The sequence below is a fragment of the Diadema setosum genome, chromosome 1 (genome assembly GCF_964275005.1).
Source record: "Diadema setosum chromosome 1, eeDiaSeto1, whole genome shotgun sequence".
NCBI lineage: Eukaryota > Metazoa > Echinodermata > Echinoidea > Diadematoida > Diadematidae > Diadema > Diadema setosum.
The window spans coordinates 46,474,118-46,586,863 of NC_092685.1; the positions used below are offsets into that span (position 1 = coordinate 46,474,118).

The 112,746-nt window shown below is 37.2% G+C and overlaps 5 protein-coding genes across 6 annotated transcripts; 3 read left to right on the forward strand and 2 right to left on the reverse strand.

Moving 5' to 3' along the window:
• Positions 1-573: 573 nt before the first annotated feature.
• LOC140231441 (uncharacterized) lies at positions 574-7,954 on the reverse strand. Of its 2 annotated transcripts, XM_072311578.1 has the most exons (4): positions 7,810-7,954; positions 6,045-6,071; positions 5,070-5,178; positions 574-2,529 (listed from the first exon to the last, which is right to left on the reverse strand). In XM_072311578.1, exons 3-4 carry the CDS (start codon positions 5,125-5,127, stop codon positions 1,751-1,753), a joined length of 837 nt encoding a protein of 278 aa, XP_072167679.1. In that variant the 5' UTR covers positions 5,128-5,178; positions 6,045-6,071; positions 7,810-7,954; the 3' UTR covers positions 574-1,750. The 2 variants fall into 2 exon arrangements, with proteins under 2 accessions (XP_072167679.1, XP_072167671.1); XM_072311570.1 differs by lacking the exon at positions 6,045-6,071.
• A 360-nt stretch (positions 7,955-8,314) lies between these two features.
• LOC140239979 (uncharacterized) lies at positions 8,315-16,591 on the forward strand. The gene is made up of 4 exons (XM_072319826.1): positions 8,315-8,335; positions 9,858-10,108; positions 14,365-14,471; positions 15,713-16,591. Exons 1-4 carry the CDS (start codon positions 8,315-8,317, stop codon positions 15,760-15,762), a joined length of 429 nt encoding a protein of 142 aa, XP_072175927.1. The 3' UTR covers positions 15,763-16,591.
• Positions 16,592-18,897: 2,306 nt separating this feature from the next.
• LOC140231457 (adipocyte plasma membrane-associated protein-like) lies at positions 18,898-33,070 on the reverse strand. Its single transcript, XM_072311590.1, has 10 exons — positions 33,031-33,070; positions 32,311-32,439; positions 31,341-31,454; positions 30,507-30,622; positions 29,182-29,277; positions 28,266-28,379; positions 26,121-26,295; positions 24,667-24,801; positions 22,852-23,044; positions 18,898-21,842 (listed from the first exon to the last, which is right to left on the reverse strand). The coding sequence occupies exons 2-10, from the start codon at positions 32,436-32,438 to the stop codon at positions 21,642-21,644; spliced, it is 1,272 nt and encodes a 423-aa protein (XP_072167691.1). The 5' UTR covers position 32,439; positions 33,031-33,070; the 3' UTR covers positions 18,898-21,641.
• A 2,957-nt stretch (positions 33,071-36,027) lies between these two features.
• LOC140240086 (WD repeat and HMG-box DNA-binding protein 1-like) lies at positions 36,028-58,667 on the forward strand. The gene is made up of 24 exons (XM_072319928.1): positions 36,028-36,163; positions 37,233-37,432; positions 38,227-38,378; positions 39,170-39,278; positions 39,683-39,733; positions 40,931-40,977; positions 41,590-41,638; positions 42,172-42,371; positions 42,831-42,975; positions 43,599-43,815; positions 45,042-45,196; positions 45,759-45,943; positions 46,738-46,819; positions 47,595-47,760; positions 48,592-48,709; positions 49,701-49,806; positions 50,747-50,923; positions 51,651-51,770; positions 52,667-52,887; positions 53,323-53,537; positions 54,225-54,377; positions 54,738-54,876; positions 55,439-55,574; positions 58,101-58,667. The coding sequence occupies exons 2-24, from the start codon at positions 37,244-37,246 to the stop codon at positions 58,320-58,322; spliced, it is 3,354 nt and encodes a 1,117-aa protein (XP_072176029.1). The 5' UTR covers positions 36,028-36,163; positions 37,233-37,243; the 3' UTR covers positions 58,323-58,667.
• Positions 58,668-71,679: 13,012 nt separating this feature from the next.
• LOC140240190 (uncharacterized) lies at positions 71,680-101,873 on the forward strand. The gene is made up of 9 exons (XM_072320015.1): positions 71,680-71,917; positions 77,904-78,198; positions 85,869-86,098; positions 89,114-89,232; positions 91,695-91,778; positions 92,313-92,438; positions 97,506-97,589; positions 99,074-99,319; positions 100,053-101,873. The coding sequence occupies exons 1-9, from the start codon at positions 71,713-71,715 to the stop codon at positions 100,224-100,226; spliced, it is 1,563 nt and encodes a 520-aa protein (XP_072176116.1). The 5' UTR covers positions 71,680-71,712; the 3' UTR covers positions 100,227-101,873.
• The last annotated feature ends 10,873 nt before the right edge of the window (positions 101,874-112,746 follow it).

The following is a 112,746-nucleotide window of genomic DNA, read 5'->3' on the forward strand; positions in this document are numbered from 1 at the left end:
GCCAATTTGTGAGTTTGGCAGATTGAAAAACAGACAATTACCGAAATCAAGGCGTGAAGAAATAAGTGAATGAACAAGTTTTTCCGTTGCAGAGCGAGTCAAAAACTTGCGAATAAAACCAATATTGCACAATTGATAGCGGACCGATTTAGAAATGTTGGTGATTTGATCAGACATAGCAGTCTCCTAAAATTTAAAGCCATTCTTTTATAACATTTAAGATTTATGTTTTGTTTTGTTTTTGTTTTATTTTTGCTAGACAACTTGATTTTCATTTATGTGTATGTGGTCGAGTGGAGGGTATGTGATGATCATGTGATACATGTATAACATTTTGGCATTCTGAACAAGAACAAAAAAGTAACGGTTACTCTGCCATTCCTGCAGTTGGGCTACATGTACTTGCTTGGATAGTTGAGAGTGATGTTTCGTAATATGATAGTTATACATAACACTACCGGTACATAATACGTTGTGCACTCGCGACACTCTGCACGAGCACACACGCACACCCACGCATGCACGCACACACACACAAAACAGACCATATGAATAGAAAGACATTTTCACAGGTTACAGTTCTAACCAATAACTTCACATTTCATTTTTTGTTTGTTAATTTTGTTACAGCAATCCTTCCGATAAAAAAAAAAAGAGAAGTCAACAGACTATTGTTACCATATCACAATGAATATACAATGTATCGTATACATGTACCTTAATGTGAACGAGTCTATGGGTCAAAGATGCTTCTCGGGTTGAATTCCCTGCATACATCAACAGCAATCCCCATATTAACCATGCACTATCATTTGCAAGCAATAGAGATTCAGTATAAGAGTACAATCTACACTGGACTTCAGCAGCATTCATATTTGATAATTTTATCCAAAAACGATTTTAAGAAGATACAAGATGCAAAGACAGGTCCACACATCACAATGTCTACAATATTCACGCTTGAGACCCCTATCCTGAACGGGGTCATTTTATTTCACTTCTTTTGTATGCAAAAACTTTGTTCACTGCACTTGTGGTATTTTTGCAAATTACTTGAGACTTTCTGAATGTCTGTATTAGTATCTACAATATACAGAGTGAGAATTAAAATACACATTTTGGGAGTCTCTCATCAAGTCAACATTCCACTTTAGAACATTGATTCCCTAATTAAGCTCAGGAAGATATGAATGTGAATGCACTTAAACACACCGACACATAAACTTTGTTCTACAATAATGCAAAACACTCTCTTGAATTCAGTAAATGCAGATGTAAATGGGACAACCAGTTTTATAACCAAAATTTAAGAGCACTGGTGTACACAAAGACTTTAACAGGAGGTCCAATGGAGTTGAATAAAGGATACTGAAAATAAATTATTGGAGAATTCACAGCATGCCCTTGTGCAATGATTTCAATAAGATTGAAGCTGTGTTACAGATTTGGAGAAGTATAAACAAACATTGTTTTCTTAAACTGCTTCTAAAAAGCGACATAGTAGAAGAGCTGTAACATGGCTGCAAGAAAAAGCAAAAAATTATCTGTTATCTGAACTTGCACAAACAGATTTCTGATGAATTTGTTTTCCTGGACTATATCTGAACTAGTTCTTCATAGCTAAATCCATGTTGGTATATATATCGAGCATTTACTGACTCCCAAAATTTTACAATATCAATGAAACCACTTCTGTAGGACAGTGCATTAAACATTATATTCTAAAGCTAGACATCACATTTTCGCATCATCACCTTCGCCTAGCTCTTTCAGGTAGGATAGGTTCAGGAACTATTTTACGAGTTCCACCAGGAAGCAAAACACAAGTTGGACCTTTCTTTTTCTTCTTTGTCACCTCTTCATCAGTTGATGTGGCATCATCCACCTGCACCCCGAGATAACGGAGGAAGATATTAAGCTTGGCCTGCTTTTTCTCCAGATACTTCTCGCCTTCAAGAGGCTTCAACCCCGCAAACCGAAACTTGTTGAGGTGACGCTCCCAGCGCTTGCGGTTGCGCTTCCGTTTCCTCTGCTTCTGCATTCGCAGCTTGAAGCGGTTGCGCTTCCGCCACTTCAGGTACTGGTGGCGCTTCATCTTTCTGTGTCGCTTCTGCAGGATGTTGCTGGCCTTCTTTGTAATGGTTGTGCTCGTGTCCGGGTCATCGACGGCATTGTCATTGTATCTATGGTCCACTGGGAGATCTGTCAGGTCCTTGTCATTGTGAGTGGGGCAGTCAAGGGGGATTGCTACCGTGGCAACAGGATCCAAGATGGCTCCTAGCCCGTGAGAGGATGCTTCAGGGAACACATACTGCAGTGTCAGTGATGCTTCTGCCGGAGACAAGGAGAGCTTTGACAGCCGCTCGGTCAGCGAGTCAGCTGGAGGACATGCATTATTTGAAGTACTACTGGTCAAAGTATTTGGCAGGATTGGCAACTTAGACTGTTTTCCACTTCCTGACGTGACTGCGGGAGTGCCGGAGACGACATGGTTGCCCGCATTACGTGCAGATGTCAGCAACAGACGCTCTGTCGAAGAAACGAGAGGGATGTAAAGCATAAAAATATTCATTTTCTGTAAACATATGCTTTCAATGTGAAGCAGAACGCTCTTTTCTCAGCCTAATTTATACAACGTTTTTGTGACTTGTATTAATTATTTCTGAGGAAAACATTTGTTTCGTACCCTAAAAGGGGAATTCCATTCCATGCTTAAGTCATCTCAGATTAAAATGGTTAGGTTAAACAAAGAGAACACCGACATATTTCCTAGAATTGAGAAAAAAATATAACTAAACAAAATGAAGTTTTACACCTTTCTTTGAAACAGTGCTATCATCACAATATGCAAATTAGATAACACGCTGACATCACATTCCTAACAACTCTGTACATGGTACACATGTCAGCAGTCCTGTAGCAAAGAATAATGACACCATTGATATTATGGCTCTGTATCTGGTAGCTCCCAGAAGGGTGTAATATTTACATGGCTTATCAAAGAGCTGGATTAGTTGTCAGTTTCTCAAAAATTCCTAACTCCAAAGTAATCAATAAAACTGCATGCATGTGTTTTGTTTTGTTTGTTTGTTTGTTGTTGTTTGTTGGTTAGTTTTTGTTTTTGTTTGTTTGTTTGTTTGTTTGTTTTTTTTTGGGGGGGGGGGTTTCTCCTGCAGAACAAATGTGTAACATTATGTTTAGTGCAGTGTAACAGAACAAGTTCTACACTTGTTACCACAAGCTCGGTGAAATAGTGCTATTAAAAGCGAGTCTGCATTAATCTGGTACAGGGTGCTCTGGCAGAGTGAAATTAGTTTGCAGGCACAAACCCTTGTTGGTCGTATAGGAGTCTGCATGCGCCAAGACTAATACACGCACCACTACACTGCAGCCTCTCCCAACAAGGGAGAAGCTTCAACACAGGGCCTATGGGACAGTGCCAAAGTGGTGCATGTAGTAGTCTTGGCGCAGACTCCTTTACGACCAACAAGGGTTTGTGCCTGCAAACTAGAGTGAAATAGAGTGTGCAGCCATTGTATGTTCAAGCAATAAGCCACTCTCATTATTAAAGGGAAGATAAACCCCAAGAACAATGTGGATTGAGTGAAAGCAGCAACATTAGTAGAACACATCAGTGAAAGTTTGAAGAAAATCGGACAATCGATGCAAAAGTTATGAATTTTTAAAGTTTTGGTGTTGGAACTGCTGGACGAGGAGACTACTAGAGGTTATGACGTATGAGTGGTCAACAATACCAAGAAAATATAAAGAAAATTCTACAAAAATCCATTTTTCATGAAAATTACAAATTCCATCAACTTGATATTGACATATGTTAGGGGTAGCAATTATTCCCCCTGCTTTCTGAAAGAGGTTGGTCCATTGCTCTTTCACAATTCTAGAAAAGTGAAGTTTTGTTGAATTTCCTTTATATTTTCTTTGTATTGTTGTCCACTCATACGTCATATCCTCTAGTAGTCTCCTCATCCAGCGGTTTCAACACCAAAACTTTAAAAATTCATAACTTTTGCATCGATTGTCCGATTTTCCTCAAACTTTCACTGATGTGTTCTACTAATGTTGCTGCTTTCACTTAATCCACACTGCTTTTTGGGTTTACCTTCCCTTTAAGATGACTCCAAAAGATTGAGTACAACACACAAACAAAGGAAATAATCGATCTGCCACGGGCGAGTGCCTCTGGGAGAGAAGTCCCAAAATGAGAATGTAAAGAACTTCATTAGGTTCTTAGTGACATGATCAAAGAGCCCTACAGTGTAATAACAGATAACATATAACAGAGGAACTCCCTCTCAAAATCATGTGGATAGACTCATCTATCACTGCTGGTAAAAATGGAAGATAGCATGCAACATAATCACTTTGACTCATGAGGGGGAAACGCCTTCAGTGCTCCAAGATAGATCATGAAATGTTATCAATACTGTCTCTCGAAAAGCCAGGAATCAAGATTTTTCAAAATGAAACCAAAAAATCCTACAAAGCTAAAAGAGATAGGCAGAGAGAAAGAGAGACAGAGAGAGAGAGAGAGAGAGAGAGATTTCCTATTTGTGGTTCTGAACTGCAACGCTCTTGAAAACTCTACATTTCAACAGTGCTGTGGGTAATATTTTGATATGATCACATGAAATACATCACTAAGTTGCCTTGTTCAATTGAAGAAATTTTGAAATGCAGTTACTTTGAGTAATATATTTCACTATTTAAAGGGCATTCTCACACACTTATAAAAACCATCATTACGGACCTGTATATGATGCAGATTTTTTTTTCTTTTTTTAAACGATAGAGGTCTTCAATCAACTTCATTTCCCAATGGTTGACCCAGTGACTTCACATCTGACTCATAACCTTGTACATAAAATTCTGTTTTCACACATTAATTTTCAGCTAGTTTCTGGTTGCGCGAAATGCGAGCAAATTTCAATAATTTCAATTTCAATTTCCACTTTTTCAGTACACAAGTGACTCATAATTATATGGATAAACACAGACACACACACACAACCACACAGAGATGCACACACAAGGGTGACAAAGACCCTTACCAATGCGACCTCCTAGAACAGACCCCCTGCAGGCTGCTTGAAGTATGCATGGAAACATGGTGACAGAACACCATCAAAGACCTAGCTCAGCGTAAAAATGGATCCCTACCTGAATAGACAAAGACATAAAAAGAAAAACAAACCCCAAATGACAGTGCACTGATATTCAAGCAAGACATGCTACACATGATTCACTCAATGCTTTCATATTCAACATGTCATGGTTGGTAAATAAGTGAAAACAATTACACTGTAGTTCATTAGTCATAATTATGTTGGTTAAACAAGACTATGACTTACAACATATAAGAAATATGGCATATTCGTTGATTATAGACATATTATTCAAAAATATTCCAACCCCCCCCCCCCCACAAAAAAAACAACCCACAAACAACTACAACAACAAACAAATACACTGTATACCAAAAATAAAAATGGGTAATACATACTTTGGTATCACATTTGAATGTACAAGGTACATTACATGTGTACAATGCAGGAAAATACTTGACAGATAGAGCACACCATTTGAGGGATAGTGTGTCCAACCACCAACCACTATGGCCATTAAATGTTACACAGTTAAATTCCAGAGTCTGAGAAATAAAATCAGTGAAATGATTTACCAAGGGTAGTTTTGGTTGGGAAAAGTGAGCTGGCTGAAAGTTGCTCTGAACGACACTGTGAAATACAAGTTACAACTTAAAGGGAGTGTATTGTTGAGACCGAACTTCAGGTTTCTAATATTTTTGGATGAGATAATGAGAAACCGCTCATGAAATATGAAAGAGCACTTAATTCCTACAGACATTCAAATTTCATTTGATGAAAATCGGTTTTCTAGATGAGATATCCAAAACAGTGCATTCCTATTCTATAAGAGGTGGGACCCACCTATGACCTTTTATTAGGATCGCTTTGTTTTACAGCGAAACCCCGTTATAACGAGGTCCGTGGGACTGGCGATATTACCTTGTTATAACCGGTACGTCGTCATAGCTGTACGCATAAAAAACAAAGAAAAACATAAGCACAACGTCATATACCCATCAATCAAACTTAAGAACACCCTTTCCGTTGTTATTACACAAGCATGGATCTTTATTATTGAGAGAATAAAGGGAAATTATTTGTGAATTAATACAAAAAAAAGACAAAAAAAGTATGGGTTGAAATGCATTAATTCTTTATTTTTCTTCCGAAAATATCTTCGAATAATAGTTGCACAGTATGTTCTTGACAAGTAGGCCTATATCATATTTGTGATTCTTTCTGCACCTATCTCTTCCTCTTGTATTGAACCATTCTGAAAGAAATGATATTTTTCACTTGTGAAATATAGTGTAAAATGACAATGAACAAAATCAGATTGTATAAAATGCGTTTATGTTTGTGCAAACACCAGCGCAAATAAGGGTAACATACATGCGTTTACCGTAACTTTCAAGGTATTTTACGCTGTTGGTGCCCAGCGGGAATGCAATGATTTCATGAATCATTTCGGCTGTAATCTTATACAATGTATGATCGTTGCGCCCGACTGGATTGAAAATGCATTCTTTATTTTTCTTCCGAAAATCTCTTCGCATTTTATACATCCGTTCTTGAAAAATATGCGCCAGGGAATTTGGAAGGTCGTGATCCTTTTTACGCAAATCTGTACCTCGTAGACCATTCTGAAAGAAAGAAAATCTTCATTGTGATTAAATGATAATGAACGAACCAAGATCTATTCAAACTGTCGAATGCGTTTGTTTCTTTTTCTGAACACCGACTCAGGTAGAGTAACATGCGTTATTTAACTATATTTACGCTACTGTCACCCGGCGGAATCGCGTTGATTTCATTAATTATTTCGGCTTTAATCATACACACTCATATTTACTAACCAGCAAAACAAGTTAAGTCGGAACTAAAAATGGTAAGGATATAATGATGAGTTAAATATATTTGCATTCCAAATGTTCATTTTTGGCCAAAAGTGTCGCTACATGAGATTGAAAGTTTTTGAAAGCATTTTTTTTTTCTCTCGCTGCGGTGTGGTCTGATGTTCTATCATGTACGCGTATCTCGTGAAAAAGAAAATCGAATGATTATATTCAATAACTTGGTAGGAACATCGAAAGGTACTCCAGTGTCTTATCGCGTGGCTTGGAAAAAAACATGTAGGCCCTACTAGTCTGTACAAAACAGGAAAGAGACGTGGATAGCGTGAATTCGGCTTTCAATGTTTCGTTTGTCGCGTGTTTGAAAGCGGCAAGTCAAGAAATGGAACCTCGTTGTATCCGATCAAATTGCTTATGTTTTTTTTTTTAACTTGATGCACCAAAATTGTCCTCGTTATAACCGAACTTGTTATAGGCCTAACACTTTGTTAACCGATTCGTTCCGCCATCCGTATGTTTTAGTACTTTTACACGCAAAGGAAAACGGGACCGACGCGATCACCTCGTATAAGCAGTAGGGCCTACCTCGTTATAACCGAACTCATTATAACAGGGTTTCACTGTACTTTGTTTTTGGATGTTTCATCAATTCCAAAACCAATTTTCATCTAATAAACTTTGAATTCCTCTCATGATAATGGTATGCTCTGTACTATTTCATACGTGGTTTCTCATCCCCACCAAATAACGTACAACCCTTTATTAATGAGAATCTTATTAAATTACAGTCTACACTACAAGAATTACTGGGATAGCCATTAGTAAATAAAACCACAAGGATCAATATTTACCCCTGATACTTTGCCGAGTCGAGCTCTGAAGAAAACTCGGGTTTCAAAACTCGTGCACAGACCCAAAGATCCTACACAGGATCTATCTTGTGATAGACCCCTGCGCTGCATGCCCTGTCTTCACTGCACAACCGGTCTTTGGGGTTCATTGGCAACCTGTACCACCACTAAATTAGATACGCAGTGCATATTCAGTGGCGAGGTTGATGTTACATGTGCGGGGAACAGCGCATAACTTCGACCATAAGTAATTCGCTCCTCTGTGCATACACTCGCCTTCTGCTAATACTAGTAACGTGAAGATCACTAGTACTAGATTCTAGTACCTGTACTACATTGTATGAGTATATTGATAGCGGACATTGCATAGTCCCGTTTGGGGTAACATGACAAAACAGAAAAGTCACAAATATATTGAGGATTCCATTCACAAATCTATGTGGATGAAAACTTTAATATGAAATAGCAAGCAAGACGTACCGACGTTTCTTTTTGTTTTTATATCATGAGAAGCTACGAGGGAAGAGTATTGTGTACTATGAACAGACATTAGTTACAATAATTTCGCATAATACATAGGGTCTTACCACTTGGCTAACACTCCCCCCCCCCCCCCCCCCCCCGGAAATGGCACCAGAAAAATGCTAAGCTTTTTTGTTTGTTTTGCTTTCTTGTCAGCCAATTAACCCCGGATCCGGAAGTGGCACCCAAAAAGTGGGGGTGAAGCTCCCCACTCAACCCCCCCCCCACCCCCACCCCCGCCAAGTTTTTTTGCTTGTTTTTTGTTTGTTTTTTGTTTGTTTGTTTGTTTGTTTTTTGCTTGTCATCCCCAGCAAGTGGCACCAGAAATATGTTATTCAAAATGTCTTTCCCTCTCCATCTTCAAAAGAATCAATGTCCCTGTTCCCATAACAGGGCCCCCTCGTAGCGCTGGCCCTGGCTGTCCGTCTTGATCCCCCAAATACTTATCAGATTTAGGATCTATCCATCATTTTAGCAATATTCTAACACCATTGACCAATCAAACTGCTAATTCACTAATTAGATGGGAATGATATAATGGTATGATGAGAACAAGTTCAAAAACAAGTCAAAATCAGAACATTTGCCATATTTGATGGCGTGCCCAGCTCGGGGCAGCCAAAGTTTGACTGCTTCCAATCATAGAAGGAAATATCATTCAGGGGCAGATCCAGGAATTCCATAAAGGGGAGACGCCTTTACGAAATTAAAGGGCACGCACATGCCCCATTTTTTCTTTCTATTTCTTTTGTTTTAAAAAAAGATAAAGAAGGGGTGCACACTTAGCGCTCCCCCCCCCCCCCCGGATCCGCTACTGCATGCTCTAACAATGTATAAGAAGCACTTGTCTTTTAATCAGGACTTCTTCTCTTATCCCTTTACAGAGAGGACTAACATTTATAGTAATGTAGATTGTGGTTTCTCCATGCTATCTCTTACATATGTCAACTATAGTATATGACAAAGTAGTCATCTCTATCCATTGATAGCCTGTGCATATACATTTCATTTATGATGCAAAATAAATTCCCAGATATGTACAAAACACAAGGGAAACAGATACAAAAATGAAAAATTTAAAAGCAAAGAAGAAACAGAGCCCATGGACTGAGTATAGCTTATACCAGAAACTGATCTACTCTAAACACACCGAAACAAAAGGAAAGTAAGGAACAAACTCCGTCATTCAACAGAAACTAACATCTTTCTTCATTTTATAACACCTAAAAACGTCAATGGAAGAACATAGAAAAATAATGTAAATCAAAACATGTTAGAGTATTTTTCTTAAAGAGACATTCTTTCATTTTTTTCCCCGGAACTATAAAATAGTTACGAGTAAGGGGTCGAAATCACGGAACTAGTGTGGTCGAAATACAAGGACAAAAAGTTGCACGGCGAGTTGGATTGGCTGAAACGTATGGTATCTTTCAAAGCTCAATGCAAAGCCAACCAGTCTCATATTAGAGATCACACGCGCGCGTGCCTTTACATTATGTGAGCTCCATTATCCGTCTCCATACTAGCGCGTGCTGCATCCACCTACCTACCACCGTGCACCTATTGCCACTACATGCGTACACCTAACACCTAGTCGGGCGGGTCTCCTCTGGGTAGGCCTGCGCCTAGTGGTGGAAAGTGAGACAATAGATCCGATCCGGACTCTGGAGCCGAGGACCGAGGAGAGAGATTTGCCACAGATCTATCTTGGCAATAATTTCCTACCTGACCGTCAATGTTACAGACAGTTACACAATGTTTCTCACGATAACAGCACGTAAGTCACGTTCATTTGATAATCAAACTTTATGTCTGCTAATCAAGTGCTATGAATATGATTTAATAATATGAAATAAACGAGTATCGGAGTAAGTTTAACTATTTAGAAATCTAGAGAGGGTTTTATACATTTACTAGTTGCCTACCGGTAGTAAGTTAAAGTTTAAATTTATAAATTGTCTAATTCAGTTGGTTAATAATTAACACTGTAACGTTAGTAGATAATTTCTATGTAACGTTAAATCTTACTGACTTATTTGGTCCTTGACTCCTATTTCTGTAGTGAGTCTTTGAATTGTTCATTGTTAAATATCGGTTCGGGAAACCCACTCACAAGGGGGGCCCCTCCTTATAAGTAACCCGTCCCCCTTATAAGTAACCCCGTCCCCCTAATAAGTAACCCCCGGGGCACCCCTTATAAGGAGTCTCCACGCTAAAGGCAATGCAACGCGAAAATGAAAGGACTGCGGCAATTCGCTTGATTATGTCCATAAAGCTTCACAAGTTTCCTAGTTACTCACGAAATTTGAGCAAAATCGGTTTGAGGCATCATATCTAAAATCATGGATTTAAATGCGATGTCAAACGACCCATGCGAATGCTGAAATGCGAGCGATTACTGGCGTGAGTGTCGCCAGGTGCGGAGGCGCGGCAATGTTTGAGTGCAGACGTGGCGACTGACCTCCGTACTCAGTCGCCACGTCTGCACTCAAGCATTGCCGCGCCGCCGCGCCTGGCGACACTCACGCCAGTAATCGCTCGCATTTCAGCATTCGCATGGGTCGTTTGACATCGCATTTAAATCCATGATTTTAGATATGATGCCTCAAACCGATTTTGCTCAAATTTCGTGAGTAACTAGGAAACTTGTGAAGCTTTATGGACATAATCAAGCGAATTGCCGCAGTCCTTTCATTTTCACGTTGCATTGCAAAAAAGCGTAGAGACTCCTTATAAGGAGTGCCCCGGGGGTTACTTATAAGGGGGACGGGGTTACTTATAAGGGGGACGGGTTACTTATAAGGAGGGGCCCCCCTTGTGAGTGGGTTTCCCGAACTGATATACTACCTTGTGACAAACAACTTACCGGTAGATTTATTTGGCTGTGAATGAGGCCATATATTATAGGATGATGGTGTAAAATACATTTTAATATTGTCCCCTGGGCCCTGAAGAGTTAGCTGCTCGTGTCTGATATGAATCTTGATCTAGACCCTCTACTAGTCATTTTGAAGAAGAAACACGTCAGAAATCTTGCATGTGGAACTGATTGTAGTACTAATGTAGAGAGTAACTTAGCCCGACCAGACGCTGTTACGCTATGCGAAAACAGCGTCTGACGAGTGCGGCATGCAGCCTCAAAGTGAGGAACCTCAACACAACTAGCACTACAAAACTTAGGAAAATGTATACTTTTCTCCTTTAAACAGAATACTTTACTCACGTTAAATGCATGTTTCTATTACAGAAGAATAGTTCGCCACACTGGGTCCATGGAGACCACTTGCGATAAGTCCGTGGAACAAATAAATGACACTTTCTGGCGCAATTCCTGACCGTCGGTACGTCGCGACGTACCATGTACAGCGACTGGGCTGTGTATAGTTAGGCCTGGCGTGAAAGATTGTGTACCGTGTGGACATGCTCGATATGATGATCAATTTCGGTAAGTTTCATTGCGTACATTTGAATACTGATAGCATCAGATGTAGAGTAAATATTGAAAAGTATACTCGTTGAGTTTGAGGTGACAAAAATGATGTTAAGTATCAAAATTCAAAGCTATCGTGATACGATTACATCGCTCTCCTAGTGGTTGGTGGTCGCGCTCGTACAGCCCTGTCGCGACGTACCATGTACAGCGACTGGGCTGTGTATAGTTAAGAGTAACTATACACAGCCCAGTCGCTGTACATGGTACGTCGCGACAGGGCTGTACGAGCGCGACCACCAACCACTAGGAGAGCGATGTAATCGTATCACGATAGCTTTGAATTTTGATACTTAGCATCATTTTTGTCACCTCAAACTCATCGAGTATAGATCTGCTCTTCAATATTTACTCTACATCTGATGCTATCAGTATTCAAATGTACGCAATGAAACTTACCGAAATTGATCATCATATCCAGCATGTCCACACGGTACACAATCTTTCTATACACAGCCCAGTCGCTGTAGGCCTACATGGTACGTCGCGGCGTACCATGTACAGCGACTGGGCTGTGTATAGTTAGGCCTGGCGTGAAAGATTGTGTACCGTGTGGACATGCTGGATATGATGATCAATTTCGGTAAGTTTCATTGCGTACATTTGAATACTGATAGCATCAGATGTAGAGTAAATATTGAAGAGTATACTCGATGAGTTTGAGGTGACAAAAATGATGTTAAGTATCAAAATTCAAAGCTATCGTGATACGATTACATCGCTCTCCTAGTGGTTGGTGGTCGCGCTCGTACAGCCCTGTCGCGACGTACCATGTACAGCAACTGGGCTGTGTATAGTTATGTAGAGAGCAAAGGCAAGGCATCTACCATGCCATGCACGCGATAGATATGCCTGTACCACCTGTAGTAGTAACAACACTAAACACTACCAACAGTATCTACAGCAAAAGATAGTCTGCAATTGGGATGTTTGCCTTTTGAATTAAAAAGGCATGAAGACAATGTAATACTCTGCTTGTGTACTGTAGGTCTATATCAGATTCAATGATATTGTTGATTCTTACTTGGTTAAATGGCTAAAGTTAAAATGACAGTGTAGGCAAGTACCGGTACATGTATATTACCGGTATTTAAATATTGGAGCGACTACTGTAAAAGTGGAAATTTTTGTGCATTTCGCGCATCCAGAAACTAGCGCGAAATTAAAAGCATGCGAAAAGTTTTGCTTGCCATATGTTCCTGTGCGTGATGTCTTGATTCCGCAAAATTAAAAACATGCGAAACTCTGCTTACCTGGCCAAGCGTGAAAAATTAGTCCCGTGAAAATATACACTTTTACAGTAAGTCTCCGTGATTCTGCAGAGACATGAGGCTGCCTAAAAATGTAGATGGATACAATTTGTATCTGGTATCTACCAGTACTGTGTTACTCTCCTTACAAGAGAATATAAACATCTCCTTGATTTAGGAACTCTATCCCCCCCCCCCCCTCCCCGATGCATACAATTCTAGGAACCTAATACTCATAGTATTAGCATCTCCTTGATTGCACACTATGAATTCACTCATTTTGATCTGTTTGAATGTTGGCACCTTTGTTGGTACTGCATAATTAGACTGTGTACATCATATTTTCATTGTCATGACTTTTTCATTTCTTTGCCATTCTATTTTTACAGTTGCCAAAAGCAAGTGAGTATCTAGAGTCTATATCTTTCTTTAAAAATTAGTGTTTTCTGTGGATTGTCAAGCCTGTTAGACTGCACAACAGAATTCTAACAATTCAAATCTTATCAATTGAGTTCATGTGCTAAAATATGGTACTTTCCTGTCAACTGTGTAGAACAGTTCTCCTAATGTACAAAGCAGAGATTTGTTTTGACATACAGCCTATATTGAGTTCAGTGTTGTCCAATTGGCCACCAGTTTGTTAAGGTATCTTGCATTTTAACAGCATAAGAATTTAGGCCTGCTGGACATGGTTTGAAAAAAAAAGTAATGTTTCAGAAGTCATTGATAAGGCATCATACTAAATGCATAATCTAGTAGGTTGTGAACATTTACTGTACTTCATGGGAAGGAAAATTATGTTGTGAGTTATGTCCATTATTCTGTTCCATCAGTCAGTAAGCTAGGAATACCAAGTCTATTTGATATCAAACAAGTCTCAATTTTGATTCTTTTATACTGAAAATGTATTCATACAAAGTGCAGATTCAAAATACAAAACAAACACAATGAAATACAGAAGGTTCAAAATCAGAATTGTTATCTTTGGTATTTGACTGATTTCACCCAAATTATTACTTGTCATCTTTTAAATGTATGTCATTCTTACAATGCAAATATTTATTTATTTGAATATTTGCTTCTCATTTTTTTTGTTGCTGTAACATATATATTTACTATGGTGCTTTTAAACACTCCATTCATCCAAAGGACACTTGAATTGTGCATTGTGAAGAATTTAGGTCACACAAAACATTGTGACAGTACCTTCCGCTTATGTAAAATGTTGTTAGGATGCATTTTGATGAATGGAATGCCAGATGTGAAGCTAACGGCCAACTGTGATCTTTTTAGGAGGGTGATGGTGATGCTCAAGAGTGCCGCAGGGACAGGGACAAGTATTGTGACGACCAGGCAGAGGCAGAAACCAAAACTGATGCTCATCAAATATGATCCTAAAGGTGAGAACCCTTGAATAAAGACTAGGCACTCAACAGCTGATGCACTATAGGGCTCACACGGGTAAATAATTCCCCATAGAGACATGTGTTAAGATTCAAAATTAAAAAGTTCTGTAAAATAGCTGTGAGAAATGAGGTGTTTCATCTTCACTAACCTGGATAAGTGAGATATATAAGCCTTTCATCCATCAAATTTCCAAAGCAGGTTCTTCCGCTCAAACTCTGTCCAAGGGTCCGCAAAGCCAGACTACGAGTTCTTTTCACCCCAAAGACCACCTATTTTCTGTACATGCACCCAATGAAATATAGTCCCTTCAGATTCCATGAGAAAAGTTTTCATCTTCCAACCAAAATGTAGTTTGTAGAGGAATTGATACTCAATATCTGCAGCTACTCAGTTTTTGTGGGGTTTTTTTTTTTTTTTGTGCCAAACTGCATTATTGTTTTTTAATTGATTTTTTTCTTCATTTATTTTGGTATCTTTGGTACGATTTTGTGAAGGGGTCTGGGACATTCCATTTTATTCACAGGTGTGAGCCCTATAATTTACTCTCACTTCGACTCCTTTGCAAACTTAAGCAGGGGCAAAATGCACAAATACACAAACCTATCTTGCTACCAAAGGGCTGAGTCGTTGAAATACTTTGGTACAATTACATGTATGTACAATTGTATTTTGATAATACTTTGCTTGTAAATACGTGTAATGTCAATACATTGTATGAAGCAATTTCCACAGCAGAAGCTTAATGCAGTGATGTCATAGTCTTGCATCATGGACTTGTTTGTGTCCTTTCACTGAGGTAAAATTTTGTTGTCTAATCAAAAAGTACTCGTCTATTAACTACTCCTCATCATTCCTGTTGTAATTGATCTGCTTTACCTGGCTGTTATCATTTATATAAGAGTTTGATGTGTGTTTGCGTCTACTAATGATACTCTATCTATATAGCACTTATATTCAAATGGTATGGTCCATATATCGTCGGTTGAGAATGATAAGGGCGTTAAGTTGTCACTAAACCCATAGTGTTCAAGACAACTTAACGCCCTTCTCATTCTCAACAGACGATATTAGTTTGGACATTTTCCCACTTTTTTTCGTCAGAATTGGTCACAGATCAGACTACTCTAAATGGCTGATGCTATGAAAGAATTAAATTGAAGCTTTTGAGCACTTTGTTCTTGCAAGCTTGTGAATTAATTTTTGTCTTGCATCTTTATTTTCTTTCCTCACACAGTCAATCAGCATGTATTATTTGTGGAGAACAGGAAGATTCGATCAATGTGAGAGTTCCATCCTGCAAGATGAAGAGAAAAACTTTTGATGTATTGCAGCAGATCATGTCTAGATGTGGAAATACTGGTATACATGATAACAATGGCTGACACTGGACAACCTGTGAATCAGACTGTGAGGACATGTGTGTAGAATGTGTAGTGCATCAAAGTACATCACAAGCAGACATGGAAGTGTATATGCAGATACATTGGGATGACACAATTGGACCCGGAAAAAAGAGGAAAGGAAGTGAGCCCTCGTGTGTCAATTCTGGTCACAGTGAGGGTGCTGTAACTTGACATGCACAAACTCCATCTCGCCATCTGGCCAGTGTCAGTGATCTGCTGCACTGTTTCCTAGCCCTGTCCCATCATGCAAGCCAAGCAATATCTGCAGTGGATGAGGACTGCATCTGTTGTGTGAACCTGCACCTCCATAATTCTCTAGTTAATCATATTACATTGTACACGTATTACTGTAGAAGCTGTTACATGTATTTTCTCGAATGAGGAAGTCAGACATTTTCGTGGGATGTTGTTTTCTCAATTTAACACTGAGGCCATCATAAGTGCAGTATTGCATGTATGTAAATTTAATGCAATCAAGATCAGGTGGTGATTTTTTTTTTGTGTTGTTAAATTCGCAGCCCAACAGTGATTTGCGAAATTCACAAAATTAACAGCTTTTACAATATAATAGTGTGGTGGTGGGTAGTGGTCTTGGTACCACTTCTGCCGTATTGTCAATTCCTGATTTAATGCCACATGTTCCCTTGTGTTTGTAATATATTTGCCAGACAAAAGCAGATGTGTTATAAAGAATAAAGAAAGTATCAATATTAGTTTGTTTTAGTGTTTGCTTTGTATGTTTACTGTGTACAAGTGGACATAAAATATTTTCTTAAATTTCCCTTTCTTTATGTATGTGTAGTCTGAATTCTGGTTGGTTAGCTATTCGCTATTCAAAGACGCCCGTGTGGATTTATTTGGCTCTTTAACTCTGAGTTTGCATTACGTGTATTAGCAAAAATCAGAATGCATTCACTTCTGTTTCACACCAGCCACAGTGGAATGCCAGTGATGGATTCTAACCCTGAATGTTGACAATTGTCAGATGAAAAGTGCACCGTAAATGCAGGGGCCAGGGGACATGTTATTTTGGTGGGTTGGGGGGGGGGGGGATCGAGGGTAGTACTCATGGTTAGTTCAAGGGTCAGTTTCAGCTCCCTGCATTTGTTCTAAATAATTAACATGCAGTAAATTCATACTCTCATGTAGTCTGGAAGTTGAAGGACCCAGCAGTAGCTGAGAAAACTACGTATCATATTGTAAACTCTGCAGAAAATCACACTCCCTAAAGCCACTAACACAGATACATATGTATTTGATATGTGGAGCAATGAATGGAAAATGATTTGTACGGTATGTTTACAACATACACACACCCTCACACACACAGAGTGCTACAAAGTTACTTCGGATATATAAGATTTTGTCCTTTGGTGATTATTTAACAAACTTACATTGATATACTGGTTAATGTTCCAGTTCAATAGTTTGCTTGAGTCTGTTTCCCGCTTCTGTACATTTGAACTTTTGAATTGCTTACTTTAAGATCCTCAATTTCCTATGGAAAACCGTTTCCAATCAAAAATGTCTGCAGTTACAGTACAAGTAGAGCAAGGCTAGGGGAAATCTGACCTAGAGAGAAGATTACAGTACATGTACAGATGTCGGGCCTAAAGTATCATGTCCAAAGTGACAGCAAAATAGAGCAGACAAATTCAAAGAATACATGTATTACGTAAGAATTTCTGAAGGTTTGGGTAAAACGTTATACAGTGTACCAACTTTCTATTCTGCTGGTACTCTACGGTAATATAAATTGTGGAAAAACTATATCTTTTAACCCTAACTAGGTCAGGCTATTTAGGTAGGTAATAGAGCCGGGGGGGGGGGGGGGGGGGGGGCCTCCCAGGCCCCCTCCAGATCTCGGCCGTCGACTGCGCGATCAAGACGAAAATTGGCACACACATTGCCTATGATGTACAGTTGAACCTCTATTATCCGGCCTCCCTTTATCCGTATCTCTCTATTATCTGGACGCAATCTCGCCGTGATTTTTTTAAATAATTACGGGAAGAAAGGGGGATTCCCAACTCCTTGAGAACTCCTACCCAAACACACATGAATTACATATACTTCTAATATGATTAACATACATTGCATCAAATTTCCTTCCAAATTGCTTACCTTCAGACATTTCAACATCCCGAAACATCCCTAAATGTAACAATGAAAAGGTTGCAGTATACACATTGCTACATGTGGTACTACAATGGGCTACATCAGTACATGTGTATGTATATGTACATGTATAAAGCATTGAGTCTCCCATATCCGGCCAAATCCCTTATCCGGATGAGCCCCGGTCCCGACTTGTCCGGATACGAGAGGTTCAACTGTAATCTAAAGTACCATGAAGTTAATTTTTTCAAAAATTATCATTTATACTAAATTATGCTAATTTATGCATAATGATGCATGAGATCAGACAATTTGGTATAAATCACTAAATAAAGCTCAAAATAGGCACATTTTTTGTGTAAATATTATTTTAGTGTCCTTAGCAAATGAAAGAGAAAAAAGTTGTGCAATCAGAAGAAATAATAAAAATAAAAGTATGTTGTTACACAATTTTTTGAATTTCTTATGTATTTCCTTGTTTTTTACCTTATGTTTTTCATTGTTTTTTCGATGAAATTTGTTCGCAACATTGTTCTGAAGAAGAAAATATGTTATTAATTGATTTTTATCAATAAAACCCCAAAATAATCATGCTTTCATGAAATTTGCCTGTAAACACAGTTTGCATTGAAATTGTACACGAATTCACACTTTTGAGCAATTTTTGGTCTGACATGCACGTGCATATTTATGCGCAACTTCGGAACCACCGTGTGCCTGGGCATTGCAAATTTGGTGTCAAAAGATGCGGGAGACTTGAAAGAAAAAAGTCATGAAATGTCGCGTTGATAGCTTCTTGCGATAGCGATACATCGCACGAAATGTTGGGGGGGGGGGCCTCAGAGGCCCCCCCCAGCCTAGTTAGGGTTTAAAAGCAAATTACAATACATGACTGGATATCAGAACAAACGGATGTTGTGCTAATCCTAGCTACAGTAGTAATCAGCTAACAGGATGGTTTTTGGGCTCACACATATACCGGTACACAAAACCAGTTGCAATTACAAGACAACTCATTGTGTAATGCATACTGGGTATTCTAAAACATGTAAATCATTCATAAAAAACAGAAACATATCATTTCATGTATTAAAGAGAAACAAAGAAATTGGGTTCTTTAACAACAGGCCTTTTTTTATTGTATAACTGAACAGTGACCAACAATAAGCAATCTGCAAGAATCACATTGATTGTTCATAGAGGTGGATTTTATTGAAATTCACTTCCCAAATACTTCCTGCTTCATCTCTTTGCATCACAAGTACAGGTGTATTGAATTAACAACAAATACAAAAAAAAAAAATCCATTCAGCCATATTCAAGTTCATGTACTGTTATAAAATGAAGAGTTTGTTTGCAAAAACCGATAAGTCCATATTTGCCAAATGGAGATATTTGCCATTAAAGGTCAAGAAAAATAAAGAGAATAATAAGAAAATTTTTGCTTCTTTTGACCATAACTTCAAAAATATACCTTTATATGTAGTGACCAATATATCATTTAAAAGGTATTATTTTGTACTTTATGACAGAGATCGTACTTCAAAATCTTCAAAAATGGACTTATCGGTTTTTGCAAACAAACCCTTCAAATATAAATCTCATGTAATTATGTCTCATGATTGTAGTCAACATGTTGGAAAATTGTGCACACCTCAGACCTGTAGCAACATAACATGTATATCTCCTCCAATGTACATTAATATTTGTACAAAGTCCTTGACACACACTCATACTGGGATTTCTCTAAAAAATATTTCAGCACAAAAAAAGGGAAGTTACTCATCCAATATCACATTGTTTTATCAAACACCTAAATATAACTTGGTTCTAACTTTTCAGAGGAATAAATGAAATCTGCCTCAAGTCCATGAAAAAAAAAGTTGCTTGTATAAAATCTACCCAAGTACATGTATCATGTACAATTCTGACAGTCACAAAATATTACATGTTCATCATAATTGTAAAAGTATATTCTTGTTGAACCCTTAGTGTCGTGCACACAAGAGATAACAATTTCTTTTCGAAACTGCACGTCTAATGATAGCTTGACTGATATGACAGAGTTTGAGAGAGAAAGAAGTTTTTACACCTCCACCAAAGAAAGCCCAAAGCCATTATAAATCAGTAGTCTATTTAGTGTGTATAACTTACAGGTTTTCTCCTTGTTACCACAATAATTTGGGAATGATTTGCTCTCAATTTCATCTGGAACAAATTGATGAACTGAAAGCGTACAGGTAAAATATATGTGTACTAAAACCAAGTACTGCTAGTGGTATTGCCATACAAAGATCCCATAGATTTCAATCTGTGCAAATGAATACACGTGTACATGTAAATAAACACACAGACATGAATGTGCCGTCATACATGTACAGTACTACAATATTGTGAAATGGCTACTTTGGGTCTTAAGGTCAAAGATAATGATATCAAAGTCAAGATAAGAATTTTAAATGGCAGACAGAAAATTTGACCCACATGATAGTCCTCTACATGTACAGTGTACAATCATGTATTGTCATACTGAGTGAAATCATGTGATACAGAATATAAATATAATTCAAAATCAAATCGTCCAAGGTATTCTTTTGACCAATCTTGATCATTTGTTTTTATTCAATATCACAGCGCATGCAAAACTCTTGAAGTACTGTTACAAAAAGAAATGAAAAAGTCACGTATGTGATTGAAGGAAGCTATTACCATACACATATGGTACAAAAATATCACATGCAATATTTGCATTATTCCCCTTGTAGCAAAATATGACCTTCTTTCCAATACTTTAAAGATAGAGAGTCATACAATTGCTGACAGGGTATCCAGTACTTGAAGTACTGTTTGCGACATAAAAATGTATGTAAACGATAATGGTTTATTGGCAATACCTGCACTATTCCTAATACTTGTATTTAAAAACCTGTGTCACTCTTTTTGCAAAATGAAGCACAAAAGTCTCACTGAAGTGGAATGACATGATACAAGCATTGCCAATGTGTTAATTGTATATTGCTTTAAGGAACAACATAGAAACACAGAGGTGATGATTCTGATGAGTGCAGTACACTGATAAGCATTAAAAAAACAACAACAAATGAACATTTAGAACAAAGTCAATAATCCATGTGTTCGATTTCTCCCCATTTTCCTGTCATTTACAAATACGGATGGGATTATTTGAAAGTTACAATATAAGTCAAGCTGGAAGACTCGCATTTCACAACCTTACGTACAAATACGTACAATCTGAACCATGCTTGAAGATTTTTATACATTCCATTCTATGGGGTCAATTTCTTAGTAATTATGACAATATGGTCATGATCCTGTATAAAAACAAAATTGGGAAGAAATACCAAAAACAAGTCTTCCCTTTAAAACTCAACATTTCTTTACATTTTTGTCCCTTTTCTGTCAAATTTTGAATTCCTCCATGAGGGATTGTATGTTGTCATGAAATAATGCACTTTGAGTTTTACTCAAAACATCTTACACACATCTACAAAACCCGATACAAAAACCGCCTAATAACAAACATGTAAGAAACCAAATATACAGTCATATCTGAAAAGTATTACTAAAATTATATTGCTATTAAACCCTCATAACGTGTTAAGACACATCCTTGCGAGTACATCACACGTCCAGCTTGAGTAGATGCGGGGCATGGTACGACCCTAGGTAGAGGGCGCTTCCTGTATCCAGAACTTCGCTGACTGACTGCACGACCTTTCCTGTGGGGTCGTGCAGACTCTGAACAATCTCCCCTTCCTGGTTTAACTCGATGATCAGTCCATATTGAGGCAAGTATGGGGCCACTGCCGTTGGGTCTATGAACTGGGCAAAACAGATCAAAAACTTTCTTACATTCTTTGCTCACAATATTTTGAAACCAATGAGTATGAATAAGTGAAATACTGGAGAGATCAATGCAACACATACACACATCCAGGCATGCGGTTTATAGCGCACGAATATGCACTAAATAGAAATCATTGAATATTGCATGATGTCAATTCAACGAAGTCCTTGAGACTGGCAGTTTTCTTTTGTAATTCTGTTAACGCAGAAATTTCCACGGTACATCAAATTTGGGGTATTAGGCACTACTTCTGGCTAGCGCGAATTCTAAAACCCGCAAAAATATCTTCATAATTTTCTCTGCATATTGTGAATGGGTTGACAATTGTGCAACGCAAATTTAGCAACCCGCGACTATGTTTTTGAGCCGCTCAGCACGAAAAATCAATCACGCAAAAATATTGACATTTACAGTACTCAAATTTCGTTGCAGCTAAATGGTAAAGTAAAATGTATGTCAAGAAATTAGTTGATAATTTTGGGACCTGAACTTTTGTTCTGTTGTAATGACAATTTCATAACAAGCGTGTTTGTTATACAAATGGGAGTGCACTGTACCACAATTCTCGTTATTAAGTAATGGTAGTGGCTCTACTAGCGTTCCATCTTTTTAAACACTGAAAGTAAGAAGGAAAAAAACATTCACAATGATGCTCATTATCACAACTTTTCTAAAGATAGATGTTAAGAGTATACTCTTCAATGCTATAATGAACCCTTGGTGATTAGTGTCATTCATTGCTTCAAAAATAGCTTTATAATAACAGGTACAATGCCAAAAAACAAACAAACAAAAAATTAGAGGAACATTGATCTTTTTACTTCTTTACGTGAGCACACTGTTTTTTCAATTATGATTTCTTGCAAAGGGGAAAACTGCACAAAAACTAAATATCCTTTCAGTGTCACTAGAGAACATAACACAGAAATCACAGGAAATAAGACACAACCGAAAACATTCAAGGAATCCCAGGCACAATCTTACCTTTGCTATGATATTCCTAAGCCATGGGAGAGGAGCTAGGAGGTCCATGGTGATGAGACCCTGTCTAGAAGAGGCGAAGGCAAGCCCTACCCAGTAACCCCCGCTGCGGCTGGGTCGTATGTTGTCTGGCATACCCGGCAAGTTGTCAATGAAGACTTCTGTTGATCCTGTCTTTGGTCCAGTAAGGAAGTACCTATGGATGGAGAGATGTTCCAATCTTTATCTGGAGCAGTGACGGTGTTCTCTCTCCCTACGCCATAGCTTCTACTTCATTGCCTGGTTTTGGCAACATTTATTTTCTCTAGTGTTGGGTGTGCAGTTTTATAGTTTACAAGAAAAATTCTATGATAACACATCAATGAGAAAGAGTTATGCACACATCAATTCTGGCATTCACTCACCTAGTGTATGGATTTTTCATAAAGTATATTTTGAGCATAGACTGTACAGTAGCCTATAGAATACTAAAGTGTAACATCATAGCCATTCATCACCATGGAAACTTGTTCTAAACACCTTCATGTAGCCCAAATATCTGTGAACACAACGGTTGCTAACCATGCTCAGACCCAGTTCCAACTTACTGCCTGAAGCCTTGTGCAAGGACATCTTGTTTGGAATTGGTATTGGCTATAACAAATTCCTGTAAAATTGTCACTTCAGTACTAAATTGATCAAAATATTGGCGTCTTGATAGCTAAAAAAGAAAAAAAAAGTGGTTAACATTTGCATTAACTCATTGCAGAGATTAGCATCTGCCAACAAATTATACATCAAACTATGTATATGTACAATCTTAGATTACTGCCTGCTGTTTTAATGATTTACAAGTCATGCTGAATTACAGTGAATAAATTGATTTACAAAAATACGAAGAACTTTGGCATAAATGATTGGCTGTGTAGATTTAATGCTGAAGCATCACTTTGGTGAAATGGGAAATTGGTACACAAAAAACAAGGCAAGTGCCAAAATGCGTCTCGCCCTTGTGGTGATCATCCACTCCCCAAGGGACATCTACCATCCAAGCTTGGTCACAAACGGACCTATGGATCAAAAGTTATGACCCATAATAAAACGCACCATAAAAACTTAACATTGGGCTTTAAAAGTTTATTGACCCCTGCTTGTGACCTTTGACCTTGTGGTGATCATCCACTCCCCAAGGGACATCTACCATCCAAGTTTAGTCACAAACGGACCTATGGATCAAAAGTTATGACCCATAATAGAAACGCACCATAAAAACTTAACATTGGGCTCTAAAAGTTCGTTGACCCATGCTTGTGACGATTGACCTTGTGGAGACCATCCACTCCCCAAGGGGACATCTACCATCAAAGTTTGGTCACAAATAGAGTTATGGATCAAAAGTTATGACCCATAATAGAAACACGCCATAAAAACTTAACATTGGGCCCTAAAGTTCATTGACCCCTGCCTGTGTCAGTGCTTTGACCTTGAGGTGACCTTCATATATGGCAAAATGTGAAACTTTGTATGACCCCTCTTCCCTCGAAGTTTGATTGCAATTGAAGCCCAGAGTAAAGAGTTATTGAAGTTTTTGTAGCGTTACGGACATACGACGGACGGACGGACGACGGACAGACGACGGACGGACGGACAGACGCCGCAGGCCATCCCTTAGTCTCCCATCACCTCCGGTGGGCTCAACAAAAAAGATAGAAAGAACATATATGTCCTTTTTCCAAAAAGGAAAAAATGTTAATATTTCTCATTACTTAGAAAAAAAAATTGAATACAAAATAAAAACAGGAAAGGGAAAAATAGAGCTTTAAAAGGCAGAATACTCACTTCAAGATTCTATATCTTGTAGTTTCTGCAATCAATAGGAAGTCCTTGTTGGGAGAAATTTGGATACCATTTGGGAAATGCAGCTTTTCCAAAGCCAGATCACTGATCTTGTTGACGGGGTTGTACCATATTAACCTGTGTATGAAAATTAAATGTGAAGTGCATAACATATTCTCATTTCTCATTTTTGTCAGTGATCCATGTCTTACATCACTAACATTCCCTTTAATGGAAACTGGAAATACATGAACACTAATTTTACCTCATTTAAATTCTACTATAGACACAGGACAATAATTACTTCAGAAAGCATTTATGATGGCTTATTAGTATTTAGAAATAATAAAGGTACAAAATTAAATCAATTCATCTGGACTTACTGTTTAATTCTGAGAACGGTTTCACATGAAACCGTTCTTGGAATTAAACAGTAAGTCCAGATGAATTTATTTAATTTTGTACCTTTATTGAATGTTACCTGGATGAATCAGAACTTACACCATTTGATTATTTAGAAGTAGTTACTATATTTGTAGTTATTTTTTCTGGGCATATAAGCAAATAAAAAATTTGTACCTTTCTATGTCTTTTCTTCATGCAAGAATTTACACAAGTTATGTGAAAACCATCTTGTTCCCACTATATCCCTCATTTCTCGCATGCAAATATTACATTGAAGTTTTGTCTCCCAGTGTTGGCTAGTTTCATGATGTGAATATTTCCAAGAATCCATTTCAACTCTTATTTCGAGATCTCGGCCATCGGTGGTGCGATCGCGATGAAATTTTGCATGCGTGAGACCCGCGTCATAATCTACAAGATTGTGTCATAAGATTTTTTGAAACAATCAATTTCTAATGTTAATTAATTAATTATGCAAATTAAGCTCAAGGTGATATTTTAGCTTAATTAAAAGCATTGAGAGTCTAATTTTTGATCTGTAAATCTGTTTTAGCATATTCAACAATTGTACATCACAAAAACTTCCAAAACTCATTTCAATTCTTATGTATTTTATTGTTTTCAGAATTCCTTATGTATTTCCTTGTTTTTCAACTTTTGTTTTTTCTTTGTTTTTTCATTGGAAATTGTCACTGACCACTTTTCTACCATAATTAGCACAAAATTAATCAATGAAAGTGATTAATTGTAAAAATAATCAGGTTTTTATGCCTTTCATGACAGAGCACTGTTTTCCATAGGAAATGTACACAAAATCACAAAATTGTGCCCATTTTGGAGCGACATTCCGTTACAAAAATGGGTGTGGCTTCGCAAAAGTATGCGCGGACGTTGCAAATTTGGTCTCAAAAGTTGCGCGAGACTTGAACGAAGAAAGTCAAGAAGCCTCGCGATGAGGCCTTCTCGCGTTACAGAATTATAGCGCGAAACGTCGAGGGGGGGCGGATTCCGCCCCCCCTCCCCCGGCCCTTTTAGGGTTAACTGTCCCGCACCTGCCACATCCTTTGCTCTCCATGACGAGCTGACCGTAGTCCTTGCGGTACTTTCTGTAGCTGGAGTCGGTGAAGATGAAGTCACCGTTTTCCAGCCTCTCAAAGTCGTTGGCAAACTTTATCGAGTGACCTTTGTAAGTCCGCTGCGTCGACAGCAGCTCTATAGGCAGCGATTCTGAAAGAAAGGACCCAAATGTCACTTTCGCTCAATAATGATTCAAGATGTCTTAAACTCCCTGGTAGCTGGTCACGTTATGAGCAACCTTGGCAGGTCCAATTAAAACAAACATCAAAGCTTGTTTAACCTTTACCATGCTTTGTTCGCTAATCAGTATGCATGCTGGAGTGCTTCCTTCTGCAATTGTCACAGATGTCTTGAAACTAATTGGTAATGAACAGAGATAACCTACTCCCCCTAATACCTATCATGTCACCATGCTTTGATCTTCCATTGGACTGGGGCATGTTGCTTCATTTGAGTGGGCTTGCTATGAACTGTACACAAAGGTCAAGTTCAATGTATAACTGAATGCTTGTAAAAAAAGCTTGGCAAATTAAAGGGATGGTATAGTTTTGGCTGAGATAAGATAATATAAAAGCTCTTATGAAATATCAAAGAGCATGCAACGGGAATTCAAAGTTTATTTGATGAAAACAGGTTCTGAAATAGGTGAGATATCCACCAACAAGGAAGTCCTAATAAAGGGTGGGACCCATTTTTAAAATTTTTTTTATTATTATTTTTTTTATATTCAAGTTCCATATCGTCGCTGGGGTGACAAAACCTCGTATCTCAAAATTGTCAAATGTTCAGGAGAGCGAAAAAACATGGCGGCCAAAGCACTATAGTGAATGGGAAAGCCTTCTCTTTGACATGTCATGGTGGCTTCATTTTTGGAGTAAGACAGTTAGGATTCGGCCAAGACATCACTTGACCCATTATTTGACCATTAAGCTAAAAAAAAAAAAAATTGACATTTGTGAGATACGAGGTCTTGTCACCCCAGCGACGATATTCCACATTCCATATTCAGGTTTCATATTCCATTTGATTTCGGAGTAAAATATGTATAACACAACATTCAATTTTAGACATAATTTCACAAATGTATAAGGGCATGTAATATAATGATGTGTAAATATGAGGAACCTACTAAAAAGCAATGCTTGTAGGATGTAGGTTCCAAAGAAATAATATAAGCGTTTAGTACAAATTGTACAACATGCTAATTACGAAAGATGACGAAACACAAGCAAAAATCAGTATGTCGAGATTATAATAAACTCTACGGAATGTATACAAAATTGAAAATAGTTTATGATATTCAAGGTAAAACTCAGGGATTCAATGCTCCATAAAAATGCACTATTGGTCAAAGAAATGTGGTCAAATGAAGTCACCCGAGCGAGGCATCATTGCGAATAAGAACAGATAGATCAAATGGTCACGGCAAGTAACTAAACATAGGATTTTTAAAAATTGGCTTTTAGATTTTGCTTATAGGATTTTGCTTAAATATCAGACTACAAATCTCAAATCTTCTATTATCTTCTATTAGGAATACTTTGTTTCACTTGGGGGATATCCAGGCTGTTTCAAAAACGATTTTCATCAAATAAACTTTTGAAAACCTCTTACAATTGCATCCTTTTAATATTTCATTAGTAGTTTGCAATTATCTCACAGAAACTTAAATCTGCTTTCCCCCATCTCAACCAAAACTATATCATCCTTTTAAAAGCTATTAAGTGTCTCGGCTGATAAAGGTTTAACAGTACTAAATGCACTACATTCAGTCAATGACCATTATACCGAATAAACTATCACCAATGCACATGAGAAGAAATCTCAAATGTAAACAAATGCTTTGTTCGAAATGCTGAGTAATTACAAAACAGAAACTTAATGCAAAGATTAAATGCAATAAGCAGTTTATACATTTAAAATGAAATCTTTAAAATGTACACAACAAGAACTGCACTTTATGCAATGCTTGAAAAAGTCATGTGTGACAGTAATTAATGAGGGATGCATGTGTTGATTAATCAAAAGATTTTTGTATAAATACTTCTATTGCCCTGAATCCAACATCTTTGCAGTAAGCACAGAATATCAGACTACAAAAATAAAGAAGGGATACTTACTGTTTGTGATGTCAATCTCAAACAGGCCAAAGTATGCATCCATCATGTAAAGTTTGTCGTCGATGAACTTAATTCCGAGAGGACGGCCACATTTTGTTTCTCTTTCTCTTGATCCTGCGTGGTAAAAGCAAACAGTGAATCACTGACCATTCTTTGAGTACAATACATGTACTAGATATTTGAGGACAATAATCTTTCTTTTTTCATTGTATCAATGAGGTGAAATATTGTTACATGTATTCTGATTTAACATGCTTTATTGTAAGGTATGGCAAAAAGCAGAGACTATGTATAAGGCAAACAGCACAAACACTATTAGAAATACAGAGTGACAGCATTCAATCTAATGTTGTAGTTGAAGATATGTTTCTTTGTCCATAATGTTCCTAAAGCTACAGTTATATTGCTACTACAGGGGAAGCGAGATATACGACTTGGTCTCTCCAAAACATGTGGACTATAGAAATGTTCTATCACACATCAACAATGATTATTATCCTACTGAATGTTCATGTATATAAAAACCTTAATCTATCAGTAATTATCAGAGAAATGAAAGAGTACAAACACACACAGAACATCCAAACATAATTGCTTTTGTTGTCTTTTGTGTTTTGGTGTAGATGTGTTGGTTTTACTGTGTGTATCTCTTGAAATACTTTATGGAATTGAACTGCAGCATTACAAGAACAACTCTGCAGTGCAGTTCACATGAATGATCACGAACCACTGCTGAGTGTTCAAGACTAAGACTTAATTCTATGATTCTGAATGGTCCATAACTATTCAAGACATCAGCCACTTGAAGCAAGCAAAACGCAAGTGCTTTTTGTGCAAATGTATCAGTTCCTTGGTATTGCGTTCAGAGTTATGAGATAGGTAAAGAGTGCAAGTCAAAGGTTATCACACTGCTTACCACATGGAGGTGTTCCGAGCTTAGCAAGCACTTCAATGTCCTTTTCATTCTTGATCCTTATAACTTTGCCATCGTACGTTCCAGTGTATATGTATCCTTAATGGGAGATGAGAAGGTGAAAAACAAACAATCAACACAGCATACAAGTGTTATCACTGAAATAGATCAATTTCAAAATGAATGAACTGCTTATCATAACACATAGCAGGTTGTTCATAAAAACAGAATCTGCACATGATCAAGTACCATGCTACCCGAAAATGAAAATGGAACAAAAATAGTAGAAATATTGTCACATATGACTTGTTCATTTTTTTACAAGGATTACTCATAGTCATTCTGTCTTTCAGTGTAATTGTTCAACATTCCAATTAATTCATCATGAGCCATATATAAACATGTTATATGACAATATTACATTATTCTTTTTTTTTTTAAATTCACTCCATGCCAAGTTCTGAAATTATAATTTGTAGATCAACTCTGTCTCGGAGAATAAAAAAAAAAAATCCATCATGAAAAACATTACTACTGCACGCTGTACAGTCTTTTGTAGCTACCAGCAACTATGGCCTGTTGAGCTCATTTCAAAAACCATCTCAGGAAGCTATTAAAAGACAACAACCCACACAAGACGACAGTGCTCTACCCAAACAGTTCTACCTGTAAATGAAAGGGCGGGTGCATTGAATATTGGGAGGATGAAGGGTACAAAAGTAGTACCAGCAAATGTCTGCTCAGATAGATTATTATATGGTGGAGTCTATGGGCATCAACTGTGCAGCCCTATTCGATACAAAATGGACTATATTTTGTTCTGCTGATGCACGACACTGCTAAACATTACCAGAAAATGAATATCAAACTATCAAAAATAAGATAATATTAAAAACAACTTTGGTTTGTCATTTGCATGGCGTTTTTACACTACATTGTGGTTCTCTGGGTGCTTTGATTGTGCAGAAAATGATTAGCTCTATCTTATCTTTGTCTTCATGCATGTAGTTTCTATCTTTGGTGTTGTTATATTACTGCAATTTTTCTGCATGATACCTAATCATCTAACCCCTCATGATTTTTTTTTTAATGTTGAATGAGTTAACTTGTTATTCTTAAGGCCTAATAAGCATAATGCCACTTGATATTAAGCCATGACAGTATTCACAGGAAACTACGCAATGAAACATTTTTATATCTTCTGAATGAATATTTGTCTGATATTTCTGACAAGGCCTTTGGATACTACAGATCATATCTGCTGCTGGGAGTGTATTCACCTGTCATTAAATATGAAATGAATGCTGATGAACACATTGTTTTCTTACCATCTCGGTAGGCCAAAGACTCCGGTCCAATCACTTTGCCATCCAGCAATTTCTTTGCCTGCTGAAGCTTATTGTTCACAGCAAGAGGCCCAGTAAACGGCCTCGGTGGAGGTAATCTGATTGAAGACGTAAAATTTTATAATGAAACTAATTCTGTGGTATTTCAGTCGACTGTAGAATTTGAACCCACACTTGGATCAGCAGAGAAAGACCACTACTGGGAAATATGCCATTTGGTATTTTATGGGTGGCTGATGCCAACAATTTTTGCAGAAAGTTGGCTGAAATAAAAATGAAATTGAGACAGAGATCAGGCATCAAGCTCTGAAAGACCACGTCAAGTCTCTGTAATATTAGAAATGTGTTCACTCTCCAGCTGAAAAAGGTGACTTTGCTGTTTTTAATACTGTCTCAGGAATAAAGTTTTCTTGATTTAAGGTTCATTCAGGATTGGCATAAATTGAAATCAAGCATGAAATCAAGAGAAGAATGCCATCACTGGCCTAGAATTACATTTTTATCATTCACAGAGAAAACAGAGCATAATGTCTATAGCTGCACATGAAAATGAGGAATTATATGCTTAGTTCTACAAAGCATATCAGTGGACACCTACATCATAAAGTAATAAATCAAGCAAAAGATATGATGGTTTTTCGGTTTTTGTATGCCACACAGCTTACAAGATGCATTGTAATTTCAGTCCAGCTATGAACCCCCTCCCAACTCCCCCCTCCCACATACATACTACCATACAAAATCTTCACACAAATGCTTTTACTCAACAAATTGAGAACATGCTATACAGTATGACATTTTGTGGAAGATGCTTACGAGAATCCTTCAGGTTCCACTGGCGATGACTTGAGGATAACAACAATGGTGAGTGCAAGGCCGACCAGAAGAGATGTATACACCACCTTGCCACACAAGGCCCGACATTTTGACCTGCAAGCCAATCGAAAGATATCAGCCAATCAATCACAGCACCACAGACTCACATTTAGATGGCAGTAAGTTAAACAGTATGCTGTCTTACAAGCAGTCCTAAACAGCTGGTTGCATGTACCAGAGAGATTGCTTGTGCAGAGTTCCCCACTTGTTTTATCTTTAAGGGGGAAAAAAAAAGAAAACAAAAAGATACCTTTTACAATTCAGACATTCATTGCTTGTGCAGAGTTCCCCACTTGTTTTATCTTTAAGGGAAAAAAAGGAAAAGAAAACAAAAAGATACCTTTTACAATTCAGAATTTTTCTCAGAAAAAAGACACTTTTAAGGACAGGAATGTCACTATCACTTTCCAAACTGTATAAAAGCTATGACATATTTGCTTTTGCCTACTTTCGGTCATATCTACACGAAGTAGGTTTCAAACAGCTTGTATAGGAAGCAATTTGACATGAACTAGTGATAGTGGCTGTGATGTTTGATGAGGGTAAAACTTTTCATATATAGATCTAGAACTGTCTCGATCAAATTTACATTAAAAAAAAAAAAATCCTGATCTGTAGTAGGCTTTCATACAACCAGGGAGGTGCCCTACTAACCCCAGGGCGCTCCTCGCGACCTCGTGTCCTTGTACACATCAGTTATACTGTTCGGCGTTCGGGCTGTGTTTCGCAGTTAGTGCCCTCCCTGATGGCCTGATACAACCACTTTAATTTACAACAACTTCCTACTGAGGATAGACTTTTCCTTTTTTTTTAAATAACAATTAAAAGGAGAGACTGATATATAGACCAGTGCCACGCATATGCAAATTTCTGTCGAGAAGGAGTAAATTGTTAATCTTGATTTGCTTACGCAGGGGTCGGTTTCTTGAGCTTCCTTTTCCTTTGTCTGGGGGCACCTTGACCGCCAAGGTCTTCTGGTTTGCTCTCAGATGCCTCGCCCTCAGGCCTACGACGTCTTACCCCTTCAGCTTCTGACATTCTGCATTCAAGAAACAAATAAATGAACAAACAGAATGGTCAATTTTGAACAATCTTTTATCATTGCATCAAATTCACCAACACATCATAGGTCAAATAAAACCCAAATATTGCTGAACTCTTGACAGTCTTGTCAAGAACATCACAATTTTCAATATAACAATACATCATTTACTATCGTCTATAACTAGACTCTACTACGTACTAGCAGATTCAGTATAAAAGTGGGCCCGCCTGCTGCTGGTCTAACAAGTAGAGAGCATATCTACTGCTTGTTCGCATCAAAATAGTGTATTCAGTGACTGACATTGAACATAGACGTGTGAGAATATTGAAGTGAATGGAGCGCAGGTGCGGCGTTCGCACAAAGAGTCGGCCAGACTATCCCGCAGACGCAAACGATGCATTCACTCGCCAGCACCAGCAGCGCAGCCTCCAGCCTCAAAGTTGGTCGTTCCAACAGGACATAATACTAGTAACTTGCATTGCTTTAGATAGTATGGTAACTGAAGCTATTGAACTACTCTTGTATATTTACTAAGCTGTAAAAACAAAGATGACTGGTCTTGGAACACAGTTTCTGGACACTTACTTTGCTTGTTCGGTCTTTACACAATCCGACCAGCCGACCATCTACGTCGTTCTAGATTATCTCCTTAATTCACTCGCGCCCACAAGTTACTTCCGTGTATGACTTCTCGGTACGCGGTATCACTGAACATCCGGCTTGCCGGCCGGAGTGCGCGCGTGGTACATGGTTCCGTGGGTTCCGTTTTGCTTGTGATCGCCACGAGTAGATTGGCCAGGGAGGGGCGTGTACCATACTAGGTTTTAGGGTAAGAGCTGGGGGGGGGGGGGGGGGGGGGGTTAGGGGTAGGGCTGTAACACCTGCTGCTGCTCTTACACGTGTACTTTCATTTTCCCCTTTACAACTACACAGAGGATTATGTAATTCAATTTCTATTACAAAAGTTATTTGACACATACCGTTACCTGACACTCGGTCGAGTATCAGTTTTTTAAAGTTTTTATTACTGTCCAGGGCCACATGTTGATATATCTGTTGTGTAGTTATGTATTCATGGGAGGGGCGATTATAACAATTCTGGTGTAGTCCCGGGTCCAGGGCAATTATCCTGGACCCTTCCCCTGACACTAACCCTCATTAATCCTGAACCTAATCCTAACACAAACTCTAACCCTGAACCTAACTCTAATCTTTACTTCTAAGCTGATCACTATAACCAGTAGGCCTGTAGGCCTATTTAGCTGTGTGCGGTGTGTGTGTGTGTGTGGGGGGGGGGTGCCATCAGGGGGTAATTGCCCTGATACTGAAGGCCCTATTTAAGTCCCGAGTTTGAATTTAGTTTCCACAAAGATTCCATTATTCGATTGATCATCTCTTCATTCATTATAGGCACTATCCACCCATGAGTGATCCGTTTTTGTGTTTATAAGTTACACATCCATAATGCATGATAATTGATTTTAAGATGGTTTTGTTTATTTAGTTCCTATGTTTCCGTTCTAAATTTAAGAAAACAAATCTGATATAGGGCCTCATGATGCTTTTTCACTTCACTTTAATAATACTCCTGGGGGCCTATTAAGTTAATGCTTTGCGGAGACATCAATGCGAAATCTATCAACATATTTATCATTCACTTATTATCTATTTCTTACTTATTTACCTATACATTTTTTCTTCAAGAGGAAATCCACCCCAAAAATAAATAAACTTCAAAAGAAAGAGAAAAATATTCCCTAAAGAACAATATAAAAATGACACAAATCGGATAATAAATAAGGAAGATATGACACTTTGAAATTTCACATTTTTCTTTCAGAAAACATATTCTTGACCAGTAACACTCTTTGATATTCAAATCAGCAAGTTGACAATGTCATATGCTCTCACAATTTCTTATTCCCATATACAGAAATGACGAAAGTCTCATAGGCCCTAATAAGTATAAAACTTGTTTTAAAACCATCCAAAATAAAAAAGAACAAAATTTAATGTTTACTCTGATATATCTTGGTATGGGAACATGATTTTACTTGTAGGACCTATGCCTATCTAAAAATAACAGTTTCCCCGAATTTCCTTTGAACAATTGCAAGGCATGACATCATCAACTCGCTCACAGCCTAAGGACTGGTCAGGAAATGTTTTCCAAAAAAAAAGTGACATTTCAAAATGTCATATCTTGATTATTTTGGCCATTTTTGTATCATTCTGCGGGGAATGCTTTTTCTCTTTCTTTTGAAGTCTATCTAATTTGGGAGGGATTACGATAAAAGTAATAATGATAACATAATTCTGTTAAACGATGATGATGATGATGATGGTTATACCTGTAATATTTATAGAATAGCACTAGAGTAAGAAACACACACACACACAAAAAAAAAAACAGAGAGAACTATGACAAGTTGAAAAAAAAAGTATATGTGTTCTTGGCTGGTAGTTTTGCGCATTAGCACGTAAAGCAGTCACATGGTTATTATTATTATTATTATTGGTATTATTATTATTATTATTATTATTATTATTATTATTATTATTATTATTATTATTATTATCATTATTATTATTATTATTACTATTATTATCAATATTATTATTAGACTCAAATACTCAAGTAGGCCCTACATAGGCGGATCAAGTGTCTCGTGTGATAGTCATTCAATACCTGGATCTAGCGCTGAAAAACTCTGAATAGAGTACCAGTTAGCACTACCGTAGAGAAATATGTTCAATGCCACAGGAATGTGTTACAACGAGTACATGTTCTGTAACTGTTGCTTTAACGAGTACTACATGTAGGCCTACCTTTCCCATGTTGTCAAATAACAAATAGAAGTCTAGTGACTTAGACTAACTACTTCGCTGCACCTGCGCTGCCTATCTACAACTTTTTTGTGTGTATGATTTAGCAATTTTCAGCGGGCATATATCATTTCACAAACATATTACTAACTTGTTTTTCAATAATATATATTGGGTTATATATAAAATATTTTCTTAACATATATGGGTATCATATTTTAAAATAAAGAATTTGACCGTAACGAGTGATCAGAACGTTGAAAACATTTTATTTCAAGCGCGCGAGAAGTTGAAATTTGGCGCGCCATTGGGAGCTGGGAGGCGTGCGCTTCGTCTAGCATTTACTCGCCCGTACCTTCGTACTGCAAATTCTGGGCGAAGGTGGATTTTTATTAATCGGTAATCTGTTTTAGATTGAGCCAGATTTTTCAATCGGAACTGGTGAGGTCAATGTGGTTGCGTATTTTCTGTACACGCTATTTTGATGGATTCATGTAAGTCGATGTGTTGTACATACCTACTACTAAGGAGATCTCAGAGTCCGTCCGTCAACATTCGTTACGTTTGCCTGTATCAGGAAAAGGGCGACTTAACACAGGCCGAAATATCGGTCCGTGGTAAATTGCGCTGGGCTCCCTAGGCTGTGCAGTGAAAACATTCACCGAAAGCTAGCTCCAGCCGGCCCGATCGCATACAACGACAGTAGCTACAGTAGCTAGAGCGCTAGCTGCGCAGCTGATACCACGGGCACGGCATAGCAGCAGGCCGCAAGCAATGATGTACGTTTAACGATCCGACGATGTTTGAACACCACTCACACTATTCTCACTGACACAATCACACCTTCGATTCTCTCGCCATTTTGTCTAACCAATTCAAGCATCATTACGAGGTAAGTTTGATCTGTAGATCTAGTCGTAGACAGTGTACGTAGCTAGAATCTAGTAGTAGTAAATTAGTAGTGTGGTAACGTTAGTAATTTAGGCCCCATCACTAATTGCATCAGTGTCACTTAAGTTAGGTGTCTAACGTTAGGTCTAATTTCAGTAAAGTTTAGCCTAGCTAAACTCTACAAGTCTAACCAGCTGGTTGCTGATGGGCCCTGTCTTATAAAACTTATGATAGAAATCAATCAATCACAAATCTCTTGAAAAAGCTGCAGTCAATCGCAACCTGTGATTGATTGATTGCAGTTCTCCGTCTTAATTTCAATCAACTTTTTTATAAGATGGATTTGCATTCAATCGTAAAGTTTTGATTGATTTAAATCAATCACAAGTCTTTATAAGACGGGCCCCAGGGTTATACAGAGTCAGAGATGTCCTAAACGAAGAAGAGGTCCTGAGAAAGAAAGAAAGAAGAAGAAGAAGAAAAGACTCTTCTGAAACATGAAATGGATACGAATGCGTGTGAAGTTTAGAAATTAGGGGTTCTATCTAGATTTCTAGGGGTCTTGAAGATCTGTGTCTGCAAAAGGGTCTAGATTCTAGTCAATAATCATTATAATGAGAAAACTGGCCTAATAAGTATGTAAATTAACCCGGGTATTCTAGGCCATATCATTCAGCCAGATTTATTTAAGGTCAGTGGTTGGTCCACAACTGACAACAACTTGCAAGTCCAGTCCTGTATGCTAACTTAACGAATTAACTGGCAGTAGATTCTAGTTGATGTCTAGATTCTGCGGAATTAAAAACACACAAAACTCATGTTATTCGGCCGAGCGTGAACAATCTACTCACAAATGCGAAAATATCCACTTTTACATTATTTATCTGCTGTAGACTTCTAATAGCCTACATAGGCAATTAAATAGCATTTGCCGTGTTATTGCTATGCTGTTCAAGAAAAGTCGCATGTCACCGTTGTCCTGAATTGGACCGTCGACGTTCCTTTCCCTCTTCATCCTCTTTATTTTTCTTCTTGTCTTTAATCTTATATTTTCTATTGTTGACATGCAGCCACAATCAAGATGGTGCTGATTGCCCCTGCAATGCGCATGGGCCACAGTGAAGGTCACACAGATGTTTGCTACGAGGAAACCGGGAAATTCATTCTCACCTGTGGCACTGACGGTGATGTCAGAGTCTGGCAAGGCCTCGATGACGACGATCCACAGACCATTGATGTTGGGGAGACGTCAGCTGCCCTGGCATTGAGTGTGAGTAGTTTACCCTCAAATGCTTATATACTGTTGGTGGTTTACCAGTTATGACAAGTAGAACCTAGCTAAACCCATTTATACACAAAAGAGATTTTGCTGATTCATTACAAGATCACTTTGTCATATCCTGTACAAACTGACCAATCAGATGTCCTGATTTTGTGATGTCGCTGTCCATCATTTTGTCAGTTTTATTTACCGAGTTATATATACCGGTATCTCTAACATTAATTATCACTACCTCGTGTCCTGACAGAAAAAAAAAAGAAACCAGGAAGGTATTTCTACAATGGCACTTTTATGTTATTACCTAGGGCATAACGTGTAAAGTAATTACTTGACTTTGATCACTCAACATTGCATTATTACCAACTGAATTATATTTCTTCAGGTTGCTATAGTAGCACTTGTGCCATTTGGTCACACATCCAAAGAAAGCAACATCATGACATGCTAGTAGCTTTAAAAAAAAAAAAAAAAAGCTAATGAGATGAGGATACAGACTGTATTTGTGTTTTTGAGAGCCATGAAAGAAAATAAAATGTCCCAACTGTAATAATGAAATACAGACAGGATAACGTAAATGCACAATGTAGATAATATTAATTGATTTCATTGCTTAATGTTTCAATGAATTCCTTTCATCTGATCTAATACATGTTATAGTGAATTTGTTTGATGCTGGTTTACAATATCTAAATTTGTCTATCAAATCCTAAATCAAAGTATATGCATTGATGTGTTCTAAGAAAACTTTTACATAATTTTTTTAAATATTTTTTTATTTTTAGAAAGGAAGACTCTACATTGCCTCTGACACAAACACAGTCCAGGCGTACACATTCCCCGAGGGACAATATGATGGTATCATCTCCCGATTCACTGCTCCAGTCACTCACATCTCATTTTCAAGCAATTGCAAAAAGCTAGCAGCTGGCGCGAGGTAAGAGCAAAACTTTGTTGCTTTTAGTTGTGGTCTCCTGCTTGGAGATAAAGCTTGATTACATGCTAACTTTTCAAGGTTCATGATTTCTGTTCTCTGAATAAATGAGACTTTTGCTCTGATGATTTGTCTTCTACTCTCAGTGGAATTCTCTTTGTGCTTTGTGACAGTCCTGAAAATGACCCACTCTCTTTTAATAACATTTCAATCACAACCAAATTTGTAATAGAACAAGGAAGTTCTCTCTAGGATGAGTACTCCGGGGAAAAAAACAAACAAAACAAAGTGTTTTCTCTTTTCAAGTTATGGTGACATTGCAGACTTTCAGCATTTTTCCAAAGCATGCTTATTCAATTCATAAAGTTGTTTGTTTCTCCTGCCTGGGTTTGCTCTATGTAGAAATAAAGGCATGCAAAGTTGGCAGAGATAATCAAATTTCCAAAGGTACATGAAACATTTGATTTCTACAATATAGTTTGGGCATGCAAAGACAAGTACAAAATTACAAAATTATGAGAGTATGAGATGCAAGAAAATCACACTAGCATGATAAGTTTTTAAAAGGTAAACAGAAAAAGAAAATCTCAAATGTTCTCAGAAACATATAATCTGAGAAATCTGCATATAAACTGAGATGAGTAGGAAATTGTGGAAATAGCAAACCTCTTTACTGGAGAAAATGTCAAAATGATGAAAGCCAACCATGAAAGATATGTTTGGATAACTAGAATTTTTTGTAGAATGGCACATTTTGTGATACTGTTTGTTTTTAATGATCTGTATATCTTCAGTGACTTTAACATCAAGGTGACAGATATCGATGACTCGAGTCAGAAGGTTTTAGAGGGACATACTGCTCCTGTTCTCAGTGTTGCTGTTGATCCACAGTTGGACTATGTGGTAAGGGTCTTTCACTGTTCTATTTTCATTTATTATGATGGCAAGGATTTGATGGAACGTATGAATTGTATTTTTTTTTTTCAAATTCCTGTCATGCATTTCATATGCTAAACTGGCAGCTGAATTTCAGTTACGTATATCTGAAATTGTCAGCTATGTGCTGAAGGACTACTGACATGATGATGAAAATCAATCATCAGCATTTTTTCTTCTCTGGCATGGGTTTCTTAAATTTCTTTCTTTCTTTATTTATTTATTTATTTTTGTACTACCAAGTTCGGTCATTTTGAAATATCAGTGTGTGTCTTATTCAATGTTTTCAGGAATGATATATGATCTGTTATATGACTGATGTCGATGTGTACTACATGAATTTTTTTTTTCTCTCTGTTTCTCTCCTATAGGCCTCCTCTAGCTGTGATGGGACCATGAAGATATGGAGCCTGGCAGAAGGGGTGAGTCACCCATCATTTTTAAAGATCAGTGTTTATGTCCCCACTCTCGTGCTGTTCACTCACTGTGTGTATTTTGCAAAACCCACTCACAATTTTAATCAAAAAGTCATCCCCAAATTTGAAATTGTGTAACTGCTCTTCCCTGAAGACATTGTACTAAACATATATGCAATGATTCAAATGGTCTTGTGTTCAGGAGATGGAGATGACAAAGGCTTTATAATGTTAGGTATGTTCAAATTATGATGCAGTGTAAAGTTAAAATGTGTTTATGCAAGTGAAATTAAATGTGTACATGGTTTCATAAACTGCACCAAGGATTATCCAATTTGCTTAGACTGAGTATGTGAAAGACAAATACTGCAGATGCAATATATATGTGACCCTGCACCACAAAACAAACAAAAAGTCGCCAGACATGAGTTTTTAGTTAAGACCATATTCTGAAAGAGCAGACTTTAAGCTTTAAAATGATGTATAACTCAAATCAAATGGACTTTCCTAACCTATCTAAATATTGGGAAGAAAGCACAAACTCAGGAAAAGTGTGAACTGAGAAAAGCGGCTCTGGAGTACAGTGTCTATTCAAGCGCTTAATCTCTACCAAACCGTGCTGGCTGTGCGATGAATGGGACAAAAAACAGGAAGTAAACCACCAGAGTAACAACAATGAAGGGATTATCAGATTAAACTGAAATTAAGCATGCCTCATTAACACATTCTGGCCATAATTAATGCCAACTTTCAAAGCAATAGCATTATCGTTTCAAAAGTTATTAGAGTTAAAAGTGAAGAATGTAAAAAGGTTTTTCAGAAATGAAAAAGGGACTCTAAAGACACACCTAATCACACTATTCTACCAAAAATGTTCGAGATAAACTGCTAAAAAACACACTTTTCCGCCCGTTTTATGACCCCAAATTTTTGCATAAAGTAAAAGAAGACTTGCTCTTTCAGAAAATATGAAAAAGTCAAGATCGGCTAGGTTGACCCATTTCACTTATTTTCAGTCCTCATGCAAAATCAGTGTGTGCGACTTTTTGTTCAGTTTGTGATGCACGGTCACATAAATATATATATATATATGTTATTGCTTACAAATCATACAGGAATTGCAATGAATGTGATGAGCCACTTTCTTTGTGCTCAAGCAGATGCAATTGGGTGATCATATTTTCTTTCTTCCTGATTACACAGAGCTGGGAAAAGTCAGCTGTTCTCATTCCAAAATGCAGTGATGTAAGGTAAGGATTGCATTGGTTTTTATCAAATTCTGCAGAAGGGTTAATGGTTAATGAGAAGTTGATTACCTTGAAATTCTAGTTGTATTGAATGTAACATCTACTTCAATTTTCACACAAAAAAGCAAAGACACTCCACACCAAATATCTGAATGGACTGAATTAATTTTTCAAATGCATCTAGCATTGCTATTCCAATGAAATAAAATCTTACCAGAGATTTATTAACTACTTTCATCATTTAGGGGCAATTTTTGTTAAGAAAATTATATACAGGAATACCAAAGTGAATGATTGGAGTTGTTACTGCACGGCCGTTTTGCTGTCATTATATATACTTGCTCTGTAGAAAATATAGAATGTAAGGAAATTTAGATATGTGCAACAGTGTGTGTCATGATATTGTCTAGAAGTTGATGATTAATGAGAGTAATGTTAAGTGTTGCAATAATATTTTGGTGAGGTAGAGGAGTATAAATTCCATACAAGTTTAAGGCAGAGAGATCAGGTAATTACAATCTTTACAACAGAGAGATTAGGTAATCACACAAATGCTTTCATCAGGTAATCACAATCTTAATTGCATCCTTATCCACATGTCTTTCCTCTTCCCAGCTTGTCAAAGACATTGTGTCGGTTGTCATGGGAACCAGTCAAAGGGCAGGTAAGATGCGTTGACTTGGATCTTTGTGGATAACAAGTGTTAAGCTGAAAGGAGGTGCCTCATTGATATACCAATGTGATACAGATGACAACTAGACTGAATAGGAGAAATTTTGGCAAAGGGCATGTCCGTATATGAATTTGCAGGGGGTGTGAGTTTGTTTAGAAACTTGACTAAGTGTTTTCTTCCTTGAAAACAAGCCTCTGTGTAGTCTGTTCATAACGTCATGAAGTGAAATGTCAAATTGAAGCCTGATTGCTCATTCTGAAATTCTTTTCGTTCTTGTTTTTATGACATTGCCCATATGTGATGTGATGCCAGTGAATGACATCTCACACATTTTTATTCAATTTTACTTTATTGTTTTTATAAGTAGCTCTGCAATTTATGAAAGGTATTCTATAAAGAGAGTTCAGTATAAGAAGAAGAAGAGGAACATAATGCCTCCTTCAGACCAAACATGATTTACACAATACAGACGTTGATCATCATTAAATCAAGTGTGTAAGAAACATGCTGTTCTGTTCATCCAGTTCCTTGCAGTGCCTTTGGAAAAGGAGATCCACATTTTTGCTCGGGATTCTTGGGACCTTGCCTTCAGCCTGAAACCCGAGGAGGCCGGGGGCTTCATATCGGTCGTAGCCTGGTCACCATGCGGGAAATTCCTGGCTTCAGCCGGGACCGACGGGACCCTCTGCATCTGGGATGTCAGCAGCAGAAAATGCTTAGAGAGGTTAGGGAGTTACAGACTACGAAATTTGTATGCATACAATAATAACAATTGAGTGTTACAATTATCTCATTTTATGTTTGCAAACTTTTCTAAATCTGTAATATGTGAAAATGTTTTGTATATGTCTGAGGTTTTTCTTTCTTTTACATCAATTTTGCCAAAGTGAAATGATGTAAAGAGGGGTTGAACATCAATTCCTAATTTGTGACGACAACAGCTTGCTGTGTACCTAAATTCTCTTACAAAAAATTAGCTTCAAATATATTTATTCTAAGAGGATGCTTACACATACTGTGGGGACTGTGATTCAAATTTGAGATGTTGAATTAGTTTCATGAGGAGAGATGAGTGTATAGAAAGATCTATCCATATTTCACTTGTACAAATTAAACTTGTTCTATATTGTCAAATATATATATATATATTGTAAAACAAACATCAAATTCTCCATCTACCCAGGACCAAACACAAGAAAGGCTTGGCTATCTGTGGCTTGGCCTGGAATCCCAAGGGAAACCAAGAGATTGTCTTCACCGACATCATGGGCCAGGTGGGCGTGTTTGAGGGCGTTGTACCCACCGGCCAATCAGCTCCAGTGACTCAGGTATGAGGCAGTCCTTTCCTGGCCCATTTGTGAGTGTGTCAATGGTTATGAGTGGTAAACTCTTTTCTCTCGCAGCAAATTCAGATATTGCAGAATCAAGGAATTGAAGGTTGAAGATGAAGGTATGAATAGGTTGCACCTGTGGACAAAAAGTTTGTGTAGGATGACACTATCACATATATGCAGTTAGTCCTTTGACAGAATTATGAACTAAAATGTCTATCTTGTGGTGTACCTTGCCCCATTAAAATGGCTGCACACCTCAAGAGATTAAGGCTCTTTTTAGCGTACATATCTGATGGAATTTAACAAAAATATATGATTTAAGGTCATGGTACTAAGTGTACATAATAAATAGATTAATTCTACTGTGTTGCGTGGAAAATTAGAGATCAGAGAAAATATGCTGCAAAGCTAAAAATATGTACGTTTTATCTCTTCATAAAATTGCCACTTTCGTGATCTTGTTATTTGCTGTTCAGTTCATGATTTTCTTCTATGAAATGTGTGGATTGAATATTTTTGAAATGGGGAGCTTGTGAAAATTAGGCATTCTTCTTAGTGTATGACCACAAAATAGATGGAACATTGACTCATGAATCTTTCTCAATATCTCTTTGTAGGAGGTCACGGATGACATGGTGGCTGACCTTTTTGACGATGCTGCAGACGAAGACCTGCTTGAAGCTGCCGCCAGGATGGAAGACGAGGATGAGGCGGAGAAGGAGAAACTGTTAGGAGCCAACGACGATGACGACGACGACGACGATCCTATCCACGCAGACATCCGGAGAGCAAAGCAGAGAGTTTCCATGCTACTAGGACAGACAGATGGAATTGGTGAGTGAAGATGATGGTTTGCAAAAAGTAGGAATCATGTATTTGTAATAATCTCATCCATTTTACGGCTTCATCCGTCCCTGTCGCACTGAACCTATGTAACATCCATGAGAGTTCGTAGAAGTTGTAATGGTATGAAAATAAACAAATATTATACTGCTTCTGAAATCTTCATAAGCTGTAGTAGATCAACAAGTTTGCTTTTGTTTTGTTTGTTTGGGGTGTTTTTTTTTTGGTTGTTTTTGTTGTTGTTGTTGTTTTTTGGGGGGTCATGTGTTGTATTGACTACTGTAAAACGAGGAATTTTCGCATGCATTTTAATTTCGCGAATTTCGCAAGCGCCAAGATTCGCGAAATTAAAATGCACGCGAAAGTTCTTGTCTACACTATATGCATTGAATGCCAGTGGCAGTTCGCAAAAATTTCATGCCGCAAAATAGGCCATTGGCTCCAATTCGCGAAAAATTCATGCCGCAAATATATCATGTTTTACAGTACCCCAATCAATTGTGTCAGGGTGGTCCACGAGAGGTTTCAGCATGTCGCTGCAACATGCTCAAATTCTTGTGCAACATCCTCAGATCTTGTGCAATATCTTCAAAAGCCAGCAACATGTTGTGCAACATCCTCAAGAATTTGCAACAAGCTCAAAATAAAATGTATTCAAACGTGAGAAAAACGTGTGCAAAACATAAGAAACATCAAACAACCTGGTACTTGGATATTTGTGTGCAAAACATGAGAGAGAACATTGAATGTAAGCAGCACAGAGAGAGATAAGCAGCAAAATATTGCTTACTATGTGCCTGTGATGTGTGCTCCATGCACATACAATTTCTGCAATATTCTCAGATTCTGAGCTTGCAACGTGCTCAAATTTCAAGTTGTGGACCACCCTGTGTGTGTACAAAACATGTAGCCATTCTGTGACATACTGTAAAACAAGATATTTTGGCAGCATGAAATTTTATCGATTTGTTGCCGACAGCCTTTTTCATGGCATAACATTTTTTGTGAATTGCCTCTGGCATTTAATATAGTGTAGACAAGAACTTTCATGTGCATTATAATGTCACGAATCTTGGCTCTCGCACAATTTGCGAAGTTAAAATGGAGGCGAACATTTCTGGTTCTGGTAGTGTTCTGTCATTTGGAGTGCAGATATATTCATATATTTCCTTCAAGTTTCAAGTTACTATGAATGTGACTCTTCTCCAATTTTACAGATGGGGCATCAAACACAGGAGAAACAGACAATGCCTCAGACATCACAGACATTGCCCCGCCCAAAATTAGTGCACCCCCTGCAGCTCCTGTCACTCCGATGCAGAAACCATTTATCCCCGCCTCCACACCAGTGCACCTCTCTAGTCGTTTTATGGTGAGAATCCAGCATCATTTCAAATGCTGTGAAGTGTGTTTGTCAGAGTGAAAATACTTTAACCACTTACTTTTCATGACCTTCAAATTAAGGGAGAATATTTGATGTAGGTCTGTATTTTCTTTTCTCCACATGACTGGTAGAATGCTCAGGATCAGATAAAAGCAAGGGCCCTGGGATTCCTAGCTGGTTTACATCCTTTGCTCATTGAACTGTAAAAAAAGTTCCAGAAATCTGTAAATGTATGTGCTCCAAAATCTATGAAACTAGTAAAGATTACAACTGTTGTACATCATGTCTTGTGTTATGTTGAACAATCTCCACATTTTTCCTGTGGACACTTCCATTAAATTTGACATAGGTATGAACAGGTGTGATAGCGAAATCCATGCATGTGCAAAATCATGGACAATAAGTACGTGAAACACATTTACAAGGATAATTTCATTTATTCTAAAATGATAACTTCATAGGTGGAATGATAGGCTGCCAAATAGTGAGTCACACAAACTCGTAATTTTTCTAAGCAAACAGCTGTCAATTCATTTGCCTCTTCCTGCAGAAATGGAATGCCATCGGCATAGTGCGTTGCTATGACAACGAGGATGAGAGTTCCATCGATGTTGAGTTCCACGACACTGCGATCCATCACTCGCTCCACTTTGACAACCAGTCCAACTACACCATGGCAGAACTCGGGATGGAGGCGGTTCTACTGGCAGCTGAAAGCTACCAGGACAATCTCAGGTGATTTCTATGTTCATCTTTTGATCGATTGATCATATCAACTGAATTATCATATTGTAAAAGAACTTTTGCAGTGTGATAATTTTAGCGTCTTTCACACAAGAGGAACCTAGTGCAAAATTTAAAGCACTACCTGAATCTTTTGTGGTTCTACATAATGATATTGTATGTTTTGATTTCCTGAAAATGTAAACACATGCAATGCTTTGTACCAGGCTCGACATTTTTGTCTTTTAAGTACATGATTATGTGTAGGAGCCGATGAAGGATAGCATAAGAATAAACAAATGCCATATAGCTGGTTTGATCATCATTGTGGTGCCACTCTTTTATCAATTATATGAGAAGACACAAAACATGTCTTTCCTATATTTCTGTTGACAGCAAGCAGTTGCAATTGTGAAGTGTTGGGATATTTGCTAATGCTGAAGAAGGTTATGGAATATGCCAAACAAGAATTATCAATAACAACCCAAATGCTGTCAACACTTGGGTGGCAGAAAGAGAGCCAATTTTCTTCATGTTTGGTGTTTGCTGAGATGTTCGCTCTCCTGGTTTAAGGTTTACCATCGCATTTCATTTAGCAATAAATATTAGTACATGTTGATGAAGGGTCATGTCACATCATAGCAATTCTTTCTATTTTCAATTGCCAAAATTTATGTTATGTCACACATTTGATAAGTTTTTACTGGTGCTAAACTCCAAAATATGATGAAGATTATATCTTTAAAGATGGAAAAGTGAACCAGTTCCTGTCATTACTTTATGCTTTCATCATTTTCCTGAAACAGTCTCCTGATGTGCTATCATTTCTCATCCTGGGATAATCACAAAGAGTGGTCAACCACCATGCCAGAGGGAGAAAATATCAAGGTAAATTTCAGAAAAGTTGTTTTGGTAAACCACAGTTCCTTTTTAAAGAAATCTCAATTGGATGAGTGAGATTAAATGTGTATACTTAGTCCAGCTTGCCAAAACACCCAACATAAAATCAAGTTTTTACATGATTGTAAGGACTATCAGAATTAATTGAATTGATTGATTTCAGTGAAATTCATAATTCAACTGTGGAAACTGAAATGCCTGATTTTTAACAAGCTTCTTTTTCTTTTTACTTTAAACATACACTTTCTCCTGTTTATAAACAATTTATGATGTAAAGTTTGATTTTATTTTACTTCTTTGCATGAGATCTGAAATTCACATAGCTTATGATAAAGGTAACCACAATGTTATTGGAACTAATGAGGCTACTTAGACATGGCAATATTGTTTTCTGAAATATACAATGTCACACTGCCTATGCAAGCAATTGCATTGGCATAATTTACGCTCACAGCAAGCGTCCTGAAAATGTTATAATGATGAAAATGAGCTAGGTGACATTATAGTTATGATTTAGAGTTAAGATGTCCCAGATGTGCCACTTGGTTTCACCTGTCCGTAGTTCATTATCCTACATTCTTATCGTCTCCGGGATTTCTATGGCTTGGTAAAGGCTGGTTTTGACTCGGTAAAACTGGGACACTACAGGCAATTGTTGAAAATTTATATTATGGTTGCAGTATGTCAACCACTCCTTTAGTCCTGTTCCTCTTCCTTCAGAAAATGTCAGTTTGTTTCTCTCTTTTTTTTTCACCCCTCAAAGGCACTTGCTGTGGGTGAAGGATGGGTTGCCGTGGCAACTGACAAGCGTTTGGTTCGACTCTACACCACGAGTGGAATCCAGCTGCAGGTTTTCTCGCTGCCTGGACCAGTCGTCTGCATGGCTGCACATGGAAAGCAGCTTATGCTAACTTTTCACGCTGGCTTAGGTATTTTACAGAATTTGATAAGATATGAAGTGCAGAGTCTATAGAGGACAAAGTAGTACTTTTCTTTTGGTTTAAGCATTGAGTATCAACTTTTGAGTGAATCGTTACCATATTTTGCCTCTTTGTATTGAGGCCAATAATTATGCACTCTTGAGTAATTAATTTGTGTTTTTTGTACCTTAGCCATAATGGTTTTGAGGGAATGCATATTACAAGCTCTGCTCTCTAGCTTCCCCTCCATTTTCAACATTTTCAACATTGTTTAGTAAATATCATGCATCTGGACATCACAATTTATTGTGTGTTCATGTTATATTCAGATGTACAACTTGTATGTAGAATAATATATTGCTTTTTTTTTTTGCTTGATATGTTTTGTACATTTATATTTTTTATTCAATATGAAAATTGTAAAATAAATATATAAAATCAAATAAATAAAATGAAATAAAAATGAAATATATTACACATAGTCAGAGATGACATCAATTGTACTTGTTTCTGCATTCAACAGTTATAACCAAAGCAAAATTCTTTGCAGTTAACCTGGAGGCAAATACTATGGATTTTGGGGTAATGAAGGCTAATTTTGCTTGATCTTACATGATGGCTTTCTTATTATTGCTGTTCATATCTTAGCCTTCTCTTATCAAGCTCCTGCCTGCATAGATTCATCCTCATATTTTGCCCCATTGTTAGTGAAAATGTTTGGTTTACTTCACACATTGGTACATTTGATGAACCCTTCTAGAAATGTTGCTCATCATGCTCATGTGGTCATAGGAGACCCAGACTCAAGTAGGTTGTCCTTCCGATCCCTCACCGAAACAGGTTTGCCGGGTGATCAGTGCATCAGGATGAAGCTTGTGACCGTTCACCAGAAGCAGTCCTCCATGGCGTACGAAGGACAGCTACCCTTGAATCCCAAGACGACCATTTCCTGGTTTGGGTGAGTTTCAGTCTCACCAGAGTCACCACCATCAAAACTTATGACTCAAATCAATCCTAGGTGTACGCCACAGACGTAAGGTTGTATGTTGTGCATGCTGTTCATTGACACTAGCATGAGTCTTAACTCTCGGTTTTATCACGTTTAAAGAAAATAGTAACAATTGTTCACAAAACCTCAAAGAATCAAAAGTTAAGTTAATTTGTGTCGCTGAATGATTGACAAAGAACTGAAGATATTACGTGTGATATTACCCACACATAAATCATGGTGATTGACTTTTCTTTTTGTTCAGACATGTCTGGTGGAATATGAATTGCAAATAGCCTCAGCATTAGATTTCACAAAACAGATAACTAACATATCGTCGCTGGGGCGACAAGACCTCGTATCTGCAAAATGTCAAATGTTCAGGAGAGCCAAAAAACATGGTGGCCAAAGCACTATAGCGAATGGGAAAGCCTTTCCTTTGACATGCTGTGGTGGCTTCATTTTTGAAGTAAGACACTTGGGATTTGGACAGGACATCACTTATCCTATTATTTGACCATTAATTCAAAAAAGTCATTTTCACCAAAATTGCAGATACAAGGTCTTGTCACCCCAGCGACGATCTATTTTATCACAACTGGATTTGCCTGAAATGCCAAAACTTCATTAGAAATTAGAAGTCAGTGACCCTGTTGAAAACAATCTGTTGTTTATATAAATGCTTCTACAAAACTCTCGTAAAAGTGCATAATACCAGATTCCCTGCTTTCATTGATGTATCTTACAAAATGTATGGTCGGTAGAAATCTTCCAACATACTATTATGACCAGTCAGTATATGAAACTCTCATTAGACAACCAAGCTTTCTATGCTGATTATTCAACTCTGAAGTTTTAGTATAGAAATTAGTAGAGTGATATCATAATGACTTTAGAATCATTGTAACACAGAGATACACACATGATATTTAGTTAATACCGTTTTAATCTGATTTTTCAGCTTTAGTGCTGAGGGTACTGCGGCCTGTGTGGATTCTGATGGCATGGTCCGTCTATTCAACCATGGACTCAAGTGCTGGACACAAGTGGCCAATACCAAGAAACATGTGAGCATTTTGGGGGGTATTGCTTTCCATTTTTTTTTAACACCCCCAGAATGAGAAGTATAAATCCTAATACTATTATTATAATAGTAATAGTATTATTATTATATAGTATTATGACTGTGTCTCATGTCTTATACCGTTTCTGAAGCTGTACTTTATTCTTTCTCTCTTTTCTTTCCTCTTCTTCCCTTTCTATTGTTTTCTTTTTCCCGTAGCGCTTAGAGACATTTTATGTAATAACGCGCTATATAAATGATGTGAATTATTAATTTTATTACTATGTACTGTAAGAGTGAAATTTTGTGTAGTTAATTTGTTTGTGCAGGACCAATTGTAGGGAACTTTGCTTGTTTATAATTTTATGGATGAGAGTACTTTTGTACAAAATTCGTATAATAGAGATATGTAGATATACACGTACATGTGTTATTTTTGCTTGAGTCCAGTCAAGTGAGAAATTCGCAAAACGTTCAATACCACAAAATATTCCACATTTATAGACAAAGACTAAGAATGGATGGAAAAAAGCAGTTATTATCTAATATGCAGTGCTGACAAATGTTTTATTCAACTCTTGATTAGCAGTCAGAAAGTTATGAGAGGAAGGTCTCTTCTTTGTCTTTAGCAAGGGAGTAGTTTCATGTTTCACCTTGAATCTACTTGATAAAAAAATAAAACATGGAGTGCAGTGAAACGTGCCAGATTATTTATTACAAAACTTAGTATTTGTATTTTACTATTTAAAAACATTTTAAAAAGTGTTACTTCACACAATTAATCTCATACAAGTTATAACTGTTTCCATCCATGATATGCAATTTGAGATAAATATGGTACATATTAGGGTCTCTCTGAGGCACAAAAAGCATGAAGTTTGTCAAGAATTTAAGCCACTCATTGACCTTTAACTTGTCATGGTCATTCCCTTTCTTGTTCATAGTGCAAGGGGCGCTCTGATCACTACTGGGTTGTTGGTATCCATGAGAACTTGCAGCAGCTGCGGTGTATAGCATGTAAAGGAGCCACCTTCCCCCCTACCCTGCCCAGACCGGCTGTGACCGTCTTGCCCCTCAAGCTGCCCATGTGTGAGATGACCACTGAGAAGGGTCAGATGGAGGTATTTCAGTCCATCCTCTCTTCAGAACACTTTCCCCTGTATTTTATGATTCTAGGAATGCACTTCATGTAGGGCTGATAACATTGTGAACTTTAGCTGCGTATTTACTTCAATATGTCACTTTACTTTTTGTTTATTTGATAAAATTATTTGATACAGCCTGAGCATGAAACAACTATTCTCTTCCGAATATGTCACAACTTATTATATGTTTGCATTATTTCAACAGCAATGGCAGGGTTTTTATTAATTTTGATAGGGCTGTAAAAGGATGGAATTCTGGAAATCCAACCTCCTCTCCCCCTCCCCTTGGAGAGATAGGTCTGAAGTCAGGAAATACCAAAACAAAGTCTATGGTCTCTTGTAAAGCACTCAATTAAATTTTATCCCAATGCAGGATTTATTGGCAAATGATGAAAAGTGAATAAGAATAACAAATCAAAAGAATCTGAAAAGAAAAATAAAGGCATTTTACTTTTAATCACAGTTTCAGCACTTATGGAGACGGACAGTGTTGAAACTCTTGTCAATTTGCAAGGGTCCATAAAAAATGAAGGAATTATGCAGTAATGTTTAACAAAATAAATTTTGTAAGTTTGTTAGCAAGGTATTCAGTTGGAAGGTTGTATTGCTTCCCTCCATACTTGATGCTCTTGCAGGAAATGCACATTTCGACATGAATGATAAAGGGTTCTTTCCATTGATTTCTGTATTTGACGACAATTAGGAGGCATACTGGAGAGCTCAGCTCCTGAGCCAACATTTCAAGCGTAGCGATGACGTGGATGAGATGGCTCGTGCCAGAATGGACAGAGAACAGCAGGACAATGCCATGAAGCTCTTTGCTGTGAGTTCAAGAAAGTTTTTGTCTTGAAGTCATATACTGTCCATCTCTCTACTTTCTTCAAATATATGTATGCTGAATGTAGAGGAGTGCAACATAAAACTTTATGAACATCTCATCTGCATGTATTCTATTTTAAAGAATGAATGTGCTCGACAAAAATCAACAAAATTTCACCTGCCTCCATCTATTTTTGTGATGATTACCCCCAAATAATACCAATGGCGTAATTGTGTTTGGGTTTTTTTTTTATAGCTGGTACAATAACTAATAGAATACAAAATAAACACACACACACACACACACACAAATAAAACAAAATATAACAATTTGTGAAAAGTTTCAGTGAACAGTTTAGACTCTGAGGGCCAAGGTACCAATTAGTCGGTGACCATAGTGATCTGGTAATTATTTGTGCAAGTTCTAGATATCTTTTATGTTAGGGTACAATGTTGTAGACTAGATATTTGAAAAGGAAAGTGAGTATGACAATAAGTTGAATGGAATCACTGTGCATATTGAACTTGTTTGTCCGCAATTTACTTTTGATTGATGGGAATGTAGTTTAATTATTATTCAAATTTGAAAAAATCCCCAAATGCACAGGAAGGACTTCAGTGAAGATGTTGGGGAGGTGATAAAATATCAACTTTTCATTTCAGAGTAATGAGATTTCCAAATTAAAGCAAATTTTCACCAAACATATTTTTGTCAGATTGACACAAGAACTGAACATATGAAAATTAATCTGTGTTCTTTACATTGTGTATTCAGCAAAAATTGTGTCAACAAGCTCTTTAATTGTGTTTGACATTTTGTTGAAAAACAAATTGAGGATGAAATATGAATAGGAATCTGCATTCATACCTTTGTTTTGATCCATTTCTCTTTCGTTTCAGCTGGCGTGCCGCTCAGACAGAGAGTTCCGGGCGTACGACGTCTGCCAGTTCATGACATCCCACCACTCCCTGAGCCTGGCCATCAAGTATGCCAGCCGCTCCCGACGTATGATACTGGCCCAGAGGCTCAGTGACATGGCCAGCAGGCTGCTGGCATCGGAGGAGGACGAAGAGGATGAGGAGGAGGAGGAGGAGGTGGATGTCGGCTTCACTCACACCAGGTTAAAAAAAAATATTGGTTGTTTATTTTGAAATGAATTTGAGCCTAAATACTTAGCACCATAAATAAGCTTGTAATCAAATTTTAAAACTCTTAATGTAAACTGGTGCATTGTGGGGAATATGACATAGGAATCTGGTTAGGAAAACAAGCTAAATGTTATCGAAATTACTCTATTGTATTTGGCCAAATTTAGATGATAAAAATATTTGTCATCAATAAGTACTAAGTGAATCATTAATTTTCATGAATATGTAAAAATTTGAAAATAAAAATCTCTTCGTTTGTATGGTTATTGACAAAAAAGGAAAAGTACCACATAATTAAAGTGACTTCCATTTCAGGATTGGCTTTAAGCTAATCATAGATTTGTTGATATTTAGCATTGACTCCAGTATTGCGTCTCACTGGTTGTACCTCGATGATTAATGTGCAGGTCTGCGATCAGACATGGCAACACGAGGCATGCACCTGCAGAAACTTCAAATCACCGGCAGCAGAGCCGGCGCCCGACCACTAATGGTGATGTGGATGAAGACGAGGACGATGAGAATGATGATGCTGAGGAGGAGGAAAATGAAGAGGAGGACGAGATGGAGATGAGAGAGGAACCAACTGAGAAGGTCCTTAAACTGCCAAAACCCAAACCAGGTAAACTGAGTGATAAAGAGGTTGGCTATAACAAAACTGTCTTATAACAAGGTGATTTTGCAGGTCCCAACTCCTGATATTTCCTTGTTTTCATGCCCTGATATAGTGAGAAACCTGACATAAAAAGATAATTTCATGGTTTTTAGGTCCTTTATATAACAAGTTTCCCATTCATCATTAAATAATTGCAACTTATATCCTCAGTGTAGCACAAGAACTCTTGTTCTTGGTTCCTATTTAGAACTACCATTTTGGATGAATTGCGGTTTTTTTGCCACTTCATCCTTTTTTCTTTTCTTTTCTTTTTTTTTTCTGGTATGAATATGATCTGGCAACAAGGAGTATTGATATCAACAAGCAAGTACTGGTAATTACAATTACAAAAAATAAAGTCATGGAAATATCAGACAAGGTTTTGTCATTACACTCGACAGATGGATATCAAGGTCTGCACTTTCTCTGAAAATTTAAGATCAATAAAACACTGTTCTCGAGTGTAATATCTACACAAAATTTTCTCTCTTCTGTATGTTGCTAGACAAACATGCTTTGCTCTCATTTCCACAGCAATAAGCTCATCCCTTGTTTTTGAAAAATGTGACCATTGCATTGTTAAATGAATGATTGAGACAAAAGCATGTTTTGTTCTCCAAGTTTACTATTACGCATATATTTCTCTGACTGCAGCTAAGATACCGTCACTCCTACCATCAAGCCAGGGAAGGAAGAATCCATTTAAAAAGGAAGGGGAGAAATCTGGCACTGCTGCGAGAGGGACCAGTGTGTTTGACGAGATCAAGAAAGTATCGCCAGACAGGAAAGTCTTCCATGAAAAAAATGGTGAGACCACTCCCAAAATCTTACTGTGTTTAGTTTGGCCATGAAATATTCAGTTGGAACATGGAAAGGAGCACCAAAATTTGGATTAGAAATGCTATAACACCATGAAATCACCCAAATGAATAAAAAGTGAAAATAACAATCTTTATATCCTGTGATAATCCTGAAGGGAGAAATCCCCCCCCCCATTTTTCAGACAACAACTTTATCTGATGGACATTTCAGAATGAAGTATGAAAGTAAGACACCAAAAAGGCCGTATTCACTGAACATTAGATTTTCCCATGGGTTTTGATAGCCAAGCCACAGGTTGTCAGATTACAAAGTGGTTTGTTTATTTCTGTTTCATGTTTTACCCAGATAATGAAGGTGGTCAAAAGCGAAAGGGACCAGGAGCCAACAAACAGAAGAAAATAAAGACACAATCGACTCTGTTTGAGACCAAACCAAAGACCAAACAAGAACCAGATGGACAAAGCGAAAGGAAAAGTGCCAAACAGTAAGTGAATGTTGGTGCTGAAAGTAATATGCTGATGAGTTCTTTGAAAGAATGGGACGGATAATTCTCTGCTAGATTACTTGAGGATCAAGATGAGATATTGATCTTACGATATGTTTATTTTTAAAATACAACATACAGCTATCTGTGTTGTCAGATAATTTAGCGCCCAGATGTTTATCGATGTATTTATTGAAAGTTATTGCCAGGCAAACATGTAAATGCAAAAAAAGATTAAGAAAATTCAACAAATACCCATTCTCGTTGTTTAGGTTGAAACAGTTATGTAGTGTCTTCAGGACATGCTCGATGCGTGTAACAACTGAAATTAGGGACTGAGATATTATTCATGACATTGTTAGTTTATCGATTAGACCAAGATATATTTCAATTAAGAATTTACAGTGTTACTGAGAAGATATAGACTGGCATCAAAGCAAAATAAAAAGAAAAGAGAGGGAAAGAAAAATATTTAAAATATATTTTAAAGTTGATAATACAGCCATTTGTAATTGAAATATTGCTAAATATCTCTTTTTTTTTCTCCTTCTTTTCCCTCCAGGGGTGCCGTAACATTCAACACCTGGCTGACGCAGAATCGTGCATCACTGACTGAGGAGAACCCAGACCTTGGCCCCAGTGAAATCATCAAATTGGCAATGCAGAAGTGGAAAACACTCTCGGCTGAAGAAAAAGAGGTAAGATGTCTGCTCCAAAGAATCTTACTTATTCTTTCCGGGGTTTCCTTTCAGTAAGGCTGAGTTTAAGAATTCTTGTGACAAAATTTGTGCATCCCAGGAGGTCATCCGGTTTTTCCCTGTCTCTTCGACATCGACATTGACATCGACATCGACATGTAATATGTGGCACTCAACAGCAAGTTTCAAAATTACGCACTGAAAGCCTGAAGGTGATTGATGTTGATATTTATCCTGTTGATTCTGCACGGAATCTGGGAGTGTGGTTTGATTTACGCCTAGCTTTTGACAGACATATCTCTGAAGTATGTAAAAATTCATTTTATCATTTGTTTAATATTGCACATATTCGGAAGCATTTGACACGGGAAAGTACTGAAAAAATCATCCATGCGTTTGTCACAAGCAGATTGGATTATTGTAACAGTTTATTTTATGGCTTACCTGATAATCAGTTAGGTAAACTACAAAGGGTGCAAAATGCATGTGCTAGATTAGTTTGTAATTCTCCTCGTTTTTCTCATTGTCGTCCATTACTGCGTGCATTACACTGGTTGCCTGTAAAGCAGAGAATCATATTTAAAACTCTGCTAATTGTATATAGAGCTATTCATGGTACAGCACCAGTGTACATACAGGAACTTGTAGAGTAAAAAACATCATTTCAAACATTTTATCATCTTCGAAGTTCACAGGATCAAACATTATTGAAATATCCATCGGGGAAATCAAAAGTTACTCTTGGTGACAGGGCATTTTTGTATGCTGCACCAAAATTATGGAATAATCTCCCTTTGTTTGTAAGACAAGCAGTTACAATTAATGAGTTTAAGGCCAGGTTAAAAAGTCATCTCTTGAAGTAGTGTATTTTCTGTTGGAATTTCTTGTATGCATGTCATTTTGTAATGCGCAGTAGAGTATATCATTATAGTAGCTGCGCAATATAAATGTCCTTTTATTATTATTATTATCTTTGTAAATCTTTAACAGGGCAGTATTCTGTAGAAAATAATTTTAGCATTTCCTTTGTCTGAAAAATCTTCGTCTTATGTATTGAAGATGATGTTTGTCAGTCTATGTTCTACGACAGAATTTATCTCACCTTGGTATTGCATTAAAATGACATGTAATGACATTTACTGCACGTATACATGACAAAATTACATGTGCATTTTAATGACATTAATTCATGTATGCATGACCCAAAGACATGCATGATGCTTGCATGAGCAATCAGAGTATATTGATCACTGAGTGGTATGTTTGCTTGCCCGTGTAACCATGACACACTCAATACCTACGTGTATGCACGAATGTACGTTCTCACACATTTTCTGTACTTGGAAAAAAGAAAAAAAGAAAAAAGGCAGCATTTGTTCTTGTGCTGGATTTCTGCAATACTTCAGGCTTTCCGTTGCCTTAGCTTGACCTTGCAGAAAGTTTACAATTGTCAGTCATAAGAATCGCCATCGATGTAGACCACTGTGAACACATCCTGTGGATTGTTTTGTAAAAAGAAAAAAAAAAGCATCTTCTTCCTGTCAAATCTAGGATTTCAGACAGTTCTTTAATAGACAATTCCTGAGAGTAATGTGACTTCCAGTATAAATCCTCCATTACCTGTTTATCATTTTACTCTGCCACTGCACAATCCTCATGATAAGTCTTCTCACCAGACACTTGTTTGCAAAGGTTGTCGTCAACATGAAGGAGCAGCCTTTAAAACTCTTTCTGTGAGAATCAAAAGTTGAAGTGGTAATGATATGTTTCAAATATTGTCATATTGAGATCAGTGAGGAGCAGACTTATGGCCAATGACATCAAGTGTTTAGAAAGACTTTTCAGTTCTTTAGTCTTGCTATCACTTCATGTGACTCGTGACAATAAAAGTCTGCTAAAGTTGCTGAATATTGATTTCCTGATATTTATATTGCTAAATTTTCCATATTCTAAGTTTGGCACTTGACTTTTATTTTCCACCTTACTTTAAACAAACAAACAAACCTCCCCTAGAAACAAAATAGACAAAAATTTTGAGAAATTGAGTTTTTATTATATATGCAGCCGAGTTACCTACCACATCCACCACGGATGCGGCTCCGTTTATAAAACAAATGCTTCTAATTTCATTTCATTATTAGACATTGAATTCTTTGCTGAAGGTAGTCAAGATATCAATTCATTGTTTTTAAAAATCTGACATTTCTTATTCTTATTCAAATCACCCCACTTCGCAGTTTCCTTGGCTTAAATGTCTCTGACAGTATAAGGGCTAAGTAATGACAGGTTACATTTAGGTGATTCCTGATCATAACAAATTTTAGACCCCATTGAATATTGCTCTATGGTGAGTCATGATTAAAGGCTATGTAAATGTCAACCTGAAAATAAGTTAAACATTGCCAATATTTTTTTTCCTGTAAGAGTCAACCACAAATATACACTTGTCTGAAGCTAATTCCATCTTAATGTTTTGACAATGGTGATTTGAACAGATATTTCCCATTTTCATTTTGTTTGATACAGGGACTTGAAAACAAGACTAAGACTACCCTGGAGCAGTCCACACCTGAAGACAAAAGCGAGAACAGACCTGCCGAGAAGAAGAGGAAGAGATCGGAAATGGAGGAAACAGCTGAGAAGCGTAAAGTCGGCAGAATCAAACAGAATGACAGCGACGGCAAGAAACAGCCATTGTCTGTATCAACCAATGCCAAACTGGCATCATTTGCATTTGGAAAAGACTGATTTTTGTTTTTTATATGTATAAATATACAATCATATGACATGAATATGTCTTTTTTTGCTACCTGGGAGAAAATGACAACATTTTGATTGCATTAGCGTGTCCCGAAAACATGGCTGCTGTATATCTCTTGACTAAACCTACCAGCTGGGGAAAATATGACTCAGGTGTGGATTTGGTGTGTGTAGTTTCCATGGAAATTTCTTATTTTGACATGTGAGCTGCAAGCCAAGAAAAATTATTGAATACCGCTGAAACTCAAAATAAAGACTTCTTTGATACCAGACCGTGTTGTTCATTATATCAGGTATATTGTTATATCAGTAATCAACAGCAATGAAACAAAAGTGAATATTTCTGCTTTAATCAAAGGAGAGACTTGGATAGTTATGAGTCATTTTCTTGTAGCAGTTCTAAACAGCAATGAAACAAAAGTGAATGTTTCTGCTTTAATCAAAGGAGAGACTTCGATATATGAGTCATTTTCTTGTAGCAGTTCTAAACTTACAATGAGTTACTTCTGTATTTGAGTTTCTCTTCACTCCTATATTAGATATGCTTCACCACCTATGAATGAATGAAATAATAAAGACTTGTGACATGTAAAGTGAGATATTTCATCGCTAGCACTTCACTTTTTCATGCCATCTAACTTATTTTTAGCTATTTTGTGTCTGTTTTTTTATGCCTCCGCCACGAAGTGGTGCCGGAGGCATTATGTTTTCGGGTTGTCCGTCCGTCCGTCCGTCCGTCCGTCCGTCCGTCCGTCCGTCCGTCCGTCCTTCCGTCTGTCCGTCCGTCCTTCCGTCTGTCCGTCCGTCCTTCCGTCCGTCTGTAATGAATTTTGTGGACAAGGTAACTATCGAAACCTGTTAAGGTATCCTAATGAAACTTAGCATGTATGTGTATTAGGGGGTGAAGTTGTGCCTATCAACTTTTGGGTGCACATGCTCAAGGTCAAAGGTCAAAAGGTCAAGGTCAAATACATAAAATTTCACTATTTCCACCATATCTATTGAATGCCTGAAGATATTTTCTTGAAACTTAGTGTATACATGTTTTACCTAATTAAGATTCCCTGGTGAAAGTTTGGGTCATGAGGTCAAAGGTCAAAGGTCAAAAGGTCAGGGTCAAATACATAAAATTTCACTATTTCCACCATATCTATTGAATGCCTGAAGAGATTTTCTTGAAACTTAGTGTATACATGTATTACCCAATTAAGATTCTCTGGTGACAGTTTGGGTCATGAGGTCAAAGGTCAAAGGTCAAAAGGTCAAGTAAAAATATTAAAACGTCTTTTTTTTTCTCCGTACCTTGGAAAATTGTTCAAGGTATCTTCATGGAACATAGTATATACATGTACTGACTGGAAGTGATTATCTAGAGAATGTAGGGTTCATGGGGTCAAAGGTCAAGTGCAAGACTTCAAAATGTTACTATTACCCTCATATTTATGCAATGCCAGCAGGGTTATTTTTTTACACTTTGTGTATGCGTGTGTAACCTAATAGAAATTCTCTGGAAAGTTGTTTTTTTTTTTCTCTTTTTGCCTCAAAGGTCAAAAGGTCAAAGATCAAGTGAAAATGCTGAACTAACTTTTTCCTCCATATCTCGGAAGTGGCTCAAGTTACCTTGAAACTTAGTACATATTATGCATGTTCTACCTGAAAGTAATTATCTTATGAATTTTAGGGTCAAGGGCCAGATGAAAATGGTAACAATTTACTATTAATTCAGAAATTGCACTTTTTCTCCACACCTGTACCTTGAAAATTACTCAATGCCTATTAAATGTATGAATGGGTCAAAGTCAAGTTAAAGTCCTTAAATCCCTAGATACATGCTCTCCTATTCATCCAATTAAACCTATGTCAAGGAAGGTGAACATTCAACACATTTGTGACAAACTTGTCATTCCAATATTTTGCCAATTTTGTGAAAATGTAATCACACAGTGTCCACATGTACTATCTAGACCTATTGGGAAAATCATGCATTATGGCGGAGGCATACCAGTCGCCAAAGCAACATTTCTAGTTTTTCATGAAACAGCTCAGGATTGATGTGCATTCATGAGCTGTGTTTGAGATGACAGTGATATTCACCTTTCATATGTTGTTTATTTTCCTGTTTACAACTAATTTTTGCAAGTTGTGTGAGGTTATGACTTTGATTTTAATTTGGTACTTGGGATTCACCCGTTTCTAAAACATACATTCAAATTTCGTCTGTTGAAAATGAGAAGGGCGTTAAGTGGTCTTGAACACTATGGGTTTAGTGACAACTTAACACCCTTATCATTCTCAACCGACGATTTATTGGTTATCTTCAGCAAGTCACACAAAATATGGTATCTTCAGCAACTATGGAGAATGGAGGTATAGTTCCTAATAAAATTGTTTATGTTAGAATATGTCTTGTTTTGATATAGTATAAGTGAGGACAATGTAATGTTGAATGTAAAGCTTGGATAAGGGTAAAGATGACATAGACTGTATTTAAGTGTTTCATTTTGTGTCATAGGTGTATTAAAGAGGACACGAGTCATGATACAAAATTTTGCCTCTTGCATAATTGCATGATGAATGAGCTGTGCGGGAAATACAATTTTACTATATCCATATCAAAATCTGTTGATACAAGATGTTCATGAAATGAAGCTATGGCTGTTATGATGTTGGGTAAGCTTCTAGAGTTTCTGACTTTACACTCATTCCCACTGGTTGTCACATAATGACAGACATATCTAGAATCAGCATTTCCTCTTCATTATTGATACAAGAAGATCTTGTAGAGTTTAAACTACTTGCATTCAGCTCTTTTCATATTTATCCATTTTGAAAAAAAAAAAGAACCAAAAAAAAATACAGTCAGTAAACTGTGATTCATTCATATGTACACCACCTAGATGTACAGCTACGAGTTGCTCCTTTGTGTCTTGTAAAACTGTCGCTGCAGATTAATGTGTAAATATGTAGATACCTATCTGAATTTGATGGAATAAATGTATGGACGGTGTTTTGTCAAACGCGAGACCATTATGCTACATACGCACAGTAACACAGTGGCCAATGTTGAGTCACATACATTGTATATATTTCCCATTGAAGGAAAGACCATAAATAGAGTACACTGTATTGCACTGCTGTAAAATTGGAAACATCTGTGCATTTCATGTGACATGAAGCTAACTGAAAAATGCAAGCATGCAAATTTTTATGCCTATGCATTGTGTACGACATTGGTGAAGTCCTCCTCACTTTCTACTGATGGTTCAGGACTTGTCAAATAGACAAGTCTACTCCGAGGTGAAAATGGCTCAAAATAAAGTGTTATCAGGGAACCCCAGCTACGATATGTTCTCCAGTATCTCTTGGTTCATCTTGTCTCTTGTTGTCCCCGCCGAACGAGTTTGAGCAGGGGACTATGAAACGGGCTCCGTACGTGTGTGTGTCCGTCCGTCTGTGTGTGCGTCCGTGTGTGATCAAAATGTTCAATTTGCTACTTCTCTGTCATTTATGAGCCAATTTTGATTCTGTTTGCTTTATATGATAGCACTACATGAGAGCTTTGAAACTTCTACACAGAATTTCAGTTGTGACCTTTGCCCTTGACCTTTGACCTATATTGTACATTTTGCTTCAAAATGCTACTCCGCCATTTCTAACCCGATTTCGATTCCATTTGCTTTATGTGATGGCACTAGGTGAGGGCTTCAAAACTTCTACGCAGAATTTTGACCTTTGACTTCTTTGACCTTTGACCTTGATTTTTGACCTATATTGTACATTGGCTACAAAATGCTACTCCTTCGCCATTTCTAACCCGATTTTGATTCCATTTGCTTTATGTGATGGCACTAGGTTAGGACTTCAAAACTTCTACACAGAATTTTGACCTTTGACTTCTTTGACCTTTGACCTTGATTTTTGACCTGTATTGTACATTTTGCTACAAAATGGTACTCCTTCGCCATTTCTAACCCGAATTCGATTCCGTTTGCTTTATGTGATGGCACTAGGTGAGGGCTTCAAAACTTCTACACAGAATTTTGACCTTTGACTTCTTTGGCCTTTGACCTTGAATTTTGACCTGTATTGTACATTGGCTACAAAATGCTACTTCCGGCGGGGATATATATATTATGCACCTCGTAATTACTACTTTTCCTTGTTCATTTTATTTCTTGGTTCGTCTTCATGTTACCATAATGTGGCGGCCTATGGCCGTGTAACTTTCTCATGCCAACACAGCGGAATGCTAAGGTCACTTTGTTTTAGTTTGGCTGTATGTCAGTTTCTCTGTCTGAATGTATTGTTTTACATGACAATTCATTGTGTATCGATCAAGGGTGACAATAGTGTCACAGAAATTAACTGGTTAGATCATACCAATCTCGCGATGCCTATGCTAAGGAATAGTTTGACATTTTAATCATGTTTAGCCCATTCTCAGCCAAATGTATAGTCATCCAGATATTTTGTTACATAGTTTATGAAGACTATTATGACAAGGGAGGGCAGTAAGAGCATTGTGGAAATGAATGCATAATTCTCTGTGTGGTGCATTTGTATGGTCATTTGTGTGTGTGTGTGTGTGTGTGTGTGTGTGTGCGTGTGTGTGCATGTGTCTGTCTGTCTGTGTCTCAAACACCATTGGTAGAAGTCAGTTACTGATAGTGTATTATCATAAATACTCCAAGAATGTTTGTTTTGTGCAGTACTGGGTGAAACTTGGGTCACTCCCATAGTCAAGGTGAAAAGAGAAAGTTCAGTAGAGTACAAGTAATATCAAAAAATTGAAACTGCAGGTTTCATGATAGTCAGGCATAAGAAAATAGTGGAATATGGAGGTACCCCGTGTGCTCAACAAACAGTGGTTTTGATCTCAGTCTATGAAAATTTGAATTAGATGAGGTGATAATGCTGCAACTCTGATCAGTTGTTACATAGAAAATATAGATTTTCCCACCCAATTTCATCAGATTTGCATTTGAAATAATGACAAGGCGTTCAAATTCAAGCGATTTTGGCCACTGTTCTACTCTCACTGTTCATTTTAATTCTTTGAGCATTCACATTCGTTTCATGTTATTCTTTTTAGATTTTATTTCATTCAATTTAGAGAGAAATTCATTCAATATAACGACTCAAAGTTGGCATTCAATTTCGCGTCAGCTGGATAGTCATTCAAATTCGTGCCAAATAACAGTTTCAATTTCATTTATAGGAACACAACTTTGCACTATGAAAGTTTGAATTCAATCAACATACACAACTTCTGCGGACCTTTTTTTTTTTTTTCACTGTCATACGATTGCAATAGTTGAATGATACAATTTCACTTTCACTTCAAAGTCCAATTTAATCATCTTAATTGCATCGGATGTATTTCTTTCCTGTCGATCTTTCTGTCACTTTCAAGTCATCCCTAACAATATGGATGTAACATTTAGGAAATAGCTAATATCCCAGAACATCGTCGGGGTCCTATACGTCCAAATCTATATTGACCATTTTGATTCCATTCCTTAGTTCCCCGTGTCCATATCATAAGTTACCGCAATCGGATCAGCTGCAGATAGACCTATTTCACCAAAGGGTTATATATATCGCCAGTTTTGCTTGGTTGTCAAAATGATCATGCTTCATCCACTAATTCTGTCCGTATTCGAGATGTTCACGCATACTCTGTAATGTAGCAGCGGCTAAAATCGTGTATGAATAAAGTGTAAATGTATGTGCTTGAAAGTAGGGTTATACGAGTTACTAGCCAATAAGTGTTAAAAAAAAAATCACATTTCAAAGTATGTTAAGTTTGCATATTCAAACAGCTGAGTAACTACAAAGAATTAAATCAATAACGAAAAAGACTGCCCGTACTTTTTAATTGTTTGCCTTATCAGGAATTTGAATTCATTAACGCTCTCCACGGCGGTGCTGATGCGAATTTGAATGCGCTGCACTTGCATTTTTAATATGAATGCCCTTTTTACACCCTTGTGTGAGAAACTCATTAAATCGCTTGCTGATGAAATTAAATTGAATGAACTAGTTACCTTTTTGAATGTCGATCTCGGTGATCATTCAAATTCACTCTAACTTGAATGACCGCGTCGTTAAATCGAATGCAAACCTGATGAAATTGGGCGGGGAAACCTATATTAAACAGATCATACAACTACAACCATCTCCCTTAAAAAGCAAAGCTAAGTTACCATGGGCGTCAAGGGGGGGGGGGGCGTGCGTTGGTGTGAACGCACCCTCTTTCAGACCCTTAAAAAGTTTTACTTATCATGTATGCACGCACAATTTAAATCTCCATGGTCTCGGAGGTGTGACACCCCCATTTAGATCCTCCCCCATTCGCCCGTCCGGGCTCGGTCACTTCGCTCCTTCGCATGCGCGCGAGTAAGAGGCCCGAAACTTGAAACCTGGACGTGAAGCCAGAAATATAAACGCACCCCCTTGAAAAAGGCTGGTGACGCCCCTGGTTACAACAACTCCATGATCATTTGACGATAAAGATGATGTTTTAGGCACAAGTTGTCCTTAGTTTTTTTTTTTTTTTTTCTCTAAGTTTCAAAGAGAGATGTAGCATTGCATTGATACAGTGGCAGTCTCTCCTCAATGGACTTGTCCGTCCGTATGTGCTGTGTTGTTTATCAGCCACACTTGTGAATTTCTGTCTTGTGTTTTTAACCTAAAAGGCGCTGGTGATACGTGCACACTGTAACACATATTTTCCTTCCACCGCAAAAGAAAATATTATGATATCGGAATACATTTAGTTTCAGTTTGACTGCAAACAGGAAATTGTGGAGAATGTGTCTTGGAAAACAAATCATGTCAATAAACACCAAAATTCAAGAAATCAGTGTGATTACGTCAAAGAAAGTAAAAGGAGAGGGGCTGCGACCATTCGAATGTTAGTGATGAGCATTTTGCACGACATTCAAGGGGCTATATCACAACCGACTTCCCTATACCTCTACTGTTGTATATTTTGTGTCGTGGTTTTATGCGCGAGGTGATTGAATGGTAATTTCTAATGATTTCGCTTAATATAATCAATTATCTCTTCCTCGCAGCGTGTACTGTATATATACACACACAACTGTCTTTTCGAGTACTTCTTCCAATATGCGTGATATACCGACAGCTGACAATGGTTCTATACCACTGGCAACTTTTAAATGGGGTAGGATGTTCCAGACGTTATTACATGAGGATTCAGTGAATGCAATAAGACTGGCGAAACACTTGGTAAAAGTTTGAATATACAATTAGTTAATCCGTTCAAAACTTAAGATTTATTTTAACGTTTTGGTTAATTTCATGTCTTGTTCTCTGTTAATGAAAACTCTCTTAAATCGTGGTGCCGTTCAGAAAAAAAAAATCAGTGAAGAAAAAAAATATAAGAGGAATTTCACAAATATTCGTTTTATGTCTTATTTACCTTTTTTTTTCATTTATTCCAACAAGTGTTCAATGAGCGAATATCTAATTCAAAATGTCTAGCGCGTGGATGTTTATGAGCAACACAACGTGGCAGCGCGCATGGTAGAAAGGAACCATATACCCGATTATATCTCTTGCAAGTATGTGCAGTACAGTACAATGTATAAACACTCTTGTTCGAACTTCCGTTAAGACCTTTTAGCGTGATGTGAGTATACAATAACCGCCAAACCTGTCTAAAAGTATGTTGACCCTACAAAAAGTTTCTTTCGCATAATATTGTATAGAAAGTGCAGTCAAACACGTGGTTTGACATTTCCTAGGTCCATGGTCACAGCCCACTATAATTGTCTACAGACCTCGCTGCTTTAGGAAGGTCACGTGTATGTGTAGTTCCCAGGTTACATGTTCTCACTGTGGAAGGACTCCAATCTGCGAAATAAACGCATCTACATGTAATATTCAACTCTCTCGCTATGATTCAATTCATTATGTATAATATCTCATGCTCTTCCTATCTAGCATGGAAATATTAACCGAAAAAAAAGGCTTAAAGCTACGTAATTAATGAAATCGCGGGATAAACATGAATCATTTTATCCGGTTGAAATTCGTGGTATTAAATCTAAATTAATCATGATGTTGCATTCTGAAATCCGGGAAATTTGATGATTACCATCAAAATTATGTTTTTGATGATGACGTATAATTACGATATCAATAGTATTATTGTCATATAGCCATTCCAAGCATTATTTTCTTGCTATTAAAAAAATATGCATCTCTTCATGGAAAGATACACTGTATATCCTGATGTGTGTTTTCATTATCAAAGTAATTGTATGTCACAAAAGTATATTGTAAATGATTTATACAGTTGTTACTGGTGGCTTCAGTGGTTTTGCCCCTGCATAGGCAAGACACTTCATCTTCAATGGCTGTAAACGGCCCTCCAGAGGAGACTTAAGTTATCAGTATAATCACCCAATGATTGATTGTTTAGAAGTATTCATAGCTTCCGTAGCAGGCATGCAGAAGACACAATGTAAGACAAACGTCATGATACAACATTCGAATACAAACAAAAATAATGAGGTATTTGCTAGTTGTAAACGTTGCGTCGCCTTTCTGTTATTGTGGTATAGGGCGCATACACAATAAGGCCACTTTGTGCATAATCATGACTGAAGTTTCGGATGCGTCCATGCAAATGTGACTGTCACATCAGGTACAACAAGTAAGATATTTTCTGTATAACTACAACATACACTTACACACATAACAAAATCACGTTAGAGTTTACATTGTTCAGACTCACCCAAACTGTGTTTCTCTGTCATGCGTTTCCGCATCCATCGACAGGAAATGGAAGCGGAAAGGGGTGCAATTTCTGTATTTGGCTGTTTGCGTGGCAACCCCTGATTTGTCAGGGATGTTTTGATTCTGCGACCTCAACAAATTGAATCGTTGTCACGAAATCAAGCTCATTTGACGCAGTATTTTCTTTTATCCCATGTGAAAGTGCATCAAACACAACCATCTGAAAAAGTCCCAATCGTTTGTAAATATTTGTGATTTTTATTTGCTTCAATAAAACATTAAAAAAATACATCTGTAAACGAATTTGTAACTATTTTATTTAATTATGGTGGTCGGGGCAGAACTTGAACTGAATGCTTCTGGTCTATATGTAAAACTCATTAACACTTTCTGCGCCAATTAGTGAGTCAAATGTGCACACATTTCACACACATCTATGGATAGGAAAATAATGTGGTATGTAAAGAGTTGATCGATATTCGCTGTGTAGTGAAGAGCCCCGACTTCTTCCAAAATGCTGTTGTTGTTCAATACAAGATCAGCCCCCGAAACACGACGGATATAGGTTTTATAATCCGTTGCAACTTTACGATAGCAGACAGGCCCCTGGTGTTCTGCGAGAATGTGTACAATGAATGTCGCTATATGATCACTGAACGGTTTCTTTTTTCAACATGACGTCTCACTTAGCGTAGGAATGACCCGTTAGTAAAAGATAATTATCTCATATTCCTGCAGAAAGATGTAATACGTACAGAGAATTGAAATTGCAAGTCTCTTTGGGTTACTAGTAATGTGCTCTAGTTTTATCTGAGTACGACGAAAGAAATTGGCTGAAAATTGAAGGTTTGATAGTAATTCAAAAGTGTAATATGTATTCATATAGATATGTATTATGTAGGCCTAAGTTCAGTAAATCAAGAGTATTTGATAATTTGTTACTATAATTAAGTCTTCACTGTTGATTTTAGGTTTGAGAGACACGCGAAGTGACAATATCAATCACTAGTAGGACGGTTATTGCGTTTGACCTACTTGCGACTGTGTGGGGGGTCATGCATGAGACCCCGTTGTACAAACAATGGTTGGAAGTTGTAGGAAATTCGGCACTTTTCAATTTTGTTGTCAAAGAATGTCATGCTTTTAAAGTGTCTAATCATGGCGAAAACTGAATCTGGTTCACTATGAAATCTGAAATTAGGTCAGTGCAAGCTGCGTTTGCATGTATTATGATAATGATGCATATATAGGGCCTACGTATACGTGTGTATGAATAATCTATATAAGCACATGGGATTATGTCTACATTATACAAGTTCTTTTTTTTTTTTGTAAGTGGTATTATAATTGAACCATGCCCCCAGGTTTATTGAGAGTGACCAGCCATAAAACGAAAGTAGGTTCACGTGTACACGTGTGAAAACTATGACCTTTTAGGTCGTTCTTTTGAAATACTTACTGGACCGCTAAACTTTTAGGAAAAATGTTCAGAGGGTGGGCAACTGCTCTGATTAGTAATGCTGTTCTGTAATAATAGTCCATGATAATAATGATTACTTTTACTAACAATTCTATCAGTGATTTTTTTTTTTCGACAAGTAAGTTAATGATTATTGTTATGATGTGTGTTAGCCAATGATAAGCAATTTGCGCTTTCCCGCTTTACACATTGTACCGTTGTACGCCCTTCGTTGACATGCGCGTGTTTAATTCTGTATCAGGCACTTATATCATTCATGTTGATAGCGCATGCGCAGGAGTGACTTGGCGCGCGTACTGTGCGAACTTTTGACAAATCACAGAGCATAGGCGTGGCTTTTGTTCTACGATGATTGCTGTTTGCGCCCACTTGTTTCAACATACTTACAGACTGTGTGGATCATCGATAAAGCTTTTGCACTGAGAAGTCCACTCGGGCATGTCTGGGGTATCAGTAGGCCCTATCTATGTTTTGATGATGACAAAGAAAATGAAAAGAGAGAAGAAGTATTGTAAATATCTGACCATGGTATATAACAACGATCTTGATGCTGACACAAGATGAGAACAAACATGGGCACAATCACGCAAACTGTTATATTTCGATAGAGACCTTGGGGTGTTGCAAGAAAGTTGCAATCAATTGCAAATAATTGCTAATCTTGAAACAACCATTCTGATTGGCTCAGGGTCTGCCCTATTAAGAAGACATGCATGCAACAATGATTTTGATTGGCCAGTGACAATCAGTTGCAAGTTGCAATTGATTGCAACTTTCTTGCAACACAATATTCAAACAAAGATGAAGGAATATTGACACCAATCGAAACTAAACAATCATTGGTGCCAGCAGTTTTAATATTATGTACAATTATGGCGTATCGGCCCTTGGGCTGCGTCTGTGATGTAGCCTAGATATCTAACATAAAAGCAAAAAATAATAATAATAATCACAAAAAGTATAACAAATTTATCATGCATATTTTTTGTTCTTAGCTGCCTTTGTCGAGATCGCAAGTCACACACGCATCATTTAACAGATTGGATAGGTACTAAAATTTCCATTCTCTTCACAGCATAATTTCCGTAAACTAGTAATGGCTTTCTATCAGCATTCCTTAGAATTACTAACAGGGTTTATCTGTGTATAGCACCGGCTATTCCAAGAAGTCCTGGCGCCACCCACGCGCTACTACAGGGTAGTGATTTTACTGATCTTGCCAAGAGGAGTGCGTGTGTGTGGGGGTCGGGTAATAACAATAACATAACCATGCTGCGTGGATGTATACTTGTACACACAGCAGAGTGTGAATGCATCAGATACCGGTGTAATACGTTCCCCAGTGCTGACGTGTGTTGGGAGTACGGCGTTCGATCGCGCTCTCCGAGTATCATAGAACGAAGTCTTGGATGCTGCATCAGTGTTGGTCGTTGTGAGGACGTGCGTCCGACCAACTTCCAATTCATCCTGTTCGACAAGATAACTTTTCACTGAAAAAGGTATGTATTTTGCGCCAAATTTGTTGATTACGTTTCGTGGCAGTCTGCGTAGTCATTGTGCACTGTGTATAGCAAAGCATTGACATGTGTGTAGCGTCAAGAAGGCTAAAAGTCTATGTAAAATCACCGAGGCATGAGATGGTTTGGAAACTGTGTACATGTAGTTGCTATAGACTGACCGATCGGTTCGGCGCGAAGCCCAAGAGAATAACCATGGAGCTACACAGCAAAGTGCATTCATGATGGCATACCGTGTTTTCATCCCACACCTGCAGGACGTGTGGTGTGTGGCTGTGGGTGTGTTTAACGTGGTGATAAGTCTGCTAGAAAATTGACTTGGTTATCATACCACGTTGATTTTAGAGTAATTTAAATGGGAAAAGGTATAAAACTTGGTTGCATTTGGTGATTGAAACGAAAATATTGATTTGTGTCTGCGGCTTTTTAAAGCAGGCGTAGAAATATGCACTTCATTTTGTTTGCTTGGCTTTATAATCAAATGAAACTTCTATCAGCATGATCAGTGATTTAGTGTCAAGTGTCTATTGCTGCAATTATGCAGTGTTTTAATATGTACTAGGTGATACATTTCAGCTGATTTAGTGAGATGCACACTGTATTGTAAGCTGCCTTTTATTTCATATATATTCCAAAATATATGAACACAGTGAAACTATTCATAAACTTGAGTTGAATAGGGTATGTTCAAGTCTTTTTGAAAGAGAAAGGCCAGTCAGTATGCAGTATACAGTAATTGGTAGTTTGCTTGAGACGACCTAGCCACGTATCCAACCACCTGCACTGATTACATTTTATGCACAATGTTTATCCAGCACAAAACCTTTAGACCAGCACAGCAATAAAAGCATGCGCATGCCAATTTATATTTGTAAATGCTGTGTCATAGTGAAAGACACAAGCTACATGGTGGGGTATTCAGTAGCTGTACCATATGTGAGATATGAGGAAAGAGAAAACGATGCATGGCTTTGCGGTGATTCTGATCACAAACTTAGTGATAGGCAATTTTATTTCTGATATGTAGTCCTTCAATATTCTCACCCATGAATTGTGAGAACCATAAGACCTTGTACAACTTGTAAGATATGATATAATATATGTATTGATCTCTTTCTCTCATTCTGTATTTTTAAATTTAAGTGGAGTGTACAAAAGGAAGTCTTTCCATCACAACTTGACACTTTGGTTGCATGTAGCCTTCCAAGCATCCTAGATTGCATCAATTTAGATCCAATCGCGGTTGCACCAAATCACCTACAGCAAAGTGGTCACAATGATTATTTTTTCTTCATTCCTCCAGTTCATTTATATGTCTAATTGTAGATGTAAATGACTTCAAATATATGAATTTTTCATATGTATGCTTATATATATATATATTTATATATATGTTATTGCCTTACTATGTCTTGAACATTCTTGAATTCCAAGCATGCTGATTTTAGATTAACACGTAGTTAGTTTTGACTTACAGTAGTCAGTTTTGACATACATGTAGAAAGTACATTTAAGTGCAGTTGATTAAGATGTACCATTTCTCTTTCACTTAATCTTGATCACAGTGCTCCTTTTTTTTTGTGTGTGGAATAAGTGAACGAGCAGTCTTACCATGTCAGGAAGCCTAGCGAAACCAGCAGAACTTCAAATTAAACAAGTGCCGGATGAAAACCCGTACGAACTATCGCCCATTGCCCTGGACGAATTGGACATGAGGATTGAACCCAGGTTCACGCGGTTACCACAGGATCCGCCCCAAGCGCCCGCAAGGACGCGGCCGAGCTTGGCGGAGACAAATGTATCCACAGGCCAACCGGGTAAGTCTTGGACTTAACCCAGTGAATACCATGAGTAAACTGTCTGTGTGTTTGTGTATGGCATTTTGAAATGATAGCTGTGCGAGGGTAAACAAACCAAGTATTAGTTATTTTTACGTTTCTGCCTTTTAGCACACACATTTAATATTGGTTATCCTGCTTTATGTACTTGAGTGACTGTAAGTATGTGTGTGTGTGATTGTTGTGTCCAAATGATGCAAATATTTTGTTATGATATTTTACAGAAATATCAGCTTAGGTTATTGTCCTTTTGTTACTTGAATTGAAATTAAGATATCATGAAAAAAGTGTGTTTGTGTGTGTATGTGTGTCTCTTTGTAGGTGTGTAAAAGTATGTATGTGTGATGTGTGTATGTATGTCATTGTCAAGTCTATCACCCATTGGCATATGGTAATCCCTGAAAATGGAATTAAATTTACAGCTTTCTTTGTGAGTAGAGACCAAAAAGGACCAAAGTCAAGTGCTTTTAGCAGTGCTTGTATAAATATGTATGATAGAAAATCAAAGTGTAAGCAAATCTCATAAAATATTATGTTTCCTTTAATCTGGTGCTGTGTCATCGGTCAGAAATATTCAACACTGAGTGTAAAACAAATAGCTCTGTGTGTTAGCTTTTCATTTGTGAATGATGTACATTTGTAGTTTGGAGATACCAAGTAGGCCTACACACTTTGTAAAGACTGTCCCTTCTGTGCATATAATATTAGCAGCATCATGCAAGAAATCAAAATCTCTACTTATGCTTTGTGGCTGGGAGCAAAAATCTTTGATACATAATGGAAAGAATTTCTTTGGGTGATGATTATCATAACCAGAATATAGTTGGAAATCATTTAGGTGTTAGGACAATGTCAAAATTTATTAAAAGTGGGGGGTTAAGTATTTTGTTAGCAGTATACTGCAGTTACCTTGTTTGTAAAAGCCAAAATAGATACATTTATGTATGCCAAGATGTTTATCATCACTGGGGCGACAAGATCTCATAGATCTACAAAATGTCATATGTTCAGAAGAGAGAAAAAAAAACCACACATGGCAGCCAAAGCACTGATCAAATGGGATAGACTTTCCTTTGATAGCCTTTGAAGCTGTTGTGGCTTCATTTTGGGGGTAAGACAGCTAGGATTTGCACAGGATGTCACTTAACTGGTTATCTGACCATTAGTCCAAAAAAGTCATTTTCACCAAAATTTGAGATAGAAGGTCTTGTCACCTCAGCGACATTATAATTATCACAACATATGCATCATGTAATATCTTCTAAAGATTATCAGCTCAAGAAGTTTACAGGAAGTGTATGTGACATCATGTGTAGCTTTGTAATGTGTCAATTGTTAAAAATGATCAAGACAAACATTTTGTCCAGTAAGTATGGTTTAAGCTCGTTATTCAGAAGGCTCTTCAGTCTGAAGATTCGTTATTCCGAAGGTTCGTTATTGTGAATTTCATTTTCGGATTAACAAATCTTCGGAATAATGAACCTTTGGAATAACGCCACAAATGTTCGGATTAACGAACCCTTTTTCATTTTCGGATTAACAAACCTCTATGTATAGGGAATTTGTATGTTTCAGATTAACGAACCTTCGGAATAGCGAACCTTCAGAAAAACGAACAGCACCCGTAAGTATTATGCTGTGCCAGTAAAAAACAAACAAAACAAAACAAAACAAAACAAAACAAAAACAAAAGAATATCTTCTCCTGTCTCAAATACTGCTCACGTAGTGACAAAAGGGGACTTCTTTTTTTTATATCATGAAGAATTCACTGAGCTTAGATATACAGTGTATTCAGCTCTAGCATAACAGAATGTGATGCTGATGCAGGTGAATAATTGTAAACCCATCTAAAATGTGGAAGGCCATTGGTGTCATCTTGGGCGCCAATAGAGTGCTATTGTATACCTTAGTAGACAAAATACCAGACCTTCTTAAAGCACCCCGCCTACACAAAGATCTATTCTATGAGATAAAAGAAGGTATCTAAAACCAGTTAATAGTCCGTGCAAAGGATGGCTGTACATTTACACCAGATTATCTGCTCTTCAGTGGGTGCAATGTACGTTGTATTGGTTTAACCACAGGCGTCTTGGTCAATATAGCCTTTATCATTTAAAGTAAGCCTAACTGTTTGTATTCCTTGGAAAAGAGCAGTTTGCTTGATGTATGCAGCCCCATTGTACAAACAGTGTATAAATGGTCAAACTAACAATGTCAAGGACTGTAACATTTTGAAAACAAATTACTGAGATATTGCCCCCTCTTTCTTGTTGCACTCATCAAATTCTTTGTGCTGTCTTATTTTTAAGTTACACAAACAGAGATCATGGGGAAAATTGTCATAGATCAATTCCAGATGGAAATTAGACCGAGTGCAAGCAAAAATTATAACGAAGCTTTTGCATCATGATATAATTTGTTTGTTTATCATACTTTTACAGTTCTATTGCTTCTGTCATTATTTTCCACATTCATAGTTTCATTATCAATTTGATTGCCAACTCCATTTTTTCTGTTTCTCATGTGGAGTGCCATAATTCCATATTTCTAAGGTATGAATGTAAACTTAAAGGAGGGGGTTGTAAATGCACCCAAATGTGTTGGTGCTTCTTTCAAGATGTTTTGACAGGTCATGTTACATACATGTCTGTCTGTGGTATACATAGGTCAGGTGTCTTAGGTCAAAATCCAGTCCCTGACTTTTAAATCCATGGAGTAAAAAATGTTTCATGCATGATATTTTCTGTGAAGATGTTGGGTGTATAAACAATCCGTGCAAATTTATTGAAAAAAACAAACAGCTTTATACATTGCATTTAAGCTGTTTGCTGACACTGCAGTAATGCAATAAACATTGATGGTACTTCAAATAAATACCAGTTGTGGTTTGTTCAACTTTGGTTTATGGGCTTTCATCTGGTGTATGCAAACACATTTAGATTAATATCTTTCTGGATTTATTTTTTACAACAGCCAGAGGGAGGAAACAAACAATGAGGATACCCATTAGCAGTAATGGGATCTATAGAGAAGCTCTAGTCAGACAGGCTACTGTACATTCTTCTCCTTTTCCCCCCCTGAGAACCATCAGTGTAAAGCAGCAAAATGGGATTGGAAAAGTTATCACATATTAAGAATAGACTTAGTGGGAGTGTGCTCTTATGAAAGAACATATTGGAAATTACATTTGTATATTTCTGAAATGCATTTTAGCTCAAGAATATTGGCATGTTCAGACAGACAACCGAGTCTACTCAGTCATGGACAAGTATTGGCAGACAATGTTCCAAACAACAGCGTGTCAAAAACTGTATAATGGCTTTATCAAACACCCAACTCAATCTCAAGCTGTATTGGTGAACCATTGTGGGCATGAGTACAAGCTGAACGCGAGTTCCACCATCTCAGTACATCAATGTAATGCTGGAGAGGCCATATTGATCAGACCTACAAATGACTAATGTGCACTAAGAATTGAGCAGAACTCATTTGAAAAATGACTTTGGAGCATGGTAGGCCAAGGAAACTTGATTTGAGAATTATTTATTTTGATTGAATTGTAATTCAGGTCCACTTTAGATGGAAAACAAACAAACAAACAAACAAACAAACAAACAAGACTTCCTCTTCATGAAATGTGTCCAAAAAAGGTTTTCAAACAAATTCTTTGCTGATCTGGAAAAGCTTAATAAGACAAAGCAAAGTATGGCAGAAGAATATTGCACCTCCATGTGTTTTGTTTTGTTTGTTTGTTTGTTTGTTGTTGTTTTTTTTCTTATGCATTGTTGTGGATAAATCTCAGGTTCCTCTTTTGTGCAGATGTTTGTTGAACAAAGATTTCTGCAGTTTTGTAAAATGACAGAGAATGACATTTGATCAGCAAATCCAAACAACTGCCTAAAGTCAACAACACTCTCGCAGAACATATTGTGATAACTTGAAACCAAATCTAGTTATTAAATGTTTTATAGTGAGCATGTATCCAAACTTCTATTTCACAGGCATATATAGAATTTACCTGTTTTAAGAATACCATATTGCCTAAGGGAAGTTGAAGGTGATTCAAATACTAAAATACTAAGAAGATGTCATCATGTGCAGTTTCACGAACAAGGGACTTTGCGTTGCGCCTTCGTGGTTCACCTGTATCAATTTTACAGACCTGTGACAAGGCTTACATTGTAAATGGTTCGGAAATGAATGTATGTTGTGCATGATTGATTTGTCAGGAACCAGGGGTGAGTCACACCATGGACCTACAGTACAATTGTAGTACATGTAGATCCATGGTGACAGGGAAGCATGATAGGAAAACAACCCTTTGTCAAAGGAAAAGTTCACCTTCATTAACATAAGGATTGAGAGAACGCAGCAATATTAGTAGAACACATCAGTGAAAGTTTGAGGAAAATTGGACAATCGATGCAAAAGTTATGAATTTTTAACGCTTTTGTGTTGAAACCGCTGGATGAGGAGACTACTAAGGCTCGTGATGTCATGTGAGTACAACAGTATCAATGTTAAAAGAAAATGTAAAGAAAATTCAACATATTTTCACTTTTTTTTCGCATAATAAAAGAGTTAGAGCATTTGACTTGCCTCTTTCTAAAGGCAATGGGAATAATATTACCCATGGATATGTCAGTAATGAGTCAAGGAAATGTGTACTTTTTTCAAAAGATGAAATTTTGTGAAATTCTCTTTTTATATTTTCCTTATATTGTTGTACACATGTGACATCAGACACTGCAGTAGTCTTCTCATCCAGCGGTGACTGCACAAAAACTTCAAAAATTCATAACTTTTGAACGGATTGTCGAATTTTCCTCAAACTTTCAATGAAGTGTTCTACTAATATGGTGACATTCTCTCAATCCTTATGTTAATGAAGCTGAACTTGTCCTTTAATGCACCTATTCACTTTTTCTTGTGCCAGTTCAAGAATCAGTATTAAGAGGAAATATCGGTTAAGAAATGTAAATACTGGCATCATGTTTAGGACATTGATCCAGGGAGAATTTTCCCTTTTATTTACCTAGTACATACATGTGGTACTCTGAAGATATTGAATTCCTTTGATCCTTTTCTCAAGGAAGATGTGGTACGAACAATTTGGGTCAAGTGGCACTGATTTCACAAGATTGTATTGTTCTGTATACAACATGCTTGTACAGTTGCCTTGGCTTCCTGAAATATTTCCTGCACTGAAATCAAAATTTGCTGAACTTCAGTAGTTAGCATTTAATAATGACTTGGAGTTTGTTCTTGTATTTATTATGAGACCTCTCAGATACACAAGGGGTAAAACTGTTTTTTCCCCCAGTCATATTATGACAGCAGATATCATTAAAATGTCTATCCCCGCAGGGTTTATAAAACATGACACTTGTGGATCACATTTTTGCAAACCATTGTGTTGTGTTTGTTTAGGTAGAATGTTGATGGCATAAAATCTCATCAACCCTGTCTATACATGTTCAACATATATCCATGATAAACTGTTATTATTGTGTATGTATGATCTTCAATTTGTGTTGCATTTTGTTTTAGGTGTGGCAGAGGTCCAAGTGATGATGATTGAGTATGGTAGTACAAAAATGTAGTTCACACATTAGGATGTATCCTCTATGCCAAATTTGCACCTTTTATTGTATGTTGTGATTTTAGGCTGTGAGATTACTACCTCCTAATGCAGCAACTTGAAACAAAAGTTATTTTGACTACCAGAAGTTTTGTCTGAAGCTGGCCCAACATAGCAATGAATGATGCATGCAAACTGAATTCTAAGTAGGGCCTACTAAAGTGCATGTCATTAAACTAGGCTGATGAGACAGTTTCGTATGAGGTTCTCCGAGAAAAAACCCACAAAACTAGGTACACTGATGTATGGTAATGAAACTTTGTGGACCGTAGTAGAAAGGCAAGTCATTTTTTTTCTTTTCCTACCACATTTCCTTTCACAGTCAGCCCAAATTATAAGAATCCACCACCCTATGGGACCAGACCAGCTCACGAGAATGGCCACGGGCACGGCCACGGGCACGGCCACGGACACGGCCACGGACATGGTGGCCAACATTTCTACGAGGAAGTCAATCAGGCGGAGCTCTCCAAGAAGCTAAACAAGGAATTTGAGTATGGGTCCCCGTCCAGTCTTCCACAGTCCCACACGGAGGCTGACCAGGCCATCCTGTTCTCTCAGTCCAGTACGACAAATTCACTGGCCCCACTGACCGACTCGGTGGAAAAGAAACCAAGGTAAGATCCATGTGTACTGCTAATTACGGAGTTTCAAAACTTTGGCGTTGTCTGTGTTCTGATTGGTTACTTGTATCAATCATGTCTACAAATTTGTATCTTGTCTTACTTGTGTGGTGATAAGGTGCATCCTAAGAAAGTTTTACATGATGCTTGATGCTTGTCAAAAAAACAAACGAACAGGAAAGACATATTTTATGAATCAATGAGGTTCAAACCCCAGGAGAAAATATTTGTGAATGTGGATTGCAAGAACTCTGCTGCAAAGCTGCTGACGGATCTTGGGGGTGTTTCATCAAGGTAGTCAGCGCTGACAAGTTGTCAGTCTCTGACAATAACCATAGTAACAGTCAGTGACCAGAGCATCTCAGCCAATCAAAACCAAGGATGTTGCTGAAATTGTCAGAGACTGACAACTTGTCAGCGCTGACTAAATTGATGAAACACCCCCCAGAGCTTGTACTTGAGGAAAAAAAGATAGAGACATGTCACACTTTGATTTCTGCATTGAATGAATCTACAGGTATAAATCTGACAGAAACCTATTTCTGTGTATATGAATGGTTTGTTGACATACAGTAAGGCATGATACTCATCACCTGATGGTACCATTCCATGTTTTCTCACCCATGGAAGAGTACAGCTGCCATCCACACGGAGTCCTTGAAATACACACTGAGGAATGTGTGTGTGTCTCTGGTGCAAAATGCCTTATATGGGTATACCAGTGGTGGGTTTGGCAGTATTCTCACTGTTAATACAGCAAGTGCATGTGATGTCCCTATTAGAAGTGGTGGCCCAAGCATGGTCAAGTTTACTGATTTATGGATAAAGCTATCCACTGTTCATCACCTATTTGTCATTTTACCTTCTATCAGTTAGTACCTGGTAGTGAATTGACTTTATCCAAGGAGAAATATGTAAATTTTGAGGGGTTAAGATTTGCTCTTGTGGTAAAATACACACACACACACCCAAAACCAAACAAAAGAGAGAAGAAAAAAATCCTAAACTCACAAATAAAACAAGCACAATAAAATCCGCATTTAACAGGTAGGCCTAATAACTACTGTATCTAAGGAAACACAACTAATGACCTTTATATGCCTAGCCGCTGTAGACAGATTAGTGATCAATTTGATTTTATCATGCAATATTTGTGATACACACATCACACACACACATCTCCTGTGGGACCTACTATGTACAAACTTATGCATGGTCATTCTATGCATTGAGTACCAGTGACAATTCACGAAAATTTCATGCTGTGAAGAAGACCGTCCATTCCAATTCACGAAAAATTTAATGCTATGAAAAATAGTTAACAGTAGGCCTACACTGAAAAAAAAAAATATGTGTAATTAAAAAAAAAAGAAAACTGTACAACTGCCCAAGATATGAAGCCAAACCTGTCTAAACAACCTGCCAATAGTGGTCACCTGTTAATAGTGGTTACCTGTCATCTGTGGCCACTACAAACTTGTGGACTAGTGTATGTGCAAAGCTCACCTACAGGGGTCATCTTTCAGAAAGAGTTTGTCTCCCCCAGGCAATATATCACTGTGTATAGAGGCTATTAGTTCTGTAATAATAATGAGTTCTGCTGTCTATTATTATTATCACTTTTAATTATTACTTGTTTTTATTTTTCTTTCTGCCTATATTTCATTTCATACAATAGCCCTTCTTCAAAGAGCACAGCTTTATAAAATGAGACAAAGTAGCATTTAAGTAAAAAGGATACATACAACACTTTTTTTGCACTAATTTATTTCTGAAATACAAGCAGTGATAGGCCTGTATAGTGTAGACAAGAACTTTTGCGTGCATTTTGATTTCACAAATCTTGGCTCTCACAAATTCCGGAAATTAAAATGCACATTAACATTTCTGGTTTTACAGTTTTGGCTTCTTTTTTTCTTCAGGGTACCTCTTCCGGGTATCATGTGAATATGGGATTCTGTTTCCTTTACTGACTGACAACTACAATTGTATATCAACATTAATTGTCTGGGGAAGGAAATCATCTTGTGAATTGTCTTTTGTGCCAAACAGGCATGTGATGAAATTGTGTAGCCATGATATTTGTTGGTTTCTGGAAAACTTGGCACCAGTACCAGACAGGTTGTTCTTTGAAGTGGTGATAACAATGCAGGCACATCATAATATTATCATGTTGCTGTTGTTGTATTCTGAAGAACCATCTGACCCACTCACCTTCCATCCAGGAGGTGTGTTATGACTAAAGTGTAGGTTGTATTTCAGCATCAGTCTATTAGTGTACCTGCAATTCTAAGTCTGTTAAGAAATCATTTTGTTTCCTTAAATTACATATTGCTCAGAGTTAAGGATTAGCTTTTTGAAGACTAGTAAATATTGAAACTGAGTGAAGTAGTGTAAATTGTTTTCATTGGTATGTGGATATAAAGACTTCAAGTGAATCCAACCAGACATGCTAACAGGAAATGGTCAGTATCTGTGCAGTAACAATTAATGATAGTAATAGTAAAGACAATGATATTAGGGCTAGGATACTGCTAGTTACTTCTGCCTATAGTTTTGACTACTACCAAGACAACAACCATTACTACTACTTCTGTTGCATACTGTAATACCACTTCTACTCGTAAGAATGATAATGATTTCATTGAAGTACCTAGGTATTGCAATGGAAGTGACAGAAGGCTGTACCACTTCCAATATGTTACATTTGCAAATATAAATGCATTATATGTTACACATTGTTGTGAGAAACAAAGCTTATATATTTTCTGGTTGGAAACAAATGAGAAACTCCCACAGTAAGTTTGATCAGCTAAACGTCAAGCAGTCGGATGTCAAACCCAAGTGCAGACCTCAGGATGTTTCCTTCCCCTGTGAGCACATCGGTTTCCTCCTCTTTATACATAGGGCCCATGTGATTATGTGCCTCAAAATGGTGAAGGTTACCACTGCCTCTGTAAAAGAAAATATACTAGCAGCACTAATTGTGAAACCAGAAATTGCTGCGTGCACAAAACTTTCGCAAAATGAGGACCAATGATTCCCAGAAGTAAATTGCACACAAAAGTTTTTGTATTATTAACAATCTCCACGTACACTTTGTATACTCATAATTTTTTCTTGCTCAGCAGTTCATAAAAGTTTTCTGGAAAAAAAGGCCTTTTGCTCCAATTTGTAACAATTTCATGCCACAAATTTTTCTGGTTGTACAGTGTTGTGAAATTGGTCTGCTTGGGGGAAAAAAAAGAGAAAAACCATGGTGTAAATTGTTCTACCTTTTTTTTCTACCAGAGACTGGAAATTCTCTTTTCTCCACCCAAAGGTGGGAAATCGATAGCCGTGCTTCTTGATAGGGCACACAGCACTCTTATTTCCTTATTGCACTCTTGTTGTTCTCATGCAGTTGCAAATTTAACCACTCATGAATCCTGAATTGTAGAAGTTATCAGTCATTTAGACCCATAGAGCCATGTCATCATGTGGACAAAGCAGATATCATGTCTACAATTGTACCTTGGTATTCTTTTTTCTTACCAAAAACACAAAAACAAAAAGAAGTGAGAAAAATTCAACAAGATATGAAATCTGTTGATTCTTTCATGTAATAGACACTAACAGCCATCACACTGGCAAAAGATTGTGAAGTCTTAGTGATCTTTTATTGTCTGTTCACACCGGCAACCAAACTTCTCGATCTTTGGATCAAGAAGTTTGGTTTTGTGCACGTGCACAAGGAAGAAGAAAGAGTGCCCCGTGTGACAGCTGGTGATTGTGATGTAACAATGCACACCTGAACGTCACAATGACTGCGCACTTCGAAGGCACCTCCTGCAAACAGAAGGTCAACTGATCACGTCACAAACTTCATGAAGTTTCAGTTGCTAGCATTCACACTGCCCAGAGATCAAGAGTTTTGGCGGGGGTTCGGGAAATGTCCCTAGATTGAGTGGGAAGTTTCACGAAAGTTTCGCTGGAAAATTTGCGGTCACATTGGCAAAAGATTGCAATCATAAACTTTGGGATCTTGTGGCAGTGACCGTGGCTATTGTCACGCAATTGCCATTTAAAAAAAAAAAAATTCACAAATATGCTTTACTCAGCGAAATTAAAGTACTTTGCCACCAGGGTCTTTTTGGCACAAAGTTGAGACGTGTAGGAGGAGCATGGATGTTGTGTCCCATCAATTGAAATGCTACATCTGTTTACAGCAGATGTACTGGATTAATTTGTTTGTTACTATGGATTAAGTGGGAGAGATATTCAAGACTGTGCCATTATGCTGGAATAACTCATTAAGTACATCATTAACCACTGTATTTATTATTAGGGGAAATTGTAGCTAGGGGTTCTCGAGAATATATTATAAGCATACAGTTCATTGGTTGGAGAGGGATGGGTCTCTCAAATAAGCTGATGCGATTATCAAGGTGAGCATGGGAATTGACAAAGATTGCTCTTCATTATTTTTAATCCAAGACAACAGAGTTTCTGGAGATGGTCATAGTCTGAAATATATACATTTCTACAGTTCATTCGTTTATATATTCATATCTATCAGTATACACTCTGAACATTGCCTGTGTGTATACACGTATGTGTATACAGTGTTTGGTATACATTGTATGTTTATATGATTCATCTAAAGAGCATATAACTGCAAGTGTACTTTTGGTTGGCATCTCAACAACTAGCATCAAATAGATGCATGAGCAGACTACAGGATGCCTTTACTGTGTGAATGCTTATGTGTAGGGTGGGGAGGGGGTAAGAGACAGGAAAAACTTAGCCCTATTTTGTCAGCAGCCATATGCAGAACAAATTCGCACCATGAGCCGGGCTCTATAGGGCCACGGGAGTAGAAATCAAATTAGATATAAAGGCCACGAGTGCACTCTAATTGCTTTGAACTTGGCTTGCTAAGATTGAGTGCCAGCTAGCGGGAAATTGAGGTAGCCATTGAAAAACTTTCAGGGCATGCAAGAAGTGGCGATCACCTGCAGAAGCAATGGGAACCAATGTGGCTGTTTGATAGGGAACAATTGTTTGTTAGGTAGGATGCCGAGCCCAACTTCAAGCCTCAATGATAATGCTATCACATCACCCATTGTAACAGGAATACAGTACAGATAGGATTTCCTGCCTCCCTGTGGTCAGTGCATGGCCCAAAGGCACACACACACACACTCACACAGAGTCTATTTTCATTGTTTATTTACTAGTGTTTTGAGGCCAAACTTCTTTTATTACCCTACTACGATGATGTGACACTCTGATGCAATTTATAGAACAAAATTTGTGTCCTTGTGGTATTAATTTTCATTGATAAAGGATATACAAATACCAGTTGCATGACGTATCATGTGTAAGATGATAAGCTTCCTTTTTTTTCTTTCTTTTCATTCCAAATCGTATGAAAAACATCCTGTTTCAATTGATATCCATTCACATATTTACTTTGTTTTTAATGAGAGAAAAATTGCATTATCTCCATGAAAACAATGATGGTCCATAAATTGTATTAGAGTTCAAAGTACTGCATACATTTAGTGTCAATAATCAAAGTGTAACCTTTGTACTCATAATTTATAATATGGTGAATTTTGCATATTATTACTTAAAGGTGTTTTCTTTTTACATTTTCTCTTTGGCCTGTTTTCATGCAAATTTTCTATTACTTCCCACAATTTTCTATTAGTTTTATTGTAAATATTATTGATTTTACTATCATCTATCCAGCAGTTTGACAATTAGAACCATGCAATTAATTAATTTTTTTTAAATGATTGTTACTGATTTGATGTGTGTGTCAGTTCACTGATAACAACTGTGTGTGAAATACTGAAAATCTCGAAACCTCTAGCTCCAGTTTTTCACTTCTCATGGATTAAATGTAGCAGAGGACAGGTGCCAGAACTAGATACCATATAGGACTCGAATCATTTCCTGATTGTCTTTACCTTATCTTGGTGCTGTACTGTTGAGGGTCATTCATGCACAATCATACGCAAATATCCAGGGATGCACTACAGAGTGGGATGATGATGAAGATAGGTATTTATGCATGCACAGCATGCTGAAGGTCACTCTTCACTTCACACTGCCCACGTACCATCCGCCGGCCGTACCCAGAGGGATACCCATTCTCCTGATTGAGTGTGTGTCCCCAGTGATCTCCTCATTGGGCGAATGTGATGCCAAGAGTCGTACGTGGCGGTGACGAACGCATGACGGCGTTTTGAGTCATCTGGGTTCTCGGTCGCAATCTGCATCTCCCGCCTCGAATGGTGTGATGAATCATTTTGTTGGAGGTGTTGACCGGAACAAATTCTCCAGGTCCCCCTTTCCCTCCCAACCAACCCCCCCCCCCCCCCCCCCCGAAAAAAAAAGATATCAAATGAATGTTGTACAGTCTTACTCATTCTTACCAGGAGCTGGGTGATTCACATAGGTGCTTTACACACTGTATGTGTTCCCTGCGATGTCACAAACATGCTTTATTTATATCCACTTCTCCAGATGCCTCCAACAGGTTTTGACATTCATGATATGGTGTGATGATGATGATAAAGATGGTGATGAAATTGATGTCATCAAATGATGATGGTAGTGATGATGATGGTAGTGATACTGATGTCAGGGCTTAGACAGTAGGTCCTAATGACTTTCGATGATATTTTTCTTTAAGATGTATTGTCATAATGATGATTATAATGGCAAGGATGACAGTGGACAGAATTACAATTGTGACTGGTGCTAGTATTATTGCTAAGACCTATACCCATAGTGGTGGTCTTACGGTCAGTAATGAGGAAGGAGCTTATTGAGAGTTAATTTGCAAGGAGCAAATTACCATGGAGCAAATTAATCAAGGAGGGGTTGCAATAGAATGCACTTAATGGTAGGGCTCCTGATTTTGGCCAAGAATATTGAAAGTGTATGCCTGGACAGTGGCTGTCATAATTGAATTTGGATGATTTGATCCTTTCCTTGGATTTATACCAGACTCAATATAGCTATGTGCGTTTGTTTGTTTGTTTTTTCAGTGGCCTAAAAGCTTAAAGGAGAGTGAAACATAATGTAAATTGAGGGAATACAGCAATATCAGTTGAACACAACAGTGAAGTTTGAGGAAAATAGGACAATCAATTCAAGTTATCAATTTTTACGGTTCTGGTGCAGCCATTGCTTGATGAGAAAACTACAACACTTTGTGATACAGTGCCATGTATGGAAAACAGAAGGAAGAAAATTCAACATTTTTCATTTTCTAGCATAATCAAAGAGCACCTAACTTACCTCTTTAATGGAGTAGTTATCATGTCCAGGGAAGGTGTTCTTTTCATAAAAAATGAAATTTTGTGAAATTCTCTTAATATTTTCTGTATATTGCTTTCCATATATGTGACATCATGTATTGTAGGAGTCCTCTCATCCAGCAGTGGCGGAATCAAAACTTTTAAAATTCATAACTTTTTGATGGATTGTCCAATTTTCCTCAAACTTCACTGATGTGTTCTACTGATATTTTTGCATTCACTCAATCCACATGTATAAATAGGGTTTCATTCCACTTTAATTGTGTTTTGGCTGACTCCTGCTTTAACACAAAATGTTGATGTTGTATGATTTGATATGAAATTTATGATAATCAGATATCTTTGCAGGAAAAAGGTGAACCCATTGTACGACAGCTACAGAGGTGGAGAGGAGACGTTAGATAGCACGGGGGCAGATACCTATACGACAACGGATGAAATCAGGAAGCATCGAGGGCCAGTCAGCCACATAGGGTCTATCCTGAAACATCCATGTTTCATATTCCTTCTCATGGTCTTCGTAGTCGCCCTGGCGGTGGTCTTCGTTCTTCTGATGCAAGGCACAATAACATCCAGAGGTGAGCGATCATGGCTTCACAACACTGTCATTAAAAAGAGTTTTAGTGTACGAAAGTTTGTTGGCAAATAGAACTGTGCGCAGGTGAATGTGCACAGAATGTTTTGGACTCCAGTGCAATGTGACTTCTAAAGAATAAAACAGTAGCAACTATCAGATGTATAATATTGCCTCTTTAGTTTTCAAAATCTATGGCTGTGAATATAGTGAAAAAATTCACAGCCATAGAAATGGAACTTAAAGACGGGTTGCAAAGTTAACTACCCACATTCATAGAACTTAAGTAGTAGGTAAGGTTGTTTTACTTGGACAGTAACATCATTGTACTGAGGTAGAAAACAAAATATGTCTTTCCTCTCAATATATGTGTTTCTAAGTCCTAAAGAATTTACGAATATATTTGCTGTGTAGGTTTCTGAGATATAAGAATAACATGTACTTGGCAAACCCTGTCTGACCTACAATTGTACATGAAAGTGAAAGTTTTAAAGTGAAAATTTGTGCTGGTGTACAATTCTTTCATTTTATTATCTGAAAGTCCAATTAATGCCAAATGGTTTTGGCCTTTGAGAGTGGAATTACCCATGTATTGTCCCTTAAGAATTATATTGGAATCCAGTGTCACATAACCTTATAAAGATGTCAACTGCTTCCAAACTATTATAACGAGAACACAAAACAACATTCTTTCACTTTCACTGCACTTGCAGCGAGTGTCAAATCTAAACGGGATTTTTTTCTTTCTTTTTTTGCGATGTATTTTGAATACTTTCACTTTTATCAGATATTAACCCGTTGAAGGTGAGTCCTGAGTATACTCGGGCAGGTGTACGAAATGCGTGTTGTAGCAAAATCAGTTCATCCTCAACGGGTTAATGACAATCACTTGGCACAAGTCATTCAATATGTCAATGACACTTTTTTTCTGCCCAGAATGTTAGTATGGTTCAGTTTCATTCTAATATTTTCTTTAGAAATTTCTTAAGCAAAGAGCCTTTGATACTTGACTTATCTTTGTCATTTGATAGCAGTGTGTCTGTGTGTGTGGCATATTGCTTGATCGGAACAGAAGCTCTGCAACTCTTTTGTTACGTAGCAAGAAAGCAAACATCCTGCTAGAGTGAGTGCGCATTGTAGTGTTGGGCCATCCACACCCTTGTCATAGTAGTGGTGACCCCAAACGCTTGCAGCAACATGGGCATCTTTACTCAAGCTCTGCTTTTCAGTCCTGGTGCATGGCTGTGCTTAATTGTGTGTGTGGAGGAAGAAAGAAAAAGGAAAGCAGATTGAAGTACAGAAGGCATATTGTTGAGCATGCTGTTCCTATCTGTGCTACGTGCCCTTTGATCTCGTCATGTCAACAATTTTGAAATTGTGTCGTACTTTGATCAAGCTGTAGTTATGTGCAGTTGGCTGTAAATCCATGAAACTCCCTCTCTTTATTACCCTCACATGTTCCTGATGGTATGATGTGCAGGCATTATTTGCCAATACAGCCATAAAAATCAAGACTGAAAAGGAATACTCTGTGTGGTAGAATCAATATCTTCATTGCTGCCCCCCCAAAAAAAACCCTCAGAATGGTTTTATACCACTTATGGATACTTGTCTTGTTGCCAGTTTCTCACAGATTTTATCAAATTAATTTCCTTATACTTCAGAAAAGGAAGTCAGTTTAGATGGAACTGTCATATAACAAGATGATTCTTCATTCTAGTAAGACTGCTTTCAGGACATATGGTGGGTGGGGATATGGTTATAAAGTTAAAGGCAATTTTCAGATCAGAGAGTGCTTCTATCACCCACAGCACCTCATGAATTATTTACATTCACCCTAACATCATTTGCACATCAAATATTACGATAATGTTCCTTGCACGTCACATGTTTGCTGGAAAATGACCTTTAATTTGTCTATACACCAACACATTAAGAATATTTAATGTGTACTACTAGGTAGGTTTATTATGTGATATCTAGTATCATTAATTCTTATCATTTTTTTTTATAAAACTTATTTATTTATGATATACACAGAGCCAAATATTTCCTGCAATGGAAAAATGTGAAATTTCTTTTTATGCAGATATTGCAAGAAAAGAAGCTTACTGGTATATGTACTAAAGATTTTGGTCCACTTTGGTTGCACTGGAACTTTTCATCATTTCATCTGACAAATATTTTTGTTCCCTCTCCTCTACGTTTGACAAGAAAAATGCTCCATGAATTCTGACTCTTTCTTCTTGTAATGCCGTACTATAAATCTTTGTGTCTGCTTGGGAATGAGAAATTCTTATTTTCTTGTGACCTTTTCTGTAAAGAATGATATGTGATATGCATGTGCTGTCAGTGTCAGATTTCTGTTGTGATAATTCTGTCTCTTCTAGAAGAGCCATGTATGGCAATTCTTTATTGTAACTTAGAGTAAATACACTGAATGCCTTTTGTATAAAGAAAAGATGATTTAAATGGAAACACTTTGATTTGTCACACGTGTCTTGACTTGACACAAACAATATACTTCTGTCTGTCTCACAAGCTTGTTAGGGCTGGAGAGTAAGCTTTTACCTTTGTTCAAAAGTTAACAGATTTTTTTTTTACGATTGGAATATGACTTATGATATACATCTCGAATAAGAAAATGTTGGAAAATTGGGAACTTTGTGGAGACATTTTCCCATCTTCAGATGTCATGCAAGACTTCCCATGATGCGGTGGAAAGAAAAGCTTACTGCTGTTCTCTAACTGTTTTTTCCCCTCCACCTTGCGGGTATTGTAAAACGAGGAATGTTTGTGTGTATTTAAATGTGAATGTTGCCAATTTTACAAGAGCCTAAAAATTTGTGAAATTAAAATGCACATGAAAGTTCTTGTCCACACTATATGTATAAAAAGCCAGAGGCACTTTATGAAAATTTTATGCCGTGGAAAAGGCCGTCAGTTCCAAATTGGGAAAATATAACATTTGACAGTATTGTGTATAACCTCTTGATGCTCCTCTCCCAACATATCGCAGGTCTGTCGGCAGGTCTGACAGCCCCCGCCCCAAACAGTACCACCATGGAGGAGGAGATGGCTCTACTGAGGAGGCAGGTCTCCGATCAGGCCGAGCTGATCAGTACTTTAACGGAAAAGGTCAGCCCCTTTGCATAGCTGATGAGATTTTCAGCTTCGCGAGAAAATCACGACTCTCTGCCCGCTCTCATGAGACAGGCTCACCTTTATGATTCCAGAATTAAAGAAACCTTTGAGCTGGGAATCACACATCGTACCCAGCAATGCTGTGCTTCTAAGTCTCATAGAAATGTTGTCACAGATTTTACTGGTTCTGCTTAGTAATTAGGCCTCAACTTTTTTTTTAATGATAACCCAGCCAGACAGTGTCAATGCTATCAAATTTTTGGAAATTTTGTGGTCATTTAATGATAAGATAGCTCAAACACAATGTGAATAGGTGATGGATGTGGTGTACTGTTGGACTGTTGCCCAATTGGTGGTAATTTGGGTTTTATGGTTGGCCAGACACTGACTTTCATTCAAGACACTGCATGGTAGTCTTGTGGGAAATATCTAGCCACTGTGTAATGTTATGTAATGTGTTATACCACTGCAGTGTGTACGTGTGTGTGCATAAATGTGATAACAGTTTAAGCTAGACTAGACTAGCCCACTACACAAAATGCAATATATGCATTTCTTTTGTGTCATATCTGTTGAAAAATGAAAGCGTCACTGAAGTATCAAAGTTATAAATGTGAATACTGCAGAGTGTTTGAAAATGAATGCTTAGTTATTTTATGAAGAATAAAATATCCCAGGAGCTTCCCTGGTATGTACAAAATTGTAGTGAAATTATTGTATTTTATTCTTTTCATGTGTAGAAGACAAGTTATATGAGTGTTCCCTCGTGGGTTCAGCCCACAAGATAGTGGATTTTTACTGGGCAGGCCTAATTGCAGTTGGCAATTTGCCAAGTATGAGAAATGGACCAAAAATACCAATCAAGAATATTGGTACAGACGTAAACCACTTGCCAACTGAAAGACTGATGGGTAACTATTAGGCACATTCCGTGGGCTATTGTTTGGTGGCTATGGTACGCTTTACTTCCTCTATTCAACAGCAATGATGTCATGATTTAAGGAGTCACTGTACTGTTTACTAATAAAAAAAAGGCACTCTACAGCATGATAAGGCCTACTTCCATACTGTTATATATCTTATCTAATCAAGTAAAGAAATACGCTCTATGCATTTATCCTGCATGGATGTAGATACATATTTTATAGATCATACTTTGAAGTTTGTGCTGCGCTGTACTTGTTTAATTAAGAAGAGTTCCTTTTTTTTTGTTTACAAGACCTTTGCCCAAGTCTGCAAATGCTCCCTACCATAAACTGTGTAAACATATAAGCCACCTCTGAAATAGAAATGATTTCATGTCTAAAAGTTTGCACTGCCTAGAACTTTCTGCCTTTCTATAAACATTTCTACTTGAGCAGTGACTTCAAAGTAGTGAACTTATGTGGTTATATTTTCCTAGACCTGGAGAATTTGTACCCAATGCCATCTGAAAAAGAAATATATAGTCCTGAACTGTTTAATAACTCCAGTAGGGTTTCAAAGTTAAAGTATAAATAAAGTAAATGATCTTTTACAGAGTTTTTCTGCTTTTGCTCTTACTCTCCGTGAATAGGAACAAACTCCCTTCATTCTTGCCTTCATAACTTGTCTTTACTGGAGGATAATTGATTATGAATAAGACCCAGAGAGAATGCAAGAGAGCTGTGTCATTGTGCTTGTTCAAACATCATGTGTCACTGCCATGCACTATAGCTTTCGCTCAGTGGTAGTTCCACTGCCTGGTGACCAGTAGGAGACACAGGTCAAATCCTAGGCTAGTTCCTTCTTGTCATTTGGTGTTCATGATAGTACAGATTGAGTATATGAATTTGATCATATTAATGGAGAGTACCAGCAAAAACTTGATCATATTAATGGAGAGTACCAGCAAAAAAAAATAAATAAATATAATAAATAAATAAATGAAATAAAAGAAAGAAGAAAAAGAAAAGAAAAGAAAGTCCTTGTAACAACACTCTCTCCATGAAACAAATTCCCTTCATTCATAAATGATTTATCTCTGATTATGTATAAATTGTTATCTTATGAAATCAGTAGTTCAGTAAATTGATTAATAAGATGAAGTAAAGGCGTACAATGATTAAATTACTCATGACTGAAATTTAATCATCCATTTGCTGCAAGATTTTTCTCTGTCTCATTACAATGTTGGAGGATCGAACACTACATGTAAGATGGTACAATATGGTTTCATGTACAGATGTACTTAACCATTGATGCCTGTGCTTTGGTTTACTGAATTATGTGTGTCTCAATCCTTAATCTTGTTCAGTTCATTGAAAATACTATGCACTAATGGAACTATTTTTGCTTATTTTGACCGATGTTGAATTTTTCTTGCATTCTACAGTGATATCAGATTAAATTACTGTCTTTGCTATTATTTCAATGGAAATAAATAAATATCACTTGAAAATGAATATCTTTTTACATATGATTTTTTTCCCCCACAGATTGTGACATTAGAAAGAGCCATTACCACACCAGGGAATGAAAATGCGTCAGTAGATCTAAGAGTGGCACAAAATTCGCTAAAGGTGAGCGTAGATGTATGGCTTTGACATACAAATTTCTGAGGCTATGTGTATGCATTGACTTCCCTTACAGAAGTGGTAGGAAATATTCTAATTCAAAGGATGAGACCACCCAGATATGTATGTGTGGATTGAGTGAATGCAGCAATGGTCGTAGAACACATCAGTGAAGTTTGGGGAAAAAAAGACAATCCATTCAAAGGTTATGAATTTTTAAAGTTTCAGTGCTGCCATTGCGGGATGAGAAGATTTGAACAGTTTATGACATCAGTGCAAGACAACAATTATTAAAAGCAACATACCAATAAAGATAATTCCTCAAGAAAGGGAGAGATGTTCTGTTTAAAATCTTTCTGTTAAAAAAAAAAGAAAATTCTCTCCAAAGCACAGTTTTCGGAAACTGAAACAGGACCCTGTAGCAAATATTCGGCATAAGTAGTAGTAATTGCATCGTCATTATCAGTATATCTTCATTCTCTCCACTATCTTCGTTGTCTGTGATATAGTAAGACTTTTTTGCATTCTCTTTGACCACAGCTCATGCAACTGAATGAAACTATGAATGCCTTGAGTGGAGAAGTCCGCCAGATCGACGTCAAGGCAGATCTGGCCTACCAGCAGACATCCATCGCCATATCAACTAATGCAGCACTCCTCAACAGAGTAAGTACTTGAAGCGTTTGTTTGCAAAAACCGATAAGTCCATATTTGTCGAATGGAGATATTTGCGATTAAAGGTCAAGAAAAATAAAGAGAATAATAAGAAAATTTTTGTTTCCTTTGACCATAACTTCAAAGATATACCTTTATATGTAGTGACCAATATATCATTTAAAAGGTATTATTTTGTACTTTATGACAGAGACCGTACTTCAAAATCTTCAAAAATGGACTTATCGGTTTTTGCAAACAAACTCTTCACTTGCTTTTTGATATGGTGGTCTTCAATGTGCAACTTGCTGCAAAATGCAAAAAGCAAAAACAAAACAAAACATGAGACAAATCATCAATACGTAATCAATATTGTTATGATTATGTTTATATCATTGTAATCATTGTGATAATGATAATTGTCACAGTATATTGTTATTGTGATCATTGTTACCATCTTTGTTGCCATTATATGATTTTTTATAAATATTGTATTTACCAGAAGTAGTTGTAGTAGTGGTAGTCATTGCTTGAATGTTAAGAGCATAGTAAATTCATCGTAAAGAGTTTCAAACAATATGATTTTACTTCTGTCATTGGAATATAAAAAGCAGAGGAAGTTATTATTTTTTTTTGTCATATGCCCATTACTTTTTGTAGATAACCTACTTTGAAGTGTCTGTCATGGCAAGAGAAATATATATCCTGCTTTTGTCTGGGGCTTTATTCGGCCAACTGCTTTGGGTCAGTCACCTGCAGTAATCCAGTACTTGCCCCGCTGTGTCACAATGTGTAAACAAACAATACCTTTGCTGGACAGCTAGATGCCATGATAACATGCCAGTGAATGAATGGCCCACTTACTGACTGAACTGCTTTGGTGAAGTAGGTTAATATGGAACTAAGGGGAATGGGTGTGTTTTCTTTGTAGTTACTTTGTATACGTACACTCAATTGTCTTTTTAATGATAAGAGATGAGAAAAGAAACATTTGTGAAGACCAGCTCTCGTCCATATGTACCATTCCAGTAGGCATTGTGACACGTCATGTAAAACGAAACAGCAACAAAATTGGTAATTTGTACAGCAAGATGCTATGTACAATGTGTAAAGTTCTGATATTTATTTGAAATATTTCAATTCCTACTAGGTGAATTGCTAAAGTGATAAACAGTTAGAATAAAATATGAATAGTATCACTGATATATTTAATATCACTAAATGAATGATAAAGCTCGTAACACTATAAATCACTCATTCATACATAGAAATGGGCATCAGATTAAACTCACCTGTTAGTAGTAGGAATGCTGGTTTTCAAATGAAAGTGATAAGTTTTGCAATGCACAAAGTCATATCTCCTCAACAGCCAAAAATGGGGTTTTTAACCCATAGAAAACAAGGGTGGGTGCTTGCAGAAAATTTTAAAGAAGAGTTAAACATGCATGATTAGACTCATTTGAATTTCCATGTCAAATAATCTACCCAATGTTATTTCTATATTCAATATTGTGATTCCAAGAGTATCATGATGAACTGTGGCAGTAGACCAATTCTGTGACGCGCTATGTGTATTTTTGGCATGGGCAGTGCCATTACTGCGGTGTCTCAGCCGACCCCCCCCCCCCCTCCTCTCTCCCCCATCCCTCTCTCACGCGTAGAATGAAAAACTGATGCATGGTTGTTTTAGCCAATAGGCATCTCGTACTGAGTGCGCGAATGCTTATTTAGTGCGCGAACCTTTGTTACAAGTGCGCGATAAACATGCTGCCCGTGGGGTGGGGGAGAGGAGGGGGGGGGGGTCGGCTGGGACACCGCAATATGAGCTCATGGCTGCGCCCAGTGCTTCAAAATTGTCTGCTGCCCTCAACGAACCCGAATCGGTCTATAGAAATACTGACAGCAGAAAGATATCTTTAAAAGCATACTCGACTTGGCATTAAACAGGCACGTTAGGGTCATCAACCCTGTGAAGTTCATCCTTACAAATTAACTCAAAAACCAACAAGATATACACATAATTGTCATGACCTTGCCGCGTTGTACAGGTCTAATATTTTTCCTGTGCTACTGTTTCCTACAAATGACCCTCAACATAAACAGCAGTGTGACAAGGTCTTGCCAAATATGTACTCCATAGAAAGGCCTTGGTGTGCGGAACTCCACCGATTAGCACCATTTGTGCTTATTCATGTTTTGTTTTTGTTTTTTGTTTTAAGCTTCTGCTTGAATTGTTAGATTTTTGCCCACAAGACAGTAACACCTAGGTCGTGATGAGACAGTGCCTTGTTTCACTTCTGTTTTGAACTATCAATCCACCATCTCAATTTTTTGATACTTTTGTTGATCCATGAGAAAAATGGGTGATGCTGCTCTCACAGTTTAAAAGAATAAATGTTAGGAAGGCAGGCAATCTTGTGGAACCCTTCTCTCTTCTATCTAGGATGAATGTACTACAAGGGCATTTTGTAGAGGGTAGAGTTAGGAATATATATGGGGCATCTTGTGAGACACACAGCCAACAGGGGGCGCCAGTTTGCTGTTGTCATGGGGTTGTGATATTTTGTCAGAGCCTGACTGTTTCAAGATTGGCAATGTTTAAGTGAACAATTTGTGAATAATGGACAAATGTTATAAAAAGGAATGATAAAGTTCAAATGATGTCTTATTCTATGACATGTAAAGTTAGATAAATGACTTGATTTCCTTGTTTTCTTTGTTCAAAATGGTGACTGATAGTCATGCCAATAATCTCTCCAGCTGAATCCATGCATCACTGTAGTGTGTAGGTCTAGTTTTTAGCCTGTGTTTAATTGCATTATTTGTAATGATTAGTTTGGAAATTATACCGTAGTGGAGAATTGTTTTGTCGATGGTGATTTGAATAGTCTTCTGTGAAAATCTCCAGAAGAGTGTATGAAAATGATGTTCTGTCTTTTTGGAGCATAGAGGCATATATTTTTGTCTTCAGACAGTAAACAAGGTCAAACTTGATGTCATATCTTGATCTCAATTATTTGCTCTGGGAGGTCAGTGGTAGTTACTGTTTACTTACGGCCATGGACGTGACCATATGCTGTAGGGTTCCCCCCCCCCCCCAAAAAAAAAAAAAGAAAAAAAGTTCAATTTGCATCCATGTACACACTGTTTGTACATGCTGGTCATTTATGTAGGCTTTGTCTGTTTGTTGTACCTTTGCACTGTAAATGTTATGTCTAGATATGGTGCTATAAGGCTTTGAGGTCATAAGGTCAATTACCGTATCTGTATTTGCTAATTAAGGCACAAGTTTTAACGTGTGTTCCTTGAAGCAGTAGGAAATGACCCAAGTTCTTGTAGCAATATCCTTGCGAGTGACCCTGCACCTATTGTATGCCTGGATTTCTTTGCTTTTTCAGATCTTGCGTGAGCTGAGCTTAAAGATGCTTTTAACATGAGTTTCCATTATAAAGTAATATATGGTTTTATTCAAAACCCTGAAAGTATGTTGCAAATTTTGCTTCAGTTGAAGTCAATATTTGATGCCAGTAGAATATGTCTCAGTTTTCTGAATATAAAGTATCTTTAATTCTGTTTTCATAGTTTTACACATCCTTTTATGATACATATGGTGCTGACATATTTCCTCTTGTCAGTAAATTCTTTGTAGTCAAATTAAATTTGATTGGAGGAAAAGTTTACATTAATTACCCTCCATTGTAGTATTATATTGTATTAATTGATTAGATTGAATCATGTTCTTTGAGCCCTCAAATGTATTTCAGCTTCAGAAGATTTAAAAAAAAAAAATTAAAGGGCCCTCTACTTGCTAGAAATGTGTACATGTGCAGCTTGATATTGCATGGCTACACCATGAGTTGTCATTTTGGGCTACACTGTTTCATGTCACTCTTATGATGCTCTTGAAGATCACAAGTTGAAGTTGTGAACAAGGTATCTTACCAGTCAGATGCTCTTTGCTTTCAACAGGCCGTCTAACATTACATATATATTTGTCTTTTCTCCCGATATACAGGTTACACTACTGGAAAACCAGACTATGACTCTAGATGGCCGTGTAAGTATGACTTTGATTCTGATGATGCTTCTTTTTCCCTGGGCTATTTCCATCATTGTTTTACTTTGGCTTTTAAAGATCAGTGGGTGGGTAGAAGAAACATAGTCTGTTGCTAGACAGTGTACTGTGTTTGCATTGTGAGATGTTGACTTATGGTAGTATTTTAATGTTAAGCCTTATGTTCTGTAAATGCAGTTATTATCAGGTGCCAACTTTGCCGTGGAAGGATTCTGCGACTGAGAGCAATGTGGCACCTCCCTGATACAAAATGCTACAGCAGGGGGTTGTGGTGTGGAATGCAATGTAATATAGACTGTGTCAATTATATGCTGTTTGTTGTGAATGTGTATTGAGCTGCATTGCAGGCATGCAGCACAGTTGTGTGCAATTCTGTTTTTGATGAACACCCAGGGCAGGACCATAACTAAGAGGGGGGAGGAACTTGAACCCCCCCCCCCCCCCCCAACAAGGGATTTCATGCACACTTTGTAATTTTGGTATACATTCAGTTCAGTATACATGATTATACTCTGCACCCTTTTGCTCTGCAGAATTAGATATGAAATCCAACAGCAACTAAGTTCCAGATAAGAAAATTCGAAAATTTCTTCAATTCTGGGGGGGGGGGGGGGGGGGGGGCAGCCTTTAATTCAAATCTTCAATCTACTCTATTGCTCCACACCCTTACTTCAAAGCTTTTCTCCCTGAGTGCATTCTTCCTTGTGTAATGTAGAATGCAAAATGTAGGGACCTACCCATGGGCTTGCAGGGGACATATTTCTTGTGACAAGATTCTCAACGTCAAATGACACACACAAAAAAGATCTATCAAACATGTCTCAAGTTGACATTGATATATCATTTTTGTTTTATTACTTTAATCAAAGCCAGATTGTCCCAATATCTTTATTCTAATGCAATGATGATACCTCAAGTATGTGATAAGGTAGTCAGTAAAGAAGGCAGTCTTGGAGATGGACGTCACCTTTGACCTCTCTTATTTTGCTCTTTCTGTTACGCAGGTGAATTCGCTGAATGGAAACCTCCAGACGCACAGCACAGATATTGTCAGCATCAAAGCTACCAACATGCAACAGGATAATACAGTATGTATGAATTTCATGTCAATCACTTGATCACCCTTACCCCTCTCCCCACAAATATAATAGTGACCTGCCACAAAAGGATTCAAAGTTGCAAACAGCTGAGCCGAGAAAAATCGAGTTTGAAGTCAAATCATCAAAATCGGTCAAAACCACCAAATTTTTGTTGTGGCATAATTTTGTAATCAGATGTTTCATCTATCATCTGCTGAAATTTCGAAGCTAAATGATTAAAGGAAAGGCAAGAAATCAGCGTTTTTTCTGAGCCATGATTTTCCGACTTTGAACGGAACAGAAACATGTCTGAAGATTTGGATTTAGTGCCGAAAATAGACTCCGCCCCTAGCAATGAGGGAGTGATCTTATTGGTCAGTGTGTGGCATCCTGGTTACTGATTGGTTGAGCGTAGACCACGGGTGCTAAGCTTGAATGAACATCTTGGAGGTTGCTAGGAGCATACAATGTACCTTCTATTGTCAAGAGGTGAAAACTGTCTTACCTCCCTTGATCACGATTGCGTCATAAGGAAAATTTTGAATGTGGTTTTCTCGAAACGCTGATTTCCTAAACCACTCAACATGCTCTCATAAAAACATTCATATCTCCGCAACCAAGTACCTCTATGAGTCATATTATATATGAGATTAAAGTGGAAGAATAAGGCAATAATGACATTTCATTTTCATAAAATCGACAGCCCCAACTTTCGGATCCTTTTGTTGTAGTGGGTCACATATGATTATTGTTATTCAATTGTAATTTGCTTCATTCACTCATTGACACTTCTGCTGGAGTGTTGATTGGCAAAAAAGTCTGACAATTATCTGGTGATGAATAGCAATTTTGTAATCCCCTTAATCCTCATTGCGTTAACCCATGGCTTTCCTGTTGGACTGAGGCACATTGTTGTACACGCAGACATGTGCGTGAGTGGGCTGGCTACCTTATAGTTGGGTTAATATTGGAGGAATTAACTGGATCTGTATGCTGATGAAAAGGCTTGGTGCATATTATCATCTAAGAGCTATGGCATTTAAAGACTTATTGAGATACTTGCATCTTTGTCACTTATCATACCAGATATGTACATTGAGAAATTTACAGATTTTGTGGAGTGTGGAAGGTTGCATGGGTAAACATTCTTTTGTGTTGCCCTATGTTATGTAATTTGAAGTGCTTGAATTATGCCCTTTCTGTTTTTTATACTTCTTGAATATTCTTTATATGACATAAATCAAACCATGGTGATATCAGTATTTTGATGTTTGTATTGAAAACAAGTCACAATATATTCTGTTTTTGTTTTGGAGTTAGTTTTTCTTTTTTTTTTTTTTTTTTTTTGGGGGGGGGGGGTTGTTTTTTTTAGTTAATATTCCAATTGCCACACCTTGGCTTCAGTTATCTTTATAATTGTGAGAAATTGTGGCCCCTGTTTTCATTTTGTTATTAAACATTTTGTTTTGTTTCATCTTTTCCTCTTACAACAGCTCCAGCAGGTCGAAAACCAAATCAGTGTGGTTCAGCAAGAGTTTGAGTCAACGCTAGATGAATATAATATCACTATATTTGAGGAATTGTCCAGGATAAGTAAAATGCAAGGACCCCGTGGTTACAACGGCAGTGACGGTGCCCCCGGTGTTGGGGATCTCTCCCGCTGTGTGTATGATCGTGTAGCCCTTGGTTCCGGAACAGGCACGGCCTTAACTGAAACTGCAGTAATCTCTGCCGGATCAGTAAGTTTGCGTTTCACAACTTCCCATGCTTTAAATCATACAAAATTCAAAGATAAATTTTATTTGATATGTTGATGAATGTAGCAATAATGATAATGACAATAATAATACATACAATTTCTATAATGCCATTTTTCATCGTGATTAAATTCTCGAGGCACATTACACCAAAGCAAGAAGACTTCAAATACCATTAAAGAAGAAGAAAAAACAGAAGAAGAAGAAGAAGAAGAAGAAGAAGAAAATTAATGTCTGTCTTAAAAATTCACGGTTAAACAAGTAGGATATTAATGCCAGCTTGTGATACGGTAGCATATTTTGACATTCAAATAGTTTTCTTGCATTTGATTATTCAAATATTGTCACTTTTAGTCATATTTGATGAATGACCTGAAGTGGTCATTCTGATGACATGGATGAGTATTCCAGTGGTAAGGCTGATGATGACAGATCTTTAAGATACAACGTATGTCAGGCTTACTCGGTATGGTTACTCGTGTAGTTGTAGTTATTGTTATTTTGTTACACTGTTATCATCTTTGTTTTATTACAGCTTGTAAGGAGACCCACTGAAAATGTCCGAAATTTTCCACTTCATTTCATTTATAATTTTGTGGACTTCTGCTCAAATCATCCTTCAATTATATCAACAACTTTCTGCAGCACAATATGTTTCATGACATGCATTTACTTTAATTTTGTTGTTGTTGTTGCCCTTTTTTGTCCTTTGCAGAATGAGATCCTTACGGGTGTGAGCTGTTCTACAGAGGGTGGTGAAAGGGCATTGTTAGTACGAGAAGGCTCACCATCCTCTTATCAATTTAAATGCCAGTGTTCTGGTGCCTATCCCAGCTCGGCCCAATCAAGGTTCTGCTACATGCACTACTGGAAGTGTCCACTAACATAAAGTTGCATACATGGAAGAAGCAGGAGCAAACATGGACCTCGTATTCTGCAATAAGTGTGTAACTTTTGATTAGGTGGTACCCCACCCTCGGGTGCAAAAGGAGTGACCGTTGATGAGCCAATGACCGGACAGTATGGCTGATTTTTCTGCGCCACTTTCTCATTTTGTCAAGTCACATGAGAGGCTGCGGAAAGTTGTCATTTTGTCTATGCAAGAATATCACTCAATGGTACCTCAGATTGTTTTTTTTTTTCTTTTTCTTAATTTTCAGACAAATAAGGCCTTACAGAAATTCTCTGTTTTTTTGTTGCTGGTGTAAAAATGGAGACGATGGATAGTGTGTGTTTGATTAACTGTAACACATGCAAACTGTGCCGTAACATTTCGCTCTGATGTGTGAATCAAAGAATTATTGGTAAGTGCGCATTGCATTGAGCCAGTAGCTGTCATCCATGGCATTTGAATTTCAGATTTTTGTAATCACAAGACTTCTATTATATACCCCACTGTAAATGGATGGTAGTCATGTGGCAAAGTTCTTAGTTTGAAAAAAAAGAATACAAATGAAAAACATCTCATTCAGTTGCAGATTCAGTTCCGAGCAGATCTAGCCAGTTGATACATGAATATGGCTTATGATATTTAATATACAGTGTGCTCATCATGTATATGGTTTGAAGCTTTAATTTACTCTTCAATGAGGAGTGACAGAAGAAAGCAAAGTGAGTTCACATCAGACACACGTACTGTGCCCTTGAGAGGTGTTGGTGTGTGTAAGATTCCAGCTATCGGGTAATTTTGGCAAGCAATGTCTGTTGCTTTGAACTATGCCTGCTTATATATTAGGACAGGTTTCTCCAAAGAGCAAATTTTACATCCCTGCCATCACCAACTCGTAACCGAGAGCAACCAAAAACTCATGCTGCATACATCACTGAAAATTTGTACGTGTCACGAGATGAAATTTCACAGGTATCATATCAATGGTTGCAAGAAATAGATTTAATGCAATGAAGAACTGATAACAGTAATGATCATCATTACTTATGGACATGCTCTCCATATTATTTTACATTCCATGCATAGCTACTTTGAAACATTCAGTTCTGATTAACACATGTTGATAACAGTTGTTTGATTCTTCTCTAAAAGTAGAACAAAAGCTTGCATCTCTGCTCTTTGGAAGTTTCTCATTGTGAGGGTGACTGGCTGTTTCAAGGACATGAGATGTAGAGATATCCCATTTGTGTTACTAGATTTGAGCACGGAGCATTGAACTGTATTGAGAGCCATTGTTTTAAAATAGGTCACCAGTCTGTTTTATAATACAACCTTTACCGTATAAGCTTGAACCCTTTTGATCAGTTCACGTCCATCACGTGTGAAGTTTAAATGCATGCTTTATGTACATGCAACATACAGTAGGGCATTAGCGCTATGTGTCATGAAGCATTGAACATTTAAAAGTTGTTCCTCAAACTACTTTACTGTCATTGTGAGCCTGAAACACCTTGAACCACCTGTAAGACTACCTCTTAAAGGTAGTATGCATAAAAAGAATTCAGACTGGAATCCTTTGCCAATTCAAGTCTGTTTATATGAAGTAAATGATGGCTTTGCCGGTTATACAAATTTAGATTGATGCAGCAGAACAAAGTACTAGTTAGGTCCAGGACATCGTAGCATCAAAGGGTGCATTCGAGCGCTCTAAAGCGAACCAAAGCGAACTGAACTAAAGCGTACCGTACCGTACCATGCCAATTTTGGAGAGTTCCAGCGCCCTGTGGAGAAAGCGTACTCACAAGTTATTTTTAGTAAGGTCACGCTTGTTTGTAGCAAGAATGTCATTCACCCCTGGCGCTTGAACTACTTAAAGCTGTCCAGAACAAAGAGAATGATGTTTTTGCATTGTGACGTATGTGCATGATACACGCATGCTTTACAACAAACTTTTGGTACGCTTTGGTATGCTTTTGGAGCACATTGGGAAGTGGTCCACTTTTGGCTCGGTACAGTACGGTACGGTACACTTTAGGAGCGTTCGAACACTCCTCTGGCGCGGGTACAGTACGGTACAGTTCGCTTTAGGAGAGCGCTCGAACGCACCCATTGTATCGAAGTGGTAGGATATGTGAGCAGAATAGTGCATCAAGAATTAATACTTACAAGCCTCAGATCTCATCTTCCAGATGCAAATAACATCATTCTGAATTCTGGTATTTTTTTTTAAAGATTATTTGGTGTTTTTGAATAATTGCAGTGTCTTCCTATTTTTAAACTAGAAAATTCCAACATCATATCCCAGCCACGGGAGTCGCTAAGTTGGATTATATGTTTTGTTTTATATAATTTTTTTTTAAAGTTATGAATTACATATCTGAAAGAATCTTATTTCATTCCAAAATTTTAGGAAGTGCCATTGAATGAAGACAGTATGGCATTTTTTTAAATAACCTGAAATATTATAGAACATAACTGTTTGTTTCCAATATGTGTGAGCAGCTAATCTCATTAGCATTTGCAATAAGATTTAGATTCTCAACATTTCAGTAATTGATGAGATAGTACATTACAAATTCTCAAAACACCATAAACAAGGATTTGTCTGGAGAGTAGACTTAGTCTCAAACTTTCTCCAAGAATACCTATATCCTACAGTTTCCTGTACCGGTAGTCTTCCCTCAAAACCATCTATTGTGGTATTATTTACTTTTGAGAAATTTGAAGCTTTTTATCTAATGTTATGGACTTGTTTGTCTGACTATTGGTTCAGTGAAGGATCAAATAGTATCGCAATCACATGTGGTCTTTGAGAACAACATCGGAAGCTGCTGCACTTTGAAAACAAATATTTCGAGATAACATTTACTGTGCATAAACCTCATTTTTTTAAAGTCACAACAGTACTTGTAAAGGCTCTGTTCTAGTTGAGGTCATTTTTTCATGGCACCATAGCAAATATTTCATATGTACCTCAAAGCAGTTTCTACATTGCTCTTTTCTCTGCTGAAACTTGGTGAGATCAGTACAGATGCATGTACGATATGTTCATGGGTTAGTTGTTGTCCACTGGAGCAAAAAAAAAAATGACTGTAGTCTGTCCAATAGGATGTTCTGTTTGTTTGTATGTTTCTTGTACTCTGAAAGCATGGATTGAGGAATTTGATGCTACATTACCCATTGTTTACTGCCACTTTTGGCTGCAAAATACCAACCTATTTTTCAACATTTCTTACACTGATGTGTAGATTCAATGTATATTACCATATGTTTCTGATACTGAATGTACTACATCCTTAATATGAATTTAGGCATATTGCACATTCTTCATCAGCACCTTTCTTATTCATAAGGCTGTATGTCACTATATCAGATAATGCTGCATACCATGTAAGAGAACATGAAATGTTATGTGACATAGCAGACATCTCTGTAGATAGGACTGACTCATAAGTTGGAATAATCAGTTTTTATCGGCACATGCTATACTAACCAACACATTAGAGATTTTATGTACTTTTTAGATATAAGATATGATATTTTGAGTTACTGTCTTATTATTTTTCTGTTTAACAGCATTGAAATAATACGAAGAATTCCTTGCCACATTTTTGTTTTTTTATTTTTATGTGGAAATGTAAGTACTGTACTGCTTTCTCAGTGTAGTTATGTTAATATGTAAAATGTTTGGAGTCTATTTAAAGTGGGTTAAATGTTTGGAGAGGTGTTTTTCTGTCAGTAGTTTTTATCACACTTGTTTGGCATCTTATGGCTTATTTTTAATGAAGAGCATGTAGTCTGTTTTCCCAAAGATTATGACTTGAATACTTGTGTTTCAGAGCAGATCAGAAAGGTGTGTTAGTAAAACATGTGGGATAGTGAAAAAAAGAAGAAGAAAAACTCACCTACACCTGTACATGCCGCTATTTGAGTACATGTATACAAGGGAGAATATCAATTCTGCTGCATGCTCACTGTTAGAATGTTTTCGTAATCTTGCTTGTTACATCATGGTCTGCAAGGTGAAAGGTCACATGATGGGATGTATTCCTATATGAATGAGATATTGAGTCTATATACTGGATCGGATGCCTCATTTCCTTCTCATTTGCTGCATGTGATTTGGTCGTGTAGTGATTATCCTTGTCACTTTTATAACAGAAGTGGAACACAAATATTGCCTCATCAGGATATTGATTTACTGTATATTTCCACAAGGGATTTAAGACGCAATTTTTGTTGAGGTGTTGCAGATTGTTGACTTGTAGATGTACTTTTACTTCTATACTTGGCATTTACTCTCTGTTTGAGCAGGCACAGTGGTTGGGTAAATGATAGTACTTTTAGGATTCTAATGTTCTTCAGGCTGCGTCTACTTTGTCATATCGGCGTACCAGTCTTTATGATCGTAGACTGCGCACACACAGACATACACACAGATGCTGTCACTGATTGGAACATCTGCTGTCACTGATTAGATTAACGTAGATGTTCACGGTTGTGCTGGCAGAATATGAATCCTTGTTGTCATAATCACTGGGATAAGATGTGAAGTGCCACTGCCAAAAGATGCCAAATACTTTTGAACAGAGCCAACCATTAGCTAGAACTGTTCTACTCCACATTCTTGACATTTATGAATAAGTTGCTGAATATGAGAATTGATGACTCTCACGAGAGTTGAAAAAAAAATGCAGTCTGTCATGATACACATGTGTGAATTTTTTTTTTTTTTTTTTTTTTTGGTGGGGGGAGGTTATAGGAAAATATCTACAAGAAAGCAGTGAATAATGGAACATAAGTTTAGCTGCTGGTAATGAGGTGAGAATACATCACAATGTGTGATAAACATATGCATATAATGTTAATTTGATGTTTCTGCTATTCAAAATTTTGCATTCAATGTAAAGTTATATGACTGTGTACTCTACAAAGTACAAACGTGAAAAGGTGAAATGGTGTTGTGTGATTTGTGTACTACTTCAGATAGAAAAAATTGATGTTGTTCACTGCCTGAATTATTTCAAATATTGGAAATACAAATTACTAGTATTAGAATTTTACAAAGGCATAGTAGATATTATTGTGTAAAATGCAGATGTATGTGCATTGTGTACAGTCTGTTTGACTACTATGTGTGACTGCCAAGTGGTTTGTCTAGAACCAGAAGGAGGTTTGTTCAACTTCAGGGATTATGAATCATAGGCACTTGTAGCGCCCATCCTCTTCTTCATTCAAGTGCTCACTGTAGTTTGCGAGTCGAGTCAATAGTGCTCTTCTAAAAGGACGCAAGTAGATTTTACAACATCAGCTTTAAACCAGAAGGGCACAATTATCACAGGTTGGGACAAAGTAAGGACACTTTAGAACATGAATATCAAATGCAGGATGTACTAATATACTACAGTATAATTATCTCTCTGTGAGAAAGGATTGTATAAACTATGTTGGGCTAGTTATGTGTGTGTGTGTGCAAATAAGTCACAAGTTGAACAACTCTATGCAGAATCATTTTTTTTTTTTTTTGCATTAGGGGCTTTCTGGTTCTCAACTGATGAGACATAACCACTGAAACATTGTCAGTATGGTGTGTAAGTTTTGTTGTTTTTTGTTGTTGTTTCTTTAAATTTACACCTCATATTTTTATCCAGTGCCTTCCATTGATAGGAAAAACTGCACTGGACATGAATTTTGGTTTTATGTATTTCTTTTTTTTTATTTTCAATACCACAGTACTTATTTATGTCAGTGATGTGAACAAATTATTTCATTGCCAGCTTCATTTTGAGAAGTTGGTTGATTGTCAGTATTGAATTGCTTTATCAAAAGTGTACCACTAATTCTGATGTATGTACATGAACATGTTAGAATACTATAGATTAGGGGAGAGTGAAGCTAATAATGTCAAGAATAGCAATTTTTTATAGAAAATTATTATAGTATGCTTGTATATACTCTTTGAAATTATTGCTGTTTTAGATGTATTGATTGGCATGGTATATTACCAGTCTGTCAAAATATAGTGATTCAATTTTATTTTCATGATAAATAAACTGTTGCATAACATGCTACATGTACTTTCATCATGACTGAGTGTGTTTTTGTTTTCAGATATCTTGTTTCCATGTTTTCTGTTGCATCGGGGAAATTTGATGCTTAAAATAAAGCATCACTTCATATTCTTGCTGACTTTGATATAGTACAAACAAAACTCAGTGAAAGTTCCAGCAGAACTGGACAAAACATGAGAATGTTAAGGAACTTTGAAGTGTCCTGTGTTTTCACAGAACAGGAATGTTAGTCCCAAGTACATATGCACTCTAAATTACTACATTTATAATAGTTGATGTTCTGGCTGCACAATCCTATTTTCTAGTTTGTTTGCTTGTTGTTGTTTTTTTTTTTCAAATTGCAACTTTGTATATATATATATATATATATATATATATATATATATATATATATATATATATATATATATATTAAATCAAAGAAAAAAAATACTTTGTTGACATCTGTAAGTTGGTAATCAGTGTAGTGATAACTGATGAAAACAGAATTTGGTTGCATGTTTTGGTTGCTTCATCATTAAAAAAAGATAATTGTAGAATGTTTAATACAATCATGTCCCAACTAATAGGGGACTTTATGAGGCATTTACATTTTATTTTGTCTAATTTGTGAAATGTCTGAAGGTCTACGAAAGGTTTGTAATAAGTTAATTTGATTGAACTTTTATTTATTTATCAACTTTTTTTGACCAGGTGAAGCTTTATACAGTATGTCCCCCCCCCCCCCCAAAAAAAAAAAAAAAAAAAAAATCCGGATGTTTGCATTGATAACTTCCAATATGATTAAACTATCTGCATGCTGTTTCAGGGTCTTAAAATATAACGTCTTAGCTATATTTTGCAGAAAACCCCATCAAGTTCGTTATGTGGTCAGAGAGAAATGTGGATCGTTGTAAAGCAGGTCATGGGTCTTATTCTTCCAAGTTTAGCACGAGGATGCTCTTGGAACTGCATAATGTGTGAACACAATGGTTATGGACAGAACTTGGAGGGAAGGGATTCCTGACATGCTCTATAAAACTCTTCATTTCTCTTTGACCACAGAATCAAATCGGATGGGGTTTTCTGTAAAATGTGGGTAATAAGTTATATTTTCACACCCTGAAAGTATATTTGGATTGATTCACTATATTTTAAAGTTATTGGTGCGGAAGGTCCCGTTGTAATTTTTCCTGGGACATACTGTATATATCCCTGATCTTTGTCATTCTTTGTCCAGTTTTAACGAAACTTATGCTGTTCTATTTGCCTTTAGTCTTATATGCAACGTAATTATTTATTAATTAATTCATTTATTCATTTATTAAGTCTTCTTTGCAGAAACTTGAATTGAGCATGATGTTAAATACTCTTTAATGGAACATCGTCAGGATTCAGTGTGCAGTAAGTGCTGCAGATGTTCATTAAACCGAAAATGAAATAAGATCCGATAATCCGAAAATGAAATTAGGTTCGTAAATCCGAAAATGAAATAAACTTCACTTCCCGACAAAATACGGTGTTGTAGTTTAAAGAAAACAAAAATAAGGCAAGATAGCAAGTAATTAGAATTGAGCGAAAACATGCACACCCACACACTGACATGGATATAAACACACACAAACACACACGATATACTTCTTTTAAAGGGAAAGTAAACCCAAAGAGCAATGTGGATTGAGTGAAAGCAGTAATATTAGTAGAACACATCAGTGAAAGTTTGAGGAAAATCGGGCAATCGATGCAAAAGTTATGAATGTTTAAAATTTTGGTGTTGCAACTGCTGGGTAAGGAGACTACTAGAGGTTATGACGTATGAGTGGACTACAATATAAAGAAAATAAAAAGGGAATTCAATAAAAATTCATTTTTCATGAAAATTACACATGCCATCAGCTTGATACTGACATATGTTAGGGGTAGCACTTATTCCCCCTGCTTTCTGAAAGCGGTTAGTCAAAAACTCTTTCATTTTGCTAGAAAAGTGAATTTCTGTGGAATTCCTTTTATATTTTCTTTATATTGTGGTCCTCTCATACGTCATAACCTCTAGTAGTCTCCTCATCCAGCGGTTCCAACACCAAATCTTTAAAAATTCATAACTTTTGCATCGATTGTCCGATTTTCCTCAAACTTGCACTGACGTGTTCTACTAATGTTACTGCTTTTACTCAATCCACATTGCTCTTTGGGTTTGTGTTCCCTTTAATGACGAACTGAAATACAAAGTAATTGTAATTGTGTTATTGATTGAAAAAAAGAAATATTTTTCCCTCCATTTTCCACCTTTCCCCTCTTCTACATCATCATTAAGATGAACCATTCTTCGCAACAGATTATTCAAATTTCAGGATAACGAACGTCATTTCTGTTTGGATTAACGAACGTTATTTGAATCCGAGGATTAACGGACCTATATGTATACTGCATTTTCTGATTAACGAACCTGATTTTGTGTTCAGATGAACGAACCTTCGGAATGACAAACCTTATTTCGTTGTCGGATTAGCGAACCTTTGAAATAACAGACCTTCAGAATAACGACCCATATTTCATTTTCGGATTAACGAACATCCTCAGCGAACCTTCGGATTACGCAACAAAATTAATGTTCGGATTAGGCCTAAATATCCCTTTTTCATTTTCTGATTAACGAACCTATATAGGTGTAAGGAATTTGTGTTTTGAAATACAAACCTTTGAAATAATGAACCCTGTTTCATTTTCAGATTAACGAACTTTTGGACTAAGGTACATCACCTTCAACTCATCACGGCACACCAGTATACAATGTACTTCAAAGAGTTAGCATGCACAATCTCAACTTCCATGGAAACATAAAAATGACCTCAGAAGTTGTGATCCTTAAATACAGTTTGAAACAGCCGTCCATGCATGCAGAATTCCCCAAAGGATGAGCCTTTGATGCGTCATGGTAGAAAGCACCAATATCAAGTTATTGCCCACTGAGACTTCTTTCAGATTCAGCAGGTATAGACATGAACATATTCTAGACATTATACAAAGGTTTGAAACTAAGAAGACTTCTCAAGCCCATGAAGGATGGAACGAGTTGCGAGTTTGTGATAATGAATAATTTGAGGCATAAAACAATTTCCCTCGTATGATCCGTTAGTTACCAACACCATGACCTAGAAAATAAAACACGGCCTTGCTAAATTCAATAACGCATTGTTTGTTCATTTATAAAGTTAGCATTTTAACTTCAACCGCTCTCAATGTGGAAATGCTGTATTCTTAAGTGTTGTTGTTGGGTTTTTTTTGAAAGGTTACTCATTGTATTTTTGTCTTTGGTTTGTTTTGCGGGTTTTTTCCAAACCCCAAAGCTAGAGATCTGGCATGGTCCTTATCTCTTTGTGACAGTGAAACGCACGCATGTAGACGGATACGTTATCAACCGGCCCAACAGGAAAAGACGAAGTGCCCTCTACATCTATATACACAGGATCACTCAATATTCCTATTTCGCTGACCTGTCAAAGTTATTCTTGAAATGGCCCACTTCTACCTTTTGCCTAATACAAGGAACCAAAGTCTGAAATCCCATAAAAGTCGCAAAAGACCATCCGGGTTCCCGTATAGTATTACATAATTCTATATTAGGCCACAATGATGACTTGAGTGATGTATGGTGCCTTCCTAAATTTCTGTTCTTGACACGAACTTCACAATGGCAATGACACTGATTATGTTGGTTATCGAGTGACAACCATGATGTAAGTGATAATGATGATTACGACGTTAAATGAATGAATGACTGAATGAATGAATGAATGAATAAATGAATGAAGATGATGTCGATGATGATGATGATGATGACATAAATATTGTTCTTTTTCTTCAGAAATTATTTTGATATAAGATGAACATGTTAATGAAAGAACAATAATGTTATGGGAATGACAACATCATGACAAGCTTCACTGTTACAGTCTTTAACAACTCTAGCAGTAGCTGTATCAACATTATCCCTATCATAATCAGCATTCGTATTTGTTATGCCCTCATTGTGTGTTTTGCGTGATGGGTCAGAGATATTTTATTAATTATTATCATAATAGCGATTTTCACAAGACGGCAAATTTTGACGAAGAGTGCAGAGATATAACTTGCACCCGCAGCATCGGGATTACCGCTCACGAGGACATTACTATACCTCATAGTCTGTAAACATTTCTTTCTTTCCTTCTTCTTTTAATACAGAAATGTATTTTTATTTAGAGTCCAAACCACTTCCACGCTCTGGCTTAAAAAAAGAAAAAAAAAGCACACCTTAAAACAATGCAATTTGCTTCATATTGGCAAAATGTTTTAGGAGCCTTCCCGTAAATAAAAAAGGACAATCTGTTAATTCACATTATTATGGACGTAAAAGTAATTATCATAAACAGCATGGAAAGACAATGAACGAGTTTGATTATCATCAACAACAACGACAACAACAAAAACATCAACCCCCCCAAAAAAAGAAATAAAAAGGAAAAAACTCTATAAAATAGTGAACAATACAAGTTGGTCTAAAATCAGTTCGGATGAATTGAGCTTTAGTGCGCCTCTCATTATTCCCTAATACCATCAGCAGCAGCTGATAGAAAAATTATTACCAAGCGTACCCAAAGATCGTAGGATCTTTGGTGTACCGGTATAAATGCCCTTGCTTTGGGGACGTGAAAGGCAGTTACTGTAGTAAGACAAATAGATTTTGTATGTATGATTACAAACAAGGATGCATTCACATGCACAAGAAAATAAGACGTGTCGCTTGCTCTTGCCAGTATAATAGCTCTACAAACTTATTATATAGGAATGTTGCTCCACCTCCCTGGGTTTACCCTTTAAAAAGAAATTTCTTTTGCTTTAACAAAACATAAAGAGGTGACGCGCGCCCGGTGCGTCCCCCTCTGGATCCGCCACTGAATCAGTGAATGTTTTTTCCCAAGGAAGTATAGTAAATGTAACATGTGACAATATAATGAAACATACATTCATATATTATAGGTATTTTCTTCAGAACTGTGTGTGTGTGTGTGTGTGTGTGTTTTGTGTATTTTTTGTTTGAGGTGCATCTTCGTCTGGGAGTTCACTCCTCTGTGCCACAAAACAACAATGAATTTTGCTCCCATGGATTATTGGTTCAATTCTGCTTCTTACTTCCCAAACAATGAAAGTACCGTAATGTACAAAATGGATCATATCTACAAATTGCAAGAATTCTCAGTAAACATATTAGGCCTACAGGGTGCAAAATTAATCTTAATCATAACATTAACAATGACCTACTGAGAATTTTGGTTTTGAACAACAAACTGCTTCAACATTTGATGTCCAGTGCTTATTTCAATGCTGTTTTGATAACTCGACAGGATCTTATTATACATGTACCTATTGCATTCCCCCCCCCGGCCCCCTTGGTTCAATATCAGTTATTGTAATTCTCTCTGTTTTTGCAATAGCCTTTCACTTTTGAATTGCATTCAAATTACTGTTCTTGAGATAACTTAAATAATGTACTCTGTTGTTTGACATTCTGGGGCAATGTATTGCTGAACATTCAATAACACATCTTTCCAGCCTCATAGCAGGCTTTTCATTCAAGCCACGATGGAATTTATGAAATAAGATTTTATTGAACTACAGTTTGGGTCAGTATTCCTTACGTTCTTTTTTTTTTTTTTTTTTTTTTCATTCCCAAATCCATGAACCTTTTTGGATTCATGATGTTATGTATACAGTATGCTATCTATCTATCTATCTATCTATCTATCTATCTACCTATCTATCTATCTATCTTTCTATCTATATATCTATTTATCTTTACTATCTATGCTACTTATTCATCTATCAATCTATCTTATCCGATTGTCTGTCCGCATAATATCTATCTCTCTATAAATATCTCTCCTCAAATATATTCATTCATTTATCGATTTATTCATTTTTCATCTTTGCATTTAAATAATTTTCACCAACTTCACGCCGAAATTTCTCTTTTTGTGTCATTAAGACGTCCTGATCATGCATGATCAACAGTAAAAAGCAAAAACAAAAACAAAAACAAACAAACAAACAAACAGCGTCGCAACGTCGCACATTGTAGTTAGCTTTGTGCTGGTAGAGATTCTTTAGGATCGGAGCATACTGAAGACATTGTCATCGCCCCATGATGATGTGGGTTATATCAAAGATCGTAGTAGTTGCTACGATCTTTGGTTATATGCTCCGGTGTCCGTGGTAGATGACACGTCCATGGCTGGAGGGCATCACTTCCTTTATCATCTCTTTCGACGGGATCCGACAAAATACGTCTCTATCTTGTAAAAATAATTGCCATTTACATACCAGTGAATTTCGTAAACGACTGGTACCAGTAAATCTGCCGACAAGTTCAAGCTGCGTTCATGAAGATAAAGATAAGGTGCATCGAGTGTGAGCCTGTGACAGAATATTCA

Excerpts from the sequence above, each read along its gene's own strand:
- LOC140231457 (XM_072311590.1), bottom strand. The coding sequence starts at position 32,438 with ATGTCAGAAGCTGAAGGGGTAAGACGTCGTAGGCCTGAGGGCGAGGCA. Across the intron at positions 31,455-32,310 it reads CTCAAGAAACCGACCCCTGC|GTCAAAATGTCGGGCCTTGT; the intron begins GTAAGCAAATCA and ends ATTGGCTTGCAG. Across the intron at positions 23,045-24,666 it reads ACAAGATATAGAATCTTGAA|GTACTTCCTTACTGGACCAA; the intron begins GTGAGTATTCTG and ends CTCCATCCATAG.
- LOC140240190 (XM_072320015.1), top strand. The coding sequence starts at position 71,713 with ATGTCAGGAAGCCTAGCGAAACCAGCAGAACTTCAAATTAAACAAGTG. Across the intron at positions 71,918-77,903 it reads TGTATCCACAGGCCAACCGG|TCAGCCCAAATTATAAGAAT; the intron begins GTAAGTCTTGGA and ends TTCCTTTCACAG. Across the intron at positions 91,779-92,312 it reads TGGCACAAAATTCGCTAAAG|CTCATGCAACTGAATGAAAC; the intron begins GTGAGCGTAGAT and ends CTTTGACCACAG.
- LOC140231441 (XM_072311570.1), bottom strand. The coding sequence starts at position 5,127 with ATGTTTCCATGCATACTTCAAGCAGCCTGCAGGGGGTCTGTTCTAGGA. Across the intron at positions 2,530-5,069 it reads TGTTCTAGGAGGTCGCATTG|AGCGTCTGTTGCTGACATCT; the intron begins GTAAGGGTCTTT and ends TTTCTTCGACAG.
- LOC140240086 (XM_072319928.1), top strand. The coding sequence starts at position 37,244 with ATGGTGCTGATTGCCCCTGCAATGCGCATGGGCCACAGTGAAGGTCAC. Across the intron at positions 48,710-49,700 it reads ACGACCATTTCCTGGTTTGG|CTTTAGTGCTGAGGGTACTG; the intron begins GTGAGTTTCAGT and ends CTGATTTTTCAG. Across the intron at positions 54,877-55,438 it reads GAAAGGAAAAGTGCCAAACA|GGGTGCCGTAACATTCAACA; the intron begins GTAAGTGAATGT and ends TTTTCCCTCCAG.
- LOC140239979 (XM_072319826.1), top strand. The coding sequence starts at position 8,315 with ATGAGAAGCTACGAGGGAAGA. Across the intron at positions 8,336-9,857 it reads TGAGAAGCTACGAGGGAAGA|CGCGTGCTGCATCCACCTAC; the intron begins GTATTGTGTACT and ends TCTCCATACTAG. Across the intron at positions 14,472-15,712 it reads CATCAAATATGATCCTAAAG|TCAATCAGCATGTATTATTT; the intron begins GTGAGAACCCTT and ends TTCCTCACACAG.